Source organism: Castanea sativa, chromosome 4 (genome assembly GCF_040712315.1).
Source record: "Castanea sativa cultivar Marrone di Chiusa Pesio chromosome 4, ASM4071231v1".
NCBI classification, from domain to species: Eukaryota; Viridiplantae; Streptophyta; class Magnoliopsida; order Fagales; family Fagaceae; genus Castanea; species Castanea sativa.
This window is the reverse complement of record NC_134016.1, coordinates 36,075,464-36,197,359: the sequence shown is the minus strand read 5'-3', so window position 1 is coordinate 36,197,359 and position 121,896 is coordinate 36,075,464. Positions and strand designations below refer to the sequence as shown.

General features: G+C 34.4%; 9 protein-coding genes across 13 annotated transcripts; 3 read left to right on the top strand and 6 right to left on the bottom strand.

The window, feature by feature from the left end:
• The first annotated feature begins 1,058 nt into the window (after positions 1-1,058).
• On the top strand, positions 1,059-9,973 carry LOC142631569 (uncharacterized). Its single transcript, XM_075805756.1, has 18 exons — positions 1,059-1,416; positions 2,063-2,164; positions 2,369-2,451; positions 2,561-2,645; positions 2,733-2,819; positions 3,506-3,567; positions 3,676-3,944; positions 4,032-4,092; positions 4,557-4,734; positions 5,431-5,469; positions 5,578-5,639; positions 5,779-5,815; positions 7,532-7,581; positions 7,686-7,752; positions 8,382-8,457; positions 8,897-8,976; positions 9,056-9,124; positions 9,694-9,973. The coding sequence occupies exons 1-18, from the start codon at positions 1,354-1,356 to the stop codon at positions 9,727-9,729; spliced, it is 1,506 nt and encodes a 501-aa protein (XP_075661871.1). The 5' UTR covers positions 1,059-1,353; the 3' UTR covers positions 9,730-9,973.
• Positions 9,974-11,889: 1,916 nt separating this feature from the next.
• LOC142631568 (putative receptor-like protein kinase At5g61350) lies at positions 11,890-14,798 on the top strand. Its single transcript, XM_075805755.1, has one exon. It carries the CDS (start codon positions 11,890-11,892, stop codon positions 14,518-14,520), a length of 2,631 nt encoding a protein of 876 aa, XP_075661870.1. The 3' UTR covers positions 14,521-14,798.
• Positions 14,799-30,678: 15,880 nt separating this feature from the next.
• Positions 30,679-32,071, top strand: LOC142631838 (uncharacterized). The gene has a single exon (XM_075806162.1). The coding sequence runs from the start codon at positions 30,756-30,758 to the stop codon at positions 31,761-31,763; it is 1,008 nt and encodes a 335-aa protein (XP_075662277.1). The 5' UTR covers positions 30,679-30,755; the 3' UTR covers positions 31,764-32,071.
• Positions 32,072-35,255: 3,184 nt separating this feature from the next.
• On the bottom strand, positions 35,256-50,693 carry LOC142631139 (formin-like protein 20). Of its 3 annotated transcripts, none has more exons than XM_075805225.1 (17): positions 50,092-50,685; positions 48,274-48,977; positions 47,974-48,198; positions 45,683-47,898; positions 45,378-45,507; positions 44,177-44,248; positions 43,331-43,429; positions 42,961-43,002; positions 42,213-42,293; positions 42,061-42,111; positions 41,894-41,975; positions 40,466-40,560; positions 39,878-39,949; positions 39,692-39,808; positions 37,972-38,040; positions 37,812-37,878; positions 35,256-36,231 (listed from the first exon to the last, which is right to left on the bottom strand). In XM_075805225.1, the coding sequence occupies exons 1-17, from the start codon at positions 50,162-50,164 to the stop codon at positions 36,080-36,082; spliced, it is 4,347 nt and encodes a 1,448-aa protein (XP_075661340.1). In that variant the 5' UTR covers positions 50,165-50,685; the 3' UTR covers positions 35,256-36,079. The 3 variants fall into 3 exon arrangements, 2 of the variants coding, with proteins under 2 accessions (XP_075661340.1, XP_075661341.1); XM_075805226.1 differs by having other exon boundaries at positions 47,974-48,195; positions 50,092-50,684; XR_012843525.1 differs by lacking the exons at positions 35,256-36,231; positions 37,812-37,878; positions 37,972-38,040; ... (1 more) ...; positions 39,878-39,949; positions 40,466-40,560 and having other exon boundaries at positions 41,892-41,975; positions 42,208-42,293; positions 50,092-50,693.
• A 19,861-nt stretch (positions 50,694-70,554) lies between these two features.
• Positions 70,555-77,528, bottom strand: LOC142631658 (protein IMPAIRED IN BABA-INDUCED STERILITY 1). Of its 2 annotated transcripts, none has more exons than XM_075805885.1 (9): positions 76,706-77,528; positions 75,994-76,278; positions 75,321-75,638; positions 73,675-73,902; positions 73,231-73,328; positions 72,395-72,485; positions 71,746-72,288; positions 71,255-71,387; positions 70,555-71,050 (listed from the first exon to the last, which is right to left on the bottom strand). In XM_075805885.1, the coding sequence occupies exons 1-9, from the start codon at positions 77,123-77,125 to the stop codon at positions 71,031-71,033; spliced, it is 2,136 nt and encodes a 711-aa protein (XP_075662000.1). In that variant the 5' UTR covers positions 77,126-77,528; the 3' UTR covers positions 70,555-71,030. The 2 variants fall into 2 exon arrangements, with proteins under 2 accessions (XP_075662000.1, XP_075661999.1); XM_075805884.1 differs by having other exon boundaries at positions 70,555-71,055; positions 76,706-77,325.
• An 11,392-nt stretch (positions 77,529-88,920) lies between these two features.
• Positions 88,921-93,773, bottom strand: LOC142631863 (uncharacterized). Of its 2 annotated transcripts, none has more exons than XM_075806184.1 (3): positions 93,339-93,773; positions 92,487-92,609; positions 88,921-89,330 (listed from the first exon to the last, which is right to left on the bottom strand). In XM_075806184.1, exons 1-3 carry the CDS (start codon positions 93,613-93,615, stop codon positions 89,191-89,193), a joined length of 540 nt encoding a protein of 179 aa, XP_075662299.1. In that variant the 5' UTR covers positions 93,616-93,773; the 3' UTR covers positions 88,921-89,190. The 2 variants fall into 2 exon arrangements, with proteins under 2 accessions (XP_075662299.1, XP_075662301.1); XM_075806186.1 differs by having other exon boundaries at positions 89,266-89,377; positions 93,339-93,754.
• Positions 93,774-99,766: 5,993 nt separating this feature from the next.
• Positions 99,767-101,949, bottom strand: LOC142632800 (uncharacterized). Its single transcript, XM_075807134.1, has 2 exons — positions 101,905-101,949; positions 99,767-100,402 (listed from the first exon to the last, which is right to left on the bottom strand). The coding sequence occupies exons 1-2, from the start codon at positions 101,947-101,949 to the stop codon at positions 99,767-99,769; spliced, it is 681 nt and encodes a 226-aa protein (XP_075663249.1).
• Positions 101,950-102,898: 949 nt separating this feature from the next.
• Positions 102,899-105,327, bottom strand: LOC142631151 (eukaryotic translation initiation factor 5A-2-like). Its single transcript, XM_075805242.1, has 5 exons — positions 104,931-105,327; positions 104,052-104,174; positions 103,885-103,941; positions 103,710-103,784; positions 102,899-103,200 (listed from the first exon to the last, which is right to left on the bottom strand). The coding sequence occupies exons 1-5, from the start codon at positions 105,054-105,056 to the stop codon at positions 103,099-103,101; spliced, it is 483 nt and encodes a 160-aa protein (XP_075661357.1). The 5' UTR covers positions 105,057-105,327; the 3' UTR covers positions 102,899-103,098.
• Positions 105,328-108,017: 2,690 nt separating this feature from the next.
• On the bottom strand, positions 108,018-111,070 carry LOC142631784 (uncharacterized protein At5g01610-like). The gene is made up of 3 exons (XM_075806100.1): positions 110,600-111,070; positions 108,765-108,819; positions 108,018-108,521 (listed from the first exon to the last, which is right to left on the bottom strand). Exons 1-3 carry the CDS (start codon positions 110,684-110,686, stop codon positions 108,142-108,144), a joined length of 522 nt encoding a protein of 173 aa, XP_075662215.1. The 5' UTR covers positions 110,687-111,070; the 3' UTR covers positions 108,018-108,141.
• Between the last annotated feature and the right edge of the window lie 10,826 nt (positions 111,071-121,896).

The window sequence follows — 121,896 nt, the reverse complement described above, 5'->3', positions numbered from 1 at the left end:
TCTCATTATATATATATATACTTTAGAATTTAATTGAATTTAGAGTCCTTGGTTTTTTTTTTCATTCAATAATTCACTTGCCATAAAAATTAAAAAAATAAATAGACACATAGCGGAAAGCTGGACTTTAATTGAAATCTAATTTAGAATCTAATTGGATTTGGACTCTTCGATTTTTACACTCAATAATTCACTTGAGACAAAAATTAAAAATTAAATAGAACACGTAGCGTAAAATTGAGAAGCCAATTAAAATCTAATTGAATTTTCTCTAAGTTTTGTCTATTAATATACATATAGATAACTTAAATTTTACATGTCTGAATTGTAAATTCAGTTTTTTCTTTTAAATTTAATTTATCTAGGAAGAAAAAGAAAGAAATGGAATAGACAACGAAGAAGTGAGTAGAAAATAGCATCACATGTTTATAGGGAAATTAATAGATGCGTTGACAACTTAGCTAAAATGAGAGCCGTACAAATAACTGATTCTTGTGTTTTGAATGACTCACCGTTTGCAATGGAAATTTTGCTGGCTTTTGATAAAATTGAGATTTGTTTTTAGACATATTATGATCTTATTAAGGAAAAAAAAAAAAAAAAAGGGGTAGAGAGTAGAGTATGGGAATTAAATGACATCTCTGCTGGCCAGATATATGAAAAAAGTGTAAGCAAAGCAAGCGGCTGAAGAAGCGTGTGTGCACGCGCAAAATAGGAGCGTGGATGTAGCTGTAAAAAAAAAAAACTAGAGAAAAGACAGTAAAAAGTAAACTAAAAGTAAACTATTAAAAGAACAGAACAGAACTGAGCTGGCAACACCCAAAAGTCAAAATCCTATCACAAAAAAATAAATAATCATTTCATTTCATAATTATATTAAATTATTATTACACCAACACCAACCATTGAATTAAATCAATCTCTTTCTCATTTTCTCACTAATCACTATCATCTACAACCAACTCTCCCTCTCAATCTCACTCCTACTACTACAATCTTTTCCATCATTCTTTTTATTTTTTATTTTTTATTTTTTATATATATATATAAACAAAAAACAAAAAAATAAAAAAGAGTGTATATAATGTAATTGTAATGTAATTCCAAAAATATGTGAACCCCTAAAATCTTTCTCTCTAATCCAAAAAGAACAGAAAGAACACGTAGTGAAATTTGGTCCGTGTATGCAAACGAGGGACATAGGGACGCACACGAAGCTTATATATATATTTACTCACTCACTCTCTCAACTCCAAATTCCAATTCTCTTCTTTTAGATTATTATTTTTTTTCTCTCTCTCTTTGTATCTATAGAAAAAAGGAAAAAAGTGTGTTTAGTTGATCAAATTCTCAATGTCTGGTGGTGAAGCATTGTTCAGTGCGGAAGGGCTCGATGAAGTGGAAGACTACATTTCGGTTAGCTTTCTCTTTCGTTTAATCTTTGAAACCAAAAAAAACAACTGTTTGAGTAAATTGAATCGGAATTTTGATTTGATTGCTTCTTTTTTGTGTTTGATTGCTGAGAAAATTATGGAAAACGAGATTAAAAAAAACACACACACACACACACAGCAGAATCGTTGTTTTTGTGTTTTTTTGTTTGTTTTAGCTGAAATAACGAGAAATCGCTGCTCAATTAAGAAACAGAGATTGAGTCTTTTTTTTTTTTTTTTCCAGTATTTTCTCAGTAACCAATCAGTGCGTTAGTATTTTCTTCGTCCGGAATTGTTTGTTGTCTTTTGTATTTTCCTTCAACATTGTCTTGTCTGGTTGCTGTGTACGGAGAAGACAAAAGTGAATTGAGTTTGATTGCGTGTTTTCCCGGCACTTTCTCATTGTTTGGGTAGTGAGAAAACCAAGGAATTTGAATTGATGGAAGTTATTGTTGTTTTGGTTTGATGTGAAATGGTATCTGTTTTCTGCAACAACTAAATTGGCAAAAAACAGACCAAGTTGGTTTAGCTCGTGGTCTTTCTGGAGAAGAATTGATAAATTTATGATGTGAGCTTAAATGATTTGTTTGTGAATTTGAATGAACTTGTAAACATGGATTGAATTGCAGGCGAATGGCGAAGAGGGATCGGCGTGTCGGGACACATATGGTTATGTTAATGAATATGTGCAGAGTGGAAACCAAGCATTTCGAGACAATAAATTGGAAGAGGTGGGTGTTTTTCATTTAGAGCGGTCTGTCAATTTTTGTAGTTTACTGACACATTACTAATTTCTTGTGAAAGAAGAAATAGTATTCGATCGTGGATAGAAAACCGCTCGTAAAACACTTTGAATAGGAGCTTTGACATGTACCATATATGACTTTACCGATAACACTATATTAGACAAAATTGCTGATCCAGTTTCTTTTCAGGCAATCACTTGTTACTCAAGAGCCAATAACATTAAACCAGGTGATCCTGTTATCCTCAGCAACCGAAGTACTGCTTATATCAGGTTAAGGATCATTTAATGGCTAGATTAGTGATTTGTGCTTGATTGCATTTCTTTAAATTATATTCAGAGCCATTAACTATTTGCAATGAAAACAACTTCATTCAACCAGGATTAGCCAATTCTTAAAACACAGATCTCCAACAACTTCTGAATATACACCATTGAATGGGCTGGATCCTACAACACATGCTGAGGTATGTGTTATAGCTTTGCTATATATGCTTAAAAAATAAATTTTCTATGCATACATTCTAACAAGTATTGGTTATCTATAAATTCAGCTTGCTTTGAAGGATGCTGAGAAACTGAATAGCATCCGAATGGATTCAGTAAAATCATACATTTTAAGGGCCAATGCTCTCATATTGGTATGAATACATTTCTATCTTTTCTTTTCATGTTTAGCTTTCTGAATTTATTTTAATGTACTATGGGGTGGGTCCCACCCTCTCATTGTCTGCACATTCAAACTTTAAACGGTCAATGTGAAGAATAAAACATGTAACCCCCCAATGTGGTGAGGTGTAAGCCTCAAGGCATAAGGCATTTAAATTATGGTTTTCTATATTTAAAACATATAAAAAGAATTTGGGATTGTAGAAAAAAAAAAAAAAACCATTAATAGTAATATTAAAAAGTGCAAGGTTAGAAATGAATTTGATTATGAATACTTGTTAGTTAATCAATTGAGGGAAAGGTGTGGTGGCCATCATAGATGGTTTGGTTATGACCAGTAAAGTTTTTTTTTTTTTTTTTTGATGGGATGACCAGTAAAGTTGATTACTGCACTTAAGTAGAAGACACCAGTCATTGATTTAGATAGAGTAGAATGACAATAAATTGTTGGAAATGTTACACATGAACACTCAAGCTGGTCCTAAAAATGTATTTTTCTACATGTTTTTTACGTGGAACTTTTAGTTTATGCTTATATCAGGATAAGAGGCAAAATCCTAAATGTATTGTAATCTTTTTCCCTCCATAGATGTTTGCTTGATGTATACCATATTTGACACATTGGCGTTGAGTCATTGACCTTGTTTTGTATCTACAGTTGGAGAAGTATGACATTGCCCGGGATGTTATTCTTTCAGGTCTTCAGATTGACCCTTTTAGGTGAATGTAATTTTATTTAATTGTTAAATTCTGTTGGAGATATGGTAATACATTTTTCTTTAATTTTTACACCATGAATGGATCTTGTTTGTTCCTGGAAATATGTAGCAATCCTCTTCGTGCTTCTCTTCAGAATTTGGAGAGAACATCAGCCAGTTTAATTGGGAGGAGAGAAACATGTAGCAATCATCTTCATGCTTCTCTTCAGGAATTGGGGGCAACATCAACCAGTTCAATTGAGAGGAGAAGCCATGGTAGGCCAGAACGGACTGATGACTTCGATTGTACGCTATGCCTGAAGTTATTATATGAACCCATTACGACTCCTTGTGGGCATTCTTTTTGCCGCTCATGTCTATTTCAGTCCATGGATCGTGGTGAGCACCTTGCTGTTGTTGATCAAATTTTCCATTATACCTTCATATCACATAATTTTCTTCTAACCTCTTTATTGAAAATCTTAGGTAACAAGTGTCCATTGTGCAGAACTGTTCTTTTTATTAGTCCTAGAACATGTGCAGTCAGGTGAGTTGCTTATGTAGCAATTATAATTGAAATTCTTGTGTTAATGGTTTGACTCTAGAAAATCTTTCTTCTACCCATGCTGTATGAATTGAACACGTTAGACAGTATAGGAGCTGCCATTCATTGGTTCAACCTCGGTGAAATAGTTTTCAAACACAATCATTTAATGCATGACTGTATCTGTTTGACTTGTAGGCCCCATGCTGTCCAAATTAATATTTGACTTTGTTAAGGAGCTCAATGATACATGTAAAGGAACTTGAAATATCTTATTGGATCAGTATGAGTCTAGAAAATTCTTTTGATATGGACCTTTAAGTCAACTTATCCTCTTCACCATGCATGCCGTGTCATATTAGTGAGAATGGAGAACAAACTCTTCTTTCTGGAGTTACTCTTTTGCTTGATTTGTTGTAATAAAGATTTTTTTCTACATTATAAAATCTTACTTGGCTTTTTACCAGTGTGACACTTAACAACATTATACAAAAGAACTTCCCAGAGGAATATGCAGAAAGGATTTCAGAGCATGAAAGCTTGACAAACCTTGGTGTTGATTTGATACCTCTTTTTGTCATGGATGTCGTCATTCCTTGTCAAAGGTTTCCTCTCCACATATTTGAACCCCGGTACAGGCTTATGGTGAGTCAGTCAACTGATTACTATTCTTCTTTTGTGGCTTTCATATATGATGAAATTAAGATAAATTGGTAAATTATGGATGTGGTAGTAAATCCATAGGATGACTACCTTTGTATGCAACAGAACATTTTGGGAACCCTTGAATCAATAGCTAAGTTTAACCATCAAATAGCTAAGTTTAATTATTGTCCAATTGATATTCAGCAAAAAGAAAAAATGATGTTGTTTTATAATTAAGAGTGAGCACTTGTCAAGTATTGTATTATCATCAGGGATTGTGTTACCTCATCTAATAGTGTAGATGGTAACAACAAGAAATGCTCCATAGAAACAGAGAGGAATAATTATTATTCCTGGCTGTGCAAAAGCACATGAAATTGTTTCTAACAATGTGGTTAAGCATGCAGTTGAGTAGTTTTTGTTGGTTTTGTTGCCTTATTGTAAGTAGCTGCCAAGGTCAATTAAGATAAATACATGGGAAGAGGTGTCATAACATAAATCTTAATTTTCTGTCTGATTACTTACCAAAAAAACAAAGAATTTCCTGTTTAGATATCTCAATCATTTTTCTCTCTTTTTTTCCCCTTTGGAAGTAAAAATAAAAATGAATCCAGATGTTAACTAGATCTCCTCAAAAAAATATTTTTATACAAATAATGTTAATGTTATCAATATTAATGTTTACTTGACGAACAGGTGAGGAGGATAATGGAAGGAAACCATCGGATGGGAATGGTAGATTACTGTCACTGGTCCTTTTCTTTTGCTTTTCCTTCTTAAGGTATATGTTTGACCAAGAATTCCTCACTGTTACTGGGTTTGGTTTGTCTGTTAATCATGTAGGTTATCCCTGATTCTACAACAGGTTCCATAGCTGACTATGCTTGTGAAGTAGAGATTACCGAGTAAGGGTTTTTTTTTTAAAATCCTTTTCACCCTTCATAAAATTGCTAGCATGCATACCATTTACTTGTTTTCTTCTGAACCTCACTTTTTATATACCATTTTCAAAATTTAGAGATCTTGGTTTGTTAATTGATGTAGGTGTGAGCCACTTCCAGATGGACGTTTCTATCTAGAGGTGAATAATTTCTTCCTTATATTCATACATTTGCACTTTTCTGAACTGAATTCAATGCAAATGTTGTTTTACTTTTGAAAATTGATCTCTTGTTTTTTCTACTTGTATACATTTATAACTTCAAGTCTTTTTGCTTTTATGACTGGAAAAGGCCATTGCTCTCAAAAATTTTGATGAGGCATTTCCTGGTTATGAAGCTTTTGGTTAGACTGGTTGCATTTCTTTTAAGGTTGCAAATTAACACTTGACGAGCCATTATGATTGTGAAATAAGGCTATCTTGTTATTTGGGAGAAAGTCCACGAAGTGATTCTTTGGAACTCACTAAAGTTTTATCTCCTTATAAGAAGCGTTCATAACAATTTGTATAACCTACCAATGTGAAGGAATGGAGCTCTATTTCATATAAATTGGAGCAAATGAGCTCTAGGTCAGGTGGCTATATATATATATTGGAGTCTGCTTGCAAGGAATAAGCTTGTTACTGAACCTTCTTAGCCTTTCTCCATTCAAATGCTAAAACCTTATGGTGATCGTGCACGCTTTTATAATGATGTGGCCTCATTCAAGACTTTGATACCTTTGATGATATTTTTTAATATGATAAAATATAGGAGTCTAACTGACACAGAAAGGAAGAAATTCTTGGAAAAGTAAATTACATTGATCAAAATAATGGTCTAAATTTGATGCAGGGAGTAGTTGGAACCCTAAAATGTGTAGTCAAACTATTGAGTTTTATTTTCATTCTTCTTTTCATCAATGATTTGCTCTTTTTATCTTACAAAAACAGCACACACACAATCTTTTTTTTTTTTTTAAACAAAGATGTTTGGGGTACTTTACCTTTCCAAATTTCTGGCCATGGTTCTTAATTTGGGTTGTGTTATTGTCCTCACATGGATGTTAGTATCTCCTGACTTAGAGTTTAGTACTTCCAATATGTTTAAAATGGTTTCAATTTAATGAATGTAGAGGGAACAAATTTTAATAACTTCTAACATTAATGCTTTTTAAGAATTGTGTCAGACAATCCAAGTCTAGATGTGATGCCTAAGAAAATCTACATGTGAGGCCTAGAATCTTTCTTCTTATTTTTAATACCCAGCACTGTGTGAATCATAGCTGATCCCATTTTTCTTTAAATTTTTATCACAAAAATATATCTGAGAATTTACCTCATCTCACCATAATCAAGTATCAGAAACACCAAAAACCAACCTGGTTTCTATTCTTTCAAGACTGTTCACAAAACTCAGAATTGCCCCTTAAACCTAGTCTTTCCTATCTAGACCAACAGAAGGTCCTAAGCTTTTACATCACTAAAGCTAACCTTGGCATCAAAAGCTCTGAAAGACTTCTTACCAGAGAATGCACTGCAAACAAAACCACTGCTTCCTGCAGTGTTATCTACTAAATTAATTGACAATCCTATCTTGTTAGTTATGCATGATTGACTTAGTTGTGCTTCCCTACTACACATTTCTAGGTTAAGGAATTATTTATGCTTTTATCCTAAGGTTGGTTCAGAAGTAGTTTGAATTTTTCCAAATATATTGTTAATGAAGGTAGAATCCAAACATGAAGGGAAACATGCTTCTCATACTCATTCCATGTTAGCATTTTGGGACTAAGGCTTGGTTGTTGTTATACATATATGGAGTTGTGATCATTTATTGTTCCTTTTCTTATATCCATTTTCTATGTGAATAAGCAGATTGAAAGTCGACGAAGATTTCGCATCATCCGATCTTGGGATCAAGACGGGTGAGTTGATCTTCACACATTTATTGATTGCTGTCTATCATATCATCTGCAGTTTTTGGTTTTTAAGTTAGATTTTATGCCTTGATGATTTAACTCTTATGCAGTTATCGTGTTGCGGAGGTTGATTGGGTGAACGATGATCCACCAGAAGGAACAAGAGAAAGAGCAGAGGTGAGCTCACTGCAAGTTTGGCTTTCTCGTGAGTGTGTGTGTGTGTGTGTTAGAGAGAGAGATTCCACCCCCCATCCCTCCACACACACACACACACAAAAACAGGAAAAAAAAAACAGGAAAAATAGTTTTAAGAGAAGCATGAGTTATAATAGCTTGCTTAGAAGTAGGAACATCAAAAGATTTAAAGATGGCAAGGAGGTACTTTATGTTACCTGGTAGTCATCTGTTAAGCATGGTCCTGGGTGTTCAGTTGTGTCTCTGGAATTTTAGTATGATATTTTAATAGATGTCTGCAGACAATTTCTGGGTGTATTATTTGCAATTTTAAATGCTTCAACCTATGCTGCAAATGGTAGTGTATAACAGCTTAATGCCAATATGTGAAAGTCTGCTGGGTAAAGAAACTTAAATAAAACATATGAACTAAGGAAATAATCTCAGGGTTCATTCTGAGTATTTAAATTCCTTAATGAATGTGGTGTCAAGTTTTATATTTTGTCGTTCATACAACATCTTGTAGCCAAAAGTTGAAAGTCCAGTATATGGCATGCACTATTAGTGGAAGATTGTAGGGCAGCTTATTTTTGTTTTCACCTTATGGATTTTTTTATTTTTCATTTTTACAGTTGCAGGAATTGACAAATAATGCAGCAGAATATGCTCAGTCATGGATAAGGCGGACAAGAGAAGCAGCACGACAAGGTAAAACTCTAAGGGAAGGGAGGCTAATGCCAATTTGATCAGCATTGCCGTAACCCCTACCTAAAGTTATTAGGAAATATTGATTGAATCAAATAAATATTTCGTGATGTCTACCCTAGCAAATATCAGTGTGCTTTTATTTATTTATTTTTTTTTGGGGGGGAGGGTGTGGAGAGTTGGGAGGTAGGAGAACTGACATCCTGTTATCATTCTACATGTAAATAAGTGCATTAAAGAATGCTTAAGGGGTTTCATGATGGAGCCTAGCAAATATCAGATAAATGCTTAGCTGCTTTCTGATACTAATAGGGGAGTTTGTAAGACATATCAGCCTGCATGTAGTTCACCATTGCACAGTCATATGGTTTTACCAATGATATCTTCTTTTCTTGCAACTTTGCAATTTATTCTTGTGGTTAATGGACAATTCATACTGCAGATCCAAGAAGACTTGAGAAACTCCTTAGTGTGGAAGCAATGAAGCCTACACCGCAAGATCCTGAGCGCTTCAGTTTCTGGGTATGATTGAATATTTATATAAAATGTGTGGGGCTGAACCATTTTTTAGTACTTGGTGCTAATTTAGGCTTAGCTGCAGCTTGCTACCTTGTCAAATCGGAGGCCTCATGAAAAATTGGAACTCCTGCGCATTAGAGATACTAGAGAGGTATGGAACCTTTCTTTTCTTGAGAAATTAAATAGCAGTACCAGGCTGGCAGATTGTGATGTTTACTATGCAGTGCTTTACTTATCTCACACGAGCTCCTTTTAATAATCCCATTTAAGATATTCCCTAGCCAACACCATATATAAGCATTGATCCATATTTTGCAACTTGGGAGGGAAGGTCATATGGGGGAGAAATATGCCTCTGTGCACCACTGGCACAAAAGTATTAACTTCTCTTAAAAGTGATTCGCTAGGCTTTGATATCCGATTGATAGAACACCAAGTTAAAAACCAAGAATATTGTTGTTGTCCACACATAAAATAGATTTATTCTTGGGGGGTATTAACGTCACTGTATAAAATTATTGAATAAATATTTATATTTTGTTGAGTGCTTCTTACTATCACTCTTAGCTCTATGTAGCTTCTCCCTTATGATCCAGAAAAATGAAAAATGATAAGAAAAGTAATTCTCATTGTTATAAGCCAATTTGGAGGTTCCCTTTGTAACATGAAATATTCATACTCAAAATATACTTATTATCACTTTGTTAATTTATCTTGCAGAGGATCAGACGCGGACTAATATATCTTAGAGCATAAGAACAGAGCTGTTGGGTGAGGAAAGTTGTAATAGATTCAATGCTTCAAAATTGTGATTGATCATCAGTAAATTAAATTCATTTACAAGTGATTCAAAGTTGTGATTGGTTATAAGTAGATTAAATTTATTTACAAGTGATTCAATATTCTTTGGTCCACATACTATAGATTGTGGATCCCTATTATTCATTGTAACAGAAATATAGCTCAAATTCAATAATATTAACAATCAGTTATTTCTACATTCTTGCTGTTTTCTGTGAATGGCCCCCCTCTTTTAATTCTGCTTAATTAATCCATTGAACTTCTTTGATCTGAAATTGCTAAGGAAACCAAAAATGTATACCTATAAAGCAGTGATATAAATGCGGCAAAATTTGCCAAACAGTGTAATACTGGGAAAATTTTAGGCGGATGGCATGCGTTCAAAGTTTATTAGTTAGTTGGACTCTTTTTTGGAAATTGAGTACAGAAAAATCGACTTCCAGCCAAAATCGAGTTTACTATACTTGACTTTCTTTTTTATCCACCTCAGAGCTGATTTTTGGTTGGAAGTCGAGTATATTAAAATTGATTTTGGCTGGAAGTTGATTTTGCTGTACTCAATTTTCAAAAAAGAATCCAACTAACTAATAAACTTTAAACGTACGTCGTTTGCCTAAATTTTTTTCAGAATTATACTGTTAGGCAAATTTTGCCAATAAATGCAATGTGGCCTATCTTTTTGGTTCTGCAAGAGACATCTTAATTCAACTGCTGTAGACGACAGAAATCAGTAATTTTGACTGAAAAGTTCCTGGATCATCTTTGTCTGTGGACCCTCTTTGTTTTGTTAAGTTAGATTATTTTTTGATTGGTTTTTCGAGTTACTGGTACAATCACGCTAGCCTTGATCTAAAAAGTAACCCATTTTTTAAATCCAATATTTAAACTCTTTTTTTTTTTTATTAATATTTTTCAGATCCTATTGATTCGCAAGTCATAAACTGACTTTTAGGAGAATCATATCTACATTACCCTATTGCCTGCTGCGTTGCCCTTTTCTTTTTGCTACTGGTTTTTGGACAATCATTTAGTTTCAATATTTTTACTAAGGGAAAAGTCAATAGATGCTAGGACATTAGTTTAAGAACTTTTTTTTTTTTATTTAAACTATTATTTTTGACAATTTTTATATTTTTCATAAAAGTGATATTAAAATATAATTTTTTTAAAGTAGTTCATTAACAAATGTGCTAAGGACACTCATTAACAGGACTCACATTTACAAAAATAAGAACGTAAATCTCTAGTGAGTTGGTTCAAAATTCTACCAAATTTTTTCATAGCCTTGTTTTATTGTCGAGACTTGAGAGGCAACTTTGTTTCTGAAATCTTTTGTTTTTATTTTTTTTCTAATTTTTTAATACGTTTTTTTTTTTCTATTATTATAAAATCAATGGTTCTATTAATCGATGCCCATAGAACATTTGTTAATGGACCATGTTAAAAAAATTTCAATACCACTTTCATGAAAAATATAAAAAGATGTAAAAAAAAAGTCTGTTTTTTTTTTTTTTTTCTATAAAAAGCTTCTAAAATTTTTTCTTAAACCAATACTCTTGACATTTGTTAACTTTTTCCAAAAATCAAACATCGTCTCCCCTTATATATATAGCAGAACCAAAAATAAAATTTTAAGGTATTGGGTGGCACGCTGTTTGGGCATATAAGGTTGTTTTTTTTTTGGGTTTGATCTGGCATATAAGGTTGTTGGTAGTTATAAATAAGAAGAATCATCCTAATGGCTTTAAGGGTCCAACGCATAGCTCGCTATCCCTTCCAACTTCTTCCATTTCTTTTTACCAAGTCTTTCATGTTCATCATCAAAATCTCCAAAACATTACAACTCTGCACGGTTTTTTCTCTTACTTGCTTCCAAGTTCCAACAAACTCATGCTTTTCTCTTGTTCCTGCTGTTTCTCCCCAACAGCTACGTTCATTTCTATACATTCAAATCCCTCCGAAATCTACGTACGGTTTTTCCCACAACAACACCACCAAACCAAACTTTGTTAACCCTGTCCTTTCTTGAACATTTTGATTTTGTTGCTTTTGGCACATCCCCATTAGGCCTATTCTTCCACCACCGCCACCGCCACTGCCACCACCACCATTATAATGAGAGGAAACAAATGTAGGGCTTCATGGCCTCAACCCTACTTCTCATTTTCTATTCCCTTCCTCTCCTTCTTCTTCCTATTCAACCTCACAAAATTTGCTTCAGCCAAAAGCAATGCATCTTCAACATTCACACCTTCTGATAGTTATCTCATTGATTGTGGGTCGACCCAAGAAACCCGGCTTAAGGATGGCCGGACTTTTAAGTCTGATCATGATGCCACTTCTCTCTTACAAACCGAAGAAGATGTACAGGCTTCTGTTGGTTCCATTTCTATCAATGTCTCTTCCTCCATATCTCCTTCATCTTTACCTTTATTTCGCACTGCAAGGATCTTTCTTCAAGATTCCACATATACATTCTTTGTTGCCCAACCAGGGTGGCATTGGGTTCGCCTTTACTTATACCCAATTGCTCACCCCTCATACAATCTAACAGAAGCTGTTTTCTCTGTCTTCTCTGGTAAAATTGTTCTCTTGCACCAGATCCAAATCAAGGACAATACTTCATTGGTGTTCAAAGAATACTTGATCAGTGTTTCTGGAAGATTATCCCTTCAATTTAAGCCCAAGAAGGGTTCTTTTGCATTCATCAATGCTATAGAGGTTGTCTCAGCTCCTGACTCGCTAATCGCCAATATAGCAACCTCAGTTTCTCCACTTGGAGATTTTAATGGGTTGTCTAACTCTGCTTTCCAAGTATGTTACCGGTTAAATGTTGGAGGGCCAACCGTAACATCTGAAAATGATACATTGTCAAGGACATGGGAGCCTGATGGCAAGTATAATAAGTTCCTGCAAGGGTCTAAAAATGCATCTGTGTCTGCCAAAACCATCAAATACCCGGAGAGTGGGGCTACTCCATATATTGCTCCGAGTTCAATTTATGCATCGGCAGTGCATATAGAAGATCCGCTTACAATGCAACCGAATGTAAACCTCACATGGAAACTGAAAGTGGATCCAGGTTACTCCTATTTGATCAGGTTGCACTTCTGTGATATTGTGAGCAAGGTCCTCAACAGTTTATACTTCAATGTATATATCAATACTATGGTGGGAGTGTCAGTTCTTGATCTCTCGTCCCTCACCGGTGCTCTTGACACTGCTTATTACAAAGACTTCGTGCTCAATGGGGCTGCCATCATAAATGATTCCATCTTGGTTCAGGTTGGCCCATCTCAATCTCAGTCAGCCAGTCTGGATGCAATTCTTAATGGATTGGAGATCATGAAGATGAACAATGAGGCGGATAGCCTTGATGGATTGTTTACTGCTGATGGGACATACAAGGGACCAAATTCAACAGCAAAGAAATTGAAGATTGCAGCTGCCGTTGGCCTTGCATTGGCGGTGGCAGCAATGTTGTTGCTGGCCATGGTTTTTGTCCGGTGGCAGAAGAGACCCGAAGGCTGGGAGAAGCGAAACAGCTTCTCATCGTGGCTCCTCCCACTCCATGGCAGCAACTCTAGTTTCTTGTCTAGCAAAAGCAGCTCTCGAAGGTCTAGCCAATATGGTTCTCGCAAGAGCAAGAATGGTTACTCTACTTACTTCTCTACCCAGGGTTATGGCAGGTTCTTTACTATTTATGAACTACAGAATGCTACACAAAATTTTGATGAAAAGGCGGTGATTGGTGTTGGAGGGTTTGGAAAAGTGTATCTTGGAGAGTTGGAGGATGGAACTAAGGTTGCCATTAAACGAGGAACCTCAGGTTCTGAGCAAGGCGTTAATGAATTCCGGACAGAAATAGAGATGCTCTCCAAGCTCAGGCATCGCCACCTTGTTTCGCTGATTGGCTTTTGCGATGAGCAATCAGAGATGATCCTCGTATATGAGTACATGGCTAATGGACCGCTTCGTGACCACCTTTATGGTACAAACCTCCCATCTTTGTCATGGAAACAACGGCTTGAAATTTGCATAGGTGCTGCCCGTGGATTGCATTATCTTCACACTGGTGCAGCACTAGGTATAATACACCGTGATGTAAAGACAACAAATATTCTTCTTGATGAGAATTTTGTGGCAAAAGTTTCTGATTTCGGCTTGTCAAAAGCTGCACCAACATTGGATCAAACTCATGTAAGCACAGCCGTGAAGGGTAGCTTCGGGTACCTTGATCCTGAGTACTTCAGGAGGCAACAGCTTACCGAGAAATCTGACGTGTATTCATTTGGTGTAGTCCTTTTCGAGGTATTATGTGCAAGGGCTGTCATAACCCCATCACTGCCAAGGGAACAGGTCAGTTTGGCTGAATGGGCAATGCAGTGTCATCGGAAGGGCACACTTCAGAAGATAATTGACCCTCATATAGCAAGCAGCATAGACCCTGGATCATTGAAGAAGTATGTGGAAGGAGCAGAGAAATGCCTGGCAGAACATGGTGTTGATAGGCCTGGAATGGGAGATGTTCTGTGGCACTTAGAATATGCCCTGCAGCTTCAGGAGGCATCCTCACAGATTGCTCCTCCAGAAGATACTAGTGAAGTGATCCTTGCTTCTGAAAAATCAAGCAGCAATTCTCCAGGTCCTAGTGAAGAGCAAGTTGTTGTTGTTGTTTATGATAATTTAGACCTATCACCTGGTTCTCCTTTATTTTCTCAGATTAAGAATTTCCAGGGCAGGTAAAATCTGGTTGCAATAAGAAGAGATGAAGAAAAATATCAGATTGAGAACTTCATCGAGGACTTGCATATATTCAAGGTTTGAGTCCACTTCTATAGGTTCCCCTGCTCCCAGCTATTTGAATAGATGGATAGCTGCCAAAACTCACAATTTAAGTTAGAGCAAAAAGATTTGTCAATATTTCTATTATGCATTTGGTAGCTACTTGCTAGTATATTGTGCTGTTTTGAAAGCTAGCAAATATCTCTCTTCTGTCTACCCCATTTTCCTATAATGCAAGCTTAGAGATGACCTCTATAGTTGCCTTGCTCCCAGCTGTGTCTAAGTGGATGTAATGAATTGTTGCCAAAAAACGCCAAAGCTAAGTTGGTGTCAGTCAATATTAGTATTATGTATTTGGTTGCTACCACAGGTTTAGAACTTCAGATGCTACTTTTCATATTTTATTGATGACTTTTTTGAACTATGTCTATGTTGCCAAAAACGTGTTAGATTCTCATCAATTATACTGTTGAATCATATGTTTTTAATTCCACAATCTATGAAGTGGTTCAATCAGACCCCGAAAAATTCATAAATTTGTAAAATTCATAAGATTGTACTTGTGCTTATATGTTGCTCTTGGAAATTGCATGTTTTTTTTAAAAATGAAGAAGAGAGATCTTAAGACTTAAGAGGCATGAGCTGAATTCTAGTGTCTAGTGTTAATTTCTTATACCTCTAGATTAGCGAATTAGTAGTCTTAACTTTTAAAGCCTTAAATCTGTCTCTTGCACCATCTTAGCAGGGGTCACAGATAAGACTATTAGTAGTGAAAACGAAAAAAGCTTTGTCACCACAGGGAGCAAAGCATGCAATATGAACTCAAATATAATATGTTCAATTGCAATGAGTTGTAGAAACTGCAATCAAATAGGAGAGGAAATTTCTTGAGTGTGCAAAAATAGCTTAGTAGACCCAACATTGGCTTGGATTTTTTTGAACGGTGCCATGGTATTCAAAGTCTTTTTGTGACAACCCAAATGCATGAGTAGTAGGATAAAGTCATATTAGACAAAGGAAGAAAAGGACCATTGATGGGCTGTTAAGTGTTAAGAGTAGAACAAGCTAGATAGTCCAAGTGCTCTTCACAAGTGGATCGAATCACAAATCACAAATCACAAAGTGAACCATAATTCGGTTTGAGCCAAGGCCCAGCCATCTTTAATTTCAAATGTCAGCACAAATGATACAAACCAGGCACACAATGTAAATGTCTTCTTCATGTTGTTAGATTATAAACAACCATAATATAAATTCTAGGATTTTGAATTATCATGATTTCACAATTATACAAATTATTTATAAAGCTTACCTTGATTTATTACTGAACTTTTCTTAATATCAAGTCTTAGTATAGAAGGCACTCAATTCTTTTGGGATTGGTTTCTCTCTCTTGACTATCTTTTCTCTTTAATTATTCAGTGATAGGTAGCTAAATGTCTTTTTTATAGGTAGAAAAATGATTAATTTCCTTGTATCTATAACCTCCACTTACCCATCAAAATTAGAGTAAATTAGAAAACTTACTTATCCATTAACCAATATTTTAAGGATATGTAACATCTTATTAAACCATAATACATAAGAAGTTATCAAATAGATACGTTATCAAATAGAACAATTTATTCTTATACACAGCCCACGAGCCAAGGCACCCAGTGAAAGGGTCTAAAGTTGCTGCGAGCCTGCATGCCCTTTGTGGCCCAAAGGCCCCTTTGGTTTTTTGTCAGGTAATTGTGGCGATAGAGCCTTCAAGAGGACACATAGGGACCTGGCGTGGCCCAAAGTCCCATTAGTTTCTCTTATGGTACTAATTTGATTCTTGTTTCGACCACGAGTTTTTTTTTTTTTTTGGAGGAAAAGGTACTTACCCCCATAGTGAATAATATACATAGCATAATATATACATTTAGAGATACATATGTACTTCATTCCATTCAAAGTTTTTTTTATTAAAAAAATTTATATATATATATATATATATATATATGAGATAGGTTCAAATTACATATTTTTTAAATTATTGGATTTAATAAGATCCAACGGTTAAAAAAAATTATAATTATTACAAATATTTTTATTAGAATCTAATTAATTATTCTCATTTATTACCTTCTAAACCTATCTCTAAACCCAAAAAAAGTTTAATTTCTGACTTTCTCTCTCATTTACGTTTCTCTCTCTACATTTCTCCTCCGCCACCTCCACAGGTTGCCGGCGAAGAAAAAAAAAAAAAACCCCAAAATGGCGTAAAAAGATTATAAAGCATACAAGTAGCAATTGAAGAAGGTTCGCACATGTTGCTCCGTTGTAGAGCCTGTGGACATTTTCATAAAAGACAAGTATAGCATCATACAAAGCTTAAGAAAACGTTTGATGAGAATCATAAAAAAATTAGAGCAAGTTGTTGGTGTCATCTCTCATGCCTCTCTACCAACAAGTAAATGTCTAAAGCAATGCATCACCTTCATCAGGTCCATTGTTGTGGCAAAATTCCAACCATTCCAAATTAATATACAATTGTTGACCATAGAATTAGTTTACAATGAAATGTGGGAAATTCAAGTAAAAAAAAAAAATGAAAGGACACTGGAGTCGAAATTTAATGAGTGCTGTGCCTGTGCCCTTGTGCGTCATGTTGCATATATTGAAAAATAAAAATATCCTCACCCTTCTGATTATGATCAATTTTTTGTTTTTTTTTTTTTAGAGTTCTGATTATGATCAATGATGAATCATGTTTTTTGTTGAGAATCAGCATTTGGTTCACTAATCCATTAAAATATAGCAAAACATGGGACAAGAAGTTAGAATATGCAGCCTAAAGTTCTTTGATAGATCATGTTCCTATAAAATAATTGGCAGGATTACAATTGAGTATTGATCCCCTGGATCATCCAATAGCGTAATAAAATAAAAAAAACTTCTCTCTGGATATATGTCAACCCGGTCTAGCATTTGTTTGTGAAGAAAATAAGGCTTTTCTTCCTCGCCATCTAATCTATATAGATGTATTGCAGTTTTAAATGGTAAATTATATTCTTCTTCTTTTTTAGAGTAAATGTTCCATTTTGGTTTTTTTTTTTTCTTTTTTCCTGCCAGCAACCTGTGGAGGTGGTGGAGGAGAAAGAGAGAGAGAGAGTCAGAAGTCAAACTTTTTTTGGGCTTAGAGATAAATTTAGAAAGTAATAAATGATGGTAATTAATGAGATTCTAATCAGAATAATTGTAATAATTATAGTTTTTTTTAACCGTTGGATCTACTTAAATCCAATAGTTTAAAAAATGTGTAACTCTAAAGAGTTATACCAGATGTAACTTTATTTGGTTCAAGTTACACCTGTTATAATTCTAAGCAATGTTACACCACCCAATAACTTGTTATTAAATTCATATTTTAAGAATCTCACCGTTGAATTACATGTTCTATATGTGCTTAACATGCATGCCAATTCTCATGCCAATCGGATATTATTTACCATATAATCCATAAACTCATCTCTTATGAATTATTTTAAACTACAAAAACTTGAATTCAAACAGTTGATTTTTTATCACCGTGAAATTTTGCAAGCATAGAGAGTATATGAATATAATGTAATCCAACGGTAGATTTGTCAAAATTCACATCTAATAATAAGTTATTAAGTGGTGTAATATCGTTTAGAGTTACACCAAATGTAACTTGAACCCAACTATATATATATATATATATATATATATATATATATATATATATGTATATATATATATATAAGAGGATTCCCCTCTTTCAGCTGAACTTTTATTTGGTTCAAAAATACCCTCATTAATAAAAAAAATAACTTTATTTAGAAAATAGAGCCATTAATTTTAAATAACAAATTTCATTTTGAATTCAAAAAGATAATTCCTAAAATTTATGATTTTTTTCCTTCATGTTCAAAAAAGAAATCACAGTTATTGGCTTACTGGTTATCTCTAAATCTTATTCTTTTTTATTTGTTTGAAAAATTAAAAAAAATATTTTTAAATTATAATATATATATATATATATATATATATATATATATATGAAAATGAACATACTTACGGACAAAATATGTTTAAAACAAAAATTCAAGCCTATAAACAATGGTTATGTATGTTAAATTATTTCTTTTGTGTGTGTGAGCTTGCACATACGAGTGTGATACATATGTACTTCATTCCATTCAAGGTTTTTTTTATAAAAAAAATTTATATATAAATATATATATTGTAAGATTGCAATTTGTACCTAAGCCCAGTAGTAGAAAAGGTATAGGCTCAAAGAACCCAATACAATAAATTTGTAGAGAGTGGGTTCTAAATCTAGTTGCTTATGGGCTTAATTAACAATGGTAATAGCTCAAGATCACAAAACAATATTGATGGAAAAGTTTATATAATGCAAAACTGTTCTCGGACTCAAGTCGGGGAGCAAGTTCTTATACTTCTTTTTTCTTAAGGGAAGATTACAAAAATATTTAGTCTACAATGTTTTCTCTATTTCTTTCCGATCCCCTTTCCTAAATGTCTCCCCCTCCTTTTATATCATCATTCTTTCTTTCTACATCCTCCATGTATGGATCAAATTACTGGTTTAGATACTTGTCCCATCAGCCATTCCCTGAAGTATTTGGAAGTAGCTGTAAGGCTAAACTTTGATTCTCAGGCATCACTTCCCCATTAATGTAGCCAGTGGGTTAGCTGCAGAGCATTTAATGCGGTGGTAGCAGCTTTATCTTGAACATTTCATAGTCTTTCTTCCTATCATGTACGTCCACCATGCATACCCTTACTTACAGGATCTCCTAGAACATTGCTTTTGGATGTCGGAAAACACTTTCCTACCTCAGCTTTATTTGGCCGAGGAAGGATTCCTCCTCGAACCACATTCCTAGATGACCTTGATCAGACTTTACGTCCTTACTCTCCAACACAACCTCTTGGGTCGATATTTCCCTATCCTCAAACCATTTAACGTCCTCGGATTGGGCATGTGGCCCAATAAGCACATACACATGTAATATTGGATTTGTCGTCCCTACATATATATATAAGAGGATTCTCCTATTTTAACTGGACTTTTATTTAGTTCAAAGATATCCTTATTAATAAAAAGTAACTTCAATTAGAAATAGAGTCATAAATAGTAAATAACAAATTTCATTTCAAATTCAAAAAGAGAATTCTTAAAATTTATGAATTTTTCCCTTTATGTTCAAAAATGAAATTACAATTACTGGCTTACTGTTTATCTTTAAAGTTTATTCTTTTTTATTTATTTGAAAAGTTTTTAAAAAAATATTTTTAAATTAAAATATATATATATATATATATATATATATATATATATAAAATGAACATACTTACGGGCATAATATGTTTAAAACAAAAATTAAAGCCTATAAACAATGGTTATGTATGTTAAATTATTTCTTTTTTGTGTGTGAGCATGCACGTACGAGTGTGATACAATTTGAACCCAATAATTTACGGAGGGTTTCAAAATTAAATAAAACCTTATAGTTTCATCAGTTACAAATTAAACTCTAAACTTTTAAATCTCTCTCTCTCTCTCTCTCAACACAAGCCTCAAGGTTTGATTTGAAATGGATTTAAAAGGGTTTAATTTTTAGCTTATAATTTATAAAACTATATCTTTTGATTTGAAACCCCCCCTAAATTATAAGGCTAAAATAGTAACTTCTAAAACTACAAAGCTTAATTTGAAACTCTTCCTAAATTTTAAAGTTTATGATGTAATTTTCCCAATACAAAAAAGAAGAAAAAAAAGTGAAAATTTTGATAATTGTATTATCATATACAATAACCCACATTAGAAATGTTTGTTACAACATGTGTGTAAGAGCATCCACACTAGATGTGTCAAATGCCAAATATTTGGCACATTTGACACACCAAACCCAAAAAAACCCCCTTTATCAGATGTGCTAAATGTGTCAAATTTTTGCAACATGCTACAGTACCCTCATAATTTGGCACGGTACGGACAAAAAATGGCAAAATATATATTGTTATTTTATTCTCGTTTTCTCTCTCCTCATCACAAATATCTCTCTCTGTCTTCTCTCTCATCTCTGTCTTATCTATTCGTCTTCCACAGCACACCGATCACCAAAGGCCATCACTCGACGCCGCCGATCTCACCAAAGACCACCACTCGACGCCGCCGACCATCTGTCTTCTCTATTCTGCTTTGGGTTCTTTTTTTTCCTTTTTTCTTTTTTTCGTTCATGTTTTTTGGCTGTGGTTTGATGGGTGGGTTCGGATGGGCAGATTGGTGGTGAGTAGGTTCGGGTTGTGGGTTATGGCGGTGGCTGGATTGAGTTTCATGGGTTGTGGGTTATGGTGGTGGGTGGGTTGAGATGGTGATGGGCGGATCAATGGTGGTGGGTGGGTCGGCTGGTGATGGGCAAATCGGTGATGGCGAATCGGTGGTGGTGCCGATCTCCAACCTGATTTGTTTTTGTTTTTGTTTTTCTGTTTTGGTGGTTGTGATTTGATGGTGGATTCGGCGGCGGTTGTGGGTTGATTTTGGTGGTTGTGTTTTTTTTTTTTTTTTTTTTTTCCTGGTGATTGTGGCCGTAACAATTTTTCTGGTTGTTGTTGTAGTTGCTAATGTTGGTGTTGTTGATGATGATGATGGGGTAGGAATTTAATATATTATTTTAATATACTGTAAATATTATTTTAATGTATAGAATTGAAGAATAAAACATCTGATAAATGGGATGTTGTAAAATGATATGGTAAAATAACAAAGTAAGCTTTTGGTGTGTCAAAATGACATTTTTTTTGCAACATCTGCTACGGATGCTCTTATCATGTTTAGTACAACCTTCATTAGACATCGAACCACATCCTTAACGCTAACTTTATGCCAATCCACTATTTTTCAAAATCAAAAACTTTGATTTTCTATTTTTTTCCAATTTTATCAAATCAAAATTATTGGTACAATCTAAATGCATCAATCTTGATGCGTGCACTGTACCAAGGGACATATGCCCCCAAAACAGAGTCAAATATACTTATATATCTTGCATTGCATAACATTAGAAGGGATAATCAAAATAAGTACTATAATTTGATGGGTGTTATGAGATGCCTGAAAACATCTTCACACGTGATTGAACTCCAAAATATATGTTGATGGTCCAAGACACTATTTGACCTAGTCTAGGTTAGAGCATTGTAAGTTGAATCAATTAAGTATAAGTAACCATTTACATCTTAGAAATTCTAATAATTTGTGGCAAATTCATACAACTTATTGGTCCCCCCACCCCCCCACCCCCACACACACACACACACACAATCAATATCTCATTCCCATAAATAAAAAAGCAAATAAAGGTAAACATTCTTTCAAACAGACATACAAGAGGGAAAAAAAGAAGGGAGAACAATCACCATCCATAGATGGTTGAATTGAGGGGCCCGATATTGGCAATGAATTTTAGGAAAGAAAGGGTGGAGAGGAGGTCGTGGGGATTAGGCTGGGTCTACACGCTTGTGGAGCCCAACTATAATGAGAGGCTCACTGCATATATCCGAAACAGGTGATAATTATTTTTGTACAGTGTACAGCTGCTAGCCCACTTATTTCGAGCCCAAGCCCAAAGTGAATTCGGATTTTACCAAGCTTGAGCTCAACGTCATGATCAGCCCACCACTCATAGGCTCGGCCTATGAACATACCTTGCGTATGGAATAGTCAGTGGGTATTCCTGCGTTGTTCGGCGGTACATCAGCAACCCGGGAATGCCCTAGGGAATCACGCTACCGAACAGTTTTTGGAGGCTAACACCAATTCCAACGTTCTCAATCCATTTTCGAAGGAGCATATTCCTTGTCAGGAATAATCAATTTGGGCCCCACCCACACGAGCGGGATTAGGGGATAATGATGATTCCTCCATTATCCTAAAGCTATAAATAGGAGGAAGAATGAGTGAAAAGAGTTGGACAATTTTGGGGTGAGAGAAGGGAGAGAAAAAGAGAGCACACAGACAATCACGAGAGCATAAAGAGAGAGGTACGGTTGAGAGTTCCTTCTTGAAACTTGCCCGGGAGCTACCCATAGTAGGAAACCCAATACTCACGTTATAAGTAAATTGTGAGTCCAAACAGGAAGCCCAGTTAGGGGAGGGAAATTTTGGGTACGTAATATTTTATTCCCCTCCAATAATCCAATTTGCAGTATCTTCCAAAGCTATTTAGATAGGAGCACATACATATGACCCATGTTTAACAACAAAACTACAAGGACGAGCAGTACCTTTCAAGGCCGTTAGATGCTATATGTGTTGGGTCAGTCGACTTAATCCATTGATCTTTACGTTGCAACTAATATATAATCCTATAGGATATAGATCTAATCGATTAGGACACCCCACTATTCAAAATCATTGAGTTGGAGAGATTCCATGATTTTTTTAATAAAAGTAGGTACATTTTTTTAATCTACGAAGGAAAAACATATGAAACTGACATTTGGTTTTTTTGTGTGATAATTCCAGGAAATCCTCTGGCAATTTCAAGCTAGACCGAAATTTATGGTACATTTATCTATGAAACCTCATCCGAATTTCCACAAACCTGTGCTGAATCCAGACCACATTTTTGGGCTTAAAGAAAGTTTGGAATGGGCAAGAATATACTTCAATATTTTATTTCATGGAATGATAGAAATTTGTTGAATTGAACATCATTCTTAGAAGTAGAGTGATCAACCAATGAAATCTCATATTTGCTATCCTGTTTCTCATTGAAAAATATATCTATTCATCCAAATTTAGCAAACAGTAAAGTAAGGCCCTGTTTGGTATACCATTTCAAAAAAAAAAAAACACATGTTTTTAAATAACATTACACATATTTTTACACTTTTTCACCCACACGTATTTTCACCCATGTTTTCAAACAACAAAATATATATTTTTAAATGCATTTACCAAACACCCCCTATTTCCTTCCATAAATTGGGAGATTTGCTCATTAGTTTTTTTTTTTTTATTAAATCTTGCATTTTTAAGATATACCTCTTAACAATATTGATTCTTTTATTTTCCCCCCACTTTATTTTCTACAGAAGTTTCAATCCATGCCTTGATTTAGCTTTCTCCCTTTTTCCTTTGTTAAATGGTCTTTTTAAATCTGCTAGGATATTTCGTATATGTGTTGCATAATAACATTTTGTATTTTTTATATTGCAATTTGTGAGTATAAAATATGTTGTATGTTAGCATCTTCTATTATTGACATTTATGCGTTCCAAAACATTTCTAAATGTTATAAGCTTATAATTGATGCCTCCCGCTCTAGAGGGAAAAATGTAACTTATTGTCAAATTGGATTTTTTTTTATTTTTATAAGTTACTTCTATTTTACTAATATATTGAAAATTAATAGTAAAAACAATTTCTCCTTAAAAAAAAGTGAGACAATTAATAAACAATATGAAATAGAGTACAGATGCTTAGATTGGTGCTTGAAAGTGAAACAATTAATGTTAAAGTTCTCTTTCTTTCTTTCTTTTTTTTCTTAAATTCATTGCACTCGCCGACAACTATCACACATTATTAGTAAGGAATTCTTTGTGATTTGGGAATGATATTTTAAATAGAATTATCAACAATGAAAATGGGTGTAGCTCAATTATTCATACAACTCCTAACCGACATTATTTGTCCATTGTTTAATACTAATAACAAAGGTTTTTTTTTTTTTTTTTTTGCGATGAATTATTAGTAACAAAGGTTTGCTTCTTTAAAGGTTAGCTAAGCTAGCAGGTTTAGCAAACATTTTTGGCATTCGGTCCTCAACAATTTTTTTTTTAAAAGTTCCTATATTTTTATAGGACAAAATTTGGCAACAAACTTGGTTGTAGTCTAAATCTACAAGTCCACTTAATATATTTTTATTGGATGTAAATTTTGACAAATCTATCATTAGATTACATTTTCTTCTTATATCCTCTTTATTTGTAAAATTTTCAAAATATCAAAGATCAATGGCTATGTTATCAATCAAATATTTAAATTTCAAGTTTTTGTAGTTTAAAATTATGTGTAAAAAATAAGTATATAAATCAAATAGTAAATTAAATCCAATTGATATGAAATTTTACGTGTGCTTTTAGAATATAAAAAATATGCAATCTAACTGTTAGATTTTTTAAATATGTAGTTATGTTAATTTTTTTAAATAAGAGTTGTAGCCTTAAGCTACAACTAAGTTTGTAGCCAAAATTTGTCCATTTTTATATAAATATGAAGTAAAAACTTTGATTCACAACTTTAAAATATTATATATAACAACTAAAATCAGCCAAAAAAATATGTATAATCAAAATATCAAGAATCACAGTAGTAAACATAGTCAAAATAAGAATGCAAAAGAAAAAATAAATAAATAAATAAACAAAACAATTGAAAAAAAAAATTTAACTAAATTTACACATTAACATGAATAACTTCGAGCACTTGAAACTTCCAAAATGACACTTGAAAATTGTTTTTGTGTGACTTTTATACCTGAAGTTTTGAAGCATACCATAGTCATTGTGGAGGTTTCAAAAGATATTTTCATCATTTTGATGGTTTTAGTGTATTTTATCATTTTGTAATTTTAGGGGTATTTTAATCATATCACAGGTTTTGAAAATATTTTTCATTTTGGAGATTTCAAAGTTATTAAGTCATTTTGTAGGTTCAGAGGTTTTTCAATCAATTGGGAGGTACTTTGGTAATTTTGAATATTTTTGGGTTATTGCTATAATATTAAAGGTTTATAGGGTATTTTGGCCATTTTAGAGATTTTTTGGGGTATTTTGTTAAGTTAGATGTTTCAAGGGTAATTTGGTAATTTTACAAGTTTTAGGGGCTTTTTGAAGGTTTTGAATGAATGTATTTTGTTCATTTGGAGATTTTAAATGTATTTATGTTATTTTAGAGGTTTTAGGGTATTTTGGTCATTTTGGAAGTTTACTTATTTTGAAGGTTTCAATAGTGTTTTGAGAGTATTTTGGACATTTTGTATATTTTTGGCTTCTTTTTTTCTTTTTTCTTTTTTTTTTCATTTTTAGGTTTTTGTGTCTTGCGACTAAAATTGTTTTACGTATCAAAAGGCGTAAAATATTTTCAATCTTGAAGAGATCATTTTTTCTAGTCAACATAAAACGATTTTAGTTTGACCAAGTATTTCAACCACCCTAAACACTAAAAAATGGGGAGAACATTTTTTGGGAAATGTTCTACGCATGACCTTATCGTTAAGTAGACTTGGTTATCAATGTGAGTACAATTGAGGAGGATTAATGCAAAACATATGTATCCATACAATAATAATGAAAGATTAGCAATTACTTTTGTTAATCTCCTATTATGTCTTGTTTGCCACATGATTTCAATTCTTCTTCTTCCTTTTTTTTTCTCTTATTCTCTCTATTGTCCCTCCCCTCCCCCCCCCCCCCCACTCTTCCTTTAGTCAAATTGGATAAAATTTTAACAAATCCTAATCAAGTCCCAACTCACAGGAGATCATTATTTTATCTTTTTACATGTTATGCTAACTGGAGCCCACATAATTTGTAAGAATTGAGACCACTCCAAAAAATTTTGATTCCCACAATTTTAGTCAAAGAAACTAAAATTTTGGTAACTCCGTTTAATTTTTAAATATCATCTTATATTCCACAATTACAACTTTACGATAATTGCTTTTATCATCAAGTTAAGAAACTAATTATTTTTTGGTGTAATAAGGGTTTGAATACAAAATCTCTTATTCGCAAACATTAAACTTTACCAGTTGTGTTAATTATAAAACCTACAAATAATTAATTGTTAAGAAGTTATTTTTTATGTCAATATAGTCATTACATCTAGTATAAGTATTATTTCTTATTGTGTTTTCCTCCTCCTCTTTCATTTATATTGTGTGGTTTATATGTAAGGTACTCCAATTTAGCAATGTAGTCAACTTTGAACTTCATCTTGTAAATCACCATCCTGTCTTCCCTTTTTTTTATAACTTAAATGGGACTGATAAACTAGTGAATAACTAGTCGAAAACATGTGCAATGGATGGAAAAATTTAATAAAATATGTTGTATCTCTCATTGTTTTTTGTTTAAATATGAAATTTGATGATCACGGTAGTTATTAATAATCTTTTTTGGTCTAAATATGAAATTTAATATGAGTTATTAATGGTGTTCTATTTTAATTATGGTAATAATCTAATGGAGAGTTTAAATATAGATTATGATTTATGGATAAAGTTTAGCTACGAAATTGACTGTAGCCTAAGGCTACAACCTTACTTTATAAAATAAATATTACTACATATTTTGAAAATCTAACTGTTGAATTGCATGATCTTTATGTTCTTAATACACATGTCAAATTTTGTGTCAATCAGATATTATTTACTATATGATCTATAAGCTTATATTTTATGCATAATTTTAAATTACAAAAACTTCCAATTTAAAAAATTTATTAATGACATAATTATTGATTTTTAATTTTTTAGAAATTTTGCAAGCATGGAGGATATAAGAAGAAAATGCAATTCAATGGTGGATTTGTCAAAATTCACCTCCAATAAAAAAATATTAATTAAGATTAAAACTACAACCAATTTTGTAGTTAAAATTTGTCCTAAATTTAATATGTGTTCGTGTGTGCGAGCGTGTGTGTATAATGACATGTAAAATTGTAAGACCTATAAATTCCTGCATTGCATGGAAAAGTTTAATAAAATATGATTTTATTTTTAAAAAATGATTTTCTTTCTCTTTATTTTGCATAGAAATATGAAATTTTATAATTGTGATAGTTTCTTAATAGACATTTATTATGGTTGTATTTTTATATTAAATAGATAATTATGGTAATTATAAATTAGTATTTATTATGGCTATGTTTGTATATGGAACTATATATTCTATTATTTAAATGAATCGTGTCAAGATTTTAATTGAGAATTTAAATATAGAATAGAATTTAAACTAAATTTCAAAAATATTTATTAGAATATTGAAGTGTAAAATTGTAATCTCTCGAAATCTTAGGTGACAAAATATAATAAGATTAATCAAAAGTCAAATGTCTTCCATATTATATAGAACTAGCAAATAACTCGTACATCTGTACTGTACAATTAAAAACAATTACAATTATATAGATATGTATGTTCAAATTATATTTGGTGTAAGAGTTACACATTTTTTAAGTTATAGATGAGTTTTACTCTCTCTCTCTCTCTCTCTCTCTCTCTCTCTCTCTCTCTCTCTCTCTCTCTCTCTCTTAATTTTTTATTTTAATTTTTTTATATACACATGAGTTTAAAAATTAGATAGAACTTTTTTTTTTGAGAGGGAGTTTCAACTTAGACAACAATTGGAATCCAATCGGATTTTCTCTCAACTTTAACTTTAATTATATATATATATATAGTCATAAATGAGTTCTACTCTCTCTCTCTCTCTCTCTCTCTCTCTCTCTCTCTCATTTTTTATTTTATTTTTTTTTATATACACATGAGTTTACTTTTTTTTATATTGGGTTTTCGATGGTTTGTTTATATTAGACTTATTGTCTTTTGCATAACATTAATTCACCTAGAACAAAAATTTTAAAAAAAAAAATAGATAGGACACATGGTGTAAAATTAAACAACAATTAGAATCCAATTTAGAATCTAATTGGATTTTCACTCAGCTTTAGCTTTATCTCATTTTTTATTTTATTTTATTTTTTTAATATACACATGAGTTTACTTTTTATATTGGGTTTTCGATGGTTTATTTAATTAGACTTATTGTCTTTTGGATAACATTAATTCACCTAAAACAAAAATTTTAAAAAAAAAAATAGATAGGACACATGGTGTAAAATTAAACAACAATTAGAATCCAATTTAGAATCTAATTGGATTTTCACTCAGCTTTGGCTTTAATTATATATATAGATATATAAATTATAGATATCATTTAAGAATGGATGATGTGGGAAAATTGTGTATATTCTTTACTTAATAAAAAAAAATCATAAAATGTCCTATTTATCACAAACACAATATGTAAAAATTATTTTTTGAAATTAAAAATGTTAGGAATTAAACTTAACACTGCACATTAAAATCTTAAGTAAGAGGTGTATGGGTTGGATTGCTCAGGTGCCCGCAAGACAAATCCCATTTGAAATGGATAGTGTGAGTTTGTCAATTGCTCGACCCCCTTTTTTAATGAATATGATAATCAGATTCTTCGTTAAATCATTTTTAAGAGTTTTATATTTCAGTAACATTATCTGATCTCTCTAACAATAAAAACCTAGATTTAAACCCCCTTAGCAATTTATTGTAAGAGGGGGGAAAATGCTTTTAAAGTCTTTGTCCTATAATGAATTTTACCCTTATCTATTCGTAGCCCTAGATGTTGGTAAGGAACCCACGTTAAACGTAACAAGTTCATGTCCTGTCTTTTTATTACTATATCAACAAATATGATTTGAAGGGGAGGGAAGTTGACTTAGAGCTTGTTGTGGGACATTTTTTGTCAAATAAAACAATCTTTCAAAAATGATTAAAAACTTAAAGTTACTACCTGCAGAAGAAGCTATGAAACTGTTTGTGGAGCTCGTTTCGTCACACATGGCACTCTATGGTTTTATACCAGTCTCTTTCTAATTTCTCTTGGTACATAAGTACATTCCTTAAGCTTTTTATCCTCTTTTTAAGCACATCATTAATTTAAATTTAATTTCTTGCTTCCATTGTTTACTTTTCTTTTAACAATTTTCAGTTAGGAAGTCACCAAATACATTAAGTGACACTTTACCTTCTTTTTCTTCTTAATTTATGGGTCTTTCATTATCAATTTTGTTAAGCAAGTAACACCTAACCTATGAATGAATATATAGGTACCCTTTATAATACGATACTATATTATTCTTTCCAACACAAAAAATTAATGGCCAATCAGAATAACTCAAAGGAAATGCCACATCAAATTATATATGCAGGACTCCCTAACAAACCGACCAAGTCAAAAGTCTGCGCGCCAACCGCATGATACTTCACCATCCTTGAACCTCATTGGTCCATGGGTCCCAAGTAGGCCCAAATGCCACGTCAAGGCTTAAGTTAATCCACACTCCAAATTGGGGATTATAGCATCATAAATGAGCACCAATCATGATAGAGTAGGTGATGTACATAAATTTAATGAATATGATTTGATGTTAATTTGATGGTTTGGATTTTAATTTTATGGCCTCCAATTGATGGGTTCTTCTTTAATCATTACTTTTGATATAAGGTGATGGCGAACCATTTTGGGTCTACCTCATTTGTATTTAAGACTTTTTTCCCAACTCATTTTCTTTTGCACTTATTATTGTAAATTCTCTTGCAAGCGAAGTCTCATCCACTTCCCACGTGGAACCTAATTTCAAATCAATAATATACATGAGAAATCAAAAGTCCATGAATTTTTAATTCAAGTTAAAAGAACATCCTTCGACTAATTTTTTTATTTGGCTAAGTAATTTCTTGATTTTATCGATGTTAATTGTTAAAATTATATAAAAATGTGGAAATCCTTTTTGGAAATTGTGCTTCCATCTCAAGGGACACCAATCCCACATGAAAGGTTTATTATTTTCCATGATTGGACAATAGAAATAAGAATCATGTGTATCAGAAGCAAGCCATTGGAGGTACACTTTGCGTCAAGAAGATAGGGACTTGTAGCCAAAACACAAAGTAAAGGTATTTCCTAGCAAAAAATATTTTGCTTAAGGAAAAAGTTGGTCATTACTCATTACATCTTGCCTTAAACCTAGTTAGACTAATAATGAGGGACTTGAAGAAAACAAAGAAGAAACCCCCAATAAGACACCAATACAAATTTGGTGGTAAAAACAATGCCTAAACTACTCCACATCTGCTGTTTTTGTTAGTTTTTAGTAGTTGGCCAATCCATTCATCAAAAGTACCAACCCCTTTAAACCTCTGACCTACCATTAGAGAGAGAGAGAACATTTCAATTAAATAAAAGGCTTGAAAAGAAGGAGGAAACACCAATGCCTTGCACACTACTCAAATATACATCCTATTGCTGAAACACCCATTTCATCTCCCTCCCTCTCTCTCTCAATGGAAGAGACCTCAAAAATTCCAATGGCGAAAACAACCAAGATTATCAGAAAATCTATCTATACTTTCCTTCAAAACTACCACTACTTCACCTCGACCGCCATTCTCTTTGCTCTCCCTTTCTCGGCTTCCATTCTCCTCTCACAAGCTTATGTCCCCTTCTCCTCTGCAGCTCTCTTGCCAGCCATACACAATCGCTTGAGCCTTCTCTTTGATGCTGCAGGCTTCCCTCCTTCAGAATTCTTCTCCATTCTCAACCTCAAGCTTTCTCAAACAATCTTTTCCTCCATTCTTACACTTCCTTTCACACTCACCTCCCTGCTCATCACAAAAGCAGCTATAATTCAATCTCTCAATCAAAACAAACCAGCTTTGACACCGCCTTCTTTTTCATCAGTATTAACCCTTTACTGTCCACTCCTCCTCACCTACATATGCAACTCATTTTTTATCCTTGCGGCGAATGCAACAGTCTTCTCTCTTCTCTTCCTTGCCTTCAACTTTCTTGAAGGATTCAGCTTCTCTTCTCCCAACTTCCTTCTCTTCCTGTCAGCTGCAGGGGCTGTACTCTATTCCATTGTTCTGGCCAATGCCTTCATAATATGCAACTTGGCATTGGTTTTATCGGGTATGGAACGTTGTGGGGGATACATGGCAATCCTCAAGGCTTGTGTTCTCATACGAGGAAGAGCTTCAACTGCACTGTCCCTGGCATTGCCTGTCAATTTGGCTCTGGCAGCTGTCGAAGCCTTGTTCCAATACCGGGTTGTGAGAGCTTATCATTTTTCTGAAAAGCTTGGCTCATCCTCGGCTTTGGAGGGGATCCTCGTTGCTTACTTGTATTCGATTTTTATTGTTCTTGATACCGTTGTGAATTACATGTTCTGCAGAAGCTGTAAGACAGGTTCTTGGATAGAGCAGGAAGGTAGGCACTCTTACTGGATTGAATTTGCAGAGGAAGACAGTAATTGTTATATTAGTATTAAGACTATGGAAGAACTTCCATAAACACAGGATAGCTGGCTCATTTATTGAATTTCACAGAGACAAGTCTACACAATTTTTATGTGCAAAATTGATTTCTGTTGCTTGTGGAAAAAGCAGGCAACATACAGAACACAAAGACCCGCTTAGCAGGGTGACCTCAAGGAGGTGCAAAAAGTGAGATTGAAAATTGTACACCATGTTATTGAATTTCTTCTCGCTATATTGTCCAATTCAATTTTCTGTTTTTTTTCTTTCCCCTACTCACTTTTTACCATGTACATTGGCAATTTTTAAAGTGTGAATGATACAAAGGCTTTGTTAATCTACTACATGAGGGAATTGTTCTTTTTCTTTTTCTTTTTCTTTTTCTTTTCTTTTCTTTTTGAGACTGAAAGAGAGAATTAGGGAAACGATTGCTTCATCTCTTCATCATAATGCATCAAACATAAAGTTGCAAAACAAAAAATATTTTTTTAAAAACATGTGTTTTCAAAACCTTATTGTAATTTTTTTTTTTTTTTTGGGGTAAACTTCATTGACTTATTGTAAGACATAAAATTTATGACAAACTTAACTATAAAAGATGTGTTTATCTTATTGAACATTGGAAACAATGTACGCAGTCTTCTCCACGTGTACACAGCTTGACCCAGAAAATTATGAATCTTTGCTTTAATTGTATGACTTGATTGCTTTGAATACTTACCATTTTTTATGACTCGGTTTAGGTTAGAAATAATTGATTATTTGCCATGATTATTTATTTTGAGTTTTTCCTTTAATAATTTGATTTGGATGTGTATAGAATAAGATTTTGACATTTCTATGCATATTTTGATTGATTTTGTCAGATTTGATTTGTTTCCTAGTGTGTTTTTGGATACCAATGAAAAATTAAAATTATTTTACTATTCAACTTATTTTTGTTATTATTTATGAGCCCACTGCACTTTTTGGTACTATTCATAGCCTCTGTTGTACTATTTCAACTAACTTTTACTTTTATCTACAATACTTTTAGTAATAAGTTTTCAGTTTTAGCAAAATAAGCAGTATCCAAACAGACCCCTAATTTGACAAATGATTTGTCTTAGTGTGTGTTTCGATTGATTAAAGTTTCCAGATTATTTTATTATTCAGCTAATTTTTGTTACTATTTATGAACTCCACAACACTTTTTTGTACTATTCACAGGTTTCATTGTACTATTTTAACTAATTTTTACTTTTATCTACTGTAAAAAAATTTCAGTTTCAGCAAAATAAGTGGATCCCACAACCCTTGATTTGATTTGATTTGCTTCTATTTGAATTTGATTCTTTTTATGCTATAATGTAATATGATATTTCTTTGTGTGCTAGATTTTCATTTAACCTAATAATTGCATGATCAGATTTTAAGCTTAGTTAATAAAATGTAGCCTAACAACATTAATAGTGTTCAGCCCACGAGACTAGTAAAGTCACTAGAGTTAGGCGTCTAATATCTTCTCATCACCGTACCTTAATTTCGAACATATATTTTAATACTTAAACTTCTAAATTGGTTCCTGGACCTAAACCAGGTAGCGACTTCCAAAGAAAAGAGAAAGCGTATAACCCGCAAATGCAGGGCGGTGTGCACACAAATGTCTTCTTGTAAATGGTGCCGCTCTCTTCTTACAGTCGATTTTGTCTCCTTAGACCGTTGATTGTCGCTATCGTTGGTGTCTGTTTTGCAGAAGTCATCCTCAAGCCATTGTTTTGCCGATGTCCCCTAGGCCACCAGTTCAACCATTCTCTAGCCATAGCAACCATCCTTCAGCCATATAGTATTCATCCTCTAGTCATAGATGCAGTCATCCTCCAGCCACGGTGGCCTTATGTCCTCCATCCATTATCAACCATCGTCATTTACAGTTGCAGCAGTTGTCTTATGCATTCCATTCTACATTGTGCACAATCTAAATCTACATTTGATCTAACCCTTCATGGTCACGCTTTCCTTCACAATTTCACACTTCAAACTCAAGACAAGTATGTATAAAAATAACTTCATAAAATGGCATTTATACCCCCTTTGACTTGTACCTTCTCAAAGTCTATACATCTAACACACCATATCAAATCTCAAACTTAATAAAAGGATAACGAGTATGTATTGTAAGTCATCAAACTAATGTTATGTATTTAAAGTTTGTCACATGTAATTATGATAGGCTACAGAGGTAGAAATGTCTTTTCCTTTTTATTATTAAGTTTGAGAATGTATTATATCATGGTGGATCAAATAGGTTGAGAAGGTATGACTCAAATGGGTAATAAAGACTCCTTTTTTTTTTTTTTTGAAGTCCTGTATCAGCTTAGTGTTGCTGGCACAGTGGCACTTACCATATCATTAAATCTTGTTTATAATTAACCAAACTAACTACCAGATCTAAGTATAAGGTTCATCAAAATATATAAATAAAAAAATCTAAGTATAAGGAAATTAAAGCATCAGGCCAAACCTTTGGTGTGCCTTCATGTAACATGCCACTTAGCTGTTAATATTGAAAATAGTGTTATTAAAACTTATCTAAAAATTATTGCACTTAAAAAAAAAAAAAGTTGAATTCTCGATTTTAAATTTAACCTTAATATGTTGACTTAAAATTATAAATTCAATTGTTAAAAATCTTGTAACTCAACCGACGTTTTTTCTTGTGAACAATTCACATTGTTGAAAATGCAACAATATTTTGATTTTAAAACATAATAAATTAATAAACACCACGACTTTCAAATAAATTTCAAATTCAAATATTTTAAAATTTTTAATTAGAATATAATTTTCGGCTAATCAATAAGAAATGAATCACGGGATCCACCTTGGATCACTTATAGACAAATTTCTTTCCATGTGACAGAAAACCTTGACATCAAACCAATGATTTCAAATTTAACTCAACATCAAACAAGAACTCAACAAACAAAGTCACCACCTGCCCAACTAGAATGCCCAAAAAGTAAATCGGATAGCATATCAGCATTTAGTTCAAAAATTATAAATTCCAATATTTCTCCAATTCAACCACTCTGATTTTTAACATTACTTCATTTTACATGCTTCGTGCCGTGGATGCTCAACTGCTCAGCTTAGCCTTCGGAAGCTTAAGAGGTCCTTAAAATAAATGGTTCCAACCGAATTGTTAAGAGAGACAGGATGGATTAAGAAATCTACTAGTACTCGTAATGGCAAGGCAGTACAGAACTACAGGAACTTCCCATAAAAAATGAAGAAGACCAAACGAGATGAAACCACAGAATCCTCCCCCTTTTTCTTATCCCCTTTCTGTCGGTGGACAAAAGGCAGCACAAGCTTGAGCTTGCATAGCTCTATTCATATGTAAATCTGCAGGCTAAATTCTTTAATCCACAACTTACATGCAGAAAATAGTATAGCATGCAGACTCCATCGCAAGTGAAAAATATAACAAATGAAAGTCTGAATAACCTAAGGCGATACTAGTTGAGACTCAGGTGCAAGCAGAGAGGAAGAGAGAAAATACGAGAACCTTGACATTTAATGAATGAGAATATTTTAACAATGAATCAAATGAAAGAAGCAAGCAATTTCTACTCGCAGCCTATATTTTGTTTATGTTACAATTACACTAAGAGAAAGCCCGTCCTCTAACTTCTAACATCTCTTCCTCAACCTGACACCTATACAATATCTTTCGTGACGGGTGGTTCCTATCAAAATCTCAACTAAAAGGAAAAAAAACAAAAATGAAAACTAACTTTTATGTTACATGAGAAAGAATGAATTCTAAGGGGAGCTCTGTACAAGGTTTAATGATACAGTTGGGCTTTTGTACTTTACAATCCCCAAGGTATCTGCTCTGGCGCCAAAAAAAAAAACGCCAAATGAATGGTGAAAGCAGAAACCAATGCGATCATGAAAACTGATCCACGGTTAAAGAATTACTTCTCAATAATGGTGCTAGAGGGGCCCAATCCATCACCTCAATAGCAGTCGTCCTACATGGGATACCTCTGCTTCTTAGGTCAACGATGGCAACGACCCAGTGTTTGTTGATGCTTGGTCTTGTCTGCAAGGTATCTAACGTGATTTATCAATGGACCATGATCATCTGATTGAAAATCAGATCAGCTTGTTCTAAGACTTCTGCACAGTTGAAGGACTGTGCACCTCAAGGAGCACTACTGCATCATTTAAAGCATTGTGAAAGGCTCCGACTGTCCAAACAAGCTTTCCTTTGCCATCATCTAGTTACCAACATTGGGGCAGAGCTCTGCTGTATAGCAGGAGCTATATTTCGTATGCAGGGGTGGGTAAAAGTCAATCTTCACCTATCTTGCTGCCCTCCTAGTAAGGTTAATGCCCTTTGCCTTATCCATTTCGGCCTCCTTGTCAGCTTTCTTCTTCTCCAATTCAACCTGCTTGCAATTCTCTTCATGTGCTTTCCGAAACAACCTTACAAAATTTAGGAGGGTCGCAGTAACTGCATTTATTGATGTAGCATTCAGTTTAACCATTACCACACAGAAGTAACAAATGAGGGAATCAAATCATTTAGATTCTCTTAAATGATGGGTCATGATTATGTTAAACCAAAAAGGTTACACCACTAAATTAAAGTTCCATTAGATTAATATCTTGCACCAGATATAAATTTTTATATGTATGTATACCTGTATATGTGTTTATCAACAAAAAAAAAAAATGAATACCTGTATATATGATGAATGAATGCAATATATATGTAAAAATATATGTATATCTGTACAGAAACAAAAAAAACCCCCCCCCCCCCCCCCTTGCTTTTGAGATGGTTCCAAGGTTAGGTTTAGACAAACATATGGTGTGGTGATAGGTCTCTCTTAAGGTTTTGTTCCCAAACCTGTTTGCCTTAGACAAAAAGGCTTCAATCTCATCTAGCAACCCATTTGAGGGAAAGGGTCAGCATTTGGAGTCCTCATTTCATCTAGCCTTTTTCAGGATTAGGAGTTGCAATCCATTGATTTTTTTTTAATGATAATCTACCTTCCTCTCCCGGTCATGATAGAGCAATGTGGATGCCATTAAAGAAATGAGTGTTCCCGGCGAGCTAATGCTAGGATGCCCTTAGGGGTTCTATAGGTTTAATTTTCCCTTAGAAGAGTATCTGGATGGCTAGCCCATGGGAAAACGCTAACAAATTCTGACCCACAAGAGGCACATTTTGAAAGTTGATTGGTGTCGTATGTGTAAAATTCATGGGGAATACCCAAATCTGTGGTTGAGCTGTTGGAGTGTCGGCAAGAGGTTAGTTTCAACAGCACAGCCGAGCTCAGGTATGGTAAGCCTTGCCCTTGTGCATCATGTGGAATCTGTGGTACGAAAGAAATAGGAGGATCTTAGATAGAGGCAAACGTCCTGCCTATGCTATCAAAGAGCATATATTGCAGACCATGTTTGGTTGGATGTGTGCTCTAAGCAGAATCCCTTCTCTGTCTTCTGTTGATTTTATCGACTATCTTTCTTTGTGAGTTGTATTCTTTGGAAAGGGCTTGTACACATGCTATTATGTGTTATTCCCTTTTCCTTTCCTAATAAAACTTTTACTTACAAAATAAATGTCTCTCTCAAGCAATATATGTAGTCCTCTATATTCAGTAATATCAATGTTATTAATCCTGTATTGTCTTTAAAGACTTATCTCCACTTGAAATCCTATTTACAAAATTGGCCCATAATCTAGAGGATGCATTATGGCTCCTCCATGAATACATGTGGTACAAAAGAAAAAGAAGAAATGTCAGGAAAGATGTAAATTCCCTAGGTACATCCAAGACATACAATCGCTTAATTATATTAAGGAAGCATCCAAATTCTTTCTAGCAAAAATTATACATCCAATCATTAAGGTATAAGTATGGATTAGTCCATTTGACTATTAGGAAAAGACCAATAAGTCCTAATAGAGGACTTATTGATACAATGAAAATAGATTAAAACTTATTCGTCTTTCTTAAGGAAAAGTAAGACATACCCACACTTTTATAATCAACAAAATGGACAGATGTCATATCCATAACTTACCTTGCTCAAATGGGCAACGGGCAGGGTCCTCACCAAAATATAATGCAAGTGCATCTGCATTTCTTCCCTGTCCACCAAAGGAATATTCAAGAAATGTAATGAACTATTCACTTCATTAGATGATGTATTCAAAATAGTAGTTTACATCATATCAACTTACCACCACAGAGTATAGATTTGTTACAGATGCCACCTCTGTCTCAGCAACGCTGATGAATTCTTTCAATGTCTGGAATAAAATATAAGAATTGTAAGGCTTTGTCTGGTTGTGAGAATGAAAAAGATTTAGTTTTCCCTCATATGTATTTGGTTGGGGATGGAAAAGTGGAAAGATGGAAAACTATTTTGTTTGATTGAGAAGAAAAATGAGAGGATAGAAAATGGTGTTTGTATATAAATTTACTCTCATGCCCCGATTATATTAAAAAAAAGTTAATAGTTTATAAGGAAAAAAAAGAAGAAGAAGAAGAAATTAATGTGGAGGGAGGAGAGGGGCATATTGGTAAATTCCCATATAAGGCCCTCTTTCTCCCCCATTTTCTCCCTAATTTGGGGAGAAAACAAAACACCCCAAAATGGTGGGCCCAGGGAGATATCACCCATGCCCCCACCAAAATCAAGTAATCAACCGCCCCAACCAACTGGGGCATTGGATGTAAAAAAAAATAAAAAAATACAAGAAAATCCAAAGATAAAAAAATGTGCATATTCTATGGCAAATGGAAATCAACGGATAACATTTTTTACAAGTCAAATGATATGACTTAAAAGGACTTTCTAAGGGACAAAAAGAAACCTCAGGGTCAAATGTTTTGCAACAAAGACCCACAACAACCACCACATTCCCCAAATATTATAACTACATTTGAATCTAAGCATCATTGCTGATCAAATGCCTGAAGCATTGAATTATAACAGTGTCATTAATGACCTAATCTTTGTTATCTGTAAATAAATACAGTAGGCAAAAAATACATGGGAAAAGAAATATATCTATCACCATAAACACAAAATAGAATAGATATGCAGCAAAGCCATAATCTTGGGAAAGGATGTACTTCATAGTTGGATGACCTTTGGACTAAGGAACACTGAAATGAAAAGATTACATATTCAAAGTGGTACAAGGGTATATGAATTGTAAGTAAATTAATCAACCCATATATCCCAAAATATTTGGAAGTTTGCAACCCCCCCCCCCCCCCCCCCCCCCAAAAAAAAAAAAAAAAAAAAAACTAGATTCATAGTTAAGGGTTTGATAGGAAGCTGAATTGATAAAGGCTTTTAGTTTTAGAAATTTCCATATGCTTTGAGACAATCCAAAAATGAAATAACCCCCTTTATATTGGGATGGAGAGAGTATGTAAAAAAGTACTTATGCAATCAAATAATAACACATAACAACAACATCGAGCAAGCCTTAGTCCCAAAAGTTTGGAGGATCAAAGAATATAGATGAACTATTACAGAAAATTTCATATTATCAATAGAAAAGGTAAACTACATATAGAAAATTATCAGCTCTAGATAATAATAGCATCTTAGCCTAGTGGTATTGAGGATGTCAGTGGATCAGGTCCAAGCACCATGCATGCCCTAAAGTAAGAGGTTAGGCTTAGGGTCATCATATCCCCCCCCCCCCCCCCACCCCAAAAAAAAAACCTCTTACACATTATAATTCAAAATTTTCAAGGCATAAATTTTAGACTTTCTACTTGACTGACAAATTACCACACGTGCCTGAAAACAAGTAATTGTCTTAAATTTCTCCCATATATTTGTATTTCCCTAAGTTGTTAATGCACAAACATGTCATCAGGACATATATAGATAGTAGAAAGAATACTGAAGAATAAGCACTTGACAAAAAGTCTACAAACCTTACGGAAAACTTCAGACACAGGGCCATCATTTTCAGACGCAGTCAGCTCCTGCTTGACCTTTTCTAGTCCCTTGATTATAGCTTGCATTTCTTCTGCTAAAGACTTCAATTGTATCTACAAGGAAGAAAGACACAATGTAAACAAGACAATAATTGAGATCAAGAACAAAAAAACAAATGGTACCTTAGTTGCAGCTTCCAGGCTAACAAATTCCAGGTGAAAATCAAGTAGTTCCGCTGAATTAGTAGCCAAGAGCTGAGTGACAAGAAAACCAAATTGGAGATTTAGGCATAGAAGAATTACTGCCAGCAAAAGACGTCAGCAGTGAAGGAACTTATGTGCAAGAAAACTTAGTATGAAAAACACAAATCCAGTAGTAGTAGTTACGCCAAAGCCAGTAGGGCACTAGAACAAACTAACCAAAATTTCCTTAAGCTTGTTGCTATATCGTTTACTATGATCCAACAAAGTACTATAAAAATTCATTTCATTTATCTTTTTGGAGAGCTGAGCAGTCGTATGGCTCGTATCATTTTGTGAAAACTCATTTTACAACCCCTACCAACTCAACTTGAATTAAAATAACTCAATTCATTTAGTTCAGTTCATATGCTCTTGGTTTGTTGTGAACTGATCTACAAAATCATTTAGGTCAGCTCAACCTGAACACATGGATGAACAACCCAATTCGGCCCAGGTTGCACTCTTCTGCTGAACCACAAAAATGATATTAATATGCATAACAATAACAAAAAAATGTAGGAACCATACCTTGCAAAGATAATGCATAAGTGTCATCTTACTGTTGGAAGCACGCGTGTCAGTGAGCTTTAAAAGACTGTCCAACTTGAACCCAATTGCAGAACCTGTATAATTTGGGATCATTTGATGATTTAGATTAGCCAGCAAGGTGACAACAACAACAAAAAATGACATCAAATCAACTCTAAAAAATCCCATACATTGAGAGCTAAAAAGACATGTCATCAATGCAAAGAAGTTCACAGAGCACCCAAAGAATAGGGTATCATGTAGGATGCAAAAAACAACAATAACAGTAATTTTTATTGGTACAGTTACTTATCAAAAAAAATTTTATTGGTACTGTTGCAACAATAATTATTTGATGGAAAAAAATCCTACCTACGAATCCATGAACAAGTTTAGGTTTTTCTTTCCCAATTTTTAATTTCGGCAACTGTTCACATATCCCATGCATGAAGCATGAGCCTCTGGAAACGAAAGTTGCACATCATCAACAACGATAACAAAGCCTTAGTCCTAAAATTGGGGTCAGCTATGATTCCTTGACAAACTAGATTGGATCAACCACATGAATTTTTTTCCTCCATTCTATCCTATTTGAAATCATGCTCTCCATTACTTCCCTAAATTACGTCATTTTTTATTACTTCTACTAAAGTTATTTATGGCATTCAACTCTCCCTATCTTTTCATCAATAGGAGTACCCCTATCTTTAAAAGGATTTCCTCACTTTGAATCCTACATTTCCGTGTATTCCCGCTTATCCATCTCAACGTTCTTATTTCCTTTTATGGATATGTTGCTTCTTAACCACCCAACATTTGATACCATAGAGCATAGCTGGTCGACAGTCATATAGCAGTCTTATAAAAAATTTCCCTTTAACATAATAGGTATTCTGCGGTCACACAATACTCCTAATGCACCCCTCCACTTCAACCACCCTACTCTTATCCTATGATTCACATCCTCTTCAATCCCCCCATCTTTATGAATTTTTTATCCAAGAAAAATTATTGATCCAAGATATCAAAAACTCTTGCTTTTTAGTATCTCTTCGTCATCAAGTTGTACTGTCCCTTTGTCTCTACTTCTGCTTTTACTAAACTTACATTCCATGTACTCCATTTTAGTCCTACTTTAAAAGGTTGCACATAGATTACCATAAAAGAGTTCATTTAACAACTATCAGTAAATACCAAGAGACTAATACTCAACCATGTCAACACCAGATAGTATTAAATAAATAGTAGTATAGAGAATTTATGAAAAGATTCTTCTCATCATAATTTCTAAGAAACTGAGGTTGTTGGTAATGACATTAGCTAATTCTTCATAATGGAGTGTGTATAAACCTCCTTAAGCAAGATAGAAAAGAAAACCTCGAAAACACAATGAACTAACAAAAGAAGTATAAAAATGAAGATCCTTACCCCTTGCAGTTCCTTGGTTCAATGTATTCCCAATGAAAAGAATAAGCTTCATAATTTCCTTCAGTTTCGTTGATTTCCTGACCTAATTAGCCAACAAAAGTGTACCTAAAATCAAAAGAGAAAAGTATAGACTGAACTGGAATGATTGATAATCATTAGCAACATACCTCTTCACATGCAGAGTTTACAGTGTTTAAACTCTTTTTAAATTCTGAAATCTGCCCCCAAAAAAAAGTTCAACAATAAGACAACTACAGCAAAGACTAATCTATGACATTTAAAAATAAATCTAAATCAAACATTGCAGATACCACCAAACCTGAGAGCTGAACTGAATCTTGAAAGAGAATACTCTTAATTTTGACTCCACCCGAGGCACTTTCATCAGCTCCAAGAAATACTGAAACATAAAAACACATAATAAATATATTCATACAACATGTCCCAACCATATAATTAACAGAAAATAAAATCAAATGCAAATTTTATCTAACAAAAAAAAAGAAAGCGACATTGCCACAACTTTTTTTTTTTAATAGGTTACATTGCCACAACTAAATGAACATCATATATAAGAAAAACAGTTATATTTGGAAGACATTTTATGAAAATTAAACACATGAAAACTTCTCACTTAAAGGGGTCAGTATACACAGCATAAATGACAGAGGCAGCTCGTGATTCCATTTGATTACTACAAAGTCTTTATTGAACAGAGAGAGATGACCAAGTAAAACAGATGGGCAAACACTTCTATTTTGAGACCAAAGCCACCATCAGAGCACTTTTATGCTAATTTAGTGAGAAAAGTATCCACTGTTAAATTAACCTCCAGTGGAGAGAGAGACTTCACATAATTTTAATATAATGTACAAAAAGACAAGACCATATCACCATTCAGAATAGTTACATGACTAGTAAAATACTGCAGGAGATACACAATAATACATAAATTAATAAAGAATAGCACTTATCAAAGTACAACAGATTGACAAGATCCTAAAGATTGTGATTCAGTAACCAATAACAAATAACAAGATCTAGTCAACTAAAAAACTTTTGCAGACCTGTTCGCACTTTCCCAGATTTTCCATGTCGCCTGTGTAACCCTAAATAAACATAATACAAAGAAATCAAAATCCAATAAAGAAAAGAAATGGTGACAGACTATATACTCTAACCAAACAGCCAATTAGCTCTAGCTCAGCTAGCACCACCTCCCCTTATAAGTTACGTATAGGTGAGGTTGTGGTTCAAGACCCATCGGGTTTGTGTGTAACTTACAAAATAAATAAATAAAAATGCTCTTAACCGAATATATAGGGCAAAAACTATCTTCAATGTGAAAAGAATTATTAAATTAAAAATTTTTTAAAAAAAAAAATTAAAAAGCTAAGAGAAAATAAAAGGAAATGATAATTTATGTGAAATCACCACCTTGAGAAGTTCCATCTCCTCTTTGGTAGGGCAAAATTTTATGAGATTCTCCACCTGATCAACATCTAATACTGACTCATCCAATGCTAAAACTGCAGCCTGACCATATGCAAATCAATAGATTGTTAGCTCATACTCATTAGAGACAATGTTCAGTAAACACATTACCAGCCAAATTCAACCATCAATAAGTTTACTGAACAGTTTATGGAACCACAGATCAACCATCAATGAGTTTACTGAACAGTTTACAGAACCACAGATCATTTTGATTTTAAAAATAAGTCATAGCCATCAGTGAGTTTAAAACATACCTAAAATTAATTTAAAACAATAATTCTTTCGTTTACCAGCATACTAAACGCTACTATCTACAACTCAAGATAACAAACAAGCCATTCATTTACCCTTTTGTTTGGGACCATTTTAAGAAAAACATTTTTTCCCAAATCTATCCATAAGCTTTTAAAAATGAAAGAAGTTCCAATTCTTTAACAAAACTGATATTTGGCCCTATAAAAATGTTTCCAATAGGTACAGTTGTAGAAAAAACGTAAGTCCTTCCTATAAATATGTGTCATTCTTGAAGTTTCAGTGGGTGCATCTCATGGAATGTGGGTCTGCCGTTGATCTCTCCCCCATACAAATACTGAGTTAAAATATTTCGCATCAAACATCATGTATCTATCTCAGAGATTTCAATTAAAAAAAAATTTCATTACCTATAAAAAAAAATCTATCTCAGAAAGAATCGTGTCTTCCTCTACAAATCACACACACGAGCTCACGCCCGCACACGCGCGCGCGCACACAAAAAAAAACAGTTACATGGGGACGAGAGCTTACCATCATATCAGAAAGCGGCATCTTAACTTTTGTGAGCATAATTTCAGTGTTGTTGGCTCTCCTCAAATCAATCTACAATCCATAATGCGTAACTTTATTAATAACAAGAGATATAATATCAGAACATCTTAATGCAAAAGTGTTTCACAATAAATTCAGCTTTAATCATCAACACCTAACAAGCATCACCAATACAAATCGCGAAAATTTCCACTAATGAATTCTACCACCAATAGAGTGGAAGAAAGGAATACAAATATATTTTTGTATCCAACATATACTATTCTTGCTATCATCTATCTATTGTATGCCTTCTTTTTTCATTCAAAATATGTTGAAGTAAAATAAAAAAATTCCAACATATACCATTAATACTTTCTTGAGCATAAGAAAAGCATGATGTAAATATTAATTTTCTTGCATTTACAAAGTTGGTGTGGCTAACAGTACATATAGTGTTCTTCTGAATCATATGTGCATGTACATTTTTATGACAAGTACTTTATTGAAAAAAGGAAGCTCATGTACACAGGATTATACATAAACTAACCAAAAGAATTACAAGGAAAAAAGATTAGGCTTTAAAAGAAAGAGAGCCAATGAAATCTACAATGGAGTACTCCTCACTAGTTCTGACAAGACAAGACCCCTCGAACAACACACTCTCAAAAAATAATACTTCCAACTCCACAAAAACGCGCTATATCAAAGATTAATTTATTTTAATATCTCATCAAAATTTGGTGAAATATCAGAGATTAGTTTATTTTAATCCCATATGAGAGTGTCATTTGTATTACCTATCAACAAAAGAGGGATCAAAATTCTGATAAAGAGGACGGAGGAATACTCAAGAAAAAAAATTGAGTTCTAAACTGTAGCTCTTTTCTCACAATCTGACAGCTAAAAAGAAGTGGCTATTCTTTAAATTCCTTATGCCAGAAACTAGACATGATATGATTTTTTCCTCCTGTTGAATTATAGCTATTTGATGATGCAATTATTGAAGTATTTAATATTGAAAATTGGCTCAGATCAAGATTCAGCCATAAGTCACACAAGAATAGAACTTTTAACTTGATCTGAGATCAGATGAAAGTGTTTAAGTAAACAGAACATAAATAAATAAAACAAAAATAAAAACAAACGAACAAAAAATCAAGAATTGAATTTCTATACCATCAACATTATATCAGATTACCAGGTGGACTTTCTCAGTTTTGGATCCAACAGATTTGCGTCGCGCCCCAGATTTACCTCCTGCATCAGCAGGTTTTGGAACTGTTGCAGAAAAAAGGCTCTCTAACTCTGACACATCAAATCCTGGTGCACTAAGATAATAGGACACAAAAATACTGATCATGAAAGGAAGAATACTATTAAAAAGTGAAAAAGGTAAATATATAATCTTTTGGAATTGAAGCTATACAATATTTAAGGAAGAAAAATAAATCTGTCATGTAAAAAGCAAGTAAAAGATTGGATCAGCAAGAGAAGTTAGAATACATTTGAGTCTCTCCATATCTTTGTAATTCGTCCCACAAACTTCCTTGCAAAGCCCTGGTTACCTTGCTCCAATGCAAAGGCTTCAAGGAGGATCTTCGAGGAGCTGTAGCAGTTGCCCCCATCCCAAAAGGACGTGATAGTCCACGCCCTCTCCCAGAAGGTAGGCCTCTTGCATCAGCTCCAGTATTTGGTCCTTTGGCACCAAATGGTGGAGGAGGAGGTGGTGCACCACCTGGAGGTCTAGGTGGAGCTGGAGGACCAGGTGCACGAATTCCTAGAGGAGGTGGAGGAGGTGGTGCTCCATGCAATGGGGGAGGTGGGGGAGGTGCGCCTCGGCCTATAGGGGGCGGAGGAGGAGGTGGGGCACCACGAATTGAAGGAGGTGGTGGTGGGGGGGGTGCTCCACGCATTGGAGGAGGAGGTGGAGGCGGCACTCCACGCATTGGAGGTGGTGGAGGAGGAGGCGGTGCTCCAGGCACTGAAGGAGGTGGTGGTGGTGGAGGTGGTGGGGTTCCATGTGCTGAAGGAGGTGGGGGAGGTGGTGGAGGTGGAGCTCCACGCATTGGTGGTGGCTGTGCAGGTGAAGCTCCAAATGGTGGAGGTGGTGGTGGTGGTGGTGGTGGTGGTGGACCTCCACGTGAAGGAGGTGGAGGTGGAGGTGGAGATGGAAATCCATACTTAGGAGGAGGTGGTGGTGGAGGTGGTGGAGTACCACGCATGGGGGGAGGTGGTGGAGGAGGGGGAGGAGGAGGAGGAGCTGGAGAACTTTTCACTGTTTCAAATGCAATAGTACTATTTTGCCTACTAGATGGGGGAAGAGGGGGAGGAGAAGGAGCTGTGTGGTGTAAACCAATCCCAATGTTGTATTTATTAGATGATGAAAGCAGTGAAGGTAGAGGAGGCGGTGGAGGTGGAGGTGGAGGTGGGGAAATTTTTGACACAACATTACCCATGATTGAAGGAGGCAATGGTGGAGGTGGAGGTGGAGGGGGAGGAGGAGGAGGAGGAGGTCTAGCAACTACCTGCAAAGGTTGTAAAGGTGGTGAAGGCCTGGGTGGCAAAGTAGACAATGAATATATGTTAGAAAATGGCGGAGGTGGAGGTGGAGGTGGAGGTGGAGGAGGAGGAGGAGGAGGAGGGGGCAGTGCTTGCAGTGGGCTAAGATGCAGTTCTTGAGATGGTGAGGAAGAATATTTCTCTTGAATTGGTGGTAATAATGATGGTGTGCAGGAAGCAACTTTCCCTCGTGCAGAGTCTGAAGGCTTCACAGGATCCACATTTCGACTTTTCAGCTCATTGCCCACATCATTTGAAACCACAGAGGCAGGGGTAGCATTAACAGCAGATGTCTTTGATTTGGAACCTGCATTCGAATCCTTCGAAGGAGCATTACTGCCAAGAGCAGCTGGCGCGCTATTATATCTTGAAGGTGGATATGAAACATGCATTGAATTAGTATAAGACCCTTTGTTAGTAGGGATCCACCTAGATATTGCATTTGGCTTTGCTAGTTTTACATGAGGTCCTTGAGGTTCTTGCAGTTTAGTCTTTTGTTTGGAAACTGTATCTGCAGCTGATTTTGTATTTACAGTAGCTAATTTCCTAGGCGCAGTAGACAGTAATTTATCAGATTTTTGTTTAGGGACATCAGCAATCAACTTGTCTTGGGGAACGTTGGAATCTAAATCCTTCTGTGTAACAGCTTTTTCTCCATCACCTCTGTCTTGCATCCTCTCCAATTTGCCAGACAAATCTTCAGTCACTTCCTTAGTTTGCACATCAGTATCAGCTACCACTGAATTTAACTTGATATCACCATCATCAACAGCAATGTCTTTCACCACATGAAGATCAAAATCCACCTGCTCATCCAGCTTATACTTCACATCATCAACGGCAATGTCCTTCACTGCATCAATAGCGGAATCCACCTTTCCATCCTGTTTGTGAGTTCCATCATCCGATGCACAGTCTTGAAATGTATGAGGATCCAAATCCTCCTTCCAGACTTCTTTATTATCCGTATCACCCGGTATATTGTCCTGACCCACATTATTATAATCCCCCTTCCCTTCCTGCCCATCTACTACATTGCTAAATATCTCTTCAACCTCAAAAAATTCCTCAGGTGAAGCACTTTCCATCTCATTTCCATCTTCACTGGCTACGACTGTGGTAAGAGTAGGCACAACAGCATCAGCATCCGAAAAAAGTACCTGATACACATGAGAATGAATTCAACTCCTACAGCTTCAGAAAAGAACATTCACAGAGAAATAACAATAACTTACCTCTGCTCGGAAGTCCTTGGGGAATTGATCCTTGGCATCCCACAGAACATCAATTTCATCACGGTTGAGTATCAGAATACTTGATCGCACAAAGGCTGTGTGGAACATTAGTCTGAACATCAATTCCTCATGCACCAGATCTTCATCCAAATGTACGCACTCAAGAACAACATCCCCTTGAACACGGCAGTGAATATCAATTTTCACCAGCACACATTCTGCCTGCTGTTAGAGTTCATAAGAACACTTTTATATGTGGTGAAATCACCTTTCAGTTTAATGTCGTGACATAGAAATTACCTGTAGGTAGTGTCGCACATGTTTTTTCGTCTTTGATGTCGAAAACAAAAGCTTAGAACTTCTATTAGCAGGTGTTGAAGGGTCCTGACCATAAACACGTATAACAGGCCTGCAACCTTTTCCCCCATCAAAAAGTGGAAGAACTCTGAGTATCAGACAATCCAAAAGTAAAGGTGTATCTGATGGAGGCCAATCAGAACCCAAATTTCTTCTGGAAATATACTGAAGATATCTCATCTGAGAAGGCTGTGGATTTAATGGAGACAAAAGATGAAGAAGTTCCTTAGGTGCTTGCTTGTAGACCATGTCAAGAGTCTTCTGCTCCCCATTGTACTGTTTACGGTATAACAGAAGACCAGCTAGCATGAATGCAAGCACAGGCCAACCTCCTCTTTCACAGTGCATCAACAGCACGTTTTGTTGTCCTTCTAACGACAACCAGCTTTCACTTGATCGAAGGAAGTGATGGATCATCTCCAATGGCAGCAGAGGACACCCCTCATATTGCCGAGGATAGTCCATAACTGTCATGTCATACTGAGACAGTATATCTGAAATTTGGCTTCGCCTATCCCCTTCTCTAAAGTTGAACACCATAAAAGAAGCATCCGGAAAGTGGTCCTGTAGCTGCGCTACAATGCCACCCATGTACACTCTGTACTCATCTTCTTCCAAAACGTCCGTGGAGAAGCAACAATCAAACACTAGAAAAGAAGAAGACGAAAAATGAGACAATCAGCACCCATCATTCATAATAGCATCTTCAAAAGTAAAATAAAGGCTAACAGAAGAAAGTCCAGACATTTAAACTAAACTGACAAGACCATCGAAAGGAAAATATGATAAAATCCTCTTGCAGATATAGAAAACACAAGAACAGCTTAAACATTTGTGCTCAGAAGAAGTTTCTTTTAAGACACACACATAAAACAGTTTTCAAGGGAACGCTCACGAAGATCCAGACCGTGCTAAACTTTTCTAAGAATTTACCCACCAAATTACTGCTCTCACTAGCACCAAAAGAACACCCTCAGCGTTAAAATTATTAAAAGGAAACGGAAAGCATCATGCATTCACAGCAGAACCATCCACATTTCTGATAATCTTCTGAACGGTTGCTTACTTTTCCTAAGCTCGTTCCTATTCATCTTTTTCAGGTCTACTTCTCAAGAGCAACTTCCATCCCTCCCTCATACCTATGATTTTTTTTTATTGGTAAGTTACACACACCTAGTGCGTTACTTAAATGTGGCCAACCCTAACTAATCTGTTGTCAGTTACACACGCACACCCAGCGGGTTTTGAAGTCCCGACCTTGCTCTTACAAAGCAAGTTGCTACCATTACCATTTGAGCTAGAGCTCATTTGCAAGAGCTTGCTTACTTCATCAATCCAAACTCATAAACATGAATTACAGTCACTCTGCTCCACAATTAAGCTCCATTACTAGCACAAGCTACATTATACTCTGATAAACTCAATCTAAAGCCCTAGATATACACTCAAATTCTACCTTCACAATTTTGTTGTATAAGAGAAAATTACCAAAAAAAAAAATTCTCAACAAGTAGCAAACTACTTCCCAACATCACCAAAAACAAAAATTGGAAAATCAATGGCATTAATCACTACACATTGTTTCAAAATGCAATGCTAGCTCCGAGTACAGAAGCTCACAAATAAAAAAAACCTAAATTGCACAATCAATCACCAAATAAAAATAGCAATTCCACAACTTCAATCATTGAATTTTAGCTCTTAAGGAAACGAGAAGCTCAGAAAAAAAAAACAATGGAAAAGAAGAGAGCAAAACGGTACCGTAAACTCTCTCAGAGATCTCGAGAAGCCGATCCGGCGGCTTCCGGTAAAAGAACCGTCTGAACAGCGCCATCTGATGGCGCTGTTTCTCCGTCGATCGGATCCAAACCGGAAAATCCGAACCAGCACGAATTCAAAAAAAAACAGATCAACAATTCGGATCCTCAATAGAAGCAGCTTCCAGATCTCGGAGTTTCACAATTTGACACCACAATTTTACGAAACTCAGTTTATTTTCCAGATGCTAATACGACGTGGAAAAAATAATTGGAATTTGAGGGGGGGAAAAGGGAAAAGGTAGTGGAAATGAATTTCCAGGGAAAAGGAATGATAAGGAAAGAGTGGGAAAGTGGGAGAGGAGTAAAGAAGAGAGGGTTTTTATTTATCGTTTTAGAGATGAAGGAATTGTAAGAAGAAGAAGAAGAAGAAGAAGAGGAATCCCGTGGAATTCAGCATTGTCACATGGAAGAGACAGAGAGAGAGAGACCGAGAGAGAAAGGAAAGATGGAAATAGAAAGAATTCAAGAAAGGAAAGAAAAGAGGAGGCGTAAGTGTACAGAGTGATGAAAAGGGGAAGACTCTTACAACAACAATAACAACACCCTCATCTCCTGCAAACAACAACAACAACAACAATTACAATTTACAACAACAAAAATTGATTTTTTTTTTCCCTTTTTGGTTTGGGGTTGGGAGGGCCAGGCTTTTGAGAAATCAGACGGTTGATGTGTTGACACGTGGTATTTTTATTACTTATTTGAAAAAAAATAATACAGTAGCAAGAGATAGAGAGAATAAAAAAAATTTGAGAGATGGTAAAAAAGTTTCTGAGTTTTGAGAAAGGTGGTCGCAGTGAATTTCATTAAAATAAATTAGGAATAAATAGCGTTGATTAGTTCGTTAATTCTAAATTTGTATTTATATTTGTATTTGTTTTTGTGTTGTTTTTTTTAAAATTTTAAACTTTAAAAATTAAACCCATCTCTCTCTATATCTTTCTGTCTTCTCTCTTTATCTTAGATGTAACGTAAGCTTGAGTTTTGACTATTCTCCTAATTAAGTAAAAATAAAAAAATAAAAATTTCCTTTTTTGTCATTTGATTTTATTCTTTTTCAAATTCCGCTAATTTTTATTCTAACGGTCAATTTGTTTTTTTTTTAAACACCAATTTCTTTTTTAGAGAGAAAATATGTTTACTAACAAGTTTTATTTATAACATTTTTTTTTAAATTAGGTATAGTTATATTTTTAAGTAATTTATTTTTTAAAAATGTAATAAATCAATTCTAAAAAAAAAAAAATTCCAAACATATGCTAAACAACAAAGAATAACATTATCCTTTTACAAGAAGCAAGCTACGAACAAAAACAACAACCAGCTGACACTCAAGCAACTACAAAGCCTAAATAGCATTTGGCTGAATATTCAAAGATGATTATGGATTGCGTTAAAGATCTTGATTCGACCCAAAAAGATTTGATATTTGATCTGATTAAGATATAATTTGATTGAAAATTTTAATAATTTATATAGTAACCATTAATTTGATTGATACTTAGTCAATACCAAATTATAAATGGAGAACTTTGTATAATTTATAAGTACTCAACAATTTTTCTTCTCATAAAAAAGAAGCAATAAACATTTTATTGAAGCTCTAGAATGGGGTTTCAATTAGTTCGACTAGTAATTTGAGTGCTCAAACTTATAATTTAATTTACTATTTAACTTCTTTTAAAGATGCATGAATCCTTTTATTAATTTAACAAGTGTATTTTATGGCTCATCTTAATATTCAACATCAATAAAATTAGGGTCACAACAATTTTACCGTGATCACCTAAATTATCAATCGCCTCACACTTGGATCCACCTCAATTTGTAATTTTATCTTTAATGACGCATGTTTGAGGTAGTAGGCAAATTAAAAGATGTGTGGTGACTTAACTAGTAAAGTCTTTGGTTGTTAAATAAAAAATCTAAGGTTCAATCTCTTCCTATACTAAAAACCGACTAATGTCTTAGTCTGATAATGAAAAAAAAAATCATCAAAGGACAAATGTTATAGATTAAAACTCTCTTCTTGAAAAAAAAAAAAAAAAAAAAAAAGGTGTTGTGAAATTTTTCATTTTTGTACTTTTTGTTGTGATCTGCTCAAGCATTGTGGTGCACGTGCATTAGAGGTTCAGTAAATATAAAGGTTGGGTAGTAGATTAAAGTGCATTGCTAAACTTTGAAAATGATAGAATGCTACAATAGAATACTTGGGCAAAGATGGAGAAACAAAAGTGCTCTCTTCAATCTTTATAGATATCTTTAGTGGCATACTGGCATTTTGGATTATTGTGTACGTAATATTAAAAAAAGTAACTCAATTATAAAAATAGAAATACAAATTTTATATAAATCTAATCGTTGGTTTAATATGGGGAGGATGGAAAAGAATAAGGCATTTATAAAAATTACATATGAATCAAGTGAAGTTTGTGGAGTACCTTTACTTTGTGTTAAAATTCCATTTCCGCTCTCATGTGTTTGTGTGTTTGTTTCTCAAAAAATATAAGTAATTATCTCTTATTAAGAGTGTACTATGTGTAGTATAATTTGTCTTACTTTTCTTAAAAAATGATTTTGGTTGTTGAGTGGAGTTTTGTGGTGTGTTCTTATGTTAAAATTCCATCCCTTCTCTCATGTGTTTGTGTGTGATTTTACTAACAAAGAAAAAAGTAATTATTTCACATTACTTAAGAGTGTGTTATGAGTAATATAAGTTGTCCTACTTTTCATTTGAAAGTTACCCTGGCTTTTAAGTGGGATTTGTGATGTGTTTTTGTATTATAATTTCATTCCTTCTCTTTGAAATGTGTGTGTTTTTGTTTTTGAAAAGAAATAATATGTATTTCACTTCTATTAGATTCCTGTTAGATAAGAAAGATGAATAAAAAATAAGTAGTCATTGCCAAAAGTCAAGAGAAGAACAAAGTTTGGTTCGGGGAAAATAACTCTAAACTAATTTAACTAGAGCAAAATTATCTTCAAAAAACACAAAGAGAAAATAAAAAATAAAAAATTTCAATGTTTTTCATATTAAGGTTATAGTTATATTTTATAGGTTTTATTTTTAATTCAACAAAAAAACAGTCTACTATTTAAAACATGACATGCAAAATTTAAAAGCATGATTGCAAATCAAGGATGGCAATGGGATGAGGCAGGATTAAATTATGAGTCCTCTATCCCATCTTTAGAATGGGAAAAACCAATGCAGTGCGGGAACATGATAAGTTGAGTTTACAAGTATTTTACTAATCTTAATGAGATAGTTCTAACATTGATGAGTTAAAATTAAAACATAAAGAGAAAAGGTAACCATGGTAGTCTTAAGTAAAAAAGATAGACAAATGTTTTGGAAATGATAACGGAACGTGTATAAAATAAAACTAAATTATAACCAAGATATGTACATAAAAGGCATGACAAGACTGGGCAAGACAATCCCATCAAAAAAAAAAAAAGACTGGGCAAGACAAGAAAAACTAGTCCTTGCACTGTCAATTATTCGGGATAAGGAAAATACATACAAAGTAAAGTGGAGTAAGGTGGATCAAGAAGGATAGCGTAATTTTGTCATTCCAATTTCCAACTTCAAATGCGGAAAATGCAACTTTTTAATTGGTAGATTAACAATTAAATTTTTTTATAGAAAAAATCACAATTATTAACATCTATATATATATATATATATTTGAGAAAAACGATAGAATTAACATTTATAATAAAAGGTGATAAACCAATCACATTTTGATAATCCCTAAGAAAATTTTAAACAAGATTAAAAAAATCATGGTAACAGACGATTCAATATAATTGATATATTATCATTGCACATATTTGGTGTGATAGTCACTCCAGAAGTATAAGTGTTTGTGGAGTGTAGGGGCAAGAGCTCATATTCAAGTCTCTAAAAAAATTTTTTACACATATATACACTTAAATTAAATTAAAATAAAATTTTATCTTATATTAAAAAAATAATTGACATATTATTATTACATATTTATTACTATTTATCTTTGCTTGTTTTTTCCCCCGATGTCCAACAAATTATTACCCCTTGACCTGGAGCATCGTAGCAATGGCAAAAATTGGCAAATCCCCAAAATCCAAAAATGTTGGGGTGCGATATGAGTGTGGTACGATTTGTGTGTGTGTCGTCTTCTCTATCTCTCTCTCTCTCTCTCGGTAACTTGCGTCTTAGCTCTTAGGTGCCAGACTGCCAGTCCACCACTACTGCATTTCACATCACATGAACTTGTCACTATAATTCAACGCCACTTTTTTTCACTCAACGTTTTCCTCTTCTTTCTTTCTTCTCTTTTTTTTTTGGGTTTTTGTCGTTCGCTATTGGATGATGATGACATGATGCTTTGGAGCAACATCATTGCTCACGTGGCCTCTTTCGGTCAAACACCAAACATGTGCCAAATTATCTGATGTACACTCCACCTATAGGCTCAGCTCAGTATTCTCCAATCAAATGACGGCTAGTTGTATGATTTTTTTTTTTTTAATGAACAAAATAAAGTTGCACCCCCTTACTTACTTCGACGTTACCACAATAGCATTTTATTCGCTGAGTTTATGCCTGCAACTGCAAGTGAGAGGGAATGGCGAGACATTGTTGTTATTTCAACTTGACAAAGGTACTAGTAGAATGATATTGATACATTTACCACTAACAAATTTTACAGTACTTTTTTAAATAGTTGAATTGGTAAGTTTTTATTAATATTCATTTAGGCCTACAATTTGATAATTTATTATCCAACATTTTTTTTTTTTTTTAAGAATCAATTATCCAACAATTATAAAATCATTTGTAAGATGAGTGATCATAGAAATACTAATATATTTTATGATATAACATTTACAAATTGATGCGTCAAATTGTCAATGTCATTGATAATAAAAAAGTAAATCTTTTTTTTAGAAACAAACACACAGAGAAGAAGAATGAAATGAGTTTTAACACAAAAACACACTATAACACACTCTCTTAAACAATGTGGGACAATTACTAAACAACGTGGGACAAAAATAATTTTGAAGATTAATATATTATATTTTTAAAATCTACTCATTACATTTATTGTCATATTAATTTGTAAAATTAATAATGGCTTTAACATTTTGCTTGTGCGTGTTAGTGAAAATAATTATAAACTTCATATATTATGTTTTCTCAAAACAAAAACAAAAAAAAAAAATCTTTGTCATAACATTTTGCAAAATTTATAATAACTTAAGAATTTTCCTTATGTGTGTAGTGTGTTTCTTTAAAAAAAAATATTGAAAACATCTATCATTTTGCTTGTGGTGTTCTTGTATCTCTGAAGTGATTGATCCACTTTAGAAGATTCTCTCGTTTATGGGATATCAACTTTTTCTAATGGATGAGACCACCGTTATCGGGTGGTTCATGAACCACTGGAAATTGCCTCAAACATGTTGGCCCCTCTAGGAATAGGGGTGTCCCTTCCTTTGCTTTATATTTTGGCTTTTGGGTCATTTCCTAGGGCACCAATCACTGCGAGATCTTCTGTGTCACTTGCTTGGCATATAATTTTACAGATAAAGTCCCTTTAAAATATTACAAATAAAGTGCTTAGTGAATTATTACTTGCCTCCATAGCAAAAAATATGTATTCCCTCTGATTGATTAGGAATGAATGATACTGAAGAAGATTAGTTGATGTGAATGATAATGTGTAATTATACAATACTTAATGAGTATAATAATCTTGTATTAATCAAATATATGATAAGACATGTTATTCATATGAAATGAGCAAGTATGATACTATTGCACTCTCGAAATGTTGTAAAATTTTTCTACCGATTCTCATGTTAAAACAATAAAAACACAAATTAATAATTATAGACAAACATGGTGGCCAATAGAACCTTGTAACTTATTGGACATCTCGTGTTTCTTACAAAAATGGTTGGGGTTTAAAATCTCCTCAACCTATTGTTATAATGTGTAATTATCTAATTGTGTACCAAGGAAAAAAAAAAAAAAAAAGGAAGAAGAGAGAGAGAGAGACAAACACAGAGATTTTGAGAGTTTAATAAATTCTCAAAAAGCAATTCAACATGTATTTTGTATGTTTTAACAATGGGTCATGCTAACGAATGCCCTTAGAGTATTTGTTAACAATCCATTTTAGAAAAACTTTGACATCACTATTATGGAAAATGAAAAAAGTTATCAATACATTAATTGCTTTATTTTCTTTTCCCATAAAAACTTTATTTAAATACATTATTAACGATTGCCTTTAGAGCATTCGTTAGCATTTCCAATGTTAAATACCAAATGTCCTAAACCTCATTGGAAAATTATTGAATACTCCGGTAGTACAATAAATGTATATTCCTTCCTTTCTCACAATTTTGAATGTTAAATACCAAATGTCCTAAACCTCATTGGAAAATTATTGAATACTCTAGGAGTACAATATATGTATATTCTCTCCTCTCACATAAATTGTGGGTTCCACGAGGTTTACACTGATTCGCATTAGTTCATCCAAAGTTCCTTACCCTTATGCATGAATTATTGAATATGAATTTAATTAGTGAGACTCACAACTATGTGAGAATGAAGAGTATACATTTATGGTATTTCGGGAGTATCCAATAATTACCCAACCTTATATAGCTTTACAAGTCCACGTATGAATATGATTATCCATAGTTTCTTTAATTTGTCTAATTATTAAGTTATTCTTCTCTCTCTCTCTTTTTTTTTTGGGTGGCAAATCATTACGTTGTTCCTTGAATGATTTAATTAAGATTCTTCCCTTAACTTGATGTTAGAAGTAACGAATGGTCACTACTCATGTGATATACATATGATATAACTAAATGACTGGGGAAAAAAAGCCTTAAAAAAATGTCAAATCCTATATTTAAACCTCTATAAGAGATCTAAGATCAAAAAAAAAAAAATTTACAAATTAATATTATTGTGAAACCGTCACCTTTTCGTCAACAAGATTTTCAATTGCTACATTGAAAATCTTAAAGTTTAGACTAAAATAAAATTGTTAGGCTTCCATCTAAAAGAAATATTAATTCACACGTGTAATGTGCTACACAATGTGTAGGCAAGACTATATTGGATGAAAAATGTGAAACATTTAATGCCTATTTCAGATGAAAAACCTAAGGGTCCGTTCGGTTAGAAGAGTGGAAAAGTGGGAAGATGGAAAATACTTAGTTTTTCCTCTTGTGTGTTCGATTGGAGAGGTGGAAAAGTAGGAGGGTGGAAAACTCTTTTATTTGGTTGGAGAAAAAAAGGGAAGGATATAAAATGTAATTTATATAAATTGACTATTATATCTTTGTTACATAATTTGTTAGAAATAGATTTATTTGTACTCGTTACATAATATAAAATTTATCACATCATATATATAAATTTATATTATTATAATGTAAAAATTATAATAGTGTACATATAAATTTAATTGGGCAAAGGATTTTGTAACCAGCAAAAAGGTGGTTACAAAATCAGGTCACGTTGGAAAAAAATAGATCAGGTCACGTTGAAAAAAAAAAAAAAAAGAACGTTGAATAGATCAGGCCACGTTAAAAAGAGAGAGAGAGAGAGAGAGAGAGAGAGAGAGAAGAGAACGTTGAAAAAAAATAAGTGGGAAAAGGGCATTTTTGTAAAAGTATTACTATAGCACTTTTCTCCTCAGATTTTCCTCCTGATTTTGGAGGAAAAAAAATGTGAGTCCGGAAAGAAAACTTTCTCCCGGGTTTTCTCTCTTTCCTATTTTCCTTCCCCAAACGAACTGTGAAAAACAACATTTTCCTCTCTCTATTTTCCATCTTCCCTAATTTCACCCCAAACGGACAGACCCTAATTGTTTTATATTCCTTCTACACACTTTTTCCCTTCATCTAAACATACCATAAGGATTTAGTAAATGTAGCAATAGAAATTTCATCTAAACATACTATAAGGATTTAGTAAATGTAGTAATAGAAATTTTGTGGACTAGCGTTTATGTGATTTGAATGCTACCTCCTACTCCCACTCTCCCAATATCTACCTATAAAAAATATTTTTTTGATTAAATTATTACAGTGACAAACCACAGTGAATAATTTATAATTTATTAAAAAAATCAAGTACACTTTTAATCAAGTACACTTTCCATTAAGGGTAAACTACGTATTTAGACCCTATCCTATACATTATATTTCAATTTGATCATTAACCTTTCAATTGTATCAATTTGGTCCCTAAACTTTCAGTATTGTGTCAACTTAATCCCTACAGTTATCTTTTGGGTGAAAATTAATAACGTGTCTAATGACCAAAAAAAAAAAGCTTCCGTTGATGTGATAATAAACTAAAATTTTATTTTGGCCGTTTGCCATGTAAACAATTTCCATCCAATATATAATAGCAAGAACTAAATTGACACGACACTAAAAGATTAGGGACCAAATTGACACAGTTGAAAGGTTAAGGACCAAATTGAAATAAGGTATAAAGACTAGGGACTAAATATGTAGTTTACCTTTCCATTAATTAGGGGTGTGCATCAAACTTACCAACCCAATAAAACTGACCCAATCCAACCCAACTCGACACCTTAGGTTGGTTTTTGTGGGTTGGATTGGAATTTTATTTTTAAACCTTAAGTATGGTTGGGTTCAGGTTGATAGTTTTTTTAACCCATTTGACCTAACCCGACCTACTATATATATGTGTGTGTGTGTGTGCGCACGCGCTTATTTTATATATTCTTCATATTTTAGTTTTTTTTAGTTTGATTGATTTTGGTGTTTTAAGAATTAGTTTTGATGGATTTGGAAATTTAGAATATAATTTAAGCTATTATATGAATTGTAATAATTTATTAAAAAAAGTTTTTAAATAATTGATGAAAGCCTAAATTTTCATGAGAGATAAACATATATGCACAACCCATTGATCCAACCCGACACACTCGACCCATGCATACCCTACCCTTTTTTTTTTTTTGAGAAGCCACCCTCACATAAAGAGGGGGGAGGATATCATTGAAGAACTTCAGAGAGGTACACAACTTTCACCCCTGGAGGAACATCCTCCATTCAGGATTGGAAAAGAGAAAAATTACATGCCATTCTAGCCATGCCGTGGGCAACTCTATTGCCCTGCCTACGAATATGACTAAAATTTACATTTTCAAGCGCTGAAGACTTCCTCTTGATATCCTTGATAATGTGGCCAAAGCTGAAAGAAGAAAGACCATCACTGGTGAGAGCTTGGATAGCAATCTTTGAGTCTCCTTCCACTACTAGCTTGGTAAAGCCTAAATCCTTTGCAAAACAGAGGGTACTTCGGGCTGCCAACACTTCCACCATCTCTACTGATGTAGGCAGTGGAATGGGTTGTGTAAAAGCAGCCATAACTAAACCTAAGTCGTTTCGAATTATCACTCCCAAGCTTGCAGAGCTGGAGGCACCGAAAGTGGCTCCATCGAAGTTGATTTTCACCCAATTAGTTGGAGGAGGTAGCCATTTAGTGTCCTTTGGGGGAAGGGGAGCTTTTGGGGGATTTAGGGAGGACTAATGGAATTCCTGGAGACTGACCGAAGCTAGCTGGTTGATCAAACCCAGAGGGGGAACAACATCACCAACACAAAGTTTGTTGCACCTAGTCCAGATCTGGGAAACTGTCATAGCAAGCAAATCCACTAGATTACTCCTCTCCGAGCACAGTTTCAACACATCAAGAAAACTTGCTGCCTTACCCGCTTCGCTAACCAAACAGCCAAAGTTGACATTCCAAACCTGCAGTAGGGAGGGACACGACCAAATTGCATGCATTGTGGTTTCTGATTCCAAGCCGCAACTTGAGCATGTTGTATCAACTAAGATTTTCATTTTCCTGAGATTTGCCTTCGATGGCAATGAGTTCGTGCTCATTCTCCATATTAGAGTCTTAACTTTGTTAGGAACTCTTAATTTCCAAATGCCCTTCCATAGCTGCTTGGTACTGGAGAGGTCCGAGGTCCTTGGTTGCTCATTTAGTTCCAGGTCTAGCAGCTGCTGGTAACTTGATTTTACAGAGTATACACCATTATTGTTTAGAGGCCAAGTCCTCACATCCGCGCAATCACTCAAGTTGAGAGGGATGGCCTTGATTATGGCAGCTTCTCGTGGAGAGAAGTTTGCGTTAATTACCTCTCGGGACCAGCAGTGCTTCTCATAATCAATAAGGGATGAGACCTTGTCCTGGCTATCTAGCAAGAGAGGTTTGGATAGGATTTTCTTGATACTGGGATCCGGCAGCCAATTGTCTTGGTAAATCCAAATTGATGAACCATTTCCCACTCTCCAAAGCAAGCCTTTTGGATTATCTCTCTGCCCTTTAGGATGCTCGTCCATGCAAAGGATCCATTACCTTCTTTTGCCTCAAGAATGCTTCTTGAAGGAAAAAATTTTGCTTTGAAAATTTGTAAAACAGGGAGTCCTCATTTGTTAGCAGGCGCCAGACTTGTTTCCATAATATCGCATCGTTAAACTTCTGGAAGTCTCTAAAACCCAAGCCGCCTAGAGACTTTGGCTTACACAGAGTGTTCCATTTGGCCCAGTGGATTTTCCTTTGCTCACCCCTCTGGCCCCACCAGAATTTCTTAATCAAGGATTCAATCTCATTGCAGAGGATGACTGGGAGTTTGAAACAGCTCATGGCATAGGTCGGAATTGCTTGGATGACTGCTTTGAGAAGCACTTCCCTGCCTACTTGAGAGAGGAGCTGCTCTTTCCAGCCTGCTTGAGAGAGAAGCTGCTCTTTTCAGCCTTGAAGTTTTGCCCAAATTCTTTCCTTGATATACCTAAAACTTGCTCTCTTGTTTTTTTCAATTAGGGAAGGTAAGCCCAAGTATTTCTCGCATTGCTTCACTTCTTGGACACCAAGAGAGGCTTTTATCTGATTAAGGGTGTCCGGGTGGGTGGACTTACTAAAGAAAAGACCCGTTTTTTTGCATACTTAGGAGCTGCCCCGAAGCTTTCTCATAGCAAGAAAGAAGGGACTGGATTTTTTGGCATTCTATCATGGAAGCACGGCAGAAGATTAAGCTGTCGTCGGCAAAAAACAAGTGAGTGCGTCTTGGACCTTTTTTGCAAATGGATACCCCACGGATTTGGCCTGCTACATCCGCTTGGTGAAGTAGGCTATGGAGGCCTTCAGTGCACAAGAGAAACAGATAGGGGGAGAGTGGATCTCCTTGTCTAATGCCTCTTGAAGGGCGTATCACGTCTGTAGGAACACCATTTATAAGAATGGAGTAGCTCACCGAGGTGATGCATTCCATCATTAGAGCCACCCACTTTTCATCAAAACCTATCTTCTTCATAATCTTCTCAAGATACAGCCACTCGACACGATCGTAGGCTTTACTTATATCTAGTTTCAATGCCATGAACCCCGACTTGCCGGATTGGTGGTTTTTCATATAGTGAAGAGTTTCAAAGGCCATGAGCACGTTGTCTGTGATGACCCTCCCAGCTTGGAAAGCACTTTGGTTCTCGGAAACTACCCTAGCATACCCTTCCAATGCTCTATTTTGTATTTTATTTATGAGAGGTGCTACGTCCACAACATTTTTACAACAATTTTACAACAAATCATAGGTGGTTAGTTGTTATAGGTTCAAATTTGAATCTAATACTAAGATTACTTTTTTGTCCCAACAATAACAACCAGCAACAACTTGCCACTTAGGATTTGTTGTAAAAATGTTGTGGACATATCATTTCTCTTTATTTATTTATTTTGCATGTTACTGTTGCAACTAAAAGCTGGGGAAAAAAAACCCATACATTTGGTAATTTACCAGGATTTTTTCGTTTTGCTATAACAAACATCTAAAAGTAAAGGTCTATTGTAGCATCATTTATATATTAAAACCATTATTTTATGCTGTCACTAGTTATTTGAATCCAACAAAAAAGAATAAAGTATGAGATGTATGGTGTATTATTAAAATAGTAATGTAAAAATGGAATATAAAAAGAATAGTTAAATAGAGTATGAGAATAGAGTATGTGAGGGTGTATTATTAAAAGAGTCTTTTGATGATGCAAAATGTTTTTTTTTTTTTTTTGATGGGTGCATTTTTGGATGCATTTTTGGATGCCGATGCTCTTACTTGCCATGTTATCAGTATAATGATTTCAGTTCTTACCAATTACGATGATCTCAATTCTATCAATAGACATTGAAATTACCACTTCACACAAAATCGAAGTTTAATTTGTTTCTTTCATTAGCCATGTGCGAGCTTCTTAATGTGATTATTATTGCATTGAACGTTTGATTGTTATATGGAAGACAAACTCATTGAAGTCTTATTCCTATCAATTTCCATGTGCAAGCTTCTTAATGTGATTATCAATGCTTCATTAAACTTTTGATTGCTATGAAAGAAAAATTCGTAGTTTATAAACGTGCATGCCACAATTTCATTATTCTTTTAACATATAATGATATTTTGTTAAATTTTTTTTTAGAGAGTTTTAATTTATGACGTTCACTCTTAATGATATCTTTTTATTATCAAACCAAGACACCATTTAGTTTTTGGTGTAAGTGGGGATTGAACTCCAAATTTCTTATACAACTATAAGAAGCTTTATTAATTGAGATAACTAGAACCCACTATTAATCTATTGATGTTAAAATGAATTTTCAATGTTTGAACTTTCATTTTGTAAGGTCTTGATTGACAGAGGTAAAATGTTTCTTTCATTATAATATGCTAAAATTGTCCAAGTTAAATGTTCTCAGCAGATAGAAAGGCAAATAAATAGTACTATTTCACATCACGTGAATAATACGTATCTTATAATATGGGACAAAGGAAAGCCAGCAAAGAGATCCCTTTTACAATCAATCATGAGGCACTGGTTTTAAGTGGTGGTAGCTGCAGATAAGGCGGTTTGACCAGATTATGAGAAGCCCTAGTTAGCTCTTCGTAATTAAAGAACATGTTAATTGTTAAGGTGTCAAAGTTGTGAATGATGCATAATAATTGTGTCAAATAATGGATTTATGTTAAGATGATAATACTCTAATAAGAATTTGACACCTTAACATATGCTGTGGAATTGGATATGTTTTTAAACTTATTGAAGATTGCAAGTTTCAGTTAGTTTAACTGGTAAAGTATCTTGTTATCGAATAAGAGATCCAAAGCTTGTTTGGTTAGGGTGTTTGACCAATAATTTTCATTATTTAAACATTGAAGACTATAGGCAAAAAAAAAAAAAAAAAGACGTTTGGTAAGGGTGTCTTTTATTAGAGTGTTTGAATTACGTTGCTCATTTTAGGGTGTTTAATCGATAAATTTAGAAAACTTATTTTATCAGTTTTCAGTTTTTAAATAATGTTACTTAATGACACTTTTGTAAATATGCTAAAAAACATGGAGCCCACTTGATTATACAAAACATAAACTGACTTCTCTCTCCTCAAATAAAAAAAAAATTAAATTGTACTGTGCTTGTCAGCTTTTTAAAAATAAAACACACACATACCAAATACACAATTATGTTTTTTCACACACTGAAACATGTTATTTGAAACATGGTCTTAAACACATTTTTTGCTTTAAGAATATTGTAAACATGTGTTTCTGCAACACTTTTTAAATCACAGTTTTCACATTATTTTAAACAACGAATACTAGAAATTTCCAACCAAACGGGCTCCTAATGTTTAGGATTTGGATCTTCTCTATTTCTATATGAACCGAATTAGAGTGTCCATTTAAGGGTTGTGATTTAAAGTGAAGTAAACCTATGGTTTAGATTGTGCTACGTCTCCGTTTTACTTAGCAATGAAGGGGGTCCTAATCAATTCAAACTAATTCAAACCCCTATTTACATTAAAAAAAAATCAATTAGTGATTTAACTTGGTGATAAATAGCAATAATCATAGAGCAAACAAATTAAATTTTATTTTATATTTTTTTATAAGCTACTTTGAGAGTTTAATTATTATGTAATTACACACAAACAATAAGCAAGTCATTTTATACAAATATTAGTTTCTTTATAATTGTTCATTAATAACGTCATTTGTGTAAACAAATACACAAAAAAAAAAAAGGAATGCCATTTTAACACAAAGACACATCCTTATTTGTACATTTGATTCACTATTCAAGTCACTTTATTAACACGCACAAAAAAAAAAAAAAAAAAATTATGTGAACAAATTAAATTGTGAAAGAAAAAATCAGTGCCACGTATGGATCCACGTGTCCTACATGCAAAGGAGTGTGATATTTGATTAACACGTAAGGAAAAAGACAGAGGGTACGGTATGAGTGAAATGATTGAGGCCACTCGATTGTTGCGTGGCATGTGCAGTATCAGTATGATATGAGTGAATAACAATATTTACTCTCAAGTATACTCGCAAATCCGTAGGGGGGGGAGAGAGATGATGAGAAATCAAAGATCTTTTTGTGATTTCAATGTGATTTATTTTCGAAAGCCAGTTTGGTGTGGAAGTGGAACATTGTCAATGTTGCTATAAGAATTACCATCATGTGTTTGTTGGAGCAATTATGGAGAGAACAAATTTACAGTTGCTTTAGTTAGGCCAATCTTATTTTAAAGAATCTGGACCCACCTCTAATGAATGAAATGTGTTAATTGCCAAAATAATAGTATACTAATAAGAAGCAATGAAATACTAATTAACATTAGCAAAAGATTAAAATTTTGGAAGCATTCGTTTGGGAAATTATATAGAGTACAAATGGAAGAAAGGTCATGTGATCATTCCAATCAATAACAAGAAAGTATTCTTTTTATCAATTGATCATTTCAAAGAGTTCATGTTGTCATTAAAATCTACAATAATTTACTTATATTGATTTATATTTTAAGAAGAATTTACTTATATGGATTAGAGAGACTACTAGTGAACAATTTACTTATATTGATTCAATCAATGGATTAAATAAAATCACGTTACAATGCCGCTTCATCACAACAATCAATATAGGGTTATAGTCCATTCCGGATCACTTGAGTGATAGATTAACAGATTTGAATAATGTGCTAAAAGCCTGAAAGTCTTAAGTTTTACTTATTATATTATCGGCTCATGAGATTCTTAAAGTGTCTCAATGGGCATGGAGTGAAATAGACTAATCAAAAAATTAAGATACCACTTATATATATATCATAAGTCCTAAGCTCACTTCAAAAGCAAATACATGCAAAATTTACAGAAATAATTAGTCTTCTGCCTTTCCCCAATTCAAGAACTATGGTTAAAGTTAGGTTAATTTATGCGTGCTAATAACTACCTCCTCCCAAAGTGGAAGGTGTCCTAGCCAAAATTAGGAAGATTAGCTTCATTTAGACATCTGATCATTTTCTTTTTCATTAGAAAGTTTTGAATAGCAAAATTGTTGAACGTTAAAGGATAAAACTTAATATAGTATTTTAGGTGTAGTGCCTTAGCTATTAGGTTCTTCAATTGAATTTAAATACTCCACCGTTCCAGTTCGTTTGTCCTTTATTCTATTTTGGAATGTTCCAAAATATTGTTCTATTTCTAAAAATAAAAGTCATTAATTTACTAATGTTCCTATTATATTCCTACTTTATTTTCAAAAATATTTGAAAAGAAAATTAACAAATATTTAAAAAATCAATCTAATTGGGGCACCTTTTTAGTTGCCTCATTTAGAATAACTCTTTAAAAAAAATGATAAATTTATTTAAGGGTAGTTTTATAAACTTATACATTTTTAAAAGGTAGACAAGACAATAAATGATGTTTCCTTAAAAAGTTTGATTTTTTAATCAGGATAAACAATTTGGGACAGAGGGAGTACTTGGTTGTATTGACCAATAAGACACAAATGTCTTTATCTTTTTCAAGGATAATTAAATTCAAAATAAATAAGTGTTTGAATTTAATCGAGAAATCTAAAGGGTTGTTTGGTAAGAGTATTTAAATATAGTTTTTATTTTACAATCCATAAAATAGTGGGTCCCATATTTGAATTTATTGTTTGGTTAATATTTTCTACATACAGTTTTTCAAAAACTGTATCCTATTTTCCTTATTTAAAACAAGATTTTGAAAACGGCTTAAGAGATGTTTTCATGGTACAGAAAGTGTTTTTAATGACATAGTTGTAAATAAATTAAAAACAGTTGCCCCTGCATATTTGTCAAAACTCTTTTATCTCTTAAATTTAGGAGTTTATTTATTTATTTTTTATAAGAAGGAGTTTATCTTTATTATAAAAAGAATTTTTACACTTCAAATCTGAAACTTATAATTAAAAAAATGATGAGTTTTATTCCCTTATCATTATCCACAATATATATATATATATATATATATATATATATATATATATATATAATCTACAGATTTTACATGTTATTTTTTGTAAATATATATATATATATATATATTTAAATCTCAAAAATAGAAATGGTCTCCCAAACAATTACTCCATTTTTGTTTTTAGTATTTTGAAAATTGTTCTTAAAAGTGAGAGCCAAACACATAAAATATAAAAATTATTATCTGAAAACTAGTTTCAAGTTCAATTTTATAAAAATTGTTTTTATATTGTTTTGAAAACAAAAACAAAAACAAAAACAAAAATCCTTTTACCAATCAGGTCTTAATGTACTATACCTAATATATTGTATCCAAGTTTTATCTGCAATTGAAAACTTGCTTTCTTCCCTTCCAATCTCCTTTTTAAACGGAAAAAAGTTGATGTCTTTGACAAATGGTACATGAATAATTGAGTGTAGTCAGAAAAATTCCATTTTAACACTCAATATATTAAATTTTGAGAGTTCATTATCAAGTGGAGTGGGGTCAATTTGGTCGAACATTTTCCTTCAAATTGGTTGTTTATTAGGCACAAGATATTTTCCAATATAGACACTTATTAGACAGGAAGAAAAGACGAGGGGGAACAAAATTGAAAAAAAAAAAAAATTTAAAGAACAAAGAGGAAAAAATAAAAACCAATAAAAAGAGAGCATCCTCTTGTCAAAAAATTAAGAGCAAAGAGCCAAATACATATCTATTTTCTGTGGTAGTGACACAATGGCCCATTTTTTTTCCTTTACCACTTTTTCATCACAATGATGCATTTGTAGCCAGTAGTACTCTTCTCCAATGATTCAAATTTGAATGACAAAACAACCCCTATTGTAATTGCCCACCAACTTATCTCACAAATTTGCCTTTGCTAGTGGCTTAATCTAATGCACCATCCTAGATAGTACTCTTGTGCCTCTTCTCATTCATTGATACTTGCTAGCTAACCACTGATGCTGATAGATAATGTGCTGTGTTCTCTTAAACTTGACTGTGATGTACTTGGCATTTAATAAATTAACTCTTTGTGTATAATTATGTGCTATCTTTTCCTATTAACCCAACTAGCAAAATTGTTAGAGCAAAAACGACGAAGATAATCCCATATAGCAGACCACGACAAAGGCTGCAAAAAATGCCATGGCTTTCAATTTCTCAGTTTCAGCCAAGGCTATGGTTGCTATCAATGCATTGGATATTGGATAAAGGAAAAGCTTTAGGTTTGGGGTCCTTATCTTTTTGATTGACAGAAAAGGTTGATATTACAATTTTGAAATTAATGTAAAAAAAAAAAATTCAATATTTTTATTTGGCAAATAATTTAACCCTTACAAACCTCATATATTATGAAAATCAATGTGTACTTAGGCAGTCAATGTTAGAGCAAATTAATATTCAATCAATGAGATGACCATGTCAACAAGTTTACTATTGATGCCTCTTAACATTTTGTATTTGAGATTGGGCAAAATTTACTAAATAGCATAACTTTAAGAAAAATTTGTTAAATAGCACATGACCAAACTTATTTAGTTATGTAGCACATTTTTGGAACTCAAGTTTGTCAACTAGAGTTCCAAGTAAAACTTAAGTTTACCAAACTCGAGTTCCAAACATTATATTTGATCAGATTGCCAATATACTTGAAACTTGAGTTTGACAAACTCGAGCTCCAAAAAACATGCTATATAACTAAATAAATTTGATTTCATATTTTTTTCCTAAATATTTCCAAAATTCATGCTGCTTGGCAAAAAAGGCCTTTGAGATTGTGTAGCCTAAGTTTGTTTCAAAAAGTTCGGCCATGCAAAGTTTGATCTACTTGATGGGAGTTTCACACGAAGTTTGTAAAAAGGTTTTATTTCATACACAAAATTCAAAGATGATAAAAGCTTTAGGGTGCAAATTGATAGAAGAATTATATGCTTGAAATTATAATGTGTCCTATTTTTGCACAGTTAGTATTTCAGACAAGTATGTCTAATAGTGGCCCAAAATCCAGAAAGTGGACACATAAGAAAACTAAGTTTCTTTTTACGTACCAAAAGAAGTTGGCAAGAAAATGCCAGAGCTTGGACCACTATATATCCATCATTACAATGGAAATTATTGTCAAAACAAGATTGACAGCTTTTAAATAATCTATGCTTATTTTTGCAGTTACACACCTTTTGAATAGTGAAGAGATGATTATAATTAGTCTCTAAAAAGCACGCAATTTGAGCATTTTATGCCTCTCACAAGGTCGCACCACATGCCCACAAATACTAATGCACCCCTTCAGAAAGTGATGCCCCCCCCCCCCCCCCCCTCCCCAATGCACTTTTGAACATTTAAGGTATAATTATATATATATATATATATATTTTGATAGGAAGGTATAATTATATTAACTCACCTGAAAAAGGAAAAAGGTACAATAATATTCTATAGTATAAACAAGGTTTTAATAATTATATGATGTATGAAAGATTATATATTTGTTCAGAATGGCAAAGCCCTAGATATATCATGATGCCCTGTCCTCACCTTGTTCACGCTTTAGAGCAATGAAAACCTGCCTGGGGCAAGAGCAAGACAAATGATGGAGTTATTTTGCCACACCTAATTAGATAACTAAGATTCCTTGGTAGCTCTAATAGTAAAGAAAGCAACAACTATGAAATATAGATATGTAATCTGTGAAGGAGATGCACTAAATTTATTCCAACATTTTCTAAAAAAGAAAAAGAAACCCAACCACTTTAAAGCTTCTCGATGTCTCCACATAGGGCTATAGATGATTTAGAACTAGAGCCAAAATTATATTAAATTCCTTTATTGAATGATTGTAAAGATCATACCTATAGGTAAGCTAATTTCATTACCCATAATTTTTCCAAATGGCCTCTTTTGTGTAATATTGAGAGAAACATTCACATATCTTCCATCCTTGATTTTTGCCTAGGGAGCAAGGAGTTAGATAGCTCTAGTTTTCTTTCTTAGTATTTTAATTTTTCCCTTTCACCGTGAAGTATTAGTTAGAATCTAGATAGAAAAAAATCAATGATTAGAAAAGAAAAAAAAAAATGAAAGGTGACAATGAGAGTACTAAGAGCTAAAGAGACGAGAGTTCAGGAGATGTTAATAGAATACGTATAAAAAAAACATTTAAACAATATATAAATAATATAAGATAAAATCTCCTAGTGAGATAAGAAAAACAATGAAGGGCAAATCGAGTGGGATTTATAGCTCAATTGAAACCTCCTAGTATTTTTAAGAGAAACGTCCATGATTCAAATTCCCCTACCCCAATTATTTAATTATAATTTTTTCTTTCTTTGAGAAAAAACACACACACTCGTTGTTGCTTAGAGAACATGCACCAACATTACTTTTTGGGCTTATATTACTAATTTATACTTAAGTGTCAAATGGGTATTGTTGAGATCTGTGGGCCTTGGATTATTTCATGGCAGATAAGGGCCTGGGAGAACCTGCAAGTTCCTGTTTCACTAGCTAGGCTGGGTTCGTTCAAAGCCTTGTGTTTGATCTGGGCCTATATCCAAAGCAACACAGGACTCAGATCCTGCTTATAGTAGGTATAGGCCTATAAGTATAAGGTCTTCTCACAGTAAGGAAAAGCCCAGAAAAGCCTTATTAAAAAAGAGATCATTATTATTGATGATACTTTTCTTCTTTGAAAAGGTAAAGTTCCAGGGTGCTATCCACTGTATTTATAAAATTTGTAAAGTTAAAATTTGACAGTTTCTTCGATCACTTGTGCAGAAAATACCTAAGAGAGAATATTATATATTAAGAAATTTCAAATTTGTTTGAAGAGATGCAGAAAATTTAATAATTCACCCTTTCTGTTCAAAAATTGGAGGGCGAAAATTATTCAATGTATCTGGTGTACTCTCTTTCTCAAATGGAATTTCAGGGTTGAGGTTGGTTTAGTTGCCCTTCTTGCCAAAATCCAAATATTTTGCTGAAGAAAGGCTTGGAAAAGAAGCAATGCCAAAGGATGACAAAGAAAGGTAAGCCTGTTGCCTTGAGCCTCATGAACCATAAACAATGTACAGCAGTACATAACTCTTCTCAAATCTATTACCACTTATATACACATAGCCGGATGGTTTACATCATATCAGAGAACATAGAGGCATTACATTTTAAATGAATGATAAAAAAAAAAAAAAAAAGGCTAACTATTACTGAGTGAAAGAAGACAGCAATCCAGTCATTCCAACCTCTCCTTGTTTTCTACTTCCTTTGTCTCTTTAAGAGCTAAATATTAGTTGCATCATACTGTAGGTACCAGCTTCATTGGCCATGAGTCACGCTGGATATTTTATTTTCCCGACAATTTAATGGCATGTTCACTGGATATGCCAATGTGGTATAAATATGTTCTTCCATGATGGAATTCTGTTAATAATCAGATTTTGGTTTTGGAGAACAATTCTCTTCTAAAATCACTCACACAAAGCATATCTGATAATTATTTCCCATGCTTTCTACCTGCACTTCAAATATCACACCGTTAACCACAAATAGAGACAGGTAAAGCTAATCAAATTTTTAGAAAGCATGAGATGGAACATCACAGGTAAAGCTATATAAAAAAAAAAACATAGAAAGGGTAGAATTTGTTATACAGAATTGAAACCATGAATGTTGAAGTAGGGAAGACAAGTACTGATGTTGTTATTATTATTGTTATACCTCTTTGGAACCACGATTTTCTCACTGTTCGGCGAATGTGGCGTTCGTGTTTCTCTAGAAGTTCATCAACTCTATGTGATTGAGATAGTAAGGGTCCAGAAAACTCAACCTTGTCCCCTTGATCCCGGTAGCCCTGTTAGAAGCCCAAAATTAATCAACTAAAGATATAAAGAACGTATAAATATCTATCAATTAAGGGCACCTTTAGTCTATAGATGTTTTGAGAACTGAATAGCCCCATTAAAATTTAAGCATGAATCTATCAACTTGAATGAACACCTCTTTGGATTTACTTCTGATTTCAAACAATTTATAATCATACAAGTTTTGGTCCCAAAAAAATTTGGGAATAAGGCTTTGTTATTGTTGTACAAGTTCTGAGCTTGTTAATGCATATCATTTCACATTACTTCTACTATTTCTTTTCGTCTTTTTTAATAAAATTTCAAATGTAGAATATGTAAAATTGGAAATCATTCTAACAAACTTACTATGTTGCTTCTTTTAGCTGCCATTTCCTCTTTTTGATACTGTGCCATTGATAGTTCCTGAGAGTGGTACTCATCAGATGCGTCAAATGAATCTGGACGCTCAAACTTGCACCAATTGTTCTGCATTGCGAGCTTGGCAATCTCATATGAATCATGGCCTCTAGAATTTGTGCGGGCCCCGTGAATAACATCCCCATTTTCATGCCTTTTGGAGTCAAAATTGTTCTTTGTAGGCAATGCAGTAGGTTCTACAATATTGTAAATGTGTCCTCTTGAAGTAGACCTACTGTGTGATCTTATGGATGCATCATCTTTTCTCCTTTTCACCCATGCAAAACCACTTGATGTAGAAACTTGTAAGGGGACAGAAAAAGGAATGTCACCTTGAGATGCATTCTTTACGTGGGAACCGTCCTCAAGTTTATCAATTGATTGCTTTCGTGCTGCCCCATCTACCATGGAATTTACTTCTCTATGAATATCTCCATTGCTAACATTAATCTTATGAGAATGTTGAGTTTGGTAACTTTGGTTTGCTATTTCCTGCAAGATAAAGTACAAGTAAATCAGTAAGAAGTAGCTCCCCTTGGTAACTATACCATATATGTATATATATGTTCTACATGTGGATTTGGACACACACACACACCTCTGCTGGTGCCAATCTACAGATTCCGTGGGGTTTTCTTGCAGGCTTTCTTGTCATTTCAGATCCACGAACTCTCCCACCAATCTTTTTCCTGCAAATTTCTTTGAATGTCATTGTAGTTTTGGAAAGATGACATAACACAACACTAGTACAACATATAAAGCTGGAAATTGCAGACAGTTAACATTTAACAACAAAACTGAAATTTCTCAGCATCACTGCATATTTTCCAAATCCCAAACCAGTGGTGGAGCCGAATTGATTTCAGTCAATTAGGGGGTTTTTGAACTAAAACATAAATAAGCCATTTTATGGTTTTTTTTTTTTTTTTTTTTTAAAGTCAAAATCTCATTAAGAATTTGAGTTTGTTTTATCACTTTTGAAAAGTAATAGCAATGTTCTTTTTTTTCTCTTTTTGATTAAAAAAAACTTTGCATCTTTATTTCTTTAAATTTTTTTTCCCAATCTTTGTTTTCCTTTTCTAGGTTTTTATCCTTTAAAAGACATTGATAAAATAGGAACATTTTCTTTTTCTTTTTTGAATGAAGTTTGACATCAAAATGAAATAATAGCCTATATGTTATGATATAAATATATAATAAAATCCATTAAAAAATGAAAATACGAGTAATCAAGTCATTCCAGTTCAACTTCTCATGCTCAGTTTAGTTTACCATCCTTCTTACACTGGCCTTAGTTGACAACTGAGCTCAAACAGCTACTTTTTCATGATGGGATGTCCAAACCAGTTGTGTAATTTTTCTATTCTTTTCGTTTTATTTTTCTATAAAAACATGTAAAACTTTTGACAATATAAAGAAAATGATAATCCTCACCTCCTTGCCTCCTCACGACTTTTTGCATCAATCTCTTTGCTAGGTGGGTATATTGGCAAGCTTGACGGATCACATGCATAAGGCTTTGTTGTGAAATACTGAATATAGTATGAAAAGTATATGGCATTAGAAGAATCCTAAATGAAACAATGCTCAAGACAGTTATGAAATGTTGCTAGGCATGCTGCATTTATTTGACATTGTACCATGAAAAGTGGGACAAATACAGGAATGATAAAATACTTGATATGAGAAAAAGAAAACATGGACTACTCAAAAACTCATTGCGATCACTATGGACTTGATGGCCATATGATGTAGAAATAATGGATTTAATAGTGTAACCTCACTTCCATGCATACCAAATAAATCTAGGCAGTCTTTTCAACCATCATATCAAATAATTAAAATGAGACAAATAATCACATTACATCGCAGAACTACCTCAGATGCAAGAGCAGAGGAGGCTGTCCCTCGCTTATATGGTTCTACAGAAAGAAGGGTTTCTAGAAGGCTTGTGGTGGTTTTCGGTAAATCTTTAAAGGTCTCCCGTAGACAACTATCATAAGGTTGCTGTGGTTTGAATAGAGTCGCATGAGGAAGTTTGGTTCTTTTCCAGTATTCATCAGGTGGGGATCCGCAAAGCTTGAAAATTTTGTGTAATTGTTCAACCTGTAAAAGTAAAGCGTGGCTATAAGAACATGAGTAGGAAACTTTGAAGTAAATATGTGAACAGCCATCATTCATAGAACTTCATTTATACATAATAGCATACTTTTATCAGTCTACATACATCTTTACATACAGCTCCTACAATTTGCTTGCTCCATATGGACACATTGGGAACAGCCATATCGAAACATCCCAAATGTGCATGTTTATACCTCAACTATAATTCAAAGCAGACAATCAAAACTTAAAAAGGAAATTTCTGTAACTTACTACATTAAATTATGTTAATTACAGATAGCAGCCTAATTGGTGAAAGTTGTAATGTTCATTGGATAAAAACGTTACCAAAATAAAAGGATTTTTTATTATTATAAATTGAATAACTACCTACAATAACTTTCTTTAATGATAGAACTTCCCCTTTTTCTATTAGGAAACATACCCATGTCTATAGTCAATTATTGGAGACCACTTCAGAGAAAAAGGATTAAAATGTCAATTTGAATGTCTCTGCCGATTTTTGGTTTCAGGTAGTGTTAAATGGCTTCTTACAATTTCAAAGTAGGCAGGAAAAAATGTGACCAATTTTATTCAAAAGTCTAAAAAGAAAGGTCTATTCTGCATGAAAAGTGATGGTAATGCAGTGAAAAAAGCATACACACAGAGGTGAATACATATATTTGAGGGTCTCACCTAGGATAATAGACCATATATATTGCTGGGAGAAGATCCTATTGACCAACTGCATTCTCAAGTACCAACAGGAAACAAGAAAAATAGCTTGCTAGTGCTGACCAAAGGGGACATGCCTGGTAGCATTCTCAAAAGGAATCTTCTAGTTAAGCTTCAGTAATAAGAGTGTCTTCACAAGCGCTAAAGTATGTCTAACTCCCATGTCATATAGCACATTTATGGTTTCACCCATAAAGATCTTAAAGAGGCAGGCAGTACAAGATTATAGGGATCAGTTAAAAAGAATGACTTTGAAGGTTAAAAAAAGTGCTTGAAAACATTGAAGTATGTCTCACTTTTGTGACATAAACAAAGGCAGTATTTTCAAAACTTTTACCCTATTTATTTATTTTATTTCTTTTATTTGTTGCAATCAAAAGAGACGCTTGAAAGCACCATTTCAGGTAATATTTCTAACCATTGGAAGACTTTAACCTTGAAGTTGTCTCTAGCCCATCCACACCCTCAGATTGGTTTTACTCTCCCTTGTTTAGATTTTGCCCAGTTTGTGATTGCCATTTCTTGGAGATAAAAATTATCCCAATTCTGATTCGACTAACATAAGTCATTTCTACTGAATCTATACTTTTCCTAATGGTATCCTTCTGGTATTGCAATATTCGTAAATATTAAGACTCAGATTTAAAAAAAAAATGCAAAATGAGTTACTTTATTAAGCTGATTACCTCTGTTCTCCCTTGAAGGATAGGTTTTCCAAGTAATAGTTCTGCAAATACACAGCCAACACTCCAGAGATCCACAGATGCTCCATAATCAGTCGATCCCAGCAGAAGTTCAGGAGGACGGTACCATAAAGTGACAACCCGACTTGTCAGGGGTTGCCTATGCCCAGAACTAGAGAAATTTGCAAGTCCAAAATCAGCCACCTTCAGAATTCCTTCATTATTTACCAAAAGATTTGATCCTTTAATGTCCCGATGCATTACACCCCTTGAGTGACAGTGATCAAGCCCAGATAGCAACTGCTTCATGTAGCATTTAATCTACACAATAAAATCAACCTCATTTTATTCCGTATACAACTAAATATAATGATAACACACTATGGGAATATTTAGACACCAAATGGATAGTAAATTATTCCATTTATTTGTTCTTATACCATTTTTCTTATTCTGATTTAGCGAAGCATTAAAATGAGTTTACTTGTTTTTTCTTAGCATCATAACAAATTCAGTTCACAATTTCAGCAAATGAGCTTCATTAACGTATTCAAATTTATTTAAGGTATTTCTGGTGAATGCTTGATTCAATGTTATATATGTCAGAACTCAGAAGCGTTCAGTACTGCATGCATTAAATCTTCACATTCAAGAGTTTAAGGCAATCTGGGCAAACCTGTGACTCACTGAACTTGATGTCAGGGCAAGATAAGAGCCCAGTAATATCATGTTCCATGTACTCGAACACAAGGTATATGCTACACGATAATCTGGAAGTAATTAAGCCCTCAAGTTTTACAATGTTTGGATGGTCAAGCCTGCGTAGAATCAAAATTTCTCGTGCCATAAACCGAACACTCTCGGGCTCAAAATTGTCAAACCGCACCTTCTTCAGAGCAACTATCCTCCCAGTTTCCAGGTCGCGTGCTCGGAACACACTGCTGTATGTACCCTGTCCGATCTACTCAAGCAGTTGAAAACAAATTCAGTCATAATAAAAAACAACACAAAATAGCAAGCAGTAAAACATTTCAAATGAAACAGCACCAATCATAGACACCCCAATAAAACCCAACATACCCTTCTTCAAAAAAATGACTTTTTCACAGCACAGATAACATAAGTAATACATTAAAATCATTGAAATCAAAACCCCATTTCAGATTAAGCCCCCTAAAACATTTCAGAAAACTTGGAAAAGTTTTGGCTTATTGTACAAGTTACTTACCATGCATGACACTTATTTTAAATTTCAAACAAGTAAAATCAAGCTACAAGCTTTGAATAGAAATGAATTTGACCATATATAGAGTAAGTCCTAAAATGTCAAATTATACAAAGCATCATATACAACATTTTAAACCAAAACAAAAAACAAAATTTACTACCTTTTCTAACTTTTCATAGGCATCAGGTCGGAGAGGAACCCAGCCGTGAATGGCTTCGCCGGCGACGGCGCTGAGCCAAGCCGGCCACCCAGCTGCCACATGTTCACCCTCCACATACTTTTGCAAATTCCCCAATCTGAAGCTCAGTGACGACTCGTTCCCATTCGAACTCGTTCTGCCTGACTCACCCAACTCGCTCCCACTCTGCCCCAACCCCAACCCCACCACCACCGACTCACCACCGCCACCATTCTTGAAACTGTTACCGCTACTCTTATGACCGGACTTCTTCTTCTTCGCTCCATTGCTCTCTCCCGACCCGACCCGTATTCGACCCGAATTCCCCGCACCGAAAGCGCCCGAGTGGTCTAAAGCAGCTGGCGTCACGGAAACCGCCTGCTTGGAGCTCACGCAACCCATCTCCGCCGCTGCCCCTCACACACCCACTACAACCACCACAACCACGGCGACCCAGATAGCATCCCGGGTCGACCCGTCAAATTCTTGAAGTTCAGAAAAAACCCATCTCCGAAAATGAAGGAAAAAGAAGAAGAAGAAGCAGTTGGAAGTGGAAGACAAAAAGCCCTTCAAAGAATTGAAGGTAGTGAAAGCAAAATGAGGCTTTTTTTATTTATATCTACACGTATATATACAAACACTCAACTGAGATATTATAAAAAAAGAGATAACACAAATTGTAAAAGCTTTGTTTTAAGTTTTTGTCTTTCTCTCTCTCTGTAATGTGTGAAAGTTTCTTCTTTGTTCAGTTTTTGCGAGAATTGCGGAAGATAGTGGATAGAGGATTTTAATGCGGCTTTCACACAACAGAATTTTAGCGGAATCAACGGAGGATTATCAACAAGTCTTTTGTTTTTTGTTTTTTTTTTTTTTTTAAAATATCAAAATAAAAAACAAAAGTGTTTAATTTTTTTCTTTTTATTGTTTTTTTTTTTTTGAAAATGATGGGAAACCTTAATAAATGGTGAGGTGGATTTTGAAATTGTTTTTTTTTGTTTTTTTGTTTTTTTCTGAATAAAAAAGGGGTTTTCGGTGTGAGCTCATTGACTTTACGCTACGTGACGATAATGGGTAATACTACGTGTACTTCACGGGTCTTGTTGGGCTATCACTCGAACCGCTCTTCTTTAGGTGTAGAATGAGAACTCCTACCATCAAGCCACACTCTGTGTGGTGTGTTTTGTTTTTATTTATTGCTTCTAGAATTCTATATAGTATGTATTTTTTTGCTTTCAAACCTTTTTGAAATTTTTTTTTGGTTAGAATTCTAGAATTTTTTTTTGAAATTTTTTTGCTTTCAAACCTTTTTGAAATTAAAATTACTTTGTGTTTTGTATTTTCAGTGATGGGTCGTAGGCTGAAGTTTGAATGCATGTAGTGGCGGAAATGCATGGGAATATGTGGGAATGGGGTTGGCAAATTGTGTTGCGCGTGAGGCGCGTGGGTGATGAAATTATTACTTAATTTGTGTGGACATTAAAGAGGATTGTGTTTTGGTTGGGTTGTTGTTGACTAAACCACAACTCTTTGTCTTTGTGTTTTTTGAAAAAAAAATAAAAGGAATAAAAAATTTTGAAACTTTGTTAACATTACGTGGGATTAGGGATTTGTGGAAAGTAACATTACATTACAATGGAGATAGAGAGAGAGAGAGAGAGACTCAAACCAAATTCTCCCAGAATGAGAAAGCAACAGGAGACTCAAACCACTTTTCTTCTTCTGTCTCCAGACTGTGTTTGGCTTTACTAGCTAGCTCCCCATTGCTGACACTTTCCTTTACTTCATGACTCTTATGCCCCCACCATGCATTGAGTTTGATAGGGTCCACTTGAAATAATGGAGGGAAAACTGCAAAAGAATCTCTATGCTAATTTCTAAACTTGGTCTTCAAGGACTCTTCTAATCCTTGTGTTGCTGGTGATGATAATAGACCACAGTGCCAACTATAGCCCATTTAAATAGAAAGGGAAAGGTTAACCAGCACCCTTCGGTGTTGGTTAACATTTTTCTTTTTAAATCTCACTTAAAAGAAAATTGTCAAAAAGGATAATAAATTATTAAAAACCGCCTAAAAAGTTAAAAAATTGTAACAATTGTTAACGCACCTTACGATGCCTGTTAAGACAACATATCTAATCTTTCTTTGTCTGATGGTGATGCTTTTGCTGCCCATAATTTTTTTTTTTTTTTCTTTCTTTCTTAAAAGGAACACTTTTGGATGTCGGGAGTTTATTTTGGGTAGAGCTCGGATGTTGATGATGGGAGTAGTACCCTTTGTCCAGGGAATTGAAAGTGTGGACCTTTGATGTCCTGTAAGACTTTTTGTTGCCAACAGTTGTATTTTTTAGTATTTTACTTCATCAGAAAAAAATAGTAGATTAAAATCTTTAGATGTACTAAAATGTAATCATATAACAAAAAGAAATACAAAATTTAGGGTAACAAAGACAAATATTCCTAGCATCTGAAAATAATTGGTACAAAAGAGAGAGAGGAGGTGCGAATATAAAATACAACTATCACGGCTGAGAGATCTCTCTTTTGCCAAAATATTCACGCATTAATTTCTTTCGCGGTAAATGTGGTGGATGTGAGCTTCCTCAAAATACTGGAGGAAGGGCCTACAATAAAAAATCAGAGTACCACAAGGATGAGATGAATAAGATAAGGCATCATGATTTTGCGTCAAGCTCAATGTAGAGTCTTCTGATATTTAGATTCTTTACAAGCACAAGGCCATCACAGAAACCTCAAAGCTTAGCAGCCATGGAATGTAATTTTTTTTTTTTAAATTGGATCTAGCTAATGAGGTAGAGCCATTGTTATATGATTGGAGAAAGTACATCTTTATAATTTTTTTATATTATTTTATAAATTTTTGATAAGAGTTAAAGGTTAAGTTTTTTTTATTGTAATCTATCATCTTTTTTAAGTGCAGTCGTACATTTGTCAATTAAAATTTTTTTTTTTGAGGAACTTAAAAATTATTTATTTGTTTGTTTTTGTTGATACTCAATACAATGGGAGCCTGTAGATTGACTCCGCTATCAAAAACCTTCATTTTTATTTATTTATTACTACATCAGGGAGGAAATACTAAGGCATAGCCATCCTAGCTAGTAGCCTATCAATAGATTGGCACTTGTTAACAAAAACTTTATTTGTTTACTTTATTTTTAACAACAAAAAAGAAATTTGAAGGCATTTATGACGTTGTCATCCTAGCTAGCGGCCTAACAATAGATTGGCACCTGTTAACAAAAACTTTATTTATTTAATTATTTTTAACATTAAAAAGAAAATAAATGTATTTTTTCTAAGAATGTTTCAACTTATGCCAACTATTTTTAATAATGTTTTTTATCATCAAATTAAAATATTAATCGGTTTTTGGTGTAGGCGAGAATTGAACTCTAGATCTCTTATTCAATCATCAAAAATTTTATCAATTAAATTAATTAGAACCCACGTAAAACTATTTACCTACGTTGCCATCCCAGCAAGCAACTTAGTAATATCCTAGTACCTGGTAACAAAAACCTTATTTATTTATTTATTTTTAACATCAAAGAGGAAATATGAAGGCATTTACCAACATTGCCATCCTAAATCCTACTATCCTAACTAGCAGCCTAGCAATCTACTATGGATAGTGGCCATATGATATGATATATCAGAATGTATAATACAATTACTATAGTTGTATATACAAAGTTACCCGAAAAACAACTGATTGCAAGCATTTTAGCTTTTGGACAAATTAGTAGTACAGAAAACTGAAAAGTTATTATTATTGTTTGTTGTTACAAATAATGGGATTTGAGCTATATCGGAATAAGTGTGGGCCAAAATTGTTGTAAATTACAATCATATCAAACACCTACATGAGGTACAGAAATGAATGCAAAGTTGGACTAATTACAAATGGTCTGAAATTGGTTTTGCTTATTGACCTTTAAGTTTAATTTATTGACCTTAAGACAAGATCAAGTTTGAATTATCCTTAACAAAAAATAAGTGGAAAGAACATGACTAAAGTGGATGTTTTTTTTTTTTTTGGCAAAGTCCAACCTTCTATGAGAGATTGCTATTAGTCTTTTTTTTATTATTTATTTTTATTGAACTTTTAAAACATCCCCATTGCAAGTTTGCAACCAAGGACATCATTTTTTATTTTTTATTAACACTATTTCATTAGAGAAAACATGCCCAACCCCAGAGGAATTAAGAGAGGTCATCTCCCTCACTATTAGATTTTTTTTTTAGACAGTTTCAGTTTATGACGTCCACTTCTGATGATACATTTTTATCATCAGACCAAGACACCAATTGATTTTTGGTGGAGGCGGAGAATGAACCTCAGATATCTTATTTAACCTTTAAAGACTTTATTAATTGAGCTAACTGAAACTCAAATCTCTTAAAAATAAAAGATGACACTAAATTCTTCTTTAAATCCATAGAATTGGCTTCTCTAAGAGGATTTACTGTGGCCAAAAAGCAACAGATTTTATTTTGTTTTTTTTTTTTTAATTAGAGAGTATTCGATTGAATTGACAACGTTTAAAGCATCTGCTGCCAAAATAAATTTGGTGAACCCCTTTTCTGCAAAAAGTGACACACCTTGGCTTCAACAGTTACTATATTGTTAGTAAATGCTAGTAAGGGAGTAATAAACCTTGAATCGTGGAATTCTTAATGTTGAAAATTTATTACTCCCTTACTAGCATTTAACAATATAGTAACCCAATCTTCTCAAGAAAAAAGAAAAAATTTGTGAAAACTTTGAGCTGGGAATCTGAGAACTGAGAAGCCATACGAACTGAGCTAATTAGGATTATTTGAGCTAGCAAGAATGAGATGAAGAGGTGGCTTATTGTTTCCAGATCAACATTGTAGATTGAGCATTTTACATCTTCAATTAGGAAGAATTTGAGCCGCTCGTGTATTTTGGATTTCCATACCTTATTTCAAGGATTTAGTGCCCGTTTGGCATTGCAATAGGAAGTAGAGTGTCACTAATAAAGCCTAGGAAGTACAAACACTTCTTTAGCTATCATATATGTATTGTATTTGTGTCATATTAGTATTGTATCAGCTGTTTCATGTTATATTTTTTAAAAATACATGTATATTGTCGTGTCGTATTTGTACCCGTACTTGTACTTGTGTCTGTGTCCATATTTCCTAAATTAAAACTTTTGCCATATATAGTTTTAATTGAAAAGTTTTTTAGCATTTTGAATATTTGGCAAATTACAATGAATAATGCTTTCAAATATTTTTATTTATTAAATATGAAAATAGACCGAGAAAAGAGCTGTCTAGTACACTTTTGGCAATTTCACTAAAAAGCTTTGAGGGGCCGTTGGAATTTTGAGCTATAGCGTTAAAATTTTTAAGTAAGTTGTTCTGACTTTTAATAAAAATAATGAATTGACGTAATTGCTCATACTTGTTTTTATTTTTTTATATATAAAATAGAATTTTATTTTAACCTAATTTAAGTATATATATATATATATGTGTGTGTGTGTGTGTGCAACTCTCTCTTGAAGACTTAAACTCCGGCCCTAACTCTAGGGACGGACCCACTAAGGGGTTGAGGGGGGCCATCCCCCCCCAAAATTTTTTTTTTTTGAAAAATTTAAATAATATATAGGATGAACAAAAAAAAATCTGCAATTTACCAATATCATAATTCAATTCATAACCAAAAAAATCTCATAGAAAAAAAAATCCCTTACAAGGGTTACAACAATTTATATGATTTTTTATTTGATTATAAATTATGAGAAAGTAAATTACAATATTTATATTTTTTTCAAATGATAAAATGTCAAAATTCTTTTAGAAGCCAATATTGATGATGTCGTATTGCCAACTCTTACTATTGATATCTCAATTTTTTAAAATCCTCAAACAAAGTTTTGAAAAACTTAATTAGTGTGATTTTCAATTGCATTCAAAAGTATGAGATTATCATATTGGTGAGTTGGTCAACATAATAAAATCAACATATTTAATTCCAATTACCCAAAATCTGGATATCTGAAGTCCTCTTCTTCTTCGAAAAAGGTTAGAATATCATGTTATAACTTTCAACTTTTTTGGTTCATATTATATCCTTCTGGACTTAAATATTTAGGTAATAAAGTACAATTTTTTATCTACCATGATTTTTTTTTTAATAAACCATGTCACATGAAATTTTTTTGGTTCATACTTTGGCCTCCCCTAGGTTCAAATCCTGGTCCCGTCATTGCCTAACCCCCCATACCTCACAAGCACTTATACTTGTAGAGTGACCGCCGTACTAAGGGTGTGCAGTGGAGCTCATACTTGTTTTTCAAAATGACACTTAACCGTCACAAATTTTGAGATAAGAGTGCACTAATAATAATAATAATAATAATAATAATTGGTCATTAATTGAATTAATTAGATTTTGAAAATAAAAATACAATGAGTCTTTAGTTCAAACCCTTGCCTCTAACAAGTTTTGTAACCTATAAAAGAAAATGAAAATACTAAACATTTTAAATTCTCCTGAGAAGGGAGAGCACGAAATGTTATGAAACTACAAAACTCTTGGTAAATTTTATGGGACTTAAACAGTCTTAAAAGCTTTTTTGATTCTTGTTATCAAACATCATTTTTTTTTTCTTGTTTTCAAGAATCACTTCTCTTAGCACAAACTATTTTACGACATTTTTATAAATTATTGATGTGACAAATTTTTACTAGTTCTCATTTGAGTCTACTATTAATATTACATTTTTTACTTACCAATAATCACCTACCATATGAGTATAGTTTGTAGTTTTAACATTTTTCAGGTGCATAACATGGCCGGGCATTGGTGAGTCCAAAAGGCATAATCAAATTAATCAAACGTCTTAATCTTTCACATAATTAAATTCCTGCAGAAACCTAGCATGTGAATGAAGAGTGAAGATAGAAGAGAGCTTCTACAAGTAAGTTCTAATAGTGCATGGCACAATGGCTTCTAAAGTTTTGAACCAATCCGAAATAATTAAGAACAAAGGTGAGCAAGAAAACCCATTATAGAAAGTAAAAAAGAAAAAGAAAAAGAAAAAGAGCAAAGAAGATTCAAAGTATCAAGCTTGTTCCTATGAAGTGGGGTTGGTGAGGGAATTTTAGGTTTCTTGGGTATTGGGGTTTAAGGCTTTCGTAGTGTGGTCCTCTCCCAACTAAACTGAAAGGCTTTAGACAATAGATATAGCAATTGTAAAAGCAAATATGCAAACAGAACCAAAGATCCAAATTTGCATATACTAACAAATCTTATAAAGGTCAATTTCACTATTATAACTTCACTTTGATAGTTGTTGCACTTTTGGGTGGATTTGGTACAACATAATAAACTTCCTTTTAGCAATGTCCATGTGAAGCGTGCTACTACAACTGTTATAATCTCAAGCCATAATTGCTGCCTCCCATGATCTTACATGATCTCTTTTTCATGGTTCAAAAGCACTCAATTGCACTCATGCACAATGAAAAACCAGGAAATAAAATAAAACGCCTGCAACACAAAAATTAAAAACACCCTTTTATTGCACATACTAGTGTCATGAAGCATCTTTGATCAATAAAAACATCAAAATTATGCCGAATCAAGATGTTGATCTTGTTAAATTTATTGGGTTGTGAATTAATACTTTCTTAATTAAAGTTGTCTTTTGGTTGATGACAAGGATCTTGAAGGCAAGCATAGTGGGTACTAGTGGACCATAAAACTAACAAAAACATTTAAGATTCAATAGAATAAAAAAATAAAAATTCAAGGTTTATATCCAAACATAGGAAGATCTATTTGGTAGATAAAATCATGATTTTAAGCAGGCAAAGAGAGAGGCCTAAAAGATATATACATATATTTTCAATGAAGTTTGACAATCTTAGCATGAGATGTGTTCCACAAGGAACACCAAAAGACTTCACTTAGCAATGGGTTTTCATTTTATAAATTAAAACTTCAATCTAAATCTTTAAATAGAAGAAGACATAAGTAAATATGAGTGTACACAGTGTGTTATAATATCATTAGGTCAAGGTCAAGACTTGTTCCGAAATCCATGTTCACTTGACTTAGAACTTAGAAGAAGAAGCCTACCAAAACCACAGTGCCAAATTAACCCATCAGCAATAATGAAAGTACCATGGTTTTTTTTATTATGTAGCTATCAATCTGCCAAAGAAAAAGAAGGTGGGGCAGGTCAAAGGTAGGTCTAGGCGTAACTATCCAATCATTGTCCAACAATAATAATCCTCACAATTGGTGATCACAATTAAGTTTTGTTTAATTTCTATGCTCAGTCGGTAAAAGCATTGATATACCTTTCATGACTATAGTTGGGACTAACTGTACATAATAAATTCTAGCTGAAACCATACCAAACTTACACATTGCATGTGCCTGCAAACCCAGAAATGAAGAAAAACTCTTTCATAAACAGTACTATTTCAGTATTTCCTTATGGTGATTGTTGCAGCACATGCATGCATAAGTTTTATTTAGTTTTCACTTAGCTGCTAATGCAGAAATATGATTGAAATATGAGGTAACTGATGGACTATAACTTTTTTATTTGAGAAAGTGATGGACTATAACTCGATATTGAGTTGTTATATTGGTTTAGGTGCATATGCATAGAGATTCTTCAATACCCAACACTACTATTACTCTTTTTTCTGCTCATAGTGCTTATAAAAATGATTAGCCACCCACCCTCTCCACCAAGAAAAAAGAGAGATTTTCAACCTATCCTTGTCCCCTGACAGTGCTTACAACCCTGTGGCTATGGTCAAATGGAACATAATTTTGACTTCTGAAGAGAATTATGTTTGCCAGCTTTGGGTTATAATTACTACTAAAATATCTTTAAAAAAAGATAACTTCAGGATAGGACAAGATCATTATAAAATAGAATTTAGAAAATTAATAATGGGACAGATGATATATGTGTATATATATTTACCATAATTCGAGATGTATTTTGTAAATCAATTAAAAGATGTATACAAAAAAGTGATACAAGTTTGTGTTAATTTTCAGGTTTTATCCCATATTGAAAGATTACAAAAGTTTATAAAGTAACACAAACACCAACAAAAATAAAGTAATTTGAGAGAATCTATGTCCATGAGAAAGTTGATTTTTGCATTAGAAATAACTAATTCGTGTGATAAAGATTAAATAGCGAAATTTTATTTTATTAAAATTAGTAGAGATGCATTAGAGATCATAACATGTGGAGGTTATTTTTTAATGCAGAAATAATTGATTTTAAAATATAATTGGTATGCATAAGATCATAGATCATTGAAGTTATTTTATGATACATACATAACTCGATCAAGATCGAATGGTGATTTTTTTTTAATCAAAATAAGTTAAGATGCACTCGATAATAGACCCTGAAATTATTTTCACATATCAATAATTGATATGAATTGGATCATAAACTATGTAAGTTTTTTTATGATACAAAAATAACTGATGCGTGTGATCAAAGATCAAATGGAGATGTTTTATTTTATTAAAATAGGTTGAGATGCATTGCATCATTTCTTATGGAAGTTATTCTCTGATATAGAAATGATTGTTTATTAAAAGGCTACTGGTTATTATGAAAAGTCACACTGTTTAGTTAGAAAGGGTGTCAATTCAAATTAAGAGTTATATCACTTCATTGTCTATAAATTAAGGGTCTGAACCATAGTCAAATACACAATTTCGTTAGAGTTTCTCTTAGATGGAGACTTCATATTTGTTGTTTGTAGTTGGTGGTTTTGTTATATCTTAGAGGTGAATTGTTGTTAACTCTTTCTAGTGGGGGCAATTATCATCTTAAAAAATGTGTTTCTATATGACTCAAACTCACATTAATTTTCTAATCCTTCTCAATTTCCTCAACCAAAAAATTGTATACCAAACTTAATAAATATCTTATTAGATAATGACAAATATTACTTTTCTATCTATAACTGATCAATTATCATCTAGTTAAGTAAATAAATAAATAAAAAACTCGACAAATTGAATTAAAACTTTAGCTCATGAAATTTTAAAGAACCAAAATAATCAAGTATCCAGTATTAATTCTTCTCAAAAAAAAAAATCAAGTATGGACTAAGGTTTTTAGTAATTTCCTTTCAATATAGACAACATAATGATCTTAAGAGGAAAAAAAAAAAAACACAAGAACAACAACTAATCCTTGGATGTTCTTTGTGATTTTGGCACTAGAATTCAAAGGTGTACTACATGCTAAACTATCAACAAATGTTTTTATAGTAATATATCAGTAATTCTTAATTTATAAATACATAAATTTAAAAAGAAAAATACAATAAGGATTAATAATGAACCATCTAAGTTCTTGGTAATATTAGTTAGATTTAATAAGTTTAGAAAAATGTTTGGCTCTAACTATTAATAGAAAGATGACACGAACCCTGTTATGTGCAATGCACATAACTCACTTAGTTTTTTTTTTTATTTATTTAAAAAAGATACTCACTTGGTTAGTTGAGTTAAGTGAGTCATGTTCATTATACATGATAAATGTAAATGTCATATGCCTATTGGTGGTTGGGAGCTCAAAACTCCAAACATTTTCAAAGCCAAACTCTTGTTCATAAGTTTATATTTAACAAACCATTAGTTTAGCTTAATGTATTGAAGTGATAACTTTAATTTGAATGAAATAAAAAATGAATTAGATTTAAGAATTATCCTTTGAATGAAAGAAAACCAATTGAAATTTTATCTATAATGAGAGTAAAATTATTTGGGGAAAAGAAAGAGAACAATTAGGGAAGAAACTTACATATTTTTACTATGATTTGATATGGAAGAATGATCACATGAAAGATGCCACCCACACCCCTAAGCGCAATGTGAAAGTTTGAAAGACTGTATATTAAACTGTGTAATGAAGTATAAAGGTCTGCCTTATATATAGGTGACAATATATGTTGTACAAGTGACCTATAATTATGGCCTAAGCTTATTGAGCTTATATTCTAATAGTATTCTAACATGAAATTTGCAAAAATGAAGTGTAAAAGAAAAAAAAATGAATTGTCTCACTCTCACCTTAGTCTTTTAAGCATATTGTAAAAAGAAACATGTAGATTTCTTTTTTGGTAGTCACGAGAGAATTGAATCACTAATAAAGTCTGAAACACTGAATTTGTATATTCCTTTTTATCTTTATTGCCCCCTACAAGTTTCGAGCCCAAACTCACCCCATGGGTGGAGTCAAGCTCAAATGTTCCAATTAACGAAGGGCTCGTTAGTAAAAAAAAGGGTTGATTACTATTTGGTACATTTGAAAACTCAAGTCACAATTATAAATTAAAACAAGCTAATATATATATACACTTTTTTTTTTTTTTTTTGGGATCAAGAAACTAGGGCAAGTGTGAGTGCACCTTTTAAAGAGCTTAACCTGCAAAAAAAAAAATGTTCATATCTAATCCTATCTTCAGGTTGATGTTTGGTGTTAAACTCAAGTAAGGTAAGTTTTAATATTATAGGGAAATGTTAATAAGCACTATGCTGTGCTTGTTAAAGTTGGATTAACGTAGATCCCACTTAATAAAAAAATTAAATAAATAAAAGAAAAAGACATAAAAATAACCTCATAGTTTATTTAATTTTTTTTTTTCTCTATGAAACTAACTTCACAACTTATAAAGCTGGAAAAAAAAATTACATAAAGCTGCAAAAAAAATACAAAAAGTTACAAAAAAAAAAAAGAAGTTACTATTAACAGACGTCTTATGGTGCTCGTTAACACAACCCTTAATTAAATTAAATTCACTGTTGAAGAATTCTAATCAATAAATCAAGGATAGTCCTATATAATATATATACTTTATCATCATATTCTATACAAAATTAGACTGTCACTAAATTGCCGTCACTTTTCATTGCTTTTACCTTTATTAGTTCAGACATCCATCTAACATCTTGTCACTTAATCAACCTGAATTAGATTCTTTTTCTTGCTAGTGTATTAATGGCTCTATGTTGTACATTACCAAATTATCTTTAACAAGTATCCCTTATCTCTTTATTACTAAAAGCCAAATCCATTTTTGTCATCCCTCTTAACATTCTCTCTCATCTATTTTAACATTCTCATTTTATGGACTACAAATTCAAGAATAACAACAATATTAAGATATTGCAGTGAATCAAAGCATAGAAGATACCCCATTAAGCAGGGATCTATTTGAAAATGTTTAGAAAATGGCCAAGATGGTACAAATGGTCCAATTTCAATTAACACAATGCCAACAAAATGTCTATCAAATGTCAATATGATCGGTATAGTTGTGAACATGAAACCCAGCAGATAACCCCTTTGACGTCTTTATGAGAGTATTATCACCAGATTTTATGTCGTTTGCTGTAATGATTCATCATTCTAGGGCAATTTGCAGGCAGCCAAGTGGTCCTTTGACTTGTATTGGCCAAGCATTTCGGCAATAGTTCTACAACGGCATTGGTTTCCAGGGCGGATCACGTCCCCATAAACAGCCATTTCAATTATATCAAGCTCCTTATCTGCTAGTTGGAGAAATTTGTGATTATTGAATGAAAAACACAACCTACTGATAGATAAGAAACAAAAGAAAAGGATGTACACTCAGTAGGTAAGAAAGCAGTCATTCCACTAAAAATAATTTTGTTTAAGCTGATAATTGCCATTTTTTGGTAAGGGAAAGGGGAGATTGAAATTATTTAGTGCGCCTGATATCCTACACCTTCCTTTCATATAAAGGTAGAGCCATTTTTCATTGAATGCAAGCTTTTCACCAACGAAGGAAGCTGAGGTTCAGCCCCACCTTAAGCAATGAGAGCCCTAAGCCCACCATGGGTTAGGGAACTCATGGTCAATTCAAAAGCTTCACAATGTGGTGAAGTGTTTTCATCCCCAACCCCAAGCCTTGTTACTCATGGAAACAAGAATTGGTATACGAGGTGAGTCAGACTAGGTTTACAACAAGCTTGCTTGGTGAAGCCTGACTGCCAAAAGGCTATGGAGGTGGTCTGCCTTTGGAGTGGGGCTCCGAAGTGAATGTGGCAGTGCAGAGTTACTTAAGACATCATATTGATGCTCAGGTACAAGTGGTGATGACCCAGGCGGTTGACAAGGTTCTATGGTCATCCCAGAATCAAACAAGAACCGTGAAAGTTGGGATCTCCTTTGCTTATTGCATCACCAAGTTGATATGCAGTGGCTCTACGCTTGAGACAAATTGAATCTCGTCCTTAGAGAAAAAGGATGGAAGTAATTTGGGATGAGTGGCGGATGTCAAGTTTCATGACATCTTTAGGTGATAGTTTACTTAAAGACAGTTTCTGGGGCTCAATTCCTCTGTAACAGTCAATGCAGTGGTACAGAACTAGTGAGAAAGCACTTGGACTAGGAAGTGGCTAATTTGAGTTGACCTCAGCGTTTTCTGTATGCTACAGTCCAACATGTTTGTATGACAACCTTAGATCATTACACGCTTTTCATTGACATCAAGGGCTACAATGGTTTCCATGGTTTAAGGTAACGGCAAGAGCTGGACGACACACCTGGAGTGTAAGGAGATTATTGCTTAATCCTGGAGATTGGAGTTTCAAGGGGCCAAGATGTATGTGGTGTGTTAAAAGATTAAGTGCCGCTGCCAAGGGCTGATAGAGTGGACCAAGACCATTGGGGGATCGCTAGTGAATCAGGTGAGGGAGAAGCAACGAGTTCTAGAGCAGTTAGAAAACACAGATGCCTCTCCCGAAATTACTGAGCAAATCAAAAAACTTTGAATGGAAATTGATACTTGGCTTGATGGTGAAGAATTACATCGGAAGCAATGATCCAAGGAACCTTGATTAAATGAAGTGGACAAAAACAACATGTTGTTCCATGTTAAAGCAATGCAGAGACAATGTAGAAATAGGATTACGGGCTGAAGAATGACCAAGGGACATGGCGTGAGCAATTTGAACAATGGGAGGGAGCAAATATGTTGGAGGCAATACCTTCTCTCACTGTCAAACATATACTTGAAAATGTAGCTTTGTCTTAGCATTAATAAAAAAAAATTGTTTTATTTAACCAAAAAATCAAAAGAAGAGCAATAATAAATGTGTTAAAGGATTCACAAAAGTGATTGGTACAACCATCACTTAATCCCATGTATCTACCTAGTCTATTTAATTGACATCCCTGAATCCCATGTTTAATGGTCTCTAAACCCAAGGCTTGCTTATTGACAAGCTTGATCAAGCTCCCACATACACTATTAATATCCTTTAGATTAAGATAATGAGATTGGAATTAGACTTGCAATAGTTATAAATCAAAAGCAAATCTAAGAAGCAATCTTCAAACCCAAAATAACACCTAAAGCAGGGCTGGAACATAAGTTAGATACTTTTCTAAATCCTGCAACTAACACCCAAATCCTTTAAAACTTTTAGAGACCACTAAGACATTGGACCATCATATATTTGAAAATGTTTCATAACCTATAATCTTATCTTTCCATGTATTTCCATTTATCCATCTTAGCATTCTCATTTCAAGTACACTTAAATTTATGAATATGTTGCTTCTTTACAGCCTAACATTCAATATCATAGAGCAAAACTAGTCTTATAGTGAAACTTCCCTTTAACTTCATAGGTATTTTACGATCACAAAATACTCCTGATTCGCTTCTCCACATCATCCATCTTCTCTTATCCTATGCTATGACTCACATCCTTTTTAATCTCTCAATCTTTTTGAATTATTGATCCAAGATATTGAAAACACTCCCTCTTTGGAATCTCATGAACATCAAGTCTTACAGTCCTTTCTTCTGTGTTTCTCAAAATTCTAACTTAACATTAACTCTATGTCTAGTTTCATTCAATAAAACTATATCATCTGCAAAAAAACATACACCAAGCAACTTTCTCTTAAATCAATTTAGTGAGCTTATCCATCACTAGTGCAAAGAGACATTAAGGAACAACACTAAAGTAATGTATAGATGAATCATACTGAGAACATTTAAAAATAGTGTATTGACATGTACGCATCTGAAGTATGTTTCATCCAAATGAACAATGAAACAGAATGCAACCTAAAACCATGTAGGTCTCACAACAATGATGAACAGATATACAATGAACAGATGTGGATTTGATACTGTCACTATAACTATCTCTTAGGACATCCAAGGGATAGATCACTTGACAGCCAGTTGAAGAGGGTAACAAATAACTTATGGCTAAAACTCAAATATATTAGTGATGCAGTGAAAAAGGTGTGTAGACTTGAATTCCATGCTTGAACAACAGCACATTGATTTGCTGCCATATACTAGTTGTCAAATTATGGATGTAGGCAAGGAACAAACCTTCCCCCCATCCCCTTTTGTAAAGTCAAGTGACAAACACAAGATATTCGCCAACTGGCCAACTCAACAAACAGCAATCAAAGCATACCATGTTGATGACTCTCTGAACCTACACTGTAGCGTTTCTATTAATCCAAAAGTAAAACAGCATTCCCCTAACATGGAGAGCTATTAAATGAGACAATATTTCCAGGAAAACAGAATCATCGTTGAGAAATTTTTTAGAAGCCAATAACCAAGCATAACTAACTAGAAGGTATAAATCAATGAAGAAGAACATTCATTTCAAATTTTGGGTCAAGAATGGAGAATGGTGCAAACATACCAGTAAACTTGACATCACAGGAGTAACCTTTCAATTGAGTTGGATCTACATCGTCTTTGTCTGATTTATATCTGTTCACCCTTGTTTGAAGTATCTGACAATTATCATATGTAGACTCACCGCCTGCAACACAACCCGAATCACAAATGCTCAATTTCAAACTGATAAACAGTCCAAAATCTATGTCCTGCTTAAAATTGAACAAAAAAAAAATCAAGGCTTTAAATACATTGCTAGTTCCTAAAGTTTGGCGCATGAGTGATTAGTTCCTAAAGTTAAAAGTAATCGTTTTAGTCCCTTAGATGATGTGGCAAAACTAAAAGTCGAGACATTATTACTCCAGAGAGAATAAAAGCAATCATTTTAAGTTTTGTGCAGACTAACCTGTAAAAACTACCACTTTAAGATTGCGTTTAACATTGGCTTAAAAGGCCAACTTTTTTTACTATTTAACTTATTTTTGCTATTTGGTACTATTTATGAACCTCACTTTACTATTTCAACTCCCTGCACCGTAATTTCTGTTTCAGCTAAATAATTCTAATAAGTTTCTTAAAAAATAAACGTGATCGTTTTAAACTTCAGAGACTAAAATCCTCGGATGCACGGTCATGGACATGGGTACGGGTATAATTCGAGTAATTTTTGAAAATTATAACATGATACCGTTACAAATGAAGTGCTCCTGCATTCTAGCTAAAATAAAATGGCTTACGAGCTAAAGTCTAAGAACCTTGAGTTATGCATACAGAAGTTTTGACACATACAAAGAATGAATGAAATATGGAATTGCAGAAACAATGAAATGTATAAGAGAGAGAGAGAGAGAGAGAGAGAGAGAGGGAGAGAGACCTTTGGAGAAGGGGACAATGTGGTCGTACTCAAAGCAGAGGCAACCTTGGCAGTTGCAGAAGCGCTTGCAGACGATGTTACCGGCGGCGTCCTTGCGCCACCTTTCTGGGTGTCTTCCTGGGACTATCTTTGCATTTGCCCAGCACTTGTTCTTCGCCTTTGAGTCAAAGAACCGAGGCCTCTCCTCACCGCTACTGTTTTTACTATGACCACGAGAACGATGAGGTGATGAAGATGAAGATGAAGATGAAGACGAAGACGAAGACGAAGTACTCATTTTGGGCTCTCACCCCCGCTCTCTGGTTTTGCTTAGCACTTTGCTTGGAGAGAAAGATACGGGAGCCAGAAAGAGAGAGAAGGATCAAGAAAGGCCTATCATCTGCTTGTCATAATGTCCCAGCCAGTAAATTCGTCTCCTTTTACTTCTTTTACTTCAAAAGTCGTAACGGGCAAGCAATAGCCAATATTATAGACTTTTTTTTTTTTGAAAAATACGACTCACCCACTTCTCACCAAAATTTACCAAAATTTAATTTAGATATACGTTATTTGAAATTTGACACTTTAATTATCTAAAATTTAAATTGTTTGTAATTTAAAATCACATGATACAAATATTTTGTTAGATTCTTTTTTATTTTATTTTTATTTTGAGAAAAAGGTCATTGAATATTACTAAGGGAGACCATTAAAGTCAGCCTGAAAATCAGATAATGGATCTGGTGGTGTATCATCCATCCAGATTTGCATATGATTGATGGATTTTGATTTTCTTGCTAGTGAGTGAGCTAACTTATTACTCAAGCGGCGTACAAGAGAAGTCTTAAAAGCTGAAAAGAAACTACTAAGATATAAAATGTCTCACACCAAATGTTCGTAGGGTGTGAAGTTTCTGTCTTATGCTAGCAATGCCTTATGTAGAATTTCAGAGTCCCCTTCAAGTATGATATGATCAAATACTCCATAGCAAATTCAAGTGCTCTCCTTGCTGCAAGAACCTTGACTTCGATGACTGACATTGGTAGGAGAATTTTCTGAGACAACGATGCCATAAAGTGTCCTTCGTTGTTCCGTATGACAACTCCCATTCCTACGCTTTTATCTTCGGCAAATATGGCACCATTAAGATTGATCTTGTTCCAGTTGTCTTGGGGCGGAGACCATGCTGTTGTTTGAGTGTTTCTTGATTTTGTGGACACCAAGGGACTGGAATGGAACTTAAGTTGTCGCTCCCGAGAGTGTTCCAGTACCTTGTCGAGAGGGAGTGTTGGTTTCCCTAGTTAAAGGTTATTTTGTTGATTCCACAAGTTCCATAAGACTAAAAGGGTCTGTTTGGTTAGGAGGATAGAAAAGTGAGAGGATAGAAAATAGAAGGAGGATGGAAAAGTGGAAGAATAGAAAAATTTTTAGTTTTCCTCATTTGTGTTTGGTTGAGAGGGTGAAAAAGTGGAGGGATGGAAAACTTTTTGGTTTGGTTAAAAAAAGTTTTGTTACCATCATGACTCTCTTAAATAAAACAAAAAGTAATACATTATACTTTTTTTTTAAATTGTGTATAGATGAAAGTGGACATTTTAAAAAATAGCATAAGAAATCATCCAAAATAAAAATTAAGAAAAAAAAAAAAGAAGGAAAAGAAGAACCCATCACCTGACAAAGAAAAAAAAACTAAAAGCCAGCGTTACAAAGGAAAAGTCAAAAGAAAAAAAAGCCAAAAATGTTAAAAGAGTTTGGGGCAATTTTATCCAAATATTTTTCCCACTTTTTACTTCAATTTTCTTTTCAATTTGGAGAGATTGTATTTTGAAGGGGGAGGAGAGAAAACTTGTGGGCCTTACCACTTTTCTCTCCCACTCTCCCTTTCAACCAAACAATGAAAAATGTCATTTTCCACCATATTTTTCATTCTCTCTATTTTCACTCCAACCAAACATACCCTAAAAAAAGAGCTCTGGATCTATTGTACCTACAAAAATAAAACCAATAAAGTCAGTGAAGCATGTGCTCTGCTTGAGAGTGCCTTGGTTCCACGCTGGGATGTTGGTCCAAAGAGTTTGCAAGGCGGGATAGTGATAGAGTGTGTGCATTATATCCTCATCTTCCTGTTTACAGATTTCGCACCGTCCATCAAAGGTTATCTTGCGACGAAACAGGTTTGCCTTTGTGGGTAGAGAGTTCTTATATGCTCTCCATATCAGTGTCTTCACTTTGTTCGGAACATCAAGAGCCCAGATTTTATTCCACAGAGGTTTCAAAGGTTGGTTTAATGACTGTCCTGGTTGTTGCACTCTACAAGTTTCTTGTAAAAATCGGTATCCCAACTTGATAGAATAATTTCCAATTGACATGAATGGCCATATGAGAACATCATCTCGAATGGAGCGGCATAGGGGAATGTTTTTTATGATCGACGCTTCAAACTCATTAAAAAACTTCATCAATTAAATCTCCCTTCCATGTTTTTTGCACCTGATCGATAAAATCTCCAACCTTAGTATCTTCCCCACCAGCCACCACAGGTGAAATAATTTTTAGGTTATGTTTTGTAGGCAGCCAATTCCCCCCCCCCCCCCCAACTTGGACAGATAGACCCAACCCTATTCTCCAAGCTGCACTTCTCTTAATAACATCCCTCCCTTTCAAAATGCTCTTCCAAGCGTATGAAGCATTTGTCGGATTTTTTAATTCCATGATTGTAGAGTTTGGAAAAAAAAATTGCCTTAAATACCCAGTAGAATAGAGTCGGTATCATGAAGTAGGCACTAAGTTTGTTTGGCTAAAAGGGCATCATTAAATGACGCAAGGTCTTTGAAACCCATACCCCCTTGGCTCTTGGGTTTACACAAATCTTACCATTTCACCTAATGGATTTTCCTGCTATCACCTTTTTGTCCCCAAAAAAACTGCAAATCATTGATTCTATCTCATGACATAAAGAAAGTGGCAGCTTGAAGCATGTCATAGTATAGGTGGGTAGAGCTTGGGCCACAGATTTGATTAAGATCTCTCTTCCCGCTTGAGATAAGAGTTTTGCTTCCCAACCGGCTAATTTCTTCCATACTTGCTGCTTGATATGGGTGAAACTCTCCTTCTTTCTCCAACCCACAAGTGATGGCAAGCCTAAATATTTTTCATATTGTTGTATGATTGAAACTCCAAGCATATTTTTTATTGAGGTTTGTACCTCTTCCGGTGTGGATTTGCAGAAGAAAAGAGTAGTCTTTGTGTGATTAATTTGTTGCCTTGATGCATTATCATATTTAGCCAAAATATCAAGTAGTCATTGACATTCACTTTCCTTGGCCCTGCAAAAAAATCACGCTATCGTCTGCAAAGAGTAGGTGGGTTAGCTTAGATCCATTTTGACAAATAGATACTCCTCTTATGTCGCCACTATGAGCTGCCTTCTTGATTAGGCCATGTAGGCCCCCGGTGCACATGAGAAAAAGGTAGGGGGATAGGGGGTCCCCTTGCCTAGGTCCTCTTGTAGGAGTAAGGTTGCCATGGGGCTCTCCATTAATCAAAATAGAATAGGATGCATTGGTAATACAAAGCATCATAAAGTGCACCCATCTATCATGGAAACCCATCTTCACCAATACCTGTTCCATGTAAGACCATTCCACCCTATCATAAGCCTTACTCATATCGAGTTTCAAGGCCATAAAACCTGTATTTCCCTTATTGTGGTTCCTTATATGATGCAAGGTTTCAAAAGCCACTAAAATATTATCGAAAATCAAGCGATTAGACAAAAACACACTTTGATGTTTTGATATAAGCTAAGACATTATCTTTTTAAGTCTATTAGCCAAGACTTTAGAAAAAATATGGTATAGCACATTACTCAAGCTTATAGGCCTAAATTGGGACACATATTCCGAATTTTTTACTTTAGCGATTAAAGTTATAAAGGAATGACCAAGAGAGTGTGGCAAAGTACTTGTGTTCAGATAGTGTAAAATGGATTGAGATATGTCTGAACCAACCAAGGACCAATAGCTTTGGTAGAACAAATGGGGCATGTCGTCGGGGCCGGGTGCTTTTAAGGGTGCCATTTCTTTCAGGGCTGCTTCAACTTCTTCAATTGTGAAATCCCTTATAAGTGTGTCATTCATAGAATCAGTGACCACATGAGGTATGACTTCTAAAACATCAGCCAAACTGTCCAAGTTCGTCAATGTAAAGAGCTCCTTGTAGAAACCGAGAATGTTACCATTAACCTGTGCTTGGCTTGCGCACCACCTACCTGTGGAGTCATACATTTTGGTAATGTAATTGCAGCAGCACCGCTGTGATGCTTTACTATGAAAGAATTTAGTGTTGTAGTCGTTGTCTTTTATCCACATAATCCTGGAACGTTGTCTCCACATTTTTGCCTCTTTGTCAAGAAGCAAATTTATTTCAGATTCCAACACTCTCATCCGACTAAATTCTCCAGTTCATATTGAAAGTCTCTTTGCTTGCTGCAATTCTTTCCTTTTTTTTCTCCAAATCCCGTCGTACATTACCGAAACACCTCTTACTCCATCATGATAATTCATGGCCATATCTGTCTATTTTTTTCAGCACCTTAGTGTCCCATGGGTCCAAGCTATTTTTTGTCCACACGGCTTCAATGGCTTCCCCACAACCTTTTTCTATCATCCACATTTGTTCAATGCAGAAAGGTTTTCTGAAAAGTTGATTTCATACCTTCAGGATTGATCCAAATTGGTTTATGGTCCGATGTTGTTGTGTCCCAGTGCTGAACCTTTGTTCCTGGAAACATACTGAACCATTCATTAGTAGCCATTGCCTTGTCTAACCGTTCCCAAATAGTGTAGTCAGCAAAGTGTTTATGCCAAGTAAATGGGAATCCCACAAATCCGAGGTCCATAAAAGCACATTCATCAACAACATCTCTAAAAAAGTTGCATCTGACTGTGTGGCCTTGGTCTTCCACCATTTTTTTCAGGTTGCCTGGTAATTTCATTGAAATCTCCAGCACGCACACAACGATGGTGAAACTCCCCTAGTTTTCAGTTGTCTTAGTTTGGCCTAAGATTCGTGTCATTTTTTTTATAGCCTGTTCTCCATAAAAGCCGATAAATCTCCATTCATTGATCTGATTTTTGTTGATTGTGGTATCAATATGGTTTGGAGAAAAAGTTTCAACATCTAAGGGAAAATCTTCCTTTCAAAATAAGGCCAGTCTGCCCACCTTGTCTCTCCTTGGTGATTTGAACATATGTTTGAATTGAATTTTCCTTTTTGCTCTCTCTAGCCTTGCTTTATTGGTCCATGTTTCGGCAATGAACATGACTGAGGGATCTTATGCCCACGCCATGTCTACAAGCTGATCTTCTGTACGTAGGTTCCCAAACCCACGACAGTTCCATACTAGTAGACTCATTGCTCCTAGCAGGACTGGGAACCAGCCTCCGCCAATATCAAGATGTTTTCATTATCAATTTGAGAAACCATATATTTTTTATTTGGTAACTCAGACTGATGTGCATGATGAGATGCTACTCGTTTCTGCCCTAGTGGTTTAGTCTTAATCAGAGTTTCTTGTGTTACAAGTCTTGGGATACGTTTCCATGTGGCCAAGGAAGGTGTGTTGTTGGGGACTCTATTTATTGAGGAAGAAATAGAGGTATTTTTGGGAGTATGATGAGGTGGTGGGGTCGGGCTTGGAAGTTGTTGAGGTGTTTCTAGTTGGTTAGGAGTTTGGGAGGGAAAGGGGGTACGTGTGACTACGGGATGAGTTTTGGTGGGAGTTTTGTCTAGTATGGGAAAAGCAAAGTTATTTTTGAGAGTTTTGGAAGTATTGGGAGGTGGTGGGGTCAGGTTGGGATTCTGGTGGGGTTTAGCTGTGTAATTAGAGTTTTGGGAGGGAGGGGGAGTAAAGGTAGGGATTGGGGAGGATTTTTTTTGGTTGAGGAGAGGTGTATTGTGGGGAAATATTTTTCGTTTCCATACCCTGATCGTGATCCTCACTCACAGGTAAGTCAAACTTACGTAATTCCCTGTCTATTTCCTCAATTTGTTTCTCCAATGTTTCCATGCTAACCTGTGGTTGCACTAAATCTAGAATTGATTGAGCATGGCCAACTCGACCATTCTATGTGAGGAAAGAATTTTTTTGAATTTGAATTTGGGGCTTCTATCATTTTAGCACTTTCCTGATTAGCCTGAGAGGCTTCTTGTTCATGTGTTGGTGAGGCTATCACCAGCGGCCTTCGTGGTAAGCCGTCAGATTTGTCTTCTTTTGGTATGCCCTTATTTTTCATGTAGAAACCCAATACTATAATCACTACATTGCGTGAGCCCATAAAAGGAGGAGCTCATATCCATGGACCATACTGCTTATTAATTTTCTCGAGAGTACTTTCACTGTCTAGCCACAACTCACAGTCGCGGTCATTGTGTGTTAGACGCCCACACTAGTAACAAAGATTAGGAATCCTCTCATATTTGAAGGAAACTCGTTGTTCTTTATCATCCTCAAGGCATATTACCCTTCCACGACATAAGGGATGAGATATGTCGATAAGAACTTGTACTTTCATGAAACCACCACCATCTTCAATAGGTATTTTTGGGTGGCATATAACCTTCCCAACAGTTTCACAGAGTCCTGCCGCCACCGTCGGGTTCATATATCGTAATGGGATACCATGTACCTGCACCCAAAAATGAGTAAGATTAAATGATAGTTCTTCTGCAATTGAGTCCTTACCATATCGTTGTAGGACCATAAGATGCTTGTCAAAACTCCACGGCTCATTGGCCATGATCATCTCCACCTCTGCCTCATTGTCGAAGGTGAACAAAATAATGTGGTTACCAAGGTTTTTCACCTTAAAACCTTTTTTGGATCGCCATAACGGCTTGAATGTTGCTGCAATTGCATCAGTGTTTAAAGCTCGCTTCGTCAAAATTTTTGCAGCAATGGTATATTCGGTAGAAGCCAAGTCTGAATGTAGCCGGAACTTAGGTCCTTCCCTGTGAGAGAGAGAGAGAGCCCATTCCACTGTATAGTGAGATCTTCCATGGTGCAAGAGATGGTGAGTATTTCCCTAAACCTCGAAGAAGAAAACCCTACAAAAAAAACCTTAGTGTAACGTTGTTACTCTAAGGGACAAACAACACCTTCTAAGAGGGACAACAGTTCTACAGCCTAGGAGAGGTTAAGGGTCCCAACCTTCACTAGTGACAGAGTAACCTTTTTTTTTTTTTTTAAATCTAATTTGATATTATATTTTTATGCTTTTTGTGTTTTTAGAGGAGAGACACAAAAGCATAGCAAAATTATATATTTAGTCATGTTTTTTAATAGATGTGAGTTATTAAACTCTAACTGAGCTAATCTCAGGTAGGTAAAATGTCAAATTTCAGACCACAGGTGTGCAACTTAAATTTTGGCCAAACCATATGTGGGTAAATTATAATTTGCCATTTTTTTAGTGATGTAGATCCACAATATTTTTACAGAATTAATATTTTCATAATAAATCGTGCTACATAACAGTTGTTATTAATTCTAATTTAAACTTATGATAGTTGGGTTATGCGTAGCAATTTTGTAATATTTTGTGAGTATTATAAAATCTAAGCTTACCACTTAAATTACTTTTTTGCCTATCAATAGAAAGAAGCTTAAAGAATAACTAGTGCATAAAATATCATAGTAATCCTGAGTAAATGGAAAAAAAAAATTAAGAAAAGAAATTTTATATTTTTGTCACACAGCATGAACTACCCCATCTTCCATACTTTTTTTCCCTACTCTAAAAGGAAATCATTAACCTAATGATAATAAAACTAGTGCATAAAATATCATAGTAATCCTGAGTAAATGGAAAAAAAAAAGAGAAAATAATTTAAGAAAAGAAATTTTATATTTTTCTCACACAGCATGAACTACCCCATCTTCCATACTTTTTTTTCCTACTCTAAAAGGAAATCATTAACCTAATGATAATCAACAATCATAAATCATCACCATAAATTTCATATCTTATATTATATTATATATATATATATATATATATATATATATATATATATTTTTTTTTTTTTTTTTTTTTGGTTGCCCACAGTGTATCCTCAAGGCTTTCAACCAGAGACTAATCACTGTTCGTGCCGGGAGAGCCCTACGAAGGGGTAAAGCACTGGCCCAGGAAATTCTTTTCAAAGTGCAGGTAGCAAGACTCGAACTAGGGAGCACACCCAGTCGAGCCCAGTACAAGCACTTTGAGACTGAGAGCTCTACCAACTCAGCCAACCTCCTGGGTTATATATATATATATATTACTAGATATTTATGTTTGTTACATGGAATACTTTTTACATCATTCTTGTTGAGAAGAAGTGAAGTGAGCAACAAAACTTTTTCAAAGCCCAAGGTTTAACAATTTAATGCGGATTAAAACCACTTACTTTTTAAATGTACCTTGTAATAGTAATTTTTTTTTCTATTTTAAACGCATCTTGTAATAGTATATTTTTTTTTTCTATTTTATTAAAATATTCTTGTTTCAAACTTGGTATATTTTTATAGAAATGGGGCAAGTCAAACCTGATCCATTTCCTTTATCATTTCATTTCTCTTTTCTTCTCCCATAACTCTTTACCCGTCAAGAGCTCCATCAACACAAGAAGTCACCACCAACCCACCACTACAGCCAATCGATGCCTAAATCCAATTGTCCAAGTGCTTTATAGGTCAATGGTATTGATTGCTTTCCTTTATAAGAAAAAAAGTTTGAATCTTTATAATAAAAATAAAGGTTTGAAATTTTGAATCATCTTCCCCACTGTTGTAGTCCAAAAACCCATCCAACCAATGAGGGTGGAAACTACCAAAACACGAAATAACAAACTAACACTAAAACTACAATACATGCTGATTTTGTACCAGCACTAGAACCCAAGTTATTTTGCCTAGTCCATTACCAACGTTCTAGGTAAAGACGAAAGACTATTTGAGAGGATATTTCCACTTCTCATTTGTTGCAAGATTGCTTTCTGCGAGCTGTTTCCACATATTATTTTTCTCTAACATCACAAAATTTTAATACTTAAACCAAAATCTATATAGAATTATAATACTTCAAATTATTCTCTGCAATAAACAAGCCAGAACGTGAGATTAAAGATGCCCATTTTCTGACACTCCTTATTTATGGGCATGAGGTCATGTAGTCAGACTGAGAGTCTGAATCTGAAACCACAAAAACAGGGTCTCACAAACCATGCGACTTCCAATATTTTCTCAATCGTCAGATTGTAAACACAATAAACCAGAATTCAGGAGAATGGTGTAAAGAACCTGATAGCACTTAACAGGCAGTTATGGTTTTATTATTTAAATCCCAACACAATTTACTCCACCACGCTTAGAAAACATCAAGCATATGCCAGTTTTTGCACCAATTTCTAAAATCACTCTCATTAGACCTTTCAAGGAAGGCATCCTTTTCTGCGTGTAAGCACTACTCAAATCTCTTTTTTTCTTTTTCTCCCATCAATGCAGAATGAAAGCAACATAATTGAAAAAAAGCAAATCTAGATGATGAAAACAAGTCTTTGAAAGACAAACATAACATAACAACAAAATGTTATATAACTTCGTTTTCCAGACCCGCATAACTCCATCCGCACAACCACCACCAAGTATACCCGCTGTGTCTTAAGAAAAGCAAGCTATAAGGCTCACAAAAATATTTCAACTAGAGTTTTCAACAACAGTTTCTGAATTATTATAAAGAAACTACTTGGGGCCAATGTCCTTCAGAGCACAAATCTGCTCCTCTCCCATTGCAGACATCACAGAGACAACCAGGTCCTTGCCTTCTGCAAACCCATCCTTGATCTGCACACAAGGATAAACGATGTATTCAGCTATCCGAATTATAAATAAATAAACAGAATACATGCTGGACATATAGAAAATCATTAAGAAAAACTACAATCCCTTTGGAGGACCAAAAACGTAACCAAAGGTTGGGTAAATTTTAGGTATAATTCACTGTTTTTTTTTTTTTGATAAGTAGGTATAATTCACTGTTCTCCAATAGAGTTCAAACATGTGGTTGCATTGAATGTAATTGTCATTGGAAATGATAAAGATTTTTTGCGTTTCATTGGGTAAACTAAATTACCATACCTAGGTTTTACCCCCAAAGGTTCCAGAGAAGAAATGCACCCAGGTTAAGTCATCAAAATGGGAAATAAGTGGGGCAAAGTAAAATGTTGTAGTAAAAAATTAAACACCCAAATTGACCGCATCACAGAAAGGTGATTTAAAAGCAAAATAGTAGAGCCTCATGAGAAATTCAGATTCAAACTTTGACAAAAAAAGATATGCAACTAGAAACCAACCTGGGTCAGCAAACTGTCATCAGTTGGGAGCTTCAGGTCATCCTTAGTGTTCCCATTTTCAGTCAGCAAACTCACCTAAAAAAAAGCAATCAAACCAGTCAGAAAACCAAAATTCATACGAAGAATTGACTCAAGCAAAGAAACAATGGAAAGATATATAAAAAATTGAACATACAAATCCATCCTCAGAGATATCAATCAGCTGGTAGTCAGTACGGTTGACATGAGGAACCTGTGTAATAAACACACCCCACACAAATGATTAATACTGAAAACTTAGAACAATTAAAGAAGTATATAATCAATAGAGAGAATAACAAAACAGATAAAAATACTACATACATCACAGTTATGGGAAGAAGGAACAATATCTTCAAGCTTCTTGGCAGTGAAAATGTCAATTCCAACAAAGTGGCACTTAGCGTGACCGTGCTTGCCAGTCTTGGAGGTGGAAACTTCAACAACCTTTCACAACAAACAATCAATGATATACATCAGTTCATGAAACCACAACTATAAACTCATCAAACCCCAACATAAATAGCAAGACCACACCACCAAAATCTTCATCCATATTAACTTAACAACAACAACAATCATGCCGTGGTCCTAAAATTTTGCGATCGGCTATAGACCACAACATTCTAGTCAGATCGGCCACTCCCACTAGTATTCTTTTCTGCCCTCATCTATCAAAACTCATCATGCCTTGGTCCTAAAATTCTGGGATTCGATACAAATCCTTGACATACTAATCCAAACAACTCATACTACAGAACTCCATGTATCTAGAGACCATCAAGGTTGTCATTTACATGATAAAAGCAACAATCTAAAAAACAAAATTTGCAACAACACCCAGATCAATAAACCAATATACAACATGAAATGAAAATGGGCAACAAACTATGGATCTTAAGTACACATCATTCAACTAAAAAAACCAAGATAGCAAATCAAACAAAACACTCAGAATTGTTCAATTGTTCAAAGTTTGTTCATTTCTAAGCCCCCATAAACAAATAAAAATAGTCAAAAAGAATATTCATAAAAACCCTTTTGCTTTTTGGGTCAGATCCGAATAATCTAAAGCTTAAAAACAAAAAAAAACCCAAAATCAGAACCAACAAAAAGTACAGATCTAAGCCAAAAATATAAAAACCCAGAATCAAAAATAGATTTTTTCTTAGAAACAGAGCCAAAAAAAAAAAAAGATTGAACCTTGCAAGGACGGTTCTTGATGACGATGTAGCCATTCTTGCGAATAGTACCAGCTTGCTGAGGGTAAGTCTTGGAGGCTCCGGCATCGGCCTTGGACTCGAAGTGGTGCTCCTCACTGTCCGACATGTCGTTTTTTTTTTGGGGTGTGGGTTTGGATTTTCTGACTCGGGTTCTCTGAACTCAGTGGGTTGGAATTGTGAAGTGAGTTGAGTGACCGATCCCGGAGGCGGAGAGGAAGAGAGAAGAGAATTTATATACTGGAAAAATGAAACTCAAGTGTGTCACGGTGCCTATTCTAGGGTTTCGTGGTGGGCCCACAAATGGTTTGGACCGTTGGATCTTTTGTGTTTTTGGATAACATAGAGATAAGAGAGGCGTCAGTTTTACGCAAGTGTTTTTATTTTTTTTTTTTTTAATGGGCTTTTGGGTGTGTTACTTTGCTGTGGAGGACCGGAGGTCGGTGGGGTGACTGATGTGTTGGATTGGTCCATGAGGCCCAACAGCCAATGAGAATCAATGCTAAAGGCATATTCCATTTTTGGTTGTTTTTCAAATCATTCAAAATGGAGAGAGATGGGAGTAGAGGAAGGTAATTAACATGTAATACAATTTTTAGCATATTTTTTTTAGTTGCCTTTCATTTTCTACTCTTCTTTCATCTCCTTCCATTTCAAATATATTTTAATGGCATAAAATTTTAATATATATTGTAAAATGTATATAAAGTTATACAAGTGAGGAAATTATGTTGTTTATGAAATTCATTCCATTATTGAGGTAGCAACTTGCTCTGGAATTGTCAAATGTGGGAATGACAAAAATGTCACGATCTATCCTAATCAATGGATCACTTTATTATGCATGTCAAAATACCCCTATCCTATCTTGGCTCGCGACCTACCTCACTTTTGGTTATGCAAGTTATCAAGTTATCCTTACCTTAAAGTAGGAATATAGTGGAGTGCGTGCTGTAAGCCTGGGCTCGTTGAACTCTGGGCCCTGACCTTAAGGCACAATACATGATCACATGCTCGTTGGGCCTTAAGTCTTAATCCGAACACTCTTTCAAGCCTAACATGAGCCCAATTGCCAAAACAGGCCCTTCTCTTCTTGAACATCAGTAGAAGATTGCGCTAATCAGTTGCGCATTGATCGGGAAATGCGGGGGCCAAGAACATCCTGTGTTCTCGGCACACGCAATATTGCCTTGAGGAATATCGCTACCAGGTAGTCTTTTGAAGGTTGGAACTAGTTCCAATAACACTATCACTTTTCCCAACAAAGTATCTTCTTGTAAAAAACAATGATACCAAACCCCACCCACACGAGTGAGGTTAGGAAGCAATCATAACCTCCTCCACTCCACTCATCTAAAGCTATAAATAGGAGAACAAAAGAAGAGGAGGGGGTTGGCAAGTAGAAAGAGTGAATAGAGAGAAAAGGGTGATAGTGTCAAGAGAGAACAGAGCGATTGGGAGAGGGAAAGCGTTCATTTGAATTAAGAGGTGCTATCAGGTCGCCCGACAGAGGATCACCCATAGTAGGAAACTCTTAAGCCCACTACACAAATAAGTTGTGAGCCCAAATATTGGCTTATCCAGTTTAGAGCCTCTTTGGGTATGCACAAGTGGATATAATACACTAATAATCCAACATCATCTTGATCAAATATCATCCCACCCAAAAAAGGTGGATATTACATTATTACTCAAGGGTTAGGAAAGACCATACCCATTTTTTGCAATCTCATTTTCGTAGAAAAGGAAAAAATTTGAGCCATCGTTATGTCATCTAAAATGAAATGGAATCTTTATTCTAATTATTAAGGAGACTGCATCACAAAGAGTTACTCTATGTAATCCTTTAAATTCCACAAAAGTTCTGAATAACCCTCTATCTCCTTCAAATTCTATGAAAGTTTTGAACCCTCTAACACGAAATAGAATCTTTATCTGAATTATTAAGGAGATTGTGTCTGAAAGAGTTACACCGTGCAATCTTTTAAATTGCACGAAAGTTTGAATAACTTCTTAACTCCTTTACATTCCACACAAGTTTTGAATACCCACTAGCACGAAATTGAGTTTGCGTTTGGATAGAGTCTGCGTTTCAACGTTTGCGTTTTCCTTTTTATTTATTTGTTTATTGAGAACAGTATTTTCATGTGGGATGTTGTCTATTAGTAGGTTTCGTGCACAACTACCTCTTTGACCAGCAAATTTTGCACTGAAATGTGTCACATCATTGGGTCCCGCCGTCCCGTGCACTGTTCACGGGACCCACAAACTTTTTTTTTCATCAAATTTTTCATTAAAAATGGACTCCATGTCACTATTCACATATTTAAAATTTATTTTGTTACAATATTTTCAGTTTTTAGCAAAATAAGCAGTATCTAAACGAACTCTCGAATCTCTATCCTAGTGACCAAATTCAAGCAAATATAACTGCATGGTCTTCGTGGCCTTTGACTGTATGTAAGGTGTTTTTTTTTTTTTTTTGGAGCAAAGTATGTAATGTGTTTTAACTTTTAGGCATTTGGTTTGGGGCTGGGAATTAAGGAGCAACCAAAGGTGTAATGGGAGAGTGTTTGAGTCAGCTCAGTTTTGTAGTCTAAGCTCTACCCCCTCGACATGTATTAGGCAAGCCCACCAATTATTATTATTATTATTATTATTTTTTGAGCAGATGAGTTTTTCATACTAATACGTATACATTATACCTAAGTTTTTAAGCGCAGAACTTAGATATTGTATCTTACGAATCCTAATTAAATCAAAACACCTGATTGCATTCACCAATAGAGTACAAACAATATTATCTTTTCAATGAGAATTAAATTCAATGCAACTATGCATTCAAATTTAATTAGGAAGCCTATGTAGTGCACCTAGAATACTGTTCTGTACCAAAGTGTTAAATCTTTAATAACATGATTTAGACATAGAATGTTTTTAGAGCTTAATAACAATCCAAATGACAAGCTGATTAGAGAACAAGTTCAGCTCAATTAAGTTTTTTTAGTAAAACCAGAAAGGTTACCAATCTTATAATTTGCAGCAAACAACAGAACCAAAAGATTGACAGTGTCACAAAACCAATACCAAAGAATTCCACATAAATTGCCACTTAATCTTCATGTTTCTCCAGCTATTAACATATGAATAAAAGTGAGTTTATCAAATGATTAAATTCACAAACAGTAGGAGCCTCAAAATTCTTCTACTTTAACAGCATCACGAGTCATTTCATAGGCATCTTTGGGCCTTGATTTCTTCACACCAGCTGTGAACCATACTTTATCAGATTTGTAGCTTTCGACAGCCACACTGGTAACCTTGACCCACACCAAAACCTTCGTCTTCATTCCATCTATTCCAGTGAGCTTTCCCCTTGATAATGTCCCTTTAACACGAGTGGCATACCTTACAATGGACGAGTCTTTGAAGCTCACCTCACATGCAGAGGGCAAGTATACTATGAGCTTGGACCTTGATTCATCAAATTCATAACATGTTATGTTTCGAGGGAAGAGACCAGGAGGAAGGTTGTACTCTCGGAGAAGATCTGGCAAGGCTTTCGATGGCTTGCCTATAAGAAGGGTAAGCTTTATTAATCTCTGAGAACATATTTGTGATGTAAATAATCTTAATGCACTATGGCATCTTGTCCAAGTGTTAACCAATTATGTGCCTTGATATCCTACATTTGTTTGAGTAATACCAAAGTATTTATTTCATGTTAACCAAGTGATAGAAAATTATTATGGAGCAGAAGAAACTGCAAAGTATGTACACACATTAGGGCAATCACAACAATACATAGTGCTCTTACCTTTCAGCTTGCTGAACACCCATTTTGCCTTCTCTTCAACAGTATTAGAAAGAGACTGATATTCAAAACAGCACAATTAGTTTAAAGTTGATAAAGGAGTCATCTACATGTCACATTACCAAATAAATAGCAAAAAAATGTCATTTGCTTTCATTTTTTATATGCTCATGCTTAAAATTAGACGGTAAATCTGAGGGTAGATTTTGTTTCTTCAATGAAGCTGCTATTGCCAGATAATTTCCGCAGTTTTAGCTCACCTATTATGTAGAATATTCTGCTTCATTTGTCTCATAAAGGCACTGTCATGTGAATACATAACCCAATCTTGCAGAAATGGACTACGAAACCTTTTATATACAACCCAATCATGAAGCAAAAAATCTTTATGTACAACAAATTCATGATGCAAAGATTAATTCTTTATTTTAGATAATTTTTGGATGCAGATCAAAAGGAAGTATAACACTTTAAAAAATATGCATGTGATGATGATAATTTTCACATGGCACCATGTGTGCTGTTTTGGATAGCAAATCTCACGGCTGTAAGAGGGAAGGAAGCTAGGAAGCTTCCAATGCTTGATACCTTGATTGGTTTACTTTCTGTGTGTGTATATATATTAATAGTTTAATACCTTCTTTATTGTCTACAAGAAGTTTTTCATAATTTCATTTATTTATTAAAAAAAAAAGTTTTATTTATTTATTTTTTTATATAAAATAGAATTTCTACTCTAGCCTAATTCAAGTGTATATGTGTGTGAAACTCCCTCCTAGAGACTTGAACTCCGATATTTGCCCCCTCACAGCCCACAAACATTTATACTTGTAGAGTGACCACCGCACCCCTGAGAACGGTGGTATAAAAAAAAAAAAGATTTCTAACGAAAGAAGTCTAGTGTCTTAGTTAATAAGCTTAATTATAGCATTAGCCATCCTCCTCCTCATATAATATTGGTAGGAAAGTTAAGATTAATGCAATGATTTTGCAGAAAAATGAATGTTTCTCAAAAATAATAATCATAGCAATAAAAGATCAATATAGAGATATGGAATGGACTGTTATATGTAGAGTTTTGAGTATTGTCTTTATAACTGAGAAATTGGAGGACCTAAAAGTGGCAAAACGAGGAATGTGTATAAAAAAGTATCATTGAGATCATCAAAAGTCACACTGCAGAAACAAATTAGTAATGCATTACTCTGTTATTGACAAATGTGATCTCTTTCTTTATTTTGATCCAAATTATTGATTCACCATTTAAAAAAAGAAAAAAGAAAAAAGTGGGAACCGACTAGAATTGTTTCTTTCTTTTCTTTTAAAATCACCAATAAGCTAATTAGCTAAACATTAAGCATGAGGATATGAATCGAGATAAAAGAAACTGTGGCAAGTGATGTTTCAATTGTATGACATGACATCCATTTTTTTGACTTCTTTTAAAATTTCAAAAATTCTTTTCAGCCTTTTTGGGTAGAAACTAGAAACATTCCAAAGATTGTTGTATTTCAGAAATATCAAACTATGCATTCAAGAGAATTAACAAAGATTTTACCAAATAGGAATCAAGTGCAAGCACTAGTCCAAATGAAAACCAAGAATTTCCCTTCAATCTTAATCTCAATCCACCAAACCATGTGATGTTTAGTTAGATCTTGCAAATTATCAAGTGGGTACATTGTATCAAGCAGCATTATGCATATAAAGATTCAAAAAACCAGCCAAGAAAAGAAAAATATTGAGAAGAATGCAAATGGGTGATTAGTGAAACAGAATATAAAGAAGAATTAAAAGAGAGAGCCAAAGAAAATGTGGAGAATTCAGGTGAAACATACAGAGAGGTCTTCAGTGATGTTGGAGATCTCTGCCTTGGCTTTCTTGGAAATCCAAAAGCTCCCAACTTTTGTCAGAGCTTTCTCCATTTCTGTCTCTCCCTTCCCAGTCCTCTCCTCTCTCAGTCTCACACTGATGAAAGAAGAAGAAGTTGAAGTAGTTCCTTCACCAAAAACTCTGTGTCTCTCTGTCTCTCTCTATCTGAGACACACAGGATATGTGTCACAACTCACAACACGGCACAGCACAAAGCCGTGCCTGCAAACGTAAAATAATGATTAAAAATAAAATGGAGAGGAGGTAAATAAATTTGAAATTCTGAATAAGAACTAAAGTGTATAGTAAGAAAAATTATGTAAGATAGAAAATTAGGAATTATATGATTTATATTTATCAGTGTTTTGTTTTGTTTTGTTTTTGAGAAACCAGACTGGGAGCAGCCTGGATCACAGTGTTTTGTAGTATAACACTTTAACTTAATGACACATTTTTTTAACAGATACGTTTAAGGTTTAAGGATAAATACACTCACCCCAAACAATTTAATAATAATAAAAAAAGAAAATTCAAACTTCCAATAATTTCTGTGGATAATAATTAATACAGTAAGTCATCCTGTCATAAGTGCCTAAGTCGTTGTTTCTAATTTGCTCTAAAAAAATTAAAAAAAAAGGTGGTTGTTTGAATTTTGATGCTTTAAAGACAATTAAGCTACTAATGAAGCTTAAAGTATTTTGCAAGATAACACAGACAAGGACAGCACACTTAAACATTCTACCTTCAATAATGACATTCTATCTCATTAGCAACATATATATATATATATATATATATATATATATATATATATTCAGAGAGAACTTCAACTTTCAACCTATTGCGTCCGCTCTTAATAATAACTCTTTATTATCAAATCAAGAACTCTAAATTTCTTATTCAACCATTAGAGACTTTACCAGTTAAATTAACTAGAACCCACATTTTAGCAACATATATAACATTGGAAGAATGATAGGGTTTCTCATGAATTTCCATGAAATTGCTACTCTTTTTATGCCATAGAGGACATTTGTTATGATCAATTTTTTTTTCTTCCACATAATTTTTAAAGTTTTATTTTTTTAAGTACAACATAATGGACAAAGTTTAGTTACAAAATCGGTTGTAACCTTAGGCTATAAACTCACTTCATATCTTTTTATTGGAAGTGAATTTTGACAAATCCACCATTGGATTATATCTTCTTCTTATATCCTCCATGTTTGCAAAAATTTTAAGAAAATTAAAGATCAATAGATATGTTATCAATACATTTTTAAATTGCAAGTTTTTGTAATTTAAAATTATGCATAAAATATAAATTTATAGATTATATAGTAAATAATATCCGATTGACATAAAATTTGACATATGTATTAAGAGCGTAAAGAACATGTAATTCAACGGTTGGATTTTCAAAATATGCAATAATATCTATTTTATTGAGTGAGTTTGTAGCTAAACTTTGTTCCAACATAATTAAACCCATGGCCCCCTGGCTTTTCCAATTTCCCATTAGTATGGGTGCTACAATTAGAATTGTACAAAATATAATTGAATGGCCCCTCTAAAATTTCCAAATTTGATCCCTTAAAATCTAAAATTTGGACCTTAAGCGTTCATAAGTGGTCCCCTAAAATTTTCAAGTAGTCCTACAAATCTCAAAAATATTAATTAGTGTCAGAAAACCCCCCAAAAAATTGAATTGATACAAAATAGACCCCAAAAAAAATTACCATCAGGATAGCCCATTTCGTAGCCCATCATGGCCTTCTGTTGGAGCATTTTAATATTAAATAATTAAAATGAATAAATGTGATAACATAAATGTAAAGATGTTGGAGTGAATGTGAAAAATGAGGAGTTAGTGAAAATGTTTAATCTCACATTGAAAATGAGAGAGATTATTTTGTTTTTTTTAATTGTGGTGATTAATGGGCTAACATGAATTGTCTCAAATATTGGGCCAGATACGTGCGCAAAGGGGAGGTGAAGGGTAGAGGTGTCAAATTTGAAAATGAATCAGCACCTTGAATCCTCCTACTTGATAAAAAATTCAGAAGTATTATTCAGTTTCTATTTGTGTTATTTTCATTATCATTGTGGTTGCACCAACACCTTCCAAGTACCAAACGAAAGAGAGAGAAAAAGAAAAAAAAAAAACCAAATTTCTCCTTTTCAATACATTCCAAATCACCAAAGATCATTTTATTTTTTAATAAAAAAAAAACCCAAAACAATTCTAAGTTACTGTGTGTGTGTTGCACCTAACCGGCTAACCCATCACGCTACCAATCACTTCGCCGTGAATCTGTCACAGTAGTATCACTGGTATCTCTCTCTCAAACTCTCTCTCTCTCTCTCACTCGGTGTTTAACTTGTGAACACCAATTAATATACTACTAAAGACTAAACTAATGTAGTCGGTTTACTACTTTTGTACTGTGCTATACAACTCTGTATGTTGTACTTTAGCAATTTTAACTTGGCCGAGTTTCATTCGTGGGTTTGACAATCTTAATAATAATAAAAAAAAATCATGAGTGAATGTTGTGGGGATATTTTTTTTGCACTTGTACTTGATTTTGGCTTTTTTCATGAATCCCATATCAAATAAATACTTTCTTATTTTTTGCCTTATAAGCATAAACTGAAAGAAGTAGTGTACCATCAATTATTAATAATACATTTGGACATAAGCTAAAAAGTGTTCCCACACATATATATATATATATATATATATATATATATATAAATGTGTCATGTATTGTATGTTAATGTATTTATATTTGATTTTGAAACTTTTTGCTTAATTTTTTAATTGAATTTTTTTTATTATATATATAGCTTAATTGTTTGTTTATCTCACTAAACATAGTAGTTTATGCTTGATTATTCATATTAGTGTAGTGTATTGACGATTGATATGGGATCATCCTAGTTTACAAGATGGAAAATAAGATTTTGAGTAATTTTTTTAACTATATATATTACTAAAAATTTAGCTTTGACTCAATTATAAATGATTTTAGTATAATGAAAAATATAGGTCAAAATTTTATTGAGTTAAAATTAATTTATGAAATAATTTTTTTTATTAAAGAACAATTTACTGCTTAACTTAGTTGTAAGGACACAATTCGAACTCCCGATCCACAATAAAAAATGAAAGGGCTTGAAAGACCTTTTTACAATAAATTTGTAGAGAGTGGGCTTGATATTTAGATTTCAAAGGTGGTTTAAACAACAAAGAAAGAAAAGGCTTTGGGCCCAATGGCACAAATAAGGAGTTATCTGTAATAATATGAATGAAAGCTCCTCCTCGGACACAATCCGAGGATAGTTTATAATATTGCTTCTTAAGGTCGATTACAATGGTTTATATTATTCTTTCTCTTTCTCAAAGAAAAGCCTCCTTTCTTCCGAAGGTCTTTTCTCTTATTTATACTCCCTCTTTCTTACATTTTCATCTTCCACCTCATGGTTATAACGCTGGTTTTAGATATTTGTCCCATCAAATTTTCTTGAAGTCCTCTAGGATCAGGGACCAAGTTCTAAACCTCATGCTCAGGTTCCATTTCTCCATTAATGTAGTCAGTATATCAATTGCAGAGTTTTTAATGTATGGGCGGTGGTAGCAGCTTTACCTTAGATATCTCACCGTCCTTTCTATTGTCTTCCACGTGTACCGTGTCTTCCCGTAGCCATAGGAATTTCTATAACATACCCTGGGGATATTAAACCTCTCTTCCTATGACCTCGGCTTTACTATCCGAGGACAAAGCTTTCCTCGGACATAATTTGTCCACATGTTATCACATCTTTACCTAGCCTTTTCTTTACGAGGTACATTCATGTACCCCTAGATCATTTGACGTCCTCGGATTGAGTTTTTAGCCCAAGATATTTTTTGGGCCATCCTTTATAAATTACTGTGCCCAATGTCCCTACAATAGCCCATCGAGATTCTTATTTCTTCAACTCGGGATGAAAAGAGGATCTCGACTTAAATCTCCTTTCATCCTGCGGATTTCTGGTAATATTGCTGATAGGGACAATGACTTTTGAACTACCTATCACATGTTCCTGACGCTTCGGCATGCGAAGCGTCCCTGAATTAAATTCTGGCGTCTCTATGTTCCTCACGTTCAGCGATGTGACATATATCCAACGGTTGAGAATTGCTCTTGGGCTGAGGCGGGAATTCTCCCGCTTCATAATTCCTATTGATATATAAATACTAATTTCTTTCAAATCCTCTCACACACTACAACGCTTCCATAATGTACCTGCCACATTTTGCCATCTTCACGTGCTTTCTCTTTTTACCAAATACCCTGTCCGAGGTGACCGTGCCTTCTTCTTTTTCTTAAAGTAAGTTCTCCCATACTCTCTCCATTTCTTATCAGCTCTTGTTCTTTTTGTTTTTCTTCCTTTTTTTTCCTTTTTCTCTGTACTCCATTGTCCTCGGCTTAGTCTATTTAGTTTCTTTACACCCCCTTTTTTCAAAAATGGGTAGATTTTTATCCCTAGTGGATTTAAACGAAAAAATAGAGCAATTTAAGGCTAAATACCGAATTCCCTCGAACGTATCAATTAGGGACTGTAACGAAGATGAGTATTTTTTTAAAAAAAAAACGGGGGAGGTAGTAATCCCGATGATTGCATTCATCAAAGGAGGAATGAGAATCCCAATGGGGACTATGACTAGGGATTATCTTAGGGCCTTTAGATTAGCCCCCACCCAGTGCGCCCCAAATGTCTTTAGGATCCTAGGTTCTATAAATGCCTTAAATGAGAAGATGAACCTAGGGCTCACTCATCACGATGTGAACTAGGTTTATAACCTCTATTACCTAACAAAAAAAGATGAATATTACCTAAAATCTAGACATCCAGCAGTTAGGTTAATTCAGTGTCTGCCCGAATCCAATAAGGGTCTAAAAAATGACTTCCTGATTATATCAGGAGATTGGCACGACGGCTTACCCTGTCCGACAAGGGAAGAGACCCCAGGTGAAGTTTTGGATTTTATTTAAAACTCTTAAAAACCACCCCTTTTATCTTTTTATTTATTCTTACCTTTTTTTTTTCTTTTTCTTTTTTTCGAACAATTTTGCAGATCCACACGCAACGGATCGTCACCCTTTCCTTGTCGATTTTGGGCGATTGGACAGAATTTTACAAGCCGAACTTTTCGTGCATACAGACGGCCAACTCCGAGCGGCTCATCTCATTCTCGGCCACGATCCCATTTCCAAAGCTTTCTAGGCGCCGAAGTGTGTGATCAAAGCCAAGGACCCCCGTCTTCCCCGGATCAGCATTGCCGTTGAAGGTTTCTTGCTACCCGAGGGGACCCTTATTCCTCAAGGTACTCTGTTTACCCAACCTGTACAACCCCTACAACCCGTTCCGGTTGGGATTCCCTTAGTCCCTATTTCAACACAAAACATACTTGGTGAAGCAATCTCTTCTCAGCCTAGCATAAAGGAAGAAGAAGAGATTATCGAAGTATCTGATTCCGAGGACGAGTTCGAGGTTTTTAATCAACCCCACTCTCCCGAAGATCAAATTTCTACCCTCGGCACATCCTCTCAAGTCTCACAAGATATTATTCAACAATTCGACGATATGGGTATCCAGCGTAAGGCCAAGCTGAGTTTAAAAGTTGTACTCGAGGCTCAAGCGGGGTCTCAAGAGCTTCCTAAGGAACTTCGCCCTAGGGTCCAAGATAAAGGTGCTGAAAAAGGCCCTGAATCTAGGCTCCCTCCTTCTCCTCCTCCTCCTTCCCAACCCCAGCGTACCAATCCGGCTGACCTTAAAAGAAAACGGGATCAGCAAAAAGGAAAAGAAGTGATGGAGGTAGGAAAGGGCTCTCTTCCTAAAGAGCCTGAGATTGAAAAAGGTGGAAAGCAGGGCCGCATCGTGCAGACGAGGTCAGATAAACGGGCCGAATCTCACGTGGCCGTACACGCTCCGCTCTGGCTCCCTAACATGACTATGGATGACCGTGCCATTACTGTTGACGCATCCATTAGAAATTCTGATGAGGGGACTGATGCATGCGTAGCAGATGCATTGGAGCAAGCTTTGCTGCTCCCCAAGGACATGGGTGAGCTTAGAAAGAAAAGAGACCACAATGTCTTTATGATTCTAAAGAAGGAACTTGCCATGGTAAGTATCTCTTCTAAACCTTGCCCATTTTTTTATTCCTGTTATTTCATAAAACTTATAACTTTATCTTTTTTGCATTGTTGTTGCCCATTTTTTTATTCCTGTTATTTCATAAAACTTATAACTTTATCTTTTTTGCATTGTTGTCTTTTCGTTCATAGGTTGTTCAATCTGCCCATAGGGCAGAAGAGATCGCCATCAACTCATACAAATCTTTGAGGGCCGAGGAATCAAGGCGCGAAATCGCCAAAGGATCTCGGACCTGCAGAAGAAAAAGCTGCAGGAGGTCTCAGCCAAACTGATTAAGGCAGAGAGTGAGAAGTCAGGTTTGGAGGCTGCCCTCAAAACAACTACCAAACAGACCGAGGACCAACGACTGCTGCTTAGGCAAACTGATGAGAATCTTGCTGCAGCACAAAAGCTCATCGAGGACCTTAAAAAAGATTTGAAGGAGTCTGAGAAGGTCAAAGAGGAGGCCATCAAGAGCAAAGAGAAAGCCCTTCAAGAAAAAGAAGAGGCTAAAAAGGCAAGAGAAGAGGCCAAGAATGCAAAAGACCGAGCTGAACAGGAAGGTTATAAGATCGGTGTGAAGGAGATCACAGAAACCTTTAAGGCTCAGGTTCTTGAGGTATGCAGACATTACTGCCTCCAAGTGTGGAACGAGGCACTTTCCCAAACTGGGGTTGATACTTCTTCTACTCTTTGGAAAGCAGAGAGTGTCTACTATCCTCCAGCCATTCGAGCCTCTGACATTCCTCAAGCTAATGATGATGCTGCCCAACTACCATCTGAGGATAAGAAAGGTGAGTTGGCTGAAGACTCTACTCTTGTTGAAGATCAACTCCCTAAGCAAGCTGATCCAATAGAAGGAAAGGCACTAGAGGACACGCAGTCCTCAAGTGACCTTAATGAGTCTTCCAAGGACATACTGGGTGATCAAGCGAATCTGATAACTTTGAAGGATGATCCAAAAGGCAAAGGAATTGCTGATGAGTCTTCGGTGCAGCCTTAACTTCCTCAAGACCCTAAAGGCCCTCTGAAGATAAAGTTGAAGCAGTGACTGTTCTCCTCTCGTCTTCATCATTTCCTTTATTTCTTCTTAGTGTAATTCTGATAATTCGCAAGTACTTTTGTAATTCCAAAGAATTTTGAATTTAATGAAAGCACAAGTTCTACTTTCTTTGTTTTGATGCTTTTTGCCTTTGTTTTGCCTTGATCATATCACTTCATACTTGTTTTACTATATTTAGAACAGTAATCCTTTTACCCTTGTTAACTTACTAAAGTCAAAGCAACAACTTGGATTGAACTTTATGCCATGGACATGTTTAATATGTCTGTAGATGCATTAAGTGATGCTTATGGATTTTTGTCCATTTATCACTATTTTAGGGAGACTTTAAGATATAAGTGGTTGAATTTCATTTAGATGGGGCACATCTAAGGGTCAAAAACCGTTAGTAAGTTTTGTTAAATACTTAAATAAGGCATATGGTCCAATGATCTAAGCATACCAAGTTTCGGTTTGATACTTAATGAAAAGAAAAAGAATGTTAATTTCTCCAAAGTTGATGATCCAAGGACCAAACATAACTAAGAATCTGTTCAACACTTAGTAAAAAGAAATGAAATGTTAATTTTCCCAAAATAGATGATCCGAGGACCAGACATAACTAAGGTTCTGTTTAACACTTAGTAAAAAGAAATGAAATGTTAATTTTCCCAAAGTAGATGATCCGAGGACCAGACATAACTAAGGTTCTGTTTAACACTTGGAAAAAAGAAATGAAATGTTAATTTTTCCAAAGTAGATGATCCGAGGACCAGACATAACTAAGGTTCTGTTTAACACTTAGTAAAAAGAAATGAAATGTTAATTTTTCCAAATTAGATGATCCGAGGACCAGACATAACTAAGGTTCTGTTTAACACTTGGAAAAAATAATTGAAATGTTAATTTTTCCAAAGTAGATGATCCGAGGACCAGACATAACTAAGGTTCTGTTTAACATTTAATAAAAGAATTGAAATGTTAATTTTCCCAAAGTAGATGATCCGAGGACCAGACATAACTAAGGTTCTGTTTAACACCTGGTAAAAAATAATTGAAATGTTAATTTTCCCAAAGTAGATGATCCGAGGACCAGACATAACTAAGGTTCTGTTTAACACCTGGTAAAAAATAATTGAAATGTTAATTTTCTCAAAGTAGATGATCCGAGAACCAGACATAACTAAGGTTCTGTTTAACACTTGGTAAAAAATATCAATTTAGATGAGGTATGTGGTTCGAGGATCTAGGCATACCAAGTTTCAGTTTGATACTTAGATAAACTAATTGAAATGTTAATTTTCCCAAAGTAGATGATCCGAGGACCAGGCATAACTAAGGTTCTGTTTAACACTTGATAAAAAATATCAATTTAGACGAGGTATGTGGTCCAAGGATCTAGGCATACCAAGCTTCAGTTTGATACTTAGATAAACTAACTGAAATGTTAATTTCCCCAAAGTAGATGATCTGAGGATCAGGTATAACTAAAGTTCTGTTTAACACTTGATAAAAAATATCAATTTAGACGAGGTATGTGGTCCGAGGATACAAGCATACCAAGCTTCAGTTTGATACTTAGATAAACGAATAAAATGAACACAATATAGTGTCAATAAAAATGGCCGAAGTGCCTTACATTTAATAATAGTACCTTCGTAGGTTATTTACATTCTAGGGACGTTGTACAGCATATTCATCTAGATCTTCAAGATTATAAGCTCATATGCCTGCGACCGAGGTAATACGATAAGGTCCTTCCCAGTTGGGCCCCAATTTTCCCTATGCTGGTTCCTTGTTGTACCAAAAACTTTCCTCAGTACCAAGTCCCCAGGTGCAAGAGGCCGTAGTTTGACATGAGAATCATACCCCTGCTTGAGTTTGTGTTGATAATAAGCTAGTTGAACCATGGCATTCTCTCGTCGTTTTTCAACTAAGTCTAGAATTCTCTCCAATAGATTATCGTTGCTATCTGGAGTGAAGGAGTTCTTCCTTAGTGTTGGGAACCCAGTTTCTAGAGGTATTACTGCCTCGGCTCCATAAGTCATGGAGAAGGGTGTTTCTCCTGTGGACCTCTGTGGTGTAGTTCGATATGTCCACAAGACATGTGGCAGTTCTTCCACCCATCTTCCTTTAGTATCACCCAACCTTTTCTTGAGCCCATTAGCTATCACTTTATTGACGGCCTCGGCTTGCCTATTCCCTTGAGGGTAAGCTGGAGTGGAATATATATTCGTGATGCCTAGATCACCACAGTATTTCCTAAAGGCCTTACTATCAAATTCTAGACCATTATCTGAAATGAGAGTATGAGGGATTCCAAACCTGGTGACAATGTTCTTCCATACAAACTTTTTTGCTTCCATGTCTCTGATATTTGACAATGGCTCAACTTGAACCCATTTGGTGAAATAATCCGTTCCGACGAGGAGCCACCGCCTATTTCCTACTGCTTTTGGGAAAAGTCCAACAATGTCTAAGCCCCATTGAGCAAAAGGCCAAGGGCTAGACAGAGGATTAAGAACACCTCCTGGTTGATGTATGTTAGGAGCGAATCTTTGACATTGGTCATACTTCTTCGCATAATCCTGTGCTTCTCTCTGCATATTGGGCCACCAATAGCCTTGAGTAAGGGCTCTATGAGCTAAAGACCTTCCTCTAGTGTGGCTTCTGCAAATCCCTTCATGTAACTTTTTTTAAAGTAAATTCGTTGCTTCTGGGTGCATACATAACAGATATGGTCCCAAAAAAGAGCGTTTGTATAATCTCTAATCCTCGGACAGCCAGAACCGAGGTGCTTTCCTGCGAACTTTATCTGCTTCGAATTTTTCTTTAGGCAAGACATCATCTTTGAGAAATGTCACAATTGGATCCATCCAACTAGGCCCTGTCCTAATTTGAAGAATTCGAGTGGCATTATTATTCGTCCCATTGGGTTTCCATAGATCTTCAACAAGGATGACCCGAGGTAGGCCTTGCGCCGAGGACGTTGCGAGTGTGGCTAAGGAATCAGCATGAGTATTCCCACACCTGGACACATGCAATAAAGAAAATGACTTAAATTTAGATTGCATATACCTGACTTGGGTTAGGTATCCTTGCATTCTGGAATCTCTTGCTTCTAACTTCCCTTCCACTTGGCCTACCACCAATAGTGAATCTGAGGACATTTGTACTACCTTCCCTCCCATCTTATAAACCATGTTCATTCCAGTGAGGACGGCTTCATATTCTGCTTCATTGTTGGTGGCCGAGAACCCCAATCTCAAAGATTTCTCAAAAGTAATTCCCTCAGGGGATACCAAAACTAATCCCACCCTAGATCCTCTTTGGTTTGATGCTCCATCAACATACACTTTCCACAACGGTGGCTCTTTGCACAAAATCATGCCTACTGATTTTTTGTCCATGCTTGATCCTTTAATATACTCTTCTAATGAGGGCTCAACAAACTCCGCCACAAGATCCGCAATGATTTGCCCCTTTATAGAGGTGCGAGGCATATACTTGATATCGAAAACCCCTAAGATAGTTCCCCATTTGGCAATTCTCCCCGTATAATCCGCACTTCGAAGTATAGACTTAAGAAGGAGTTGTGTTAGGACAACAACTGTATGAGATTGGAAGTAATGGGGAAGCCTTCGCGTAGCATGCACCACCGCCAAGATTGCTTTCTCCAGTGGTAAATAATTTACCTTGGCTTCATGCAGAGACTTGCTTACGTAATAAACTGGCCTCTGCACGTTATCATCATCCCGTATAAGAACCAAACTTACTGCATGATTAGCTACTGCAATATAGGCAAACAGAACTTCATCAATTTCTGGTTGAGACATAACGGGTGGTTGCGAGAGATATTCTTTAAGCTGTTGAAAAGCCACCACACACTCCTCGGTCCATTCAAAACCCTTCCATTTATTCAACAATTGAAAGAAAGGCCTGCATCTGTCTGCGGACCGAGAAATAAATCGGTTGAGGGCAGCAATCATTCCTGTTAGTCTCTGAACCTCTTTAGGATTTCGAGGTGGGTGTAAG

Bases quoted from the DNA above. Each gene is read 5' to 3' on its own strand.
- LOC142632800 (XM_075807134.1), bottom strand. From the start codon at position 101,949: ATGGGAGAAGAAAAGAGAAATGAAATGATAAAGGAAATGGATCAG. The intron at 100,403-101,904 runs GTTTGACTTGCC...TTCGAGGTTTAG, and splicing joins TGATAAAGGAAATGGATCAG to GGAAATACTCACCATCTCTT.
- LOC142631568 (XM_075805755.1), top strand. From the start codon at position 11,890: ATGAGAGGAAACAAATGTAGGGCTTCATGGCCTCAACCCTACTTCTCA.
- LOC142631863 (XM_075806184.1), bottom strand. From the start codon at position 93,615: ATGAGTACTTCGTCTTCGTCTTCGTCTTCATCTTCATCTTCATCTTCA. The intron at 92,610-93,338 runs GTCTCTCTCCCT...GTTGTGTTGCAG, and splicing joins CATTGTCCCCTTCTCCAAAG to GCGGTGAGTCTACATATGAT. The intron at 89,331-92,486 runs GTATGTTTGCAC...TCCAACTAGCAG, and splicing joins CTGTGATGTCAAGTTTACTG to ATAAGGAGCTTGATATAATT.
- LOC142631838 (XM_075806162.1), top strand. From the start codon at position 30,756: ATGGAAGAGACCTCAAAAATTCCAATGGCGAAAACAACCAAGATTATC.
- LOC142631151 (XM_075805242.1), bottom strand. From the start codon at position 105,056: ATGTCGGACAGTGAGGAGCACCACTTCGAGTCCAAGGCCGATGCCGGA. The intron at 104,175-104,930 runs GTTCAATCTTTT...TTGTTGTGAAAG, and splicing joins TCAAGAACCGTCCTTGCAAG to GTTGTTGAAGTTTCCACCTC. The intron at 103,785-103,884 runs GTATGTTCAATT...GCTTTTTTTTAG, and splicing joins ATATCTCTGAGGATGGATTT to GTGAGTTTGCTGACTGAAAA.
- LOC142631658 (XM_075805884.1), bottom strand. From the start codon at position 77,125: ATGGGTTGCGTGAGCTCCAAGCAGGCGGTTTCCGTGACGCCAGCTGCT. The intron at 71,388-71,745 runs GTAAGTTTGTTA...GGCTTCTAACAG, and splicing joins CAGCTAAAAGAAGCAACATA to GGCTACCGGGATCAAGGGGA. The intron at 71,056-71,254 runs GTATAACAATAA...TGATATTTGAAG, and splicing joins AAAATCGTGGTTCCAAAGAG to TGCAGGTAGAAAGCATGGGA.
- LOC142631784 (XM_075806100.1), bottom strand. From the start codon at position 110,686: ATGGAGAAAGCTCTGACAAAAGTTGGGAGCTTTTGGATTTCCAAGAAA. The intron at 108,820-110,599 runs GTATGTTTCACC...TTTGAATATCAG, and splicing joins ACATCACTGAAGACCTCTCT to TCTCTTTCTAATACTGTTGA. The intron at 108,522-108,764 runs GTAAGAGCACTA...CCCTTCTTATAG, and splicing joins GGTGTTCAGCAAGCTGAAAG to GCAAGCCATCGAAAGCCTTG.
- LOC142631139 (XM_075805225.1), bottom strand. From the start codon at position 50,164: ATGGCGCTGTTCAGACGGTTCTTTTACCGGAAGCCGCCGGATCGGCTT. The intron at 43,003-43,330 runs GTGGTGATTTCA...ATGTTTATTTAG, and splicing joins AGGAGATGGAACTTCTCAAG to GGTTACACAGGCGACATGGA. The intron at 41,976-42,060 runs GTATGTTGCTAA...TTGGCTAATTAG, and splicing joins TAAACTCTGCATGTGAAGAG to GTCAGGAAATCAACGAAACT.
- LOC142631569 (XM_075805756.1), top strand. From the start codon at position 1,354: ATGTCTGGTGGTGAAGCATTGTTCAGTGCGGAAGGGCTCGATGAAGTG. The intron at 3,945-4,031 runs GTGAGCACCTTG...TGAAAATCTTAG, and splicing joins ATTTCAGTCCATGGATCGTG to GTAACAAGTGTCCATTGTGC. The intron at 4,735-5,430 runs GTGAGTCAGTCA...CTTGACGAACAG, and splicing joins AACCCCGGTACAGGCTTATG to GTGAGGAGGATAATGGAAGG.